This window comes from Crocodylus siamensis, chromosome 3 (genome assembly GCF_052110815.1).
Source record: "Crocodylus siamensis isolate JL-2025a chromosome 3, ASM5211081v1, whole genome shotgun sequence".
In the NCBI taxonomy this organism is placed as follows: domain Eukaryota; kingdom Metazoa; phylum Chordata; order Crocodylia; family Crocodylidae; genus Crocodylus; species Crocodylus siamensis.
In genome coordinates, this window is record NC_143397.1 from 126,405,593 (window position 1) to 126,549,771 (window position 144,179).

General features: G+C 43.5%; 1 protein-coding gene across 6 annotated transcripts; it reads right to left on the reverse strand.

Moving 5' to 3' along the window:
- Positions 1-19,937: 19,937 nt before the first annotated feature.
- On the reverse strand, positions 19,938-84,446 carry TENT4A (terminal nucleotidyltransferase 4A). 6 transcript variants are annotated; one of them, XM_090039149.1, is made up of 13 exons: positions 83,699-84,446; positions 71,685-71,808; positions 69,471-69,517; positions 67,047-67,167; positions 64,149-64,256; positions 62,192-62,320; positions 60,193-60,406; positions 56,245-56,371; positions 52,036-52,136; positions 51,554-51,726; positions 35,386-35,544; positions 30,649-30,753; positions 19,938-25,613 (listed from the first exon to the last, which is right to left on the reverse strand). In XM_090039149.1, exons 1-13 carry the CDS (start codon positions 84,364-84,366, stop codon positions 25,431-25,433), a joined length of 2,259 nt encoding a protein of 752 aa, XP_089895275.1. In that variant the 5' UTR covers positions 84,367-84,446; the 3' UTR covers positions 19,938-25,430. The 6 variants fall into 6 exon arrangements, with proteins under 6 accessions (XP_089895275.1, XP_089895274.1, XP_089895277.1 ...); XM_090039148.1 differs by having other exon boundaries at positions 19,938-25,616; XM_090039151.1 differs by lacking the exon at positions 35,386-35,544 and having other exon boundaries at positions 19,938-25,616.
- Between the last annotated feature and the right edge of the window lie 59,733 nt (positions 84,447-144,179).

The following is a 144,179-nucleotide window of genomic DNA, read 5'->3' on the forward strand; positions in this document are numbered from 1 at the left end:
CTGGCCTGGCTTCAGAGCCCCTGCCAACCCATCCCCATGCTCCTGCTGCTCTGCTCTGGGCCACACTGGTGCTGGCCCCGGCACACCAGCATGGGCCTCACGCTCCTGCCCAGCCATTGTGCTGCACTCCGCACACCCACTCACTACCCCTCCCCCCTGCCTGCTGCCACTTTCACCACTTCCCTGCCAGTGACTACTGCCACTCTTCTCTACCCCCCTCCCCCCTCTGGCTGCTCTATCACCACATACTTCTAAGTTGCAGCACTGGAACTGCAGGAGACAGCTCAGCCTGGCCTCAAGGACTGAGGTGATCACCCATGGTCTTCTTCTGCCTCCCCCCTGCTGCACACACCCACACTTCTTATCTAAATTTCCCTCCGGTGCAGGGAGGCAGGAACAGCCCCATAGTCCCAGGCCAGAAACCTCTACTCAGCACAGGGCTTCTGGCTGGGGGGGTGGGGCCTTGCTTCTGCAGCCCTTGGTCCTGTCAGTGGGTTCCCCTGGGTCCTACTGCCCTTGCCTCCTGTCAATTTGACAGGCAGCCAGGGGCAGATAAATATTAATTTTCTACATTTTTTTAGGGGCTGGTGGGCCAGATAGAATGGCCTGGCAGGCTGAATCCAACCTGCAAGCCATATTTTGCTCATCCCTGAACTAAATAACCTCTGGAGTTCCCTTCCAGCCCTACTTCATTATGACTCCAAACTAGCATTTCATTATGTCTCATTTTCCATGTATTTGTGTTTTTTTCAGTGAACATTCCTTCAAAATGTGTTCTAAAGCTACCAGGATCCCTTCTATGGTACTATATTTACTGTTCTCCTTCCACATGGTACCACCCACAAGTTTATAGGTTTACTAAAAAGCCCTACAAGCAGGCTTACAGTTTTTTGTGTCATTGTTTTCAGTATTCATAGATGGAGTTACAGCCCCTTGACTTGGGCACATTAGACCTTTGACTTTTCCTTCTGTTTTAGTTGTATTAATTTCTCTTTCTATGAACCCATTTCCATTAGCCATTCTGCCTATGTTCCCATGTTCCATATCATCATTCATAGCAAAATATTAGTTAAAAAGTATTCCTTTAGCTTTTAATCCATACCTAGATTAAAGACAAGATATCAGCATATTCCAGAAAATGTCTGAAACTTTGACCTATATTTAAAGAAGACTTGAAGTTTCCTTAAGTGAACAGTGAGCAACAATTATTAGTGGCAGCTGGAATGACCCAGCTCAAGGTGGGCTGGTGCTAGGACCTGACTGCTGCCACTGCCACTACCACTGCTTCTCCCAGCCATGGCACAGGAGAAACTCCTGGCACCAATGCTTTTCTAAGGCATGTCACAGGCAAAGGCGTCATACTTCCTGGCCATAGCTTGTATGAAGCTCCTCACCACTGACATGCCAAAGTCTCCCACTACCAACACACTCCAAAAGCCTCCAGCTCCACAAGCTGGATCCAATAGTTCTGAATGCCACAAGTTGTTGACTCCTGTCTTCAACTACACAGAGGAGCACAACAATTGATGGTACTGATCACTTCTCTTAGTTTCTCAAGTTTGCCTTTTTGGAGTAAAAGGCTTTGGTTACTGACCTGTTTTGTTTATTCTTCCCTTATCTTAAAATGAATCAACTTACGATCACTTGATCCAAAATTACCATCTATAACCAAATTCTTCTACAGTATCTCATTACTTACCAAGTCTAGAATAGCATCACATCCTTTCCAGTGATTTATTTGTAAAAAAGATGGTCATCACATCCAAAAAACACCTTTTCCCCAGTGTTATTTGAATCACTTGTATTCTACCCTATACTTAGGAAAGTCATATTCTCCCATAATGGTACAATTCTCTACATTTTAATCTATTAGACAAAAAGTTGTACTGAACCAAAATCAAAACCTGATGATCTACTGCACACCCACCATATTACTCTGATAAAACCTTTTTTTTTTTTAAGAGCTTCCCCAAGGTGACCTGGACCCACCAGTGTTGTCTCATCTTCACCTACACTTCTTAGTCTATTGCATTATTAACATATGATGCTATGTCACCACATTCTGTCTTGCCAGGAAATGAATGGAAGAAACCAGATTTTAAGCATCAAAGCACAGCTTTCACATTTAATCTGGGGAGTGAAACAAAATGGAAACAAATGTGAAATTTTCCTTTGGTGAAATCCTTGTACAAACACTGACCCCTTACATTCCCCAAAGCCCATTCTCAGATGCTGCTTCCATTCCTATCTGACTTCAGTCCAATGTGCAAAGCCAGGTATAACTAAATGGATTTGGCAACAGTGATACAGCTTAGAGGGGATACCTCATCGCAAAGATCGAATTGTTTTTGGCCAAGCCAAAGATTTATTGCCTTCTTCTCTATCAGTATCTGTGCCTTGGGACAATACATTTAAAATGGTATGACCTCAGTAACAGTCAGTATGTTCTTATTACTGTACCCTATTTGCTAAAATTTAAGAGACATTTTAATAAGCCTAAAATAAAGAGAAAGAGTGCATCAAAAATGAACTCCCCCTGGCTTATCTTTGCCTTTCTAAAGCATAAACACATCAAAATGTAGTAAAAAATGAACTTACATGAAAGAAAACAATTGCACAAATCATTTTAAGGGCACTTTTCACATAAAATACAGACATAAGTCCAGAGGAAGCATTTCCAACCACTTTCCATCTACATAATCTGATTCAAAGGGCACTGGTTGTCCATACAGAGGTGGAAAGGGGACTGCATGAGAAAAATAGCAGCTTGAGCAGAGGTAGTGGTCATCGGGAGGTACTAATTGAAATCTCTTCTCAGCTATCATAGTCCATTAGGATACTTAAACAAAAGACTCATTATGGTTCTCGGACAAGCAAAAGAGGGACTGGAATTTTACTCCTCAAACTTCATAGCTTGAAAACATGTGAGGGACTGCAGATCATCCCTGTTACATGTCTCCTCAGCAGAAGGGAATCCACGAAGTTGTCATTCTCCAAAGAGATGGACAGAATCATTCTCCTTACCCCATCTGCAGGCGAATTCCCTTGTTTTGTAGTTTTTCATTTTTCCCATTCCGGTACAACTCAACCTAGTACCTCACCCCTTAACATCACACTAACCCCACTTCTTTAACCATTGCCTTTTCTCCCCAGGTGAAGGAACATGGGGTCACCTCCGTAGCAGGGCTATATTTATTCTAGCTGTACTCAGTTATGAGGCATTTTGGGCCTCCAAGAACCCATGTACCTAATTTTCACCAATTCTAAAATGTTCTCTTTATCAAGGATGGGCAAGGCCGAGGCATATTAATGGCTCTAAAGTTGTTAACTTTCCTGCAAAGGTCTCTTTTCCTCTAATCTTCCCTGCCTCAGGTTTCACTGCTCAACCGTTTCTATGTAAGTAGTCTGTATCAAACATCACCAGCATCTGTTTTTTCTGTTTTGCCACTTGAGGAATAGTCCAGAAAAGCCTGGGTAGTGACTTTTCGCAACCTGTGATTGCACCTGTGCCTCCATATGATATTATAAGCCTAAATTCTCCCATTTCTATCCCTTCCAGACTGTGGTGCTAGTGGCCATCTTGCTGGGTGTTAGTTTGTATCCGCAGTTAAAGCATTTTGCCCTCATGAAAACTTAGAAGTCACACCGCCTTTGCTGTCTTCAGATAAGTAGTTACAAGCACTACTGATACATGTGACAGCACTGTGAAAGGCACCAGCTAATTCAGTTAGTTCCTGTCAAGTTGTCAAGTTTGCTGCACAATCAATGAGAACATCCAGGCACCCGCTTTAGGCGATTAGCATGACTGCGCTGAGTCTTCCCATGCACACAATGGGCACAGGCTGCATGCCTCTAAGGGAGGAGTCACAGACCCCAGATTCTGCTCAGAGAGCTGGTGACAGGCAGGCAACGAGACTGGGGTTGCCACACAGCTTTCTTGAGCCTCAGACACAAGGCAGACCCCAACACATGGGGATTTCAGAAAACAATATTCACAAATCAGCCGCAGCTCCACAAGGCACAAGGAGCGACTCCCCTGGGAAAGCCCAAAATACCTTTTCTCCACTCCATACAAGAATGAATAAGAACAGAGTCAGAGCCATCTGCCTTTGGAGAGCCCAGGGGCAAACACTCTCCGCCTCTGATGCGGACTGGGTACAGCCAGCTTGGAACGCTTTGGACTTTGCTCAGACAGGCACCATGCAGCACAGACGATTCACCCACTGTCATGAAGATAGGAAATGGGCAGGCAAAGCTGTACAACATCCCCTCTGTGTGGGAGAGAGAGAATGGTTAGTATAGCGTGGTAGGCAGCACCCACTCATAACTCTCCTCTCCCTGCAGCACCCACTCATAACTCTCCTCTCCCTTCTTGAAGGCAGACTGGAGCACCCAGACCTGCACTTTCTGGTAGATCAAGATCATCCTGTCTTGGCCAGAAGAGATCCTGCCACCTATCACCCGGAGATAATCATGCAGTTTTTGTTTCCTGAGCTGCTCTGCCAATGGAAAGGCATCATCTCATTCCAGGGAGGGGGTGGGATGGGGAGCAGAACCCAAAATGCTGTGCCCCTGTCCTATAACCCTGCAAGATTACTATATTTACTCACACACTACATACACCTTGTCCCCCAGAAGTCACCATCATGCATCATGGGATGCATGTCTTAAATTAGGCAATTTATTTTCTGCACTGGAAATGAAGTATATAATGGCTGCTGTGGGCTGTATTTCTTTCCCAGTCCAGGAGGGAGGGTTGGAGTACCCCCTTCAGGATCATAGTTAGTTTTAACCCTCTTGGGGGCACTGAGGAGCAGAACTGGAGTTCTGAAGATGCTGCTAGACTCTAGTGGCTCCCAAACTCTGTCAGACTGAGAACCACCAATTTAAAATGATACAGCCTTAAGTACCACCGGCAAATTTTTCATACACATAGGTAACAGACTACGTATTAAAACATCAAAACATTTAGTAATCATAAAACATTGTTTCATCAGTTACGGGAGCCATATAAAAGAATTGGAAATTGGAAAAAAACCCAAACAGTGTAAACCAGGGGTAGGTAACATTTTTGGCTGGAGTACCGAAAAAAACGCAATGTGCATCACGTAACATGCCAATGTGGGCACACCAGAAAAACAAAACTGGGGCGGAGGGTACATGGCAGGATGCACTGCATATCAATATAATTAATACTCATGAACGTTGCTTCTAACAGTAAATACTAAGTTTTCTAAAAATTCTAAACCTGGTGACAATAAATAAAAATTCATATACTACCTTTGTTATTGCGTATTCTTTTTTGTTAAGCGTGTTGTGATGTGGGCGGGGGAGAGAGAAGAGAAGAAAGAGAAAAAAGAAAGAAGAAGGAAGAGAGAAAGGGAGGATAGACAGAGCGGGAGAGAGGCGGGGGGAGAAGCAGATGGGTGGGGAGGTGCTGTGGACAGGCAGGCCCAGCCAGGCCCTTGGAAAAGCAACAGCTGGGGTGGGTGGAGGGGGAGCAAGAGCTGCCTTGGGGCTCCTCAGATTCAGCAGCAGCAGCAGCTCAGCAGTACCACAGGTGGGGCCTGGCCCAGGCCACACAGCTCCACAGGGGCGGGGTGCAGCCACCCTGCCCACAGGGGAATGCCACTTGGCAGGAAGCTGGACCCAGGAGGCTCCCTGCTGGGCCTGTGCGCACTATGCACAGCATGAGCAGGGACTCCCTGGGCTCTGGGAATAGCCACTGCAGGCAGCGGTCAGAGCCAAGCCAGCCGGGAGCCCACAGAAAAGTAGCCCTGCCCAGCACCTACCTTGGCCCCTTGAGGGAAGCTGTGGCTGGGCAAGGCCGGGGCTTGGGCAGGTTGGAGCAGCTGCAGCAGTCCACCTCACATGGGCACGCCCTGGGAGCAGGGATAGCTCCCGGGAGCTTCCTGGGATGGTTCCCAGGAGCTCCCATGGCCAGGACCTTGCAGGAGAAGCAGTTCGGCCCTACTCAAACTGTGACCAGTGCACAGGGATGCTAAGCCCAGAGCCAAAAGCCCCCCTGAGCCCAGCATCCTGCCTCAGCCAGGCAGCGTCCCCTTGCAGAGTTGCGTGGGCCCAGCCATGTCCCACTTTAGGTGCTGCTGGGCATCCTGCCCACCCACCATGGCCCTTCCCAAGGGTAGGCAGGGGGGCCACCTGCCCTCCAGGTTTATGCACAGGGCAGAGGCACTGCCACTGGGCTGTGTCAGGAGCTGCATGCAAGGCCATTTGCCTTTTGCTGCTGGGCATCCAGTGCAGGGAAGGCACATGGCATCACGCATGGCCACAAGGCAACGGCAACCTGCCCAGGCCCCACACACAAAACCTGGGGTGCACATGCCCCCCTGTGCCTACCTCAGGGTGTGCACAGGGGCGGGAGCCCCTCCCACACTCCTGGATGAACCACTCGGGGCTCTCACCTTCTCCCCCCCATGCCCCATTCATCCCTTCCCTGCCCCACTCCCTCCCTCACCTCAATCTGCTCCCCCCTGTCCCTTCCCCCCCAAATACACTTGCATGCTGGGCACTGCTGCACACTCAGCTGGGATGCATTCCTGGCCCTTGCAGCAAGCTGGGCTGGGGGGGGGGGGGTGCACACACATGCACCCCACCCCTCCCCCCAGCCTTCCACATACCACTCAGGTTGTCTGCATACCGCTGGTGGTATGCATACCAGTTTGGGAACCACTAGAGATTGAGTGACGTTGAGGAGTGAGTTTTGCCTGGGCTAAAATTTAGCCATGCTGGGCCCATGGTGTGGCAGGTAAGCCTGTAGGGAAAAAAAAGTCTTCATTCTTAATTCCCCCCAAAATGTGCATGTATTATTCGGCAGCACGTAGTACACAAGTAAATGTGCTAATTGGTGGACTGCTATGGGGAAGCTCCCCTGAGGAGTAAAATAAAGTCAAAGGCAATCTAGACTGGTTTCTCCATTGACATGTGGCTCCAGCTGCCATAAAAAAACTCCAAGCTTCACTCACCCCGAGCACGCAATCCATTCCTCCTAAGAAACCCCAATCCCAACCCTGACCCTTAGCTCATTGCCTCTGGCTGTAGAGACAAGAGGCAGCATCCCACAGCTCTCTGCATGATGTGAGCACCATGGACTAGGCTTGAGAAAAACCAAAAAGATGCTGTGTGTTGGGTGCTCCCTAAGCCACATACACCTCCTTCATCTGAGACTTGGCACCAAAGAAAGACTACATTCAGGAAAGAATGGGAGCTGGAAGGTATCAGACTAGATCAGTGGTCTCCAACCCTTTTAAGTTGGAGATCACTTTTTGAATCTACCATGTGCCCCTCCCCCCAACCCAGTCCAACAGGTCAGTCTGTGGGGAGTGAAGGGAGGGGCAGATCAAGGCAAAGGGAGAAAAAATTATTGTGGGTGTGCACTCTGGCAGGCAAGTCTGGGAGAAGGGGTGTGGGAAGGGGAAAGGGCCATAGTGGGGGGGCAAATCAAGGCCCCAGTCCTGAGGGAGGGAACAAGGCATAGGCAGCAGCAGGGGTTCCAGTGAGTGGGGCCCTGGCCAGACCAGGTGGTGGGACAAGCAGAGGCCCAGGGGGAATGGGCCCCACTCCCCCAGCTCCTGCCTCTACCTGTGCCCCACTCACCACTGAGGCCTCAGTTTGCCCCCACCCCACAGTGGTGAAAGAGGGAGTGTGGCTGGAGCAGGGCCAGGCCCGGGCAGGGTGCAGGGGCAGGGCACACAGCTAGAGAGCAGGGGGGAGGGGGGCATGCCTGCGATTCTGCATGTCAGCCAGGGCTGGGGCAGCGCTGGGCTCTTTCTGGGGGGCTCACCTGAGCTGCACCGCAAGCCAGGGCCTGTTTGTGCTGTGGGCCCCAGCTGCTCTGCCTGCTGGATAAAAGACACCACTGCCGAGCACCACCACTGTTCCACTGTTGCTTTATTGCTCTGTGCTGCTCGTCTGGAGCTGGGGGCAGCCTGTGTTAGCTGTGTGGCATCGGGGATGGAGGCAGGAGTGGAGTGGGGCACCTGCCTGGGAGCACTGCCGCCTGGCACAAGCAGCGGTGAGACAGCGGTAGCGTCTTTTGTCTGGTGTGCACTGGAGATGGGATCTGTGGCACACACAGGCCCGAGTTTGCAGTGCAATGCAGGCAAGCCTCCCAGGAAGAGCCCAGTGCCGCCTCAGCTGGCCTGGCCAGTGTGCAGATCTGGGGACATGCCCTTCCCGCTGTTAGAAATATTATTAAAAATGCATTATCAATAAGTCTTGTTAAAACAGCACAGCTGTCAGCCCTCCCTGGTGAGAGAACTGGGAGAGCTACTGAGAGCTCTTTGTATTAAGGTATCACTCTCTCTTTGTTTTGCAAAGTTACTATCTCTTTGTTACAGTAAAGCATATACTCCTCAGCTTTTCTCATGCAGATAAGAGTAAATTGCAATTCTAGCCTTGAAGCAAGGAAAAAATTCAAACTCTTGTAACCTCAAATATTTTCTACCCATGCGCAATGAATTAATACATATAAGCCTATCCGCCCCGCATACTTAAGTAGTTAATTATAATACACATGCGACACATGATTTGACGTATTCACATACATGTTTGTATGAATCGGAAATGAGTTGTAAAAGTTCCTCCTTCTGCACACGTGGTCAGGAGAGAGGGGATAAAGCCAGCTGGGCAGTTTCCCTCGGGGGCAGCAGAGTGTTTGATCTTTTGTCTCTCTCTCTGACCCTATTTGCAAATATATACCTTTTGTGTTGCTAATAGAGTGTGTCTGTGGCTGAAGGGTTTTTTTCGCCTCCCGAGAAACAAACCGCGATTTTTACATCAATAATTGGCGCCCAACATGGGGCTTCTCGAGGACTACCCCGGAATTCAGTGATGGAGCGCCTCCGGTACCTGGGGAAGTGCGCACCGAGCCGACTTTGGACTCGCCCCTGGAATTTGAGGTTTAAGTCCGAATATCCGGGAAGTTAAAGGAAGTATCCCATGTAAATTCTGAGTTTCTGGAGAGGCAGACACACTTTGGAATTTGGATCGAGATCTCTGGGGTATCTGAGTGAGTATACGAATTCCCTTTGCCCAATCTGGTGTACGGATCTAAAACAAAGGATGTGTAAGTTTGCTGAGAAATTCTAGGCTCTGCTCTCATTGTAAATCATCTGTTGTTGAGATCTTTTTGGTATTTGGTGTGCCTTGGGCGCATTTTTGTGGGCAAATGGGTACGAGTCGCTCTCGTGTAGAAAACAATATTGATACCCCTCTAAAGGTCTTATTACATCATTTTAATAAATTTGCAAAGCCGGCCGATTATGGAATAAAAATGAAAAAAGGTGATTTAACTAAGTTTTGTCAACTCGAGTGGCCAACATTTGGGGTCCACTGGACCCCGAAAGGATCCTTTGTGCTAAAAGAAGTGATAGCTATCCATGAAATTGTTATGCAGAATGGGTATTGGAATCAGTTTCCTTATATTGATTGTTGGTTGTGGGTGGTTCAAAATCAGCCACCTTGGATTAAGAATTACTTAGTAAAGTCTCATGTGATGCTTGTTAAGAAAAAGACTCGGGGGGGGCGCCTGTACTTCCTGAGTCTAATGAGGGGGGGGATTCTGAATTGGCTAAGTACCGGACCCGCGCTCCGGTTGCCCTGTCGGGTAGCGAAGATGAGTCAGATGCCTCCTCGGGGTCCAGTCCTTCTGCACCACCGCCCCCTCCCTTAGAGAGACGACCACCGACGTACCAATGCATACCTAATGAGTTAGAGCGTGAGCCTCAGCCAAGTGCCTCATCTGAATCAGGAAATAAGGGTTATTATTTGCGCAAGCCTGTAGAGTCACAGCCGGTGTTGAACTGTCCGATGCGAGAGGTTATTGGGGAAGGAGGCACTGCAACTTTTGTCTACACCCCATTTAGCACTTCAGATTTATTTAACTAGAAGAATCAGAGCCCCTCTTTTCGTGAAGACCCTGAAAAGATGAGGGACCTGTTCCGATCTATTGGGCAGACTCATCGACCCACTTGGGCTGATGTCCAGATGATGCTCCAGACCCTCCTAACCCCGGAGGAGAGGAGATTAGTGTTGGGGACAGCGGAACGTATTGCGGTGGCTAGAGTTGAGTCAGAAGGTGCTGCTAGTCGTACTCTGCGTGATACCTGCCCTGTAGAGGAGCCAAGATAGGATAATCATACTGCAGAGGGCAGAGAGCTAAGTGCACGGTATCTGGGAATTATAGTGGAAGCAATGGGAAAGGCAGTGCCTCGGGTTACCAATCTGTCTAAATTGTATGAGATGAGACAAGGAAGAGAGGAGGATCCCTCAGCTTTCCTTGGGAGGCTGTATGAGGCGTTTCGCAGGTTTTCGGATCTGGATCCAGAAGCCCCGGATAACCAGCGCATGGTAAATCTTATGTTTATTGGTCAATCTGCTGCTGATATCCGTAAGAAGTTACAGAAAACTGAGGGAGGTGCTGGGAAACCGATTTCAGAGCTGGTGGAAATTGCATATAAGGTGTATGGGAATCGTGAGCAAGTGCAGGAGCGCAAGGAGGATAAAAAGGCTCAGCGACAGATGGCAGCACTAGCAGCTGCTATAACTGGAGGGAACCCTGGAAAGGCTGGGATACAGAAGAGGAAGGGAGAAAGAGTGGGAGCAGATGTTTGTGCTTATTGCAAGGAGAAAGGACACTGGAAGAGGGAATGCCCGAAGTTGAAGGAGAAGAGAGAGGGGGAACCGAGAGGTCACCTCATGCGGGCAGAAGACAAGGGTGAGGATTCAAAATGAAGGGGACAAGGATCTAAGACCACTACCCTTCGGGTTGGAGCCCGAGAAGATCCCATGGTAACCATTAGGGTTGGTGGCAAAAACTTTGAAGCCTTGGTGGATACTGGGGCTACATTTTCAATGATTCCAGAAAACCCCCCCCTGTGCAGGAACTAGTGAACAGCATGTACTTGTAGAAGGGATTGAGGGAATGCAAACCCGACTCCCTGTTTGTAAACCACTCCTCACCAAGGTGGGGGACCATTTGCTCGAGCACTCCTTTGTGTATTCTCCAAGTTGCCCGGTTGCACTCCTTGGGCGGGACTTACTCACAAAATTGCAAGCTGAGATCTTTTTCAGAGACGATCAGATGGTGGTCCAGCTACCTGTCAAGCAGAGCTCGAACTATCAGATGGCTCTCCTGGAGGACCGATGCCCTGCAGTAAGTCCAGAAGATCACATGATTGGAGTAGACCCCTCGGTATGGGCTGATGAAACCCCTGCGCGAGCTAAGTTCGTCTCCCCGGTAAGGATTGTACTCAAGGAAGGGGAGGGGCCCGTTCGGGTAAAGCAGTACCCACTTAGCCGAGCGGCCAGAGCTGGACTCAAGCCGTTAATAAAGAAATACAAGAGGTACGGATGGCTAGTGGAAGGGTCCTCACCCTATAACACCCCCATGCTTGGAGTGCTGAAGGCAGATGGGGTCTCATACAGGCTGGTCCAAGACCTACGAGCTGTGAATAAGAAGGTCCTTTCAGATCATCCTGTAGTCCCGAACCCTGACACGATTTTGACACAAGTACCGGGGGAAGCTAAGATATTTTCAGTGCTAGATTTGAAAGATGATTTCTTCTCTATTCCCCTTCACCGAGAGAGTCAAAAATTGTTTGCTTTTGAATGGGAGGATCCAGATACTTTCCATAAAGCCCAACTCATGTGGACAGTTCTTCCACAAGGATTTATAGCAGCCCCCCATATTTTCGGACTTGCCCTTCAGAAGGACTTGAGGGAATGGAAGGGATCACACCCCGCAGTGACTCTCCTCCAGTATGTGGATGACCTGCTAGTTGCAAGCCCAAACTTGCAGCTCTGCGAGGAAGCCACCAGGTCACTCCTAAACACTCTGGGGAAAAAAGGATATAAAGTCTCTAGAGAGAAAGCCCAAATATGTCAGCCTGAAGTCACATTTTTGGGATATAAGCTCTCAAAAGGAGTCAGAGCCCTGAGTGCAGATCGCATACAGGCGATTCAAGGTCTAACCCCACCTAAGTCACCCAAGGAGCTGCGGGCATTCCTAGGGCTAACTGGGTTCTGTCGACTATGGATACCAGATTACGGTGGGAAGGCTAGACCACTGTACGAATCCCTGACTAAGGAGAGTCTCACTAAATGGAAATGGAATAAAGAAATGCAGCATGCTTTTGATCTGCTGAAGGCAGCATTAACCCAGCCCCCTGCCTTAGCCATCCCAAACAGTAAAAAGCCATATCGACTGTATGTTCATGAGAATCGAGGGGTTGCATCAGGGGTGCTGACACAGCCATCGGGCCCGACCTGGAGACCCGTGGGATATTATTCAAAGGTTCTAGATCCAGTTGCACTCGGGTGGCCAGCCTGTCTTCGGGCTGTGGCAGCCACAGCAGTGGTTGTTGAAGAAGCCCAGAAGATAGTCATGGGTGCGGATATGGAAATACTCACTCCTCATGGAGTTCCCCAGATCCTAGGGACTGAGGGAGGGAAATTTCTTAACCCCTCCAGACAATCACGGTATGAGATATTTTTGCTCTCTAATCCAGGACTTACTTTCAAACATACTACAGCCTTAAACCCTGCAACCTTGCTGCCGGAGCCAGGGCAACCGACGCATGACTGCCTTGAGGTCCTGAATCAGACCACGCAGGTGCGACCTGATCTTGCTGAGGACCCAATTGAAGACCCAGATGTTGAATACTTTGTGGACGGCTCCAGCTCTGTCATCGATGGGAAAAGACGAACAGGATGTGCAGTGGTAACCTTGGATAAGGGAGTATGGAGGGAGTCATTGCTGAGCTCATGGTCGGCACAGGCTGCAGAACTCACTGCGCTCACCCGAGCATTACAGCTGGGGACAGACCAGCCGGTTAATATATACACTGACTCTCGCTATGCTTTTTCTACAGTCCATGCGCACGGACTATTGTGGAAAGAAAGGGGTTTCATTACTGCCTCTGGGAATAAGATTGCTAATGGCCCCCAGATTATCAAACTACTAGAGGCACTCCACCAGCCTAAAGAGGTAGCAGTCATTCATGTGCGGGCCCATGGGAAGGCTGTTGAGAAAAAGCATAAGCTTGGAAATGCAAAGGCTGATGCAGCAGCAAAGGAAGCTGCATTTATTGGGGGAGAAGCGGAAGAGGTATCCAAGCAGGCCATGTCCCATGCCATATGGCCATACGTTCAGGATTTAGTCCCACAGTATTCCCCTGAAGAAGATAAATTTGCACAGAAAACTTGTGCAGAAAAGAACTCCCAGGGGTGGTGGATAGTACCAGGAGGGAAAGTCATGATACCCAGGCCATTACTTCGGGAGGTGCTGCAACAGCTCCATGCAAGAACCCATATGGGAGGTTTGGCCATGGGTGATCTAGTGATCCGCCAAGCAGTAGCCCCAGGGCTATATGTAGAAGCTCAGCGCATTGCTACCAAGTGCATCACATGCCAGAAAGTAAACCCTCGAAGGAAACCCCCTGTGCCAATGGGAGGTAGACCCTGGGCAGCGTACCCTGGACAGGCATGGCAGATTGATTTTGCCGAGCTCCCACGGTCCGGACATCACGGGTTTTTACTTGTCATGGTAGACTAGCTCTCTGGTTGGGTCGAGGCTTGGCCCACCAGGACTGCCACTGCAGCTACAGTAGTGAAGTATTTGTTACAGGAGATCATTCCCCGGTATTCCCTGCCTGAGTCCATCGAGTCGGATCAAGGACAACACTTTGTGGGAAAAGTGGTTCAAGAAGTCGCACAAGCTCTCAAGGTTACTTGGAAACTACACACACCATGGAGACCACAGAGTTCAGGACAAGTGGAACGCATGAATAGGACTTTAAAGACTTTGCTCACCAAAATCTGTATTGAAACACGCCTTAAGTGGCCTCAAGCATTGCTGCTAGCTCTTACTTGCATTCGAAACACTCCCCGACGAGGCCTCAAATTGACCCCATATGAAATTATGTTTGGCAAGCCCCCTCGAGTCTTACCTCCTGGGATGCGAGAAAATGTAACTTTTGAATTAGGTAATAGTGAGCTTCATATGTATGTTATTGCCTTGCAGCCTGTCTTGTTTTCTCTTCACAGGTATGCAGCCTCCTTTCAGCGTCTGCCTTTAGATGTACCGGTACATGACTTCTCCCCGGGAGACTGGGTCTTGGTGCAGCGGTGGAAAAAGGAGCCTTTGACTGAGAGGTGGAGTGGCCCTTTCCAGGTACTTCTAACAACCCACACCGCTGTAAAGATTACTGGCCATGATCGTTGGATACACCATACCCGTGTGAAGCGACATCCACAAGCATTAGAGGACATCAACTCCCGAGATGAACTCACTCCGGAAGCTGAGTCGTCTTCGGAACAAGAAGCCAGCAAGTGGAGTTGTGAACCTACTGGTAATCTCCAAGTGCGCCTGAGACGGCTTAATCAAAGCTCAGAAAATTAGACAAGAAAGTAAAAGGGAAAATATGGTGGGAATCTTAATGTGCCTTGTTGTTATCTGCATAATGAAAGGAGCAGAATTGAGCAGCCTTAACCGCTGGCTCACACCCTCGCTTTCCCAAATTGCTCCCCCAGGGACAAATTTGTATGTTGATATGATGGAAAGAATTGCAGGTACTTTTAATCTTACCAACTGCTGGGCCTGTGGGGGGCTCCAAGAGGCCAGAGAACAGTGGCCTTGGAGGGCTTTTCCTTTGGCCCCAAAATGGTTGGTCAGTGACAAGGCGGATGTTAAGAGTACTGGTCAAGAATGGGATGAAAACCGCAGCTGGGATCTTTCCCAAGTGGCATTAGGAGAGTACTGTATTAGCAGTAATGGTACGGGGAGAAGTTTGGGACATAGTCAGTGTACATGGACATTGAAATGGGCCCAAATATGCACCACGTATGCTGATCAATGGAATTCTGCTGTTAGCATCCCAATCTCCCCGCAGATGCAACAGACCAAAAAGACAAGAATAGTACCTTTCGATTCTAACCCTACCAGATGTCAGGCATATGAAAAGGCCCGAGGTGAACGATTTACCTATGTCTATAGTTGGAAATGAGTACACCCGAATGGCACGGTGGCAAAGTTTAATACATATTGGAGTGCCTTAAATGACACAAATGAAATAACCAAGTGCGAGTATAGGGATAAAGATGGCGTATGGAAATGTCAGTTTAAACGGAGTAACTATTACACTGACCCTTTAGGGCAGACGGGCAACAAATATTATCCCCTTCTTTTCCACAGCCGTGACCCCCTAGCCTTGGGAGGGGAAAACAGGGCCCTAAAAAGACATTATTGGATTTGTGGAAGAAAAGCCTATACAGTACTACCACGAGGGTGGACAGGAACCTGCTATGTTGGAGTAATTGTACCATCTTTCTTTTCGTTACCATCTGAGGTCGGAAATAAGCTGGGAGTCTCTTTGTATGATGATTGGAAAAGAGCCAAGAGAAGTATTGATGTAAGTTTGACACAGGGTGGCTCCCAAAAGTGGAAGGAGGATGAGTGGCCTCCTCAGAGGATTATTGAGTATTATGGACCAGCTACATGGGCTAATGATGGAAGTTGGGGTTACCGGACACGAATTTATATGCTAAATAGAATCATCCAGTTGCAGGCCGTCTTGGAAGTAATTACTAACCAGACTGCCACTGCTCTCGAGTTGCTGGCTCGACAAAGTTCCCAGATGAGGGAAGCCATATACCAAAATCGAATGGCTCTAGACTATTTACTCGCAGAGGATGGTGGAGTCTGCGGAAAGCTCAACCTTTCTAATTGTTGCCTCCAAATAGACGACAACGGAAAAGCAGTCTTAGAGATTGCCAAAGAGATTAGGAAAATAGCCCACGTACCAATACAAACGTGGGAACCCACGTGGAGTAAAGACTGGTGGTTTCAATTATTTGGAGGACCCTGGTGGAAAAAAAGTAGGATTTGTGCTTTTGTGTGCTCTGACTGGTTTGATTTTTATCCCTTGCCTTATTCCTTGTCTCACTAGATTGATAACCACTACAGTAGAAGGAATGCAGGTCGCAGCAGTTCCTTTGAAAGCACAGACTGTAGCAAAAGTCATGGTCCTCAGAAAAATTCCTCGTAATTATCTTAATATGCCCAAATGAAGTAAAGATCAGAAAGCATCTTGAGGGGGGATATTGTTAGAAATATTATTAAAAATGCATTATCAATAAGTCTTGTTAAAACAGCGCAGCTGTCAGCCCTCCCTGGTGAGAGAACTGGGAGAGCTACTGAGAGCTCTTTGTATTAAGGTATCACTCTCTCTTTGTTTTGCAAAGTTACTATCTGTTACAGTAAAGCATATACTCCTCAGCTTTTCTCATGCAGATAAGAGTAAATTGCAATTCTAGCCTTGAAGCAAGGAAAAAATTCAAACTCTTGTAACCTCAAATATTTTCTACCCATGCGCAATGAATTAATACATATAAGCCTATCCGCCCCGCATACTTAAGTAGTTAATTATAATACACATGCAACGCATGATTTGACGTATTCACATACATGTTTGTATGAATCGGAAATGAGTTGTAAAAGTTCCTCCTTCTGCACACATGGTCAGGAGAGAGGGGATAAAGCCAGCTGGGCAGTTTCCCTCGGGGGCAGCAGAGTGTTTGATCTTTTGTCTCTCTCTCTGACCCTATTTGCAAATATATACCTTTTGTGTTGCTAATAGAGTGTGTCTGTGGCTGAAGGTTTTTTTTTGCCTCCCGAGAAACGAACCGCGATTTTTACATCACCGCCATGCCTTCCCAGGCTGTGCTGCCTTGGCTCCCCACACCCCACCCTTACAGGTGCTGCCCCTGCCCCTGCTCCACTCACACTCCTTTCTCACCGCTGCTGCAGCTGCATGTGCTACCCGACATTTGTGGGGAGAGGGGCATGTGCAGCAGAGGAAGCTACAGTTGTGGGCTGGGCTTTGTGCCCCAAGCCCTGCTGCAGCTGTCCCAGGAGCAATTCAACACTACGTGACTCCTGCTCATCCCCTACCTGCCCAGAAGCAGGATGCACATGGCATTGGGTCACCCCCCGGCCAGCTGCAGCAGGGCTTCAGGTGCAAAGCACAGTCCAGAGCAACAGCTACCTCACCCCCCACACAGATCAAGGGGCACATGCCCCCTGAAGCCTCCACCAGGTTGTGTGCAGTGGCGGGAGGCCCCCACATGGTTAGACGGTCACCTGGCCAGGGCCTGCCCACTCGGTGGCAGGGGGCATGGAGAGGGATCATTCCACTCACCTGGCCAGGCCTGGAGTCCTGCCACTCGTACATCCTGCTGCTCCCAATCATGAAGCCTCTGACAGTCAATCTCAGTCTGGGTGGGGGCTAACCTGAGCAATCTGTAAGTGTGAAATCCGTGACCATGGTGCTGCTGCACTAAAATCTCCCAGTGGAGTAGGACAGCATGCTGTCTGGCAGGTCAGGAGCCCAAACTCCCGATGATCTCCCGAGGTCCCTTCCAGCCCTAATGTCTATTTCTATGTCTATGAAACAATGGGTCCAGAGAGGCACTGCTTCAGCCTTCCCCTGTATTCCTTCCCAGTTTCTCACTTCACACTTTCTGCAGCGTCCGAGGGTCATCTACCCTACAGCCACCCGCCCAGTGATCTCACCTACAAAAGGCAGGAGCAGTAAGTAGAGGCAACTACATGTTGCTACCTTTGCCCCTTCTTAGGGGGCATCAGCAGCCTCTGGGACCCCCTAACTTCATTGGCGGTATACTACTGTACCACTGCAAAGGACTCAAGGCAGTGAAACAGCTAACTTGCCCTGGCTATGGACTCTGTCTTTCCCCATTTATAATTTCCTTAAACCATCTTGTCAATAGAAAGAAGTTTCTTTTCTCCCAACCTCCTTTTCTATAACAAGGTGCTTCTGCCCTCCTTGTTTTGAACAGTTTACTTGCTCTTTTCTGACCATTTGCTTTTTCTTTCATTTTGTGTTTTACTGCCTCTGCTTCCTTGTCTCCAGTTAAAGAAACTAAAGGAGCTGCTTCACACCCTGTCACAATGGCTCTGGTTGCTCAGTGCATGGAAAAAACTGCTTCCACAGCTCACCCAGCACTTCAATGCCTTACCCTTTTCCTGACAAATATCAAGCAGCTTGATGAGTAGACAGACGCTGAAGAATTCATATTGGGTTCTACATCACCTGGTAGCTGCACAGATAGTAGCTGAAGACTTCTTTCCTGAAGCAGGGCATCATCCTTTATACCCTAGATTACTACTTCTTTGGATAGCTCAGTCACCTGCAAAAAGCATGCCCCATTTCCACCACGCACCTTGTGAGAACTTCAGTCACTGCAGCTTCTCTTGCATGGCTCCAGAAAAAAACAAGTTGTACAACTCTTGGTGAGGCTCATGAGGGTCAGAAGATTGTTGGCCTGAAAGAATGACCCCAAGTATATCGACAGGACTCAATAGCAAAGATTACTCAGGCTAGGGACAGACATTATACAAACTAGTTTAAGTAATCAGAAATTGGTTTAAACCTGTAACAGATGTTCAGTGCACATAAACCAATTTGAAAATGGCTGAAACTGGTTTGAGATAAACCTGGTTAAATGAACTGATTTTGCTCAAACCGGTTTATGCATTATCTGCCCCAAACCCCTTCCTGGTTTAAGATAAACCAGACTCCCCCAGCATCCTGACATGCTCTCTGGGCTGGGCATAGTTCTGTGCTCCACAGCAGAACTAGCCCCTCCCCTCTGCTCCCTGGCTGGAGCTTGGCAGAGACTTACAGGCACAGCAGGGTCTGCTGGCTTCCCTGTGCCCCCTTCCCTCCTCGCCCACTACTTGCTGCTTAAGCAGAGATCCCTTCCTCCTCTCTGCCACAGCAGGGACTGTAGCCAGCATGTGGTATGCTAGCTAATGCCATGCAAGGCAGATAAGACAGTGTCCACTTAGGGCCTTTTGGAACTAATCAACAGGTCAGCTGGTAATGTCCCTGCATTCCTTCCTTTGGAAAAAGCTGTTTAAGAACAGGTTGAACTAATGAGCACAGCTTTGTTTTTTGATGGGGTGATAAATGCTGACAACAGAGCTGATAAATGCTCTGTTCTCAAGGAGTGGGGGAGACCCCTTCCTAATCACAGCATCCTGCTGGGGCCTGGCTATGTCCCCCCTGCTCAGCCCTGTGGAAGGGAAGAAAAGACCGCTGTAGTGACCTCTGGCTTCCAGCCTGAGCCACTGCAGGCATATGCCAAGATTTTTTCAGTCCAGAAGGGATGTCTGTGGAGTTACAAAGTGATTTAGCCTAGCCAGGTTAGACTAACCAGCCAAGATTGAACCCATTCACGCTCAGGCTTTTGAACGTCTGTCCCTAGCCTCAGTGGCTGGAGCAGACTGTGGTAGGTATCCATCCTGTACTTGTGTGCAATACAGTGCAGAACCAGAACTCTTGGCATTAGTCTTCCTACCGGGCTTGTGACCAGCAGAAGCAAAATGCCCAAGACATCTGGGCACATCAGGCCTGATTTACCAGGAGACAGGGGGTTTTTATTCCAAAGTGCTGAGAAAGAAAGGCAATGAGGGAAACAGGAATTCTTGCCTTTTCATTGCCTAGCAGTATGGCAACTTATCACCTCCTCAGAGCACATCAAGCTGCTACATGTGGGTAATACTGCATAGCAGCCCATTCCAATTGTAGTACAACTTTACAGCAATATATACACATTTTTAAAATATACCAGTTTTCTATCCACACAACCCCCTAGCTAGAAAAAAAGAAAAAACTGATCAGACCTGCCAAGAAGTGTTTGTAAATGCTTATCATCTGTTGCAATAAATCACAACTAGTCTGACTAATGAACCTGAAAGAATAGGAACAAAAACTTTAGTAGAAGTTATGTTACTTAACCCTTGATACTGTTTACATTAGGATGGTCTATTTGACATGTTCAAATGACCATTTTTTTATATCAATTATTGGTAAATTAGTGTTTAAAAGAAGATCAAATATTTTATTAAACAGCAACAGTCACAAGAGAGGCATTATAGCCTCCAGATGAAATACTTATGCCTAATTACAAAGACTAATTGGTTTAATTTTCATCTCAGAAAAATGAGAAACAATTAAATTCTAAAAAATTAGAATTGCTTTAGGAGCATTTACTTATATAAGAATACACTGAATACTAAACAGTTATGAAACAAAACAAAGAGAAATAAAACAAATTCAAAGCAAGTATTTAAAATGCTGTTATGCTAGGTCAACAGTAAGACAATTCTTTGAGCATTTTGCTTTGCATCATCTTCATCAGCTTCAATTGCTCGATAATGCAACAGTACAGATAAAAATAATCAATATCCTCTTCCCTTTCATCTGTCATTTTCTTCTCTCGTTTTAAAATTGTGATACATGGTCAGCAGCTTCTCAGGGAGTGGAAGTCAAAATAATTTTTACCTCTATAGCAAGACTATTTGGAGCATACAATCTTTTTCTCCATGTTGAAGAAAGAAACACATTCCTTTCATTTAGCTTCTGGGATGACTAAAAGGGCTGCTGTCTGCTTTATAATTTGATATTTCCACCAGAACTGTTTTCAGGAGCAATCTTCTTAATATTATTTTATCTATTGTGTCTCAACTTTTGTAAATGGGCTTTGTTCAATATGTTCTTCATGCTGAATGCTTAGAAACTTGTTCTTGGCACCAATGTAGAACTATTGTTTTCTATATTCTGCATGGACTGAGCCATGGGTTGAAGCTGTGAAATGAATTTTAAGCTATGCATCTAAGACACCACCATCAAGCATGTTCAGTGTAGATTACACAGAATCAACACCTAGTCTCTTCTTCAACAGCAGCCCATTGAAGTACCTTGTACCTACTTAAGGGGCTTTGAGACATTTAAGAGAAGATGTCCATTGGGCATTATAAAGTCTACTGAGTGTGGATGGAATTGAGTGCTGAGCTTACTGATGCTGAATGCATCTGCTAATGCTTGTTCATTTTTTAAGAACCTGACAATACTTTTCACTTCTGCCATGTAATAACAAAGATGGCAGATCTTCCCTAACAGAGCAGGTGCAGATACTCATTTGCCAAAGCTCAAATAAGCTTTTATAGCAGCCACACTGTTAATCGCAACCTAAACAAACTGTGGACCCAGTTAGCCAATTATAATTTTAAGCTAATTAGCAACATATTGGGAGGCAATACTCAGTTGTGCACAGAAATGGGTAATGCACTGGTCTGAGTTACAAGAGGCTAGTGACAGCCTCTGCAAACACTGTTCCATCCAGCAACAACTCTCTCATAAGTTTGACTTCAACCTTTATACAGTCTCCTCTGTACTTCCCTTCTTTACTTATAACTTTGCAAATTGAATGCAGTTTAGGAGAAACTGTGGTACAAAAAGATTGTCAAGTACCACATTCTCTTGCAAATGACATGCACTTTTCCCCCCAAGAAACAGCTGCTGGAAATTTTAGTGCATATTATACATGATAAATACAGTAAGAACAGCTTCTGCCAGTTACAAGCAAAAGTGGAAGCAAAATCTGCATGCAAAGGCCAGGCAGCTGTGGGTGGGCCCAGCAGTTCTATTTGTACCATCCCCACCAGGGCCCCACAGCAGCATGGCAGCTACCCACCCACCCATGCCCCTGCTTCTCCAATCCTCTCCCCCTCATTATACCCTCCATGAAACTGCCATCCAGCCCCAGGGCCCAGCAGAGAACAGATCCTGGAGCCTATACTGCTGCTAGAGAGCTGGCAAGTCAGGCAGGCAAGGAGCAGATTTGGCAACTCCTAACCCACACCCTCCAACTTGCCAACCCTCTAGCAGCAGAGAGGCTGTGCACAATGGAGAGGGTATTAACCTTTAACATGCAACTGCTCACAGCACATGCTAATTTTAACACCACATAACATTCCCTGAAGTTAGCATGTGCTAATCATAACATGTAACTACACCCTCAGTCACCTAAGTAGGGAACCTACAGAATTCACGATTGCACCTGCAAGCAGCGAAAGGGTTGGGGAGCCCTGCAGTGTCTTGGTGCAGGGAGGGGGGAGCATAGAGTGCAGTTGATAGGGGGCAGAGAAGCTGCACAAACACCTGGACCATGGTTGTAGTTGTTCTGTGGGCTTCTTGAATATGGTGGTTTTTATTTTACCATTGTGGATAGTGACCGTAGGGTCTAAAAAAAGGCAATGCTGGTACTGGACTATTCAAGAGAGTCTGATGGAGGGGTGATGGTTATTACATTTCTGATGGAAATCAGAGACTGCAGGTTTCCAGTTCAAATAATGAGGTTATATCTATATATACAAGATCTCTCTCATCTTAAGTACAGCATAGATTTGATGGTGTAGTTCTTAAGGAATTCTTCTTGTATGTGGCCCATAAAAAGACTGGCATATGTAGGGCCATTTTGGTGCCCATAGCTGTGCCCACGGTCTTGAAGAAGTGTTGACTATTGAAAGTGAAGTTGTGCATGAGGGTGAAGTGTATAAGTTCAATAAGATCTTTAGGTCTGTACTTAGAGTTGTAATCTTGCTCTTGTAGATATGTAAGATAGGTTCAATAATTTTTAATACACTAATTATTGGATTTTTTGCATTATGAACTTTTTTTTTAAATTACACCTAGGGAATCTAGTAAATAGCATACAAAATCTAAATAGTGAAATGTCAGAAAGCCAATGGGAAAAAATGTTCAAACTATCAATATCCCAGATGCTTATGAATTATGGTAACCCTAGTCTTGGGGTTATTTTTCAATAGTTTTGTGTGTACATAAATCAGGGACGATGAGACAAGCATGATTTCCATGTTTACAGTTGCCTTAATAATGAGAAGTAGTAGTGTAGCAAAGCCAATATATCAGTAAGGCTGAGTAAAACTGAAGTAGGAAAGACAACTGCTCCATTTAAAAAGGGAGTGGAAGTACAGTAGAACCTGGATCATTCCTATCCCAGTGGTTTACAAGCTGTTTAGTTAACAGTGGGTTGCCAAATTAAAGATAAGTCCCCTATTTGCTATGGCTTTTACTGAAAAGGGCACTGCTTCTGTATTTTATACTCTAGCAGTCCCACACAGCTGTTTCCTGCAGCTGTATATGCCTTCTGCTAGTTAGAAAATCCAGATCTTTTCAGGTGGTAAGCAATGGAACCTGTTGAAGAATCTGTGTTCTGCTACATTGTTTGATGGGAGACACTTTGAAACGAATGATTGACTTAGTTGCAGCTACAAGGATAAGACGGAAGTATGCTCTCCATTGGATTTCTCATGAAGATATAGAGAAAAACAACTGCTCTCGAAAGTTTATTAAAAATCAAAGAATAGAAAAACTTTACATAAAAATATGTCAATTTTAGCTTCCACATAGTTGTCCACACCAAAAAAAAAAAAAAAAAAAATCTAAACATGATTTTAGTCTGTAGCACATAACCACAGTGGTAGCCAGGCCAATTTATCTGGTTCACCATGACTGAAATGGAACATGATACGTGTTTCTTTTTGAATGAATTTTGCTTCAAAATGAACACTAGATTAAGACGCCAAATAAAGCCTTTGAAGGTTCCTTAATGTAAGTTTATGCACAATATTGCTAGTGTGTTAAGATTAGCAGTACAGGCCTATGTACCAGCCCTTAAATATTGATTTATGAATAGGCTAATGATTTTTAAAAAGTGTAAGTCTGAACCATCAAGTACTATAGAGAAAAAACTGTGCTACTCTGAAATGTTGCCTCCTTCCCTGCACCCATAAAAGAGATCTGTTTGCATTAGACAGGTAAAACAACAGTTTGGGCTATCCCTACTTCAAAAGGCATACTGCATACTATAAAGCTCCATCATGCTAGATGCCTCCATTGTATCATAACATTCAGATATCAATTTTAAAAAGTCTTCCACTTTTGTACATAATCTAGCTGTCATGGCAATTTTTTTCTAGCTTTCCCCACTAGTGGACTTCAAAAAAAACAAAAACAAAAACAAAAACAAAAAAAGAAAAGGAAAAAAAAATAAAAAGGAACCCCCTCCAAACAAACCTGTAGTGTTTATCACTGTTAAGAACCCTCATTTAAAAATGGAAAACCAGAGGGTATGGTGAGATTTAACCTACTCCCAGGACAACTGTGGTGCTTTAAAAACTCAGGGTTAGGCAGGATGTACATTTTCTATTCAAAAAAGTTAACAAAGACAGTGGTTGTCATGGCAATACACACTTGCATAGTATACCTGTATGCATCTGTAAATTAAGTGCCAGCCACGCAGACTGTGTGCAGCACGGGGCTGTGCTCTCCTGTTAATACATTAAAAGATACTCCTTATAATGCTGAGAGCAGCTGAAGTACTTTTTATATTTTGCTCTTAACAGAACTAATGCATACTGCTATACAGATTCCTTAATGGAATCAACATATTTCCTTTCTCCACATTCCTTAAGCTGGGTACCTTTGATTTCAATAATGGTGTTCGGCCCCAACCATTAACAGGTTACATTATTAAAACTGACGGAAGCATGTAGTTCACAATTTTTCTAATTTCATACCAGGACTTACCCAACCCTTTTCACCCTTAGAAAACTATTCTTCTGGCACTTTAAATGCTGGATTTGTTGTCTAGTTAAATGATAAATTAAAACTCATTATTCAGAACAAGACAACTGAGAGAGGCCAGATAATGAGCTAAAAACATAGGGTCAAAACACTTTGGAGCTTAATACCTTCATAAAACTGTAAGCCAAAATCAGCACTTTCATTGTGAATCAAGAAGCCTCAAATACTACCAAAAATTATGTCATGTTTGTAACACTGCTCAGACAACCTGCCAAAACTATGAACCCAACTTAGATAATGCAACCTGGGAAAGGATCTGTAAATTAAAAAAATACCTCCTCCCCTTAAATATAACTTATGTGACAATATGAAATTAAATTAAAAATTTTGCGTTATTGCACAAATTATATTTTCAATATTTACAGAGCAAAATTCTGAAATTTGAAATAAAAACAAGGGCAGCAAAATTGTTTATCATGAGATTCCCAACTAGATTTGCTGCAAAAAAAAAAAAAAAAAAAAAAAAAAAAAAAAAAAAGTGAGGGAATGAAATTTCCTTTGCTTCTCAAAGCAAAGAACAAAACAAAACCAAAAAAGAAAACCCCACAAAAGGAACAGATGCAGCTACAGCAAAAATGCTACAGCACTGATAAAAGTCCTTGCAGTTCTAACATAAGAGCTGCTTCGGCACTGTATGAGTAACCATGGAAGGCAGAAAACAAACTTCCACATTTAATAAGGCTTCACAGATAAGCACAACTACTTCTTTAAGATGGACTTGACCACCACACGAAGAAACATGCAAAAAAGTCAGCTGCAGATATTCGGCAACACCCACAAACTGATGTGCTGAATGCTGGTCTCCATTCCCCAGTCTAGTGTCACTCACTCAGCTTCAGTCTGTAAAACAAGGGAAGATCATCCCGGCATTAGCCATTATCTGCTGAGACTAATAGGCAAATTCTCTCTGTGTTTTTTTCTTCTCCAGATGTTACGGTTATATTGGTGGTGTCCTCTGTTGCCCACTGGCTGCCTCATGCCTCCACCGCTCACGGGATTGTAGCCATTGCCTTGGTTATGATTATGAGCTCCTTTCATGGAAAATTTCATTCCATTGTGCTGCTAAAATACAAAGAGAAGTACTCAGTTTAGTACTATAATCAGCTGAAACAGTATTATGCCCACTTCAGTATATTATTCATCATCAGAAAACAGCTTCAGACCAGTACCAAGTTCTTTCTGTACTTCAGCTGAGCTAGACCCCTCATGTGAAACACTAGTACAAGTTCAACTGGGCACTAATGCAACAGGATGGTTCTTTGAACTAGCTATTTTGCAAATGTAAAAATAAATTCCAAAGCCAACATCCCCACAGAACCCTTCCTTCAGCTTCTGTGAAGCCATCCTGTATTATCTTTGTAAAATTGAATTCATATAGATGTATTTACTAAATGTGATTAAGTTGATTCGTATGTCGTTTTATTGGCAGTTACTTATCTGATATTAAAACAGTGTCTTCCCGATACATTTCCCAAGTCACTACACTACAGTATCTAGATGCCATATCTCTTTGCTGTGGTAAGAATAGGTGCTTCTCATCAACATAGTGAGGTAACTGCTGGCAGAGGTTTCATTGCCGCCAGCCCAGGCATTGCAGGGATACAGTAATTGATGTCATGACTAGTATTTATAGGTTCTTAAGGCCTCTCTAAAAAAGCAGAACTTGAAACCAAACTCCGTGCTTTGATACATTAAACTCAAACAAGCTAATACTCGTCAAGGTCTTGGATACAGAGGTATATGTGAGCCCCTAAATGCTTTTATAAAATTTAAAATCTTTCAAGAAAGTTTGCAAATTGTGGTAGGCAGAATAGTCTTAAGTGTTTAAATACAGACACTATGAAGCAAAGTTATCAAGAATATTCCCTTATCTCATCAATTTAGAGAGGTCTATTTAAGATTTTGATCTTCAAAACAGGCCTCCATGTTTTCAAACAAATTTTGCCCCTGCTGTGAATGACCCCCATTCAGCTGCATATCACCCCCTCTCTCCCTGCCAAAGCAATTTATTGTGGGCACAGTATGGGAGACTTGAGTGAAAGATCTGATTAAAAACTAGACTATTTGGTCTGAAATCAAGTCTTGCAGAATCCTTAAGATGTATGGCCTATTATGTGACAATATGCATTTAAAATCAATTGCTCAAAATACAAAGGATTTTTCAACTTCTTTCCTACATGCTGTTTCCAAAATTAGCTTAAGTTACAGAATCAAACCAATATGAACACATAAAGGAGACACAGCTGCAAAAATAGAAAATATAGCTATTTGTAGGACAGTCTCTGAATCAAATGCATAAAACCCATTTTCTTTATTGTTCAAACATCGCTAGAAGAGATACAGTAATACAAATATATAATAAGCAAGAAAGCTAAAATAGGTTAACAGAACTCTGAGGGAACATTTCAGATAGAGTACAACATGGCAACAAAACAAAAGTACTGTTGCAGAAACTACAGAAAAATCAAGAGTCCATTAACTCCCACTGAGAGCAAAAGACAACAGAGTTTATAAATACCAATAGAAAATGGTTTGAATTAAATGATTCTGAACTGCTAGTTCAGATTATATTGCAACATACATCTCCCTGCTTTTCAGAATAGGTCATTAAGACCTGCACGTGACAACACACTGATAATTTGTGATCAGGCAGATTTGTTCTCCTTTAAATATGATCCTATGACCCCAGCTGGACTTCCTGCCCTTTGGGCAGAGGGTTGGACTCAATCTTCCGAGGTCCCTTCCAGCCCTAATGTCTATGAAAGTAATTGCCCACATATACATTTCTCACTTTTGAGTGCTGCAGTCTTAGACGAAGGGCTCAGGACACTTCCGTCTTGCCAATATCTATATAGAACCTCCCTTTATCCTCCTATTAGGGAAATAAAGCATGCTGTGCACTTCCTACTTCTTAGTTCTTCCTCTCCAGCTGCTCAGAGACTGAAAATTGTTGGGGCACACCTAGTGGTTTATGCCCAACTGATTCAAAGCAACTCAACCAAAAAAACCCCAAAAGCAACCAACCAAAAAAAATCAGACTTATAACACAGCTTCTTCACCATCCTGCGTCCAAGCAGCTGTCAATTTTTATCTACAGTTGGTAAGTCTGCAGGACCCCCTGTTGGTGAGGAGAGCAAGAAGCATTTCTGAGACCTCACAGACTGCAAGGCTGACTGCAAAGGATGAGGAAGATCTGGGCTTACCAATGATAGCACAGATCAGGGGTTTTCAACCTTTTTTGGCCGGTGTACCCCTGGCAGCTGGTGGAGAAGCAGAGGAGTTCCCCGGTGGCCAGTCGACGAGCAAAACCTGAAGTGCTGGCAGCCCCACCCCCTGCGCCACTGCCACATACTCCCTGGGGCCTTCCCCAAGTACCCACATGGGTATATGTACTCCCAGTTGACAACCTCCGATACAGATGATCACCTTAGAGCAGCGTTTCTCAACCTGTGGGTCACAACCCAAAAGTGGATCACACAAATACATAAATGGGTCACAAACAAACTTTAAAAATTAAACAAACTAAAAATGGATTCAAGAAGAAAAACATGGGAAACCATGGCTTTTCCCTTGCAGGCTGGCAGAGCTCCAGCCTGCGAGGGGCTGCTTGGGGCCCTCCCAAGCCCCACACAACGGGGGGCTGGGGGCAGCAGGTTGTGAGTGAGGGGCAGCAGGTTGAGACTAGCCACCACTGTTTACAAATGGGTCCTGGTATGAAAGAGGTTGAGAACCACTGCCTTAGAGTCCCCAAAACACTGGTCTAAGGGTACCTTGAAGTTAGAAAAGTTGAGTCTTATTGGTTTGAAACAAAAAGGCTGGCTTCTATGATCATGCAGTTAAAATCCTTCTCTTCAAAAAGGTGACACCAGTTAAATGCAGTTTCCTTGCAATGCAGTCACATTACTGTGACAAGGAAAAAAAGTGGTATTATCCTAACGCACACAAGATGTCTTCACTGTATAAGTTACTAAGAATTTGGGAAACTTCCCACAAAAGACTGGTCACTACACCCTACATATGGACAGCAACTACTCTGTATTAGGCTACCACCCAAATGTTACCACTGATTGAGGTGTTTGACAAACTGTATGGACACATCAAAAAATGGACTAGTGCAAATACTTCAGAGGCATTTCATCCCAGATGGATAAGTATGCTAAGCTTAAATTTCATAAAAGGCAGAAAGCATCTGAGGGTTGTTTTTTTGTGTTTTTTTTAACCAAACTCCCCTCCCCCCCCTCACCACCCCCAAATCAGAGCTTAGGATGCTTGCATACTGGACCAGAATGAACCATTAAGGGTTGGTATGGCCTCAGCACTGGATATTTAGTGTACATGCCCGTAAGATAGTTTCAACAAAGACATTTAACTGGCGTCAACTTTCTGAAGAGAACCATTTTAACTGCATGACCTTAAAACCTAGCTGTTTTGGTTCAAACCTATGACTGGGGAATCTTAGGGAAAAAAATTTATACCAGAGAGAAGTGCAAGAGAAAGACTGACTACTCATTTTATTAAGGACTTGGATGCAGGGAGAGAGAGCTTCCTGATCCAAATCCAAAGATGACAAAACTGATAGGAGTTGCAAACATTTTGGAGAACAGGATTAGAATGCAAAAGGATTTTGATCTCAAAGAACTGATCTATGAATCCACAAAGGCCAAGGTAAATTGCTACATCTAAGAAAAAAAAAAATCAGCTGAACACATACGAAATGTAGCATCCCTGCTAAAAAAAATCTGGAGGTTTTTGTGGATCACAGCAACATGATACACTTGCCAAAAAAAGTGCATATTCAATCTTGGGCTGCCTCAACTAGAGTACAGTAAAGGCATGAAAGGTAACAGTCCCACTACTCAGCACTGATGAGGCCTCAGCAATAGTATTATGACCATTTCTGAGCACCGCATTTTAAAGATCCAAAGACAAGTGACAAAAAGATGATAAAAGGATTGGAATGCAAACTGTGGTAGGGAAGGTGGCAAGAATATATTTAGTCTAGAGAAAAGATTGAGGGAGAACATGATATCTTCAAATATTTGAAAGGCTTTCATACTGAAAACCTTCATCTGCCCCTCCCAGAGACAGGCAAGACTAAAAGCATTGGTTATAAACTACAGCAAAGCAAATTTAGAAAGTTTTGCCTGAGCTTAATATAAGCTGTAAGAGCAGTAGGACTGTGAAACAAGCTGCCTACACAAGGTGTGAAAGCTCTTCTGGAGATTTCTAAAAGAGGCTGAACAGGCATCTGCCCAAGATGCTTTAAGAAAAAAATGCATCCCTTCTATACAGGGGAATTAATTAGATGAACATCCAGGTCCCCACTAACCCTATAGTTGTGTGGCAAAGGCCACAGAATGGTTCAAGAATTAGAAACCAATCAAAGCAATTTCCATCTGCTTCTGACCCTACTGAAATGTTAAAGCAACATGGGTTTTGTTTCTTCAGTACTAATATTCACTGCCACTAGTCTATCCCAGGGAAAATTAACAGTGTCACAGCTCCACTTACAGCAGCGGGCTATGAAACAGCCAGAATACTCTAGGCCACTTAAAGTCACAGAGGTGCTCTAGAAGGAGAAGTTTATATTTATTACACTCCAACTACAAATACTGTCCAATTAGCGGATTTTGGAGCTAAGCTTAAGACACAAAATCTTCAATTTTCTTTTGAAAAGAGCAGGTCTCCCAGAAAGGAGAGCCAAAATCCTTCTGGTAGCAATCAATATAGTTGGTCAGAGATGCTTCCTTTCCCTTACCTAAAACCTATTATCACTTAGAAACTGAGAGACTGGGAGTGAATGCAGTAGAAGTTGGACACCTGAGTTTACCAGCTTCTTTTTGGATACTGAAAGTCTAAAAACATAAAGGCAGGTGGAACCTCTTGTTTTTAGAGAGCCATGCAAGTACAATTTAACTGAAGTTTATCTTCCCTAGTGACTGGGCCCAGGGTTGCCAGTGAGCAATCAATCCAGTAAACAAATACATGGAAAATAGTATACTTTACCCTAGGGAGAAAAGAATAATGTGTAGGAGCTGGGAAAGTGGGCGTTGTTGTATTTGTGGGAGCATCAAAGGAGTTTCTCTCTCCTTACCTGAATATGCTTGCCAGATTTTTGCCTTGATGCCGATTCCAGTGGGGAGCAGAAGGGCAGTGATTCCAAGCTGTTTGCCAGCAAAGTTGAAGGATAACGAAGATCCTGAAAAGGAGGTAGGCTTGTCAGGAGCCAAAGCAAATCTTGCTGATCACCCGACATATTCCCGAATCCACTGCACAGTAAAGCTGGAAGCAACTAAGCCACTTGTTGTAAGAGTAACTGCCCCAGTGTTTTCCCAACAGGAAGTAAATAGTAGAAGAAAAACAAATGTCTGGTGCCAAGAGAATCTACCCAATGGTTGCAATGCATTCCAAATAGAAAGTTCCTGTAAGTATCAGAACAGTTGCCCTTTCTTCCCACTGCAGCTGCTCATCCACTGATAAAAGATGGGAATTTAGGCTACAGCTTCAGTGAAGAGCCTCTATATTCCAGATGGAGGTCAAGCTCAACAGACAGGGAAAAAACTGCCAAGGGAAAGAAAAAAATAAGGGAATCATGTTCTAAGGGACAGCAAAGACTCACAGAACACAAAAGACCAAGTCTTCATGGGAGGGAGAGATTGACAGTATATGTTCAAGCCTGCCAGTAGGGAACTGCTTCACACAGTTAAGGAATTCACTCCTTATAGCATTATGAATGCTTCTGCATGGAGGAGTAGATTCAATGCAGGGGAAAGGCCTTTAGTTAAACCTATCCCCAACTGTGCTGACAGCAATGCTTTGGTTATGACCATCTTCCCAAAGGCAGACTTTAGAGATACAGTAATTTATGCTGCTTGACTTCAGAAAGACCGTTTATATCTCACCACTGTTGACACTTGAGGCTTCAAGCATGGTGGTTCAAAATCCTCATCAAGAGGGATATTTCTGTCCCACTGACAAATTCTTTTAATTTTGAATATCAAAATTCTTTTGCATTGAATATGAGATGCTCTCAAGCACAAAGATCACACAACATGTTAGAATTCAAGAGGCTGAAAGATGGGAATTGATCGAAATAACAGTTCTCCCTCCATATGCTTCAAGTTTTCAAATTATTCTATATGGTCCTTTATATATTATTGATAGTCCTCAGGTCACAAGCGAAAGGATCCTAGAGCCTGCCTTTTTTCCCTCTACTCCTTTTACAGCAACTGCTGATTCCAGGGAAGGTGCAAGTATGCAGGCTATGAAGGGCGTGGGTTGCAAACAACACTCCACATAGGCAGAAGGCTGCCAACCCCTACACCAAGGCAAATCACCCTCAAACTCCTTCATAAGGCAAAGAAAAGTATAAAAATAATCCATACAAATTGCACTGACTCATTATTTCATATGAATTAAAACAGAAGGAAAAAGCTAAGAATCTCTCCACTACAATAGCTTAGAAAAGCAAAAATCAAATGTGGCTACCTCCAACTAACTAAATGTTGACAAGATTTTTGTGTTTTTTTAATCTTTTCAATACGTCTTCAAGTGTTTGAAAACTTTGAAGTATGGGCTGATATGTAAGAGTTGATTCTATAGTACTAGCTCCTGGCATGGAAATTTGACTCTTATGGCAAAGGGTTACCTTCTTCATAAAAAAATAAATGTTCAGCAAAAGAGCAACTTCGATTATAAACTGATACTTTAATCAAATTGTTTACCTGAAAAATGGACTTCCTCTATTTTGTGTAATTAACCTGGGGATTTTAAGAGATCACATAAGCAGTGTAGATCATCACTTACGTCCTTAAATTGAAAAGCAAGATATTACTTTCTCTCACTAGGATAAATTCACCAGCAGAAAAGTTGCATATATAGACACAAGGTACAACACCAAATACAGAGGACAGCCTGAGGAAAGAGCCAAATCAAAAAAACTTAAAAGCCATATGCAACATGACAAGGCAGGGAAGGGGGGAAGAACAGTGCTGGATGAGTAAGTGGTGAACTGCTGCAAACACAGAGCCACTTCAAATGGCAAGCTCTCTGCACAAAAGAGCAGGAACACCAATGGGACAAGAGACCTGATCTGAAAAAAGTGGGTGAAATATTTTAATGAAGTACCTAGTAGATGTTACAAAAGACCCCAATACAAAGATCCTATTTTTAAAAAATCCACACAGCATGCAATTAATCAATTGCACACTACAGCATGCAATTAATCAATACTAATAACACCAAACATTAGTCAGGCACCTTTTTGTGCTACTGTGCCATACATTTTTTCCTGGGGTTCAATGTCTATGACACACTATGCCTCCATTTTTCTATTTGCAAAATAGTAACCACTCTAATGAACAGATGAACATTATTAGTAAAAAGATAAAATGATGAAAGCTTTCCTCAAAATAAATGCCAACCAACAGTACTTGGACATTCCCTTGCAACAAGAAACTTAAGTGAATAAATCTTTCATGACACCCAAACTGCTGGGTTGGATCAGGAAAGAGAAAAGACTCTGAACCCCAGGATCCCCAGGAGTTATATCCAAAGGACTGCTAAGCAAAAAACTTACAAAAAAACTTGGGAGGAAACTAGCATACCGCATCTCCTTAAAAAAGGATATAAACAACTTCCAGCCAAAGCTACTCTTGTATACAAACTCTATGCAGCATAGACCAGTATTACAAACCAGTATTCAAACTGTGGAAAAGTTCTCTATGGAGCAGACAGTACTACCAAGCATGTGGACTCCTCAGGACTCCCACAATAGAGGGAAATATTTTAGTTGGAATTTGGTCAACTTGCTACTGCAGAATATTAGGTTCCTCCAAATCCTCTAGTGTTGCTAAACTCTGTCACCCTTCTATGGTAACTGAATGACAAAATAAAGCTGTGGCATAACTAAATACATAAGTAAAAAATTAATCTTCTATCAACCAGATCTATCAGAACAAGAACTATTACACTCCGTGACATTAAGTTCAAATGAGACAAAATCTGTCTGGGATGGTTAATAAATGGGATTATTCTGCTTTAAGCAGGAGGCTGGGGCAAGCTGACTTCTTTTGATCCCATCCAACCTTAATTTTCTATTACATAAACCCTTGGTCATAATGAATCCAGTTATTGTCCTCGACCCAAATTGATCCCCTTCTGCCACATATATCCCTCCCTCAGAAAAGTTCTGATCCCGCAGCAAAGAAACATTGCAGCTGCAGCCCCTTGAGAGAGACAAAGCCACGGTGTCTAACACAAACTAGTATTAAAGCTCAAATATCTCCTAAAAAACAAAAATACTACCATATCCCCTTCAGTTCACATTAACCTGCTCTACAACAAAGTCTCAACCTCCTCATAACCACCCACGTAACAGCACCACCTTGAAACATAAAATGTCAAGCAGCTCATGAGGGGGGAAGACAGGGGACAGGGAGAAGGGGAAGGCTTTCCCCGTCTTAGAGCACAAGCCTGACACACTTTTCTTTTACACAATCAGGGCTTCCAGTGAGTTGTCATATTTTCTAGGGGTGCACTAATAAGGATTTTTTTTTGGCTGATACCGATGGCTGATTAATGAGCCATATCAGCTGATACAAATCTGATAGCCAATATGCAGCCTAGCAGCCTGGAGAGCAGCATCCAGCCAGTAAGTCTGGGGGGCTGGACCTTCCCCTCCCCCAGACTTACCAGCTTGATACAGGTCTCCATGCTGCCAGGCTGCATTCCTGGCTGCACACAGACTGCAGCTGAGCACATGCACATGGCATTTAATCAGTGACATTATTGGCTAGATGGGCTAAAAAAAGCCAATTACCGATAATGTAATTTTTCCTTGAATTGGTGTCAATCCGATATATCAGCGCACCTCTAGCATTTTCCCATTTTATAGTTAAGACTGTAGACCAGGGGTTGACAATGTTTTTGGGCAGCGTACCAAGAACACCAGCAACCTCAATCTGTAAGATGTTGGCATGCCAGAGGCAGACAGCAGAGCCAGGAGCAGCCCCATCCTTGTTGCAGTGCAGCCCATGGCCCTTCCCCACCATTTGCCTTGAGGCTCACATGCCAGACAGAAGTGCCTTCACATGCCCCACACTGGCACTTATGCTGGGTGTTGTCCACCCCTGCTGTAGACTGATCAGGGGGTACCTTCCTGTAAATATGGCACCTACACATTATAAGCCTTTAATTAATGCAAATAGTTTGAGTAGAATCCTTATCTGAGTTTTAGGGAATACACCCTGAAGGAAGACCTGAGAAATTCAACTTTGTAATTATATACCAAATTTATATATGCAGAAAATTTCAAAGTCTAAAATCAATTTGTTTAGTAAACCCAAATTCTTGCAAAAATCTAAAAACGTTGGAGAGCAAGCCTTCAAACCCTATAAATCAATCTTAAAATGAATCAAGTAGCACATGGCAGAAAAGTTTAAGTTTTTAACAGTAATCTGGCAAGCCTGAATAAAATGGGAGATACCTACAGTGGCCTAAGTGGCAAGGAACCTCAAAACCTGCTTAAAGTGATTAAAGGCAGCATGGCATCTTCAATTTTATGGTTTTATTCTTATGGAAGTCAAAACAGCTTTAAGTAGGATGACTTGTATGTTTGTTCAATGATGCTTCTCAAAAGTTGATTTTTTAAACAGTTTTGATGGCAGACATTCACGTTCATAACTTTAGCAAGTCCAAGAAAACATCTTTAAAAAAAAACGTTCTCATCACCTTGAGGATCTTTAAATTAATATAGCATAATTCAAGTCATCTATACTTGTAATTTCAACACTACCTCATTAAAAAGTTACTCCAATTAGTTGGCTCATACCTGATTACTGGTGGCCATTATCAAGGTTCTTGTAGGTGCAGACTGAGGTTTACCATTTGGCATAGGCAATGCTGGTGGTAAACCGGCCATAAGTTGAGTCGGTGCTTGCAGACTGAACTGGTAAACATTAGGAGTTGTGCAAGGTGGCGTATCAGAATCCTTTTGGCAGAAAAAAAAGGGGAAAGAAAAGCAACTTTACAGAAAGTACAGTATATACAGACTAGGCATCTGTAAATGCACTGATTCATTAACTCATGTAAATACTGTAGTCTGGATTAAAAGCAATTCCAGTGGTGAAATCAAATAAACTGATACACTAAATTTACGTTAAAAAATGTAAGAGTTAAGAAATAACTCTACCCAGAATCAAGTCAAACAAATTAAATGCATCTATGGCAAATCACAGATCAGTTTCCAGTCAGCTCAATCTAAAAAAATACCTGAAAATGAATGTTTCACTCTACCAAATTAAAAAGTAGTGGGGATGGAGATAAGAAAGAAGAAAAAAGTATCATTGATAGCCAGATAAAAACTAGAATTGTAATTGCTGGTACAGGATCAGTGCTCTGAACAATGTTGGAGTTATTGGTACTTATCTGCATGGTAAAGTTACTCACTGGTAAATGTTACAGTCTTCTCCCATCTTACCCAGCAACAGCAAACTTAGGGCTCCACCTACCAAGAAACAAGGAGACGATCTGCCAGTCAAGACCAATAGTAAGCACCAAATCACCCACTTCTTTTCCAGTTAAGAATTCTGATTTTTTGCCTTCCGAAATCTGAGTGACAATCCAATAGGAAGAGTCAGAGGGATGTAAGGTAACAGAAAGGAGTACTTTGACAGATATTACCTGTCAGTAATTTTCTTTCCATATTCCCTCCTCTCCCAGCCTGACCAGCAGCAATTAAGACATAGTAAGCAGTGGGCTATGGATGGTGGTTTTATACCACAGTGCCAGGAACACTTAACACCTGACAAAATAAGCAAACTAGGAGAGAATAGTAATTTTGACCACAGGACTGTAATCAGCTGGGGCCTGAGTGCTTCTTAAGCACAAAGAGAATGGATCAGCTGCTTTTCTAGAACTAACACTGCAGCACAGGAAAAAACTTCAGGACCTGCTTGACATTCCAGAAAAGAGACACTTCCTCCATTTCAAAACAACATAGTTTATTTAAAGAGCCAGATTCACTTATCTCAAAAGCAAGCCTGAGCCACAGAACTACTCTGTTTCAGGGAGAAGAGAAGTAAGGGAAGGTCAACAGGCATAATGACAGCACAAACATAAAATTATTCTCTAATGTGTCCAAGACTGCAGAAATCCTAAAGGAGTCCAACTGTACCTGGAAAAACAGTAGGTCCAATTGAGAATTCATGGATTAATATGTAGGTCTCCATTGAATAAAATGAAGAACGTTTGACTCCTGTTCTCATTCAAATATCTCTACCCTCCCTGAGATCAGAGATGCAAACTGGTCAAGTAAAACTTGGAGGTAACTACATTTGGCCTGTTTCTGAAGTAAAAAATAGATTATCTTGAATACACAGAGGGGGCAGAAATGCATATGCAAGCTTCTTCTGGAAATCCAAAAGGATTTTCTAGTTCTTTGACAGCAAAACGCCTAACAGGAAGCACAACAGTTCCTTGAAAGAGATTTATGCTATATATTTTTGCCTCTATTCCCATACTAATGCAAGATGTTTCAAGCTAGAGAATAGAAGTGGAGAGAAGAAGTCCTGCTACACAAATGTCTGTCGTGCGATGAAGAACCAAACGGAATTCCAAGGCCAAAGAACCAGTTTCATGGCCAAATGCCCCAAGAAGATTACTATGACATTTTTCTTTTCAGAGAGGGGGAAATCATCCAGAGACCCTTGTCCGACAGGTCTGCGCATTATGAAATGCTAGGAATTGAAATTCCATAATAGCTGATTCTAAGTAAACACCCAATTGGGCAGTATAACTACCAAGTTGGCACATCTGCCACAAGAAAGAAGGTAAATCAGCTCTACTAAAAAAATTCTACCAAAAAACCATACTTCCTTGTAAAACGTGTTGCCACAAGAAAGCGTGGGGGAAAAGGGAGAAGTTATTCAAAAGCCTTCAAGTAAGAAAAGATTTTAATGGATTTCTAAAGCATAGGAAACAAATCTTTGTTTCTTGAAGCAAGTGGTATAAGGAATTCACTAAAGTAGCAACATGGACATTGATTTGTTTGCCAGATTAAAGACTTGTCAATAAAGGATAGTGGTCATGGGTTAAGTCATTTTGAATAACAGCACCTATATGTCATAAAAGCATTACCAAAACAAATGGCATCAACAGCTGGCATGTAAAACTAAAGTATGTGGTGGGCAGAATAGAGCCCCCATGCTCCTAATTTGTAAATCTAGGCTCTGGAATAAAGGATAAAAGGGCTCTGAAGTGACAGGTGGGAATATGGGGCTCTTAGACCTGCAGCCCTCAATATAAGGAAGTATTTGAACTCACTTATAACAGGTTCTGGTTCAAGTAGGGAACACCACTTACCAAGCAGCTACTAATTACAACGCAATCAACTCACCAAAGAGGAGCAGGTGGTCAAGAGAGGGCAGGAACTTGCCCCAGAGTTAGGACAGACTGCTCAGCCAGACTCAATCCTTCAGAAACAGCGTGGGATAAGCCAGCAGTCCACACTATCTACCAACACTTCCCACTCTTTGGAAGATCCTTCTAACTGGCTCCAGAGAAATCCAAGAAACTGTGCAATTCTCCCAGTAGTCAAAACACACTACAAACACCACATACACGTGAGAAGATAGGGAAGCACACAGCTTCCATAGAACCTGTATAGTTGGATTTCTGGGTAGCTATGGCAATCAATACTCAAACTTCAGCGGGACTATCCAGATCAAACATTCTCCTGTTGAATGGCATGAGGTATTATTAGCAAAGGAAACAAAATAAAAGATCAAAGGATAAAAAGTGGGGAATAGCAATTCTCTTTGATAGAAATGAGGGTTCAATTCTGAGCAGCCAGTTCATTCAGACCCTTTGTGGGAAGAGGGAAAAAAAAAAAAAAAAAAAGAGCGTAGCTAATTATTTTCCTTTCATTTACAACCCAAATATTTAACACTGAAGGAAAGATCACTGCCAGATCTATTCCAGAGACACCAATTCTGAATGTGACCTCACTCTTCTACCCTCAGCACTGAAATCATTCCAGAAGCTACATTCAAGACTTGAACGTGTGTTTAAAATCTAGATGTGTGCGCTGAAGCCAGAATGATTCCTGAAGAACTTGGAATAGGTGGACAGTTGGAAGGAGATGGTCATCCATGAGCTGCTGGAGATTGGGATCAACTGGAAAGTGAGAATTTCTCATTCTTTTAGTCAGAAGCTGGTAAGAGATACCTGTATCTATAAATCGAGAGGGACAGATCTTCTCTTTTACACAACCCTCCCCCCCCGCCCCACGCACACCTACATCCTCCCCCCACCCTTTTCTTACCAACTTCTGAATACTAGTAGGCATGAAAAGAACCAAAGGGTGGGAGAGAAGGAAACTCATCTGATAAGCTAGCAGACAAATTGTGACCGCTTCCTACATCATCTTCCTAACAAAGGATACTTCTATGAAGACATGGAAGAAGAGCCTGTCTATTGCCTTTATATGGGAATTGATGGATGACCACCTGGCAGCCTAACAGATTTCTTCAGTTTTTCTCTACTCAGGACTGCTGTTAAATGGACAGAACAGAGATTTCTGCCATTTGGAATCAATTTATATGCACTGGAAAGTTTTTGTGGATCAAGTACTCCATTAGCTAGCTATGGGACATCATACTTTCATGCCCATGTATTTTAGAAGGAAAAACTAGCTGGTCCAAAGTATGCATTTTCACCGCTCATCTCTTGTGCACACTAGGCTTTAGTTGGGTGTTGTTTTTGCCACAAACAAGAATACTCCACATTATGTAGAGAAGGAAGGCAGTTTATTTAACAGTGGATGCTGAAGAAGAGAAGATCTACCTTGCCCATCTGGAAAGAGGCAGTTATATCCCTATCTTTTAAGGAAGGACGCTCAAAAATAGTTTTTGCTATTAAGTTGCAACCTTGCACATTTCCAAGTGTAAAGTGCTCCATCTGGGGGCAAATGACCTTCAACAGACATACAGGCTTGGTGATGTCAGCCTGACTTGCACCACGGCCGAAAGGGACCTGGGGGTAATGATCAACCATTGCATGAACATGAGCCATCAGTGCGAGGTGGTGGTCAGCAGGGCACAACACGCTGTCGTGCATCAACCGATGCACCTCATGTAAAACTAAGGAAGTGATTCTCCCGCTGTACTCTGCACCATAGTTGGAGTACTGCATCCAGTCCTAGGTGCCGCACTTCAACAAGGAAGTGGAAAAACTTGAGAGCGGGTCCAGAAAAGAGCCACCTGTATGATCAGAGACTTGCAAGGCAAGCCATACAAGGAAAGGCTGAGGGACCTGGGCCTCTTTAACCTAAAGAAGAGAAGATTGAGAGGGGACTTGATAGTGGCTTACTACTATATCAGAAGAGTGCATCAGGAGCTTGGTGAACAACTGTTCACTAAGGCATCCCTGGGGAACACCAGGACCAATGGATACAAACTCCTCATAGGCTGCTTCAGGTTTAATACCAGGAAAAACTCCTTCACCATCAGGATGTCCACACTGTGGAATAAACTCCATCCAGGAGGTGGTGGAGTCACCTACCCTGGAGGTTTTCAAAAGGAGACTGGTCCGTCACCTCGCAGGGGTCACTCAAGCCCAGTTGTCTTCCTGCCCAGAGCAGGGGGGCTGGACCCAATTATCTGTAAGGTAACTTTCCAGCCCCTAACAATCTATAAATCTAAGTAAGCACACAAGTGCTTGAGCTGCAATACAATAATACTTACCCTTTAACTCCACATGGAAATTTTGAAAACATTGACAATTGACAGGACGCAGCTTCTATAATTATAGAAAAAGAGGTTCAGGCAATCTGTTGCCACACGTCTGAGGGATGGGTTGAGAGTGCATACTAAAAACAGCAGAGGCAGCCATCAAGGAGGAAAGGAAGTCTAGATTATGTAAATGAACTTGCTATCCTACAAGAGGCTACCTTTTAGGTGACCAAGCAGAAACCTGAAGGCCTGCATTTTGATATTTTCTCATCTAGACAGACATGAAAAGCAATTTAGAATTGCCACTCACTGAAGAGTCTGAAAGTGTAGGAACTATTCTTGTGGCTATGCCATCTATTTTTGAGTCACTCACTAGCAGCAGATTTTAAGGGGGGGAAGAACACAGCAGATTTGCACGTGCAAGCAAAATCTTGAGGTCAAAGCATGCTGTCATCTCACCCCAGTGGAGCAGAATCTTAGCTGTGTGTTTTGACTGGACACAAAGCAGGTGTACTGAGTAGCCTAGCTTCTCAGATGGAACACTTCCCGCCTGGATTGTATGACGATTAGGTGACTATATGCAGTATAGACTTTCTAATGTGTTAAGTGGTTTTAAATCTTAGGTCAGCAAAAAGGCAGAAGCTATTTTAACAACTTCTTAACATCTTGCTCAAACAGAGCATCCCTTTTTCAAGGGATCCTGGAACACCAATCTAGCTGTAGGAAGTTGATATTCCAAAGCCTCACCGTTTACAACAGTGTTCCTTGGGTATATGTTAGTCCCAAGGGTCTTGCTGTAGCTTCAGTGCTGGCACAACTGGAATTGACATCTTCACTTTAGATTCTAGCATATGGACTACGACCAAGAAACCTAATGTCTGAACAGTATATCCTTTACAGCTCACGTTAAAAATTGTTTCAAGCCTTTAAGCAGCATACCTGAAGTTATCATGGGTTGTCTTATCTTGATGCTACACATTAACATACAAGAAATCAAATGCAAGCAACCTCAGACCAATGTCTGATTGTATCATACCATTCCTATGTCTGGAAGCCTCTGGTTGTTAGCCCTAAGTGCAGAAAACCTATACGAGTTCCTTGCTTATAACAGAATCTGGGCGTGAACCAGACACACACCTTAAGTTGCTTCTTTCAGACTCCCGATACTGCAAATGAATGCTGTCTAAGAACAGGCACAGACAAGTCCTTATTCACTTGACTCAAGGTTTAACACCACCATGAAGATGAAAAGTTCGGGAAAAACGCAAGTCTTAATATTTACAGTGGTACAGAATTAAGGTGAAGAGAGGGGTGAATAATGGGACTTGGGAGACTGATAAACTTCTGCCAGATGAGAAATGAGAAACTCGCGTTTTTGTACCTATCCTGAATTTCATCTTTCAAAAAAACTTAGTCTGTCATAACTAAGGAATTGAGTAGTTAACACCTAAAGTCTGGAGGTGGAGGGGTGGCGGGGGTGGGGAGGGAATTGTAGTGCCCCTCTCTCAGAACAGCAGTACCTATTGAACATATTTTTCAAGTCTCTTGTAGATGGAGGGAAGATGATTAAGAGGCCTACTGCTTCGCCCAGACTGTCTCCTGTAATGCTATATTTCCTGGGAACTCTGACTTGTAAATACAAGTTCCCTCCCTCCATTTTAAAGCAGTATATTTGGTTAGTCTATCCACAATGTGAAGTTGTTAACATTCAAGATGAAGACTAACATGATCAAAACCAGTGTTTTGTGCCTGGAAAGAGATATGGCCATGAAATTCATAGATTCATCCATCATTTCCACATTAAAATAAAAAAAAGATATTTTGGATCTCAGAGTTCAGGCATTTTAGGTTGTTGCACTAGCACAGTAATGTCTCAAATGACATAGACTGTCAAGCAAGACCCAAAAATCAGTTCTGAAGTTCCTCACAGGGTGCTTCTTCCATTGCCTAGAAAAGCTTATGGAAAACTACTGTCTGCAGGAACTGTAGTCTTTGAAAGGGATACCACCTCCCCTGATTAGAGTGAAAGCCTTCTTTTCTGTAGAAGCTTGAAAGATTTTAGAAAATGAGCAAGACATCTCCTTGTTAAGGAGTTTCATATCCTCTCCAGTGGCTGCTTCACAGGAAGAATTAAAGCAGAATTTTCTTAATTTTGGATAGGAGACATTTGTCCTTGTTTAGCCTGGTTATCTAGAGTGTCTGGCTGACATCATGATGAGACTCCCTTCTCCATGATTTGAAACTTCTGAGAAATATTTCCTTTTTTCCTCTTTAAGAGAAAGAACCCAACGTTGAGAGGTTCCACTTCACAGAAATATCCAGCTCATGGTAATCTTGACAGGCACTGAGCTTTTGTTATCTTTCTTTCATCTACAGACAGGAAGAGGGCTGTCTGTTTTTTATCCATTGGCCAAAGACCTGGGGAGTTGATCCTGCACCCAACTGGGGGACAACCCAGGATTATAGCAGGGGAAAGATTTTCTGCTGGTTCCTTATACATCTTTTTAATGATGGACCTGAAAAGAGGTCTCTGCAACAAAGGATCCATGCTTCATGCCCTTCTTCATCTTTTAGCCTTATTCCTGTTACCTTATACCTGGATTTTTTCTTCGCTTTCCCCATAGACATACAAGCTGGAAGTAGTCAGAGAGCCAAGCCATGAGGAAAAAGGCTGCACTCCATCTTCCAGCTAAGAAAGCAAAGAAAACTGGAAAAGGAGCAAGTAAGTTAGTGTTTGTGTTATAACTACTTAGAAGTTGCATAGATCTTTTCATCCAGATAGGAGTGTTTTCCAAAGGAGAAGTATTATGAGACAAAGAAGTATAGCTTTAGGTAGTTCAGCAGTCAAGGACGGAACCTGGGTACCTTGACAAAACACATTTCATTGGATTAGATCAGGGCCAGGCAATTATTATTTTGGGCTTACTGAGTTTTGGCAAGCCATCAAGGGCTGCATTGACAGGCTGCCAGGGGCAGATAAATATTAATTTTCTAAATTTTTTAGGGGCCCCACGGGCCAGATAGAATGGCCTGCCAGGCTACATCCGGCCCATAGGCTATATTTTGCCCACCCCTGGACTACATGCTTCCCCCTTCAGGGATCATTTCTATGCTAGCTTTCATTCATATATCTTGTACCACTTTCCTCTTTGGTAGGTGGAGCCATAAATATGAACAACTGTTGCAGGGCAAAACAGAGGAGAAAAATAAAGTTTCTCCATCCATGAAAAGTCTTCAAGTAGCACACCTGATGGGCACCTTTTATAGTTATATATGGTTTCCATTAAGAATTTTCTCTCAAACTGTACCAGGGTGTCCTAAATACAAGTGTAAATTGGTTATTTTCTTTGCCTGAAGACAAATTGCTGGCAGAGATAAGCTCTTAGTTATTTTAATTATTGGAAATCTTACTGTAAAACATACTATAGCATTTTTAGAAAGAATCAAGACTACAGGAAAATTAGACTCGTTAAACCTTTTCCAACCCCCAGTTAGGATTAATGCATTTATTTTGTTGTGAGAGAGGAGGGGAAATGTTATTTTAACACTAAATTGAAAAGTCAAGTGGGCCAAGATTACAGGTACACATAATGTCCCTTTAATTATACTGCATGTTCTTCTGGCCAGCCTGACTGGGCTGTGAAGATAATTTGCTGTTTTATGAAATGAAATGGAAAACAACTGTAGATTCACTTTGTAGAATACTATGCAATACAATAAACTGCAGAGATTTTAAAATTCTATGCTTTCATTGTAAAAAAAAAAATCCATTAGGAAGACAGACTCCCAGAACAACAAAAACATAAAGTATGAAGATTAAATACAGTAATATTAGGGTTGAACAACTATATTCTTTTCCTGTTTATTATTAGCTTCTATAAAATCTGTATCCCGTCTGTGAAAGCTTAATGTAATGTACTCATGTTTGCATTTGTGCAGGTGACCTTCCACCCTGAATCAAACTGGACCCAAAATCTTTGAGTATCTGAAGAAATAAGGTGAAAATATAGAAAAATACAAGTAGTTTTGGTGTTCAAAATATATGAAGACACCACAGAATTCTTATAACCAGTTTAGCACTTGACTACTTCACTGGTGTTCTAATAGTCAAGTGCAAGTTTGGTTTGTGATTAATATCCACACAAATAAGTTTTATCCTACCTTTTTTGCTCAAAACCATTACAACTGTTAAAAGCCTACAGTGGTTTTAGCACAACAGCTACAAATTTTGACATTTGTTATTACAGTATTTGGGAAAGGCTCGAGGCAAGGCAGTTCAGTTTCATCCGTGTCCTGAACTAGTAATTACCTTTGCATTTTTTTTAGGCTGGACAGTGAATCTGTCTGATGATACTTAAACGAGATAATTTTCAATAAGTAGATCAAGGGAGAAATCTGTTTAGGGGAAGTGGGGGAAAATGATTTTCCAGGCTTATGACAAAGCTTTATCCTTTCCTCTAAAAAGTGTTCTTAATTAAAAGCAATTAAGAGTAAAGCTTATGTATAGTGACTGGAACTATGGTTATAAAAATGGTTTCTATCTGATCATGCCCAGAAAGATCACTGGATCACTTAAAGTCTGCGTGGCCTTTAACACAGGCAATAGAATTTTCTCAAATTCAATTTTTTGAGGTAGAGAATCTCATTTAGAAAAAAATATATATATTCAAACTTCAAGTTTCTAATGAGCACTTAGATATCATGGTTAACTGTACGGAAGATGAGACAGAGTAAAACGTTAGTCAGCAGATGTATTTCAAGTTATAAGTTTGGCCCAAGATGGCTGTCCCTGAACAACTGCCAATTAGATGGCTTTTCCTCTGAAGATATGCCAATTTTGCTGAAGAGCATGATTGAATTTGGATGGACTAACCGAGTCCACGTTTTACATTTCTGTTTGTGTTTTAGTCAGTTACATTCAAATGTTTTGGAAGAAGTTTGATTCTATCCCCTAGATCCACCCCCTTTCTTCTATTCTAGTTAAGGCCAGTGAGAAATGGGGTAGGTGCTTTCCATGACAGTGTGTCTGTACCTTCCACATAAAAGAGCAAACAACCGACTCCATAGGTACAAGCTACATTGCATCGGATTTGCCAGCTTGGTTATGTTTGGGGTGTTTAAGTGTCCCAATCTTCTGCAGCCACTTGGGTTTTTTTTGTTTTCATTTAAAAATAAAGACAAGGTTTCCTGTCTCATATTTAAACTAATAAACTGCTCTCAGTCAAGCTAGTAGCCTCACTGGACTAAATAGTTGATTAACTAAAGAAAAATTCTAAAATGTAGAAGAGTGGAGAATTTTTTAGGGCAGAAGTAGAAGAAAAAGGTAGACTATGGAGTGACAAGGGAAAACTGGAGCTGCCATACAAGCCTGCTCTATTACTCAGAGTCTGAGACAGTGAAAGGGATATTCCAAACAGTCAGATCAAGGAGATATGCATGGTATATATACTTAATGTCATTTTGGCCTCTTAATGGTAAGCAGCCTAGTCCCAATCTGAACTTTGAACTTGAAAACAAATCTTTAAAAGTTCTCAAGCCCTGTTTTTTTTTCCTCCCCACCAAAATATTTCCAAGTGTTCAGGGGTGGCACTACTGCTCAAGCCATAATTTGTCAACAATCTTACTGTTAACCCATGCCTGGTTTTTTTTTTTTTTCTGATGAAGACTGAAGATTGTAACCAGACTGTGGTCTGGGGTACATTGCTTACCTTGTCTGGTCAGACTAAGCAAGCTCTAGAATCTATATTAGTCTCCTAGTAATGGACAAAGATTGGCTACCAATACTAACATGTAGATCAATTCTCTCTGGTACCAGCTGTTCATAAAGTAATGGGCTCTCTAGTTCAGTGTAGGCAAGGGCCATTAGGAAGGCTAGTGAAAAAAGAGAGACTCTAGAATAATGATCTTCCAAAGAATTATCATTGGTGTCAATTGCACTGTAGGTACAAACGTTCATACCAGGCAAGCTTAGAGTCTTTTCTGAGTACTGATCTTTGATGGGATTGTACATGTACTGCATGCATCTTTAGGTACCAAGCAGAGAAGAACAGCAACAGCCATTTTTTGGTTACCATTTGAAGTCTATGCTAGTCAAGGATTCCAAAGCAGGCTTGGAGAGCAGGCTGCGAGGCCCATGCTGGCTACATTTCTCCAAAGACAGTTTCAGTATTTAAATAACCATTCTGAGTATGTGTCAGTATGAATTTAACAGTACGCAGGTGAACTGCATCCAATCAGCAGCAAATTAGGAATCTAGTTGCAATCAAAGAGACTGAAGTACTGCTTTTCCAAAATTGGTATCTAACTGGAAGTCCAGTACATAATGCTGGGAAACAACTAGCTGAAGATATTCAGCCTTCCAGATTAGTGATACTAGAAACAGCCCAAGGATTTTGCTTGGGCTCCAGTGGAGTAAGTGTTATTTTGTGGAAGTAGTACACCAATCAGCTGCTAATAAAATATACCAAGTTATCCATCTTGAAAGACTACTGCATCACAAACTGTTCTTTGGAGCAGTTATTTATAGCCGCACATATGGCAAAAGATGTGGTCCTCAATATAATATTGAAGAGTTCTGGTAACTTCAAAAGCATATGGCTTCCCCAAACAACATTTTGCATGAGGAAACCACCACACAAGGTAATTGGTATAACCAGAACTCTAAAACCAACTTGGAAGTGATTTTTGTACAAATTCTCAGTTCCGAGTTGTGTTTCTGAAACAAGGGAGATGAGATTCCATCCTCAGATTAGCTGTCTAACCAGTAAGTAAGTACATTAGGAAGCCATGTAAAGAACAGCTCCATCCCAGGAGCTGATCAGTCATCTTCCAGGCCATCAAGTATTCAGATTGTAGTTCCAGGGCAAAAAACTAGAACTTTATCTTGAAATACACCTGGTAAGTCTGAGAGCCCAATTTACAACCAAGTGGACAACTGCCACCAGCCAGAATGGTCTACCAGTAGGGAGTAATAAGTATAAGTCTTACCTGGCTTTGTGGATTGCCCTGCAGATTAGAGGAACTGGTGAGAAGGTGCACAGAAGGTCTGCAGCAAGCTCAAGCTCATACCCTCTGCAATTTGAGTCCATATACTTGGAATTGTATTTTGTTATACAAAAAAAATAAGTCTGTCCCAACAGATGGACTAGTTAGTTTTGCAGTGACTATTCATGTCTCATGCTGCTGCCAGCCTAGTAACCCAAGTCATCAATTCCTAGGAGGTGAAGCACTATTAAGTTATATCATAAAAGGGGTATTTCCACAGCATGATTACTTCTGTGGCGGCAGAAAGCAGCAGGAACCCTCCCTGCTTGATAATTAAGTGTATAGCATTCTCAGTACCTTCGCTAACAGAATGTTATAGGCTACAAAGCCAATTCACATATGCAGTTCCATGTCCTCTACAGATCAGATTCACTAGATGATCTAGGTGAGCTCCCCAATCCATTACCAATAACTTGGCTGGCAATTGCAGCCATAGGTCCAACTCCATGAGGACATGCAATATTCTAACCCTCATTTCATGCTTTGCAGAGGAAGTGGACTGACTTGGCCTGGAGTTGTAGAAGTCTCCAGTGAAGGAGGTAAGTAATATCATGCATATATACATGGCCCAAAGTTCACACCATTCTACTCAGGTGCCATTTCATTACATTTAGTAAGAAAGTAAGGAATGTACCCCCTAGCAGGTAAAGCCTTGCTGTCCCAAAATCTATGAGCTATCTCCCAAAATTTTATAAGGGAGTCATCTTAATTGGTTAGCAAGCCCTGTTTGTCCATAAAGACCACAACTGATGCATGCCAGGTCCCTGGTATGTTCTGACTTTGAACACTCAGTTATCTATATAAATCATGCCCATTTTTCTTTGGTGTGCCATCACTGCTGCAAAGCATTTTCAGAAAGACTCCTCGTGCCCAGGAGAGTGCATAGAGCAGTACATATTGTCTAGTTATCAAGTCAGCTACTTCCTGTGGGCTGCATGGATGGCCCTGTGAAAGCAAGTCAGGGACCACAACCCACTTATGAACCCAGAGATGGAATAATGAGAGTGAGCATTTTTTTTTTTGTGAACCTGACATGATGTGTATATATCTGATCGGTCTTAATTCTAGGACAGAACAAAACCAGTTTTTGGGTGGAGGGGCAGACAGTTCACCCCAGTTGTCTTAGGGAATCTATCCTCTGGCTCTTAAATGGTTTCATCAGCAGGGTCCCTGAAGAGAAACTGGTAAAAAAGGGAACCATTCAGGCAAAGAATGAAAGTGAATGCAGTAGCTGTGGCCCTGGACATAGGGAAGCTGCACGGCAGGTGCTTTCTTCATGCTGCTATAGGGAAAAGCACCAGTGGCAGTAGCTAGATCCTAGGGCTCACGCACATACCCCTCTGACCTGAACTGGGTCATTCCAGCTTGCAGTTTAAGACAGTTACCAACTGCTGTCCTAAATCACTTGTCTGCCACAAGTCTCACAATGAACCAGTGGAGGGACAACAACTAATCCATATGTTCAGCTCTGGGTTGGGATTGATATAGCTTGATACTCCCAAAACGTATAGCCCATAAGAGAACATCTGCTTCCACCTGGTATGAAAAAAAGAATTCTTCTCTAGAAGGCTATTTTGACTGGGTGGTTATAAGGACTGCATTCTTCAATTCAAGGCCATGAGTTCCTAATGCACTACAAGTTACCAGACATTTCAACAGAAACAAGGGCATTGTCCATCTGATTCCTGGGAAAAAATGCATATACTTGGATAGCAAGTCCTGTATTATTGACTATAGCCAAGAAAAAAAAAATGTTGCATTGTAATCAATGTAGCTGTTGCTCTGCCTTATCCATAATTGTTTGAAGGGACCCTCCCGAGTCTCATAATTCCTTCCTAAAGTCTTATAAGAGTCTGAATAGAAAGGAGGGTTACCTTTCTTTACATCAAAGGACTATTTCATTGATAGGACTTAGCAATCTGAAATAGAATTGAAAGGAGAAAAACAAACGTGCTGTGACCAAAAAGATCCAGTTTTCTCCGGTTTTTAACTGTTATGGGATCTGGTCTTACTCTAGATTAGACACTTGAACAACACATTGTTGGGAGAATACGATAGCTCAAACCTTTGATAGTGCTTGCATACTTGCACGAGGTTAGGGAAGTGAGGATCAAATGGAATGCATTTCCCTTTACTAGATCCACTAAGCCATTCCTGACAGTCTTTCCTTTCACTCTCCTGAATTACAGGCAGAGCACTCCAGGTGTCCTTGTGAATATGTCGTGAAAGGCATTAAAATTAAAAAGCCAGCATCTAAGCCAACAAGACCACCTCAGAAGACAAAGCCTTCTTTGATAAGGAGGGTAGTTAGAAGGTCTCCATAGTTAGTTGGATGGTATGAGGGGCTTCCTCTAAATTTAGAAGAGGACTGGAGAGAGAAAAAAAAAAAAAAAAAAAATCTACTATGACCATTTTTTCTCCCCCTCTTCCTCAGGATGTAGGCTATTGATCCACTCCTGGACAGTGGGTTATAGTATGACAAGGGCAGCAAGGTTACATGTGTAACAGCCAGGTTGAGGTTCAGTACATACTAGTTCATCATGCTTTAGTAACCAATATGGAATGTGGATAGAATACACTATGAGGTCACTTTACTGGAGAGATAAGAGCTTTCTACTTGATATAGGGAAGAAGGAAAGACTAGGACATGGCAAAAAAAAGTACAGAGGAACACTAATGTTGTTAAATATAGATCTGGTGCCACGAGGAGGACGACTGGGGGAGAGGAGGTTAATGATTAATAAGTTAACGATGGCATAGGTTTGCATCAATGGAGACTTTTCCTTCTTGCAGCCACAAGCTCAGCATTAAACTTGTAGTAGGCTTAGGCAAAATGTCTTCTTTTTGTTTTGTGAACATTGACACCAAATATCCCTTTTAATGTCCTCTTTCTCCCCCTCAGAAAAAAAAACAAGCTTGAAATGAGTCTGTACTCAAAAATAAGCAGAAGATCTGATGACTACCAGGCTCCTCTGGGCTACCACAAACACAAAAGGGCTGAGGAAGATCACAGCCAACTCCACTGTTTATCCCCTAAGAGGAACATGAGCACAAGCAGGAAGAAGGATGCATATGCCTGGCCCCAATGGATGCAGATGCTCAGGAAATATAAAAGTTTACTTTCATGAAACATGCTCCTAATGTGGGATCCATACTGACCTAGTCAAAAAGAACAGCATTTCCTGTGATACCATTAATAGGTAGTTAATATCCAGCTTTGTATTCTTCATAAGTCTGATGGGGTAAGCATTAACTGCACAGTGTCTGGAAAGGCTGGAGTTATAGTGATCAAGTTGAGTTAAAAAACAGATCAGACATGAGAGTGAGCTGTGAAAAGCAACTTGGCTATAGCGAATGTTTGCCACTCTGAGCAAGAAATGGATGGGGACTTTATTTATCATTTTCAGATGCAATGTGGGATTTTGTTTAAAAAACAAAGTTTGTTTGTACAGCATCTAGTCATGAGTGAGTTCATGTTATTATGGTGGGTATACTACACTGGTGGGTGGCTCCATGAGCTGAATTGCCCAGCTTTGTGTTTCAATGTGGAATTTAACACTGCTGTCTTAAATCTTAAAAGTTTGGGGACATGACTACTGACACCACTGTCTCTTCCCATGTACTGCTTTAATTAAGCCCAACAGTGGCATATGACCTACACCCCACAAAAGGAGGCTAGCAAGACTTTCTGTAATGGCCTTACTCCCCATTTCTTTAACCTGAATAACAAAGTGTTTATTCACATTCACAACAGACTGCAAAATTAATCTTTTATGGGAGCTTTTAGGCAAGGGAGACCGTTTCCTAGGCAGTATTGACAAAGGGGTACTTCTCTTGTTACTACACAGTTTTGTTAGTTACAACTGAGTTGCTTTTTCAATTACATCTTTAAATAAAACTATAAGGCTCTCTAGAAGCTTGAAATAGAGAATGTGTGGTTCTTTTTTCAAAAAAAACAAACAAAACCCAAAACAGCCCCTTAAAAGCCTAGATTAGACCTTGGTTCTTTTAGAAACTACCTAAAGACTCCAAGAACACAGAAGAATGCCATGAATTTATTATTGCAATTTAACATTTTATGTTAGCTTTTCTTTGAAAAATGAAGATCCACAGTAGGGGTACTACTATTTTAGCTACTGAAGACTCCGCAGGTTTTAAAAAGTTGTTTCTAGTAATTTAATCTGGCAAAAGAAAAACTAAAAACATAAAAACCCCACAACTTACAATATCACTGCCAGAGAGCGACGATACAGAAGAAGCAGATGAACCAGAGGATAACTGTTGGTTACTTGTTAATGATAAAGTCAAGTGTTGATTGTAGGGCGATTCAGAGTCTCTGTTCTGTTGCTGTTCTCCATTGCATGGAGCTATCTGCTCTCTTATTTTCATTCTATTGTCTGTCAATAGAAACACAAATTTAGTATTTAGGAATATGGTATGCAGTTCCATTAGATTTTTCTAAATTAAAAGGTATTTCCAAACTTTCATTAACAAGCTAGCTGGTTAAAAAAGAAAAAAAAAAGTCACCATAGAAAGCTTTAAGCCTTCAATAAAGAAGATACAGGCAGCTATAACCTCTTCACTAAATCTCCAAAAATTAATAAAATACTCTAGACAAAATAAAGATATTTAAATAAGACATCTGACCCAAAAAATGCCTTTCATGTTTTGATCAAAGCCTGTGTTGTACAACCTGCTGTACTTACCAAGATCAGGTGAAAGATTAACTTTGCTCCCCCACTTCTTTTTAATCCATGCCCTGTAGTCAATCACTTCCTGCGTTACTTTGATGATTCTACCTAATGTGCTAGAAAAGAATGGATATTTAATTACTAATGCAAAAAGTCAGTGGTAAGCAACAGAAGTGAGACACCTACCAAGGCAACTGTTTAGCTGTATTTAGTTCAACTTACAATTGAGATAAAAGTACAAACAAGGGAATATCCAAATTTTTCTTGTTTAGTTGGCTTAATATTAAAAATTTGAGCCAGCAGGAAAGTACACTTGTTAGCAAGTCAAGTTTCTTATCTCTCATCTCCTATTTGGAGTTAATGTTTAGATAATAACAGTTAAATTACCTAGTGTTTTTTGTTTGCTTGTTTTGTTTTTTAGTTCAAATGCTAATTTGCCTACTTTAACCTCTTTGGTAATGCTTGTTCTCAATAACAAGAACACCGTAGTCATTTCTAAAGCCTCTTAAGTAACAAACAGCTTTATATCTTCTGTGAGTCTAGATTAGAATATTTAAAAGAGGGATACAGGGTAGATGCCTTGAAGTTTAAAACTGCCAAAGCAAAACCTCAGACCTTGGTCCCAGATTGGTCTTAATACTGAAAAACTATTCTTGTCCAGGTGCCTTAAGTATGAATTTAAAGGATATAGAACCTTATAAAATGATTAGCAAGGATCCTTGGAGACAATGGGAACAGAAAACTGATACATATGCTGTGGACCGCCTGTTTCTTGAGCTCCAAAACCACCCACTACTAAGACTTAGTCTTGCTTCAGTCAGGTATCACAGAGGTGACCAACCTGTAACACCAGTGGCATAGACAGTCTTTGTGTGCAGCACACAGGGGTTTGGGGAAGGGACAAGGGGCAGAGAGCAGATAGGGCAGGAAGCAGAAAGCAAAGCAGCAAAATCAAGCAGGAAGTACATGGCTTGGAGCAGAATGAGCACCAAACTGGGCAGAGGAAGGGAACAGAGTGGCACTCAGAGAGGGCCTGACAAAAAGGTTGGCCTCACCCAACCTATACATTTGAATTTCTTCCTAGAAGCAGCCACAAAAAAAAAAAAATCACTGAGATTCAGGTTGCACAAGACATGTGCAAGCATCTATGACTCAAAACAGTGCTGAAATAGAGCAGAATCTCAGAATATAAGACTGGTACAGTAAGTCCATGCAAGCCAACTACATAGTTGGAGGCTTATTACGGAGAGCTAAAAATAAATTTTGGACCACAAAGCAGTATTTGATTTCATGACAAACTGCTATATTAAGACAAAACCAATACTTAGACAACACATCCATTTTAATCATTGTCATCAATATGTATCAGACTTATCCTCATCCTTCTCAATTCACAGTTTCAACAGCCATCTCATGTCTTTTTAATGGACATTTAAAGGACATTCTTTTAAAGGCATTTATAATCTTAGAGAAGAGAAAGTTACGTTGGCCCTCCGTGAGATGTATTTAGAGTCAAGGCCCATATTAATTTACTGATCTAAGCTAGAAGTCTGGACCATATTGTAAGACAGTCATTTCAAGTGGCATGCCCTAGTAGCTGTGCTCAACCTTCAAGTCCCATGCACAGTATAAGTGGTGCAGGGCCATTCTGCAGGCTGGATCCAGCACTGGGGATCCAGCACTGGCATGCATGTGAAGCTGGCCTGTGGATGCGATCCAGCCTCAGAATAACTTTGTGCACCAGTGCCACCCAGCACATAGGGCTGTGTCATCAAGCCTGCAACATTCCCTCTGGGCTGGGCAACAGCTCAACAGGCCCAATATGGCAAGTAGGATGGAGGTTGAGAAGCACTGACTTAGTAAAACCCTAAACAGAGAAACTACCTTGTTTTGCCAACATAAGGGATTTGCTTAAGGTTACCTCCTGTATTTTTTTTTCTTTTATCTACATCAGGTGATCCATTAGTGTTTCTAATGCAACTTGACTGAATCTTAACATTAAGTAACAAAAGATTTCCAAGGTTTAAAAACACATGCATCAGCGCTGGCAATGAAAACCACAACAATTTATTGCTTTTAAGGTTTTATGGAACTGAAAGAAAAAACTAACAACAAACATAAGAACATTTTAAAGGATGGTGCTTTAATATTTTACTCAGATCACACAAAGAATCAGTTTCTATAAAAGATTAGGGAAATGTAGACTTCTTTTTACTCTATTGTGGTTATAGTTCTTTAGGCTCAGTTCAAATTCTGAAATATGCATGATTATTTTTATTAAGCAACGTTAAATTCTTCTAGAACAGTGTGCAGAGTGGCTACATCTGATCCCCTCATATCCTCTAGACCAAAGAAGATATAATGAGGCAAGGAGGCTTTAATTGCCACTCAGTTCTTTTGCTGATTAAAATCCTTGATATAGGAATTCAGATTAGCAGGAATAGAATACGAGTCATTGACTATATATGGAAGAAGCATCAAAGCACAGCTACTGTAAAAATAAATACTGTAATTGTGGTTAACAGGAAGTTCTCATCAGGAGATATGGTGTCACTAGTATAGTGACTGAAAGACAAGCACACTAAAATTACACACCTGTACCAAGGAGTAAAACGTGAGGTAAACGTGAACAAAGTTCCAGATATCGGCCACAAAGCTCTCAAACTGGAATGTAAACCAGGTAACTAGCATGTGTCCAAGGGGAATGTGCTTTGACATGGCCATGGGAGGTGCTGCTCACCACTAGACAGCAGGCTTTGATAAAATCAGAGACTTACTTAAATAGTTTGAGACTACTCAACCCTGATTCTACATGTAACCTGAACAATTTGGAAGACATCCTAGGTTTATTTGGGCAATACAGTATAACCTCATAAATCCAGATATCAAAAATCCGGAATTATCAAAAATCTGGCACTTCCCTTTGCCACTCCAGGACAAGCTACCGCTCCCCACCACACCCTTGGACACAGAGGGAGAAGCTTGCATGTGGCAGCTGCTGCCACTATTCACCACCCCATGCCATCACTCCGCATGTGGCTGCTGGCTCCAAGACCAGCCGCTGCTACTCCCCACCCTGCTCCACAACCGGCCACCGTGCCAATTTAAAAAAATCCGAAATTTTCAAATTTATGGCAGGTCCTCAGTCATCAGCCTGCCAAGACTTATGAGGTTATACTGTACAAAAAACAACATACAGAAATAAAACCCTACCACTCATATTTAATGCACACAATTTCTTTTCTCCAGTGCTAGAGTTAGATTTAAGGAAGAAAACTAGAAGAAGTATACATTGTAGGCAATCACTCAAAGACTACTTGGGCTTAGGCCATATTGTCTGCATTACTGAAGCATCTGATGGATAAGTCACTACCTGGCTGTCCATTCTTCACTAGTTGGTCTGAGGCAGCCTAGAAAATTGCTCTTGGGGGAGGAAAGAGAAACTAAAACGTCAAAAAAATGTCATGCAGAATTCTATCAAAAATGCTCCAGTAAAGATAATTGCTAGTAAAGAAAACCTCAAGAATAGACATGTCATTTTTATTAGTCAACTAATTCTGACGCATGCTGCTCAGTTCAGCCAATTCCAAGAGATTCATGTAAAACAAAAGCTTAAAGATATCACTTGCACAATGTAAATCTCATAAAGTAACTGGTGGTCTCTCTCAGTAGCTAGAGAAAGCTTTAAGTTACACAGGCTGCCAGTTCTACCTAATCAAGAGGCTAACAGATTAAGCTGCAAGTCCTCCAAGGGCAAATTAACATTTTTTTCTATTACAGCCAACTCACTCTTCTTAAACTGCTGTCCTAAATATATTCCCTTAAATATGTATTATAAGAAGGGATCCTATTTCCTTCAAGACTGGTACCTAATTCAAGTAATGTCTCTTAGTTAAAGGTGAACAGCTGAACTTCTTCAAATGTCTCCTGGGAAGTGTAAATTCTCATTATTTCAAAATGAAACCCTGAATACAGGTAAGAAAATATTTTTGATAAGCACATGAGAAAGTAAGGAAAGCACAGACAGTCAGTGCTTGGAGGACTCAAACATGCGATTCCACAACATTCCATGCCTGAAAGTATCTATGCAACCCTCAATATAACAACAGTTTAGGATAGCTAGAAACATCCCTCTCTCATACTGAAAAGCTTTTAAGACCAATTTTCAAACATTCCTGTCTGATTACATGAATCCATACATAGGCAAAAAGTGGACTAAATTACCTCTCAGAATCTCTATTTGGATATGATCTTGCAAGAGGTGATACTGCATGGCTAAGAACAATGTAGGCATAATCAAAAACTTGTTTCACTTGCATGGCACCATAAGAACTTCTGCCGACGTCATTTCCTGCAACAATGTAAAGTTATGAGTTTATAAGTTTAACTAGTATACAGAAACAGATTCAGGTCTTGAATGGTTAAATTAGCTTCAAAAGATACAGCCCACTCTGCAGTTGTTTGGAAATATGAATTGAGTGGGCTCTCTTAAGGATGACACACTGAATTCTGGTACACTAAGAATGATGTGTTAGCCATTCAAATTATTTAAAACTGGCAATTTAGAAGTGCCAATTTAAAATTTATTGCAAGTTAGACGTGAATCCTGAAAAGGAAAGAGTAAGGTGTGCCCATTAAATAATTTCAATAAAGTAACATCAACTCTCCTACATAAAAATTATGCAAGCTAACATTTAAAATATCTTTAAAATCTTACGGTAACGTGAACAAATAAAGTACCTAATGGTACCTGTGATTAATCTCATTTCCCTTTGAGTTATTTTTTGTTAGTTTGCATTTGCTGCCTCATTTTTATCTAAGCAACCCACCTCAACACTGGAAGTCACATAGTTATGAGTATCTATCCATAAACTAGCTGATAATAGCAGTCACCACCTGAATGGCAGTTGGAAGAACATGGGTATCAACCATGTGAGCTTTTCTGAAGGCTCCCAGTCTTCAGAATTTTTATTCTTGATCTTCTGCAACCATTATTGTGACAAAGCCGAGGTTTCTTCCAACAGAAGAAATTTTTGTGAATATAAGTCTGGAGGTTTGCCATCAAGGTAACATCCCAACCTGAGCTACACTGTTTCACTATAATACATTTTAGTCTTTTTAAACTTAAGCTTTCTATTAGAATTGCATTTCTGTCTGAGAAACTTAACGAAAAGGGTAGTAAACTCTCCCACAGAATCCTAACCATAGTCTAAGAAACTAGGATTCATGGTTCTCTGCTACACACATAGCAAGATAACCTCCAAAGTCTCCTTTTCACATCCTACTTTTGTACAGACTAATAGCAAGGAGTTTTCCAGAGGCACAATACAAGATTTACATGTTCAGGCACAGAACTTTCCTTAAGCAATAATCAGCAGTGGAGAACACAGGATTTAAAGTAATATAACCTGCCTCCTACTAACAAACAGAAGAGGTCAGATAGCCTGAAACCATGTCTTAATTACCCTGATTAAGCCTGGGGAAGCCATTAATCCACATGTTACTAAACATGGATTAATGGCTTCCCCAGGGACAATCAGGATAATTAAGATGTGGTTTTGGGCCATCCCCAAGCAAGCACCTGCACTGGGCGCCACAGAGCCCTGGCCCAGTGCCTGCATGCCTTGGGACCAACAGCAGGGAAGGGGTTGGGGCTGTGCTGCCCTTGTCCAAGGCACGCATGTACCCACCACTAACAAGGAACCAGGCCAGGACTCCGTGGATTCTGGTGCAGCTGCTTGCAGCCTCCTGGGGGAAGCCCCTGTCAGCTCGCAGCAAGTGGCAGGGAGCCTGCAAGCAGCTGCCTGCTACAGCTTGCCCAGGCCTGGGCAAGCCCCTGCCATGAGCCCAGGCTGCTCGTAGCCTCCGGGCCACCTGCGAGCAGCCCTGCTGCCCCTTCCTCCATGCTCCAAGACTGCAGGGCTTCCCCCTCTGCTTACCAGTGAGGGGTTTTTTTGGAAGCAGGCCCAGAATTTTTCACAGACCCTGCCATTTTTTGTGGAATACACCTGATTTCACATTTTCCAGGAAAATCATGCTTTGGGCAGGTCCCTAGTTATCAGTTATGAAGAGAGTCTTAGCACAGTGCTCTCTGATCCTGCTTGGACTCAATGACCAAATGGATTTAACAATATCATGATTTTTCACCTAGACCCATGATGATGACAACAGTTCCTAAGAACCAAACCTCACTGGTATCTCCCTTAAGTTCAGTCTTTGACACTATCACATTTCTTAAAGCTATTGGCATCAGGAAGAGCAGCACATAAATCAAATAAATAACAAAAAGTGAGCAGCATCTTCCTTAGAACCTGCCAAAAAGACTTTGAGCCCTAGAGAAGTATATCTGTAGTTCCTGTTAAAGAATCCTGACAAACCAATAATCTTTTATCACCCCATATTCTGCACCCCATTGGGGGAGAGTGAGAGTGAGAGTGAGAGTGAGAGTGAGAGTGAGAGTGAGAGTGAGAGTGAGAGTGAGAGTGAGAGTGAGAGTGAGAGTGAGAGTGAGAGTGAGAGTGAAGAAACTTTTTAGGTTAGGTCTCCCAGGATGACTCACAGCCAGAAGCTGAGTATAGAGTTTGGATCCTGCTGCAAGTGAGGGTCTCCATGGCCAAGACAAAAGCTCTACTCCACCTTGGAAACAAGGCTACTGCACCAAAGCCCCAATCTCACTGTGCTAGAAGAGTCAAAGGCTCCGAAGGGAATTTCACGTTGGTCTGTGAGAGTCAGATCCTTCTTAAGTTTTCAGTGGAGAACCCTGTGTATGGACATGTCAGAAGCCTTTCTATGAGGATCTGTCTTTTTCTCGGAAATTTTCCCCATATATCTTTGATGGATGCCCAGATACAAAAGCAAGATTGGAACTATCCTTAATCCAAAGACGTTATTCTCCCTTCCAACCCCATGCATTTGACATCCTTAGAACTTAGGGAGATGAAGTTATTTAACAGCTTGCTTAAGGGCTCTTCTTCTCTACTATCAGCTTCACAGGGTTTTCCTCAGGCTTCAACCAAAAAGAAGTGGAAGGCTTTGGAGGCAACACTATGGCTCATGGGGGTCATGGGGCTGGACTGGTGAAAGAACTTCTTTTATTTAGACAGTAGGCTCAGGCTTCACCTTCCCAGGCACTTTTCTACAGAATATCATTAACTCAATTTACAGGACCTCACAAAGGAGGTCTTCAAGCTGCATCAATAATGTTGTTGTATCCAAAAAATTGAAAAGTTTTTATTCATAATAAAAATGAGACTGCTACAATACAACATTAGGCAAGTGGTATTTTCTTCTAGAATGAAGAGAGGAAAGAGTCATTTTTTAATGCCTCAGCCAGATTCCATTTTTGTCAAAAGGACAATTGGAAGATACAGTGTATTTGTTCCTTCCCTGAAACATGGCCATCATTACAAGAGCTCAAAAATGGGTCTTTGGCTGCACGGCTAAGTTTGCTGCTCTTACAGTGGGATGTCATAAAAAAGAAATCTTCCAATATTGCACCAACCATACCTGCGCTGTGCAAGCACTGAAAAAAAAGTGTGCATGATAGGCCTCGTTCACAAACCAAGTGAGGCCACAAAACCTCAATACCATAGTGGCAGGGTGGATGACTAGAATAGGTTACTGGTTAGTGTAAGAAACTATGCCTTAGTATTTACAACCAAACCAAATCTGTAGCTACTTAAGTATAGTTGCATTACATTTAAAAACATCTACTGTAACAGTCTACACACTACATGATATGAAAGTCTAAAGCATTGGAATAACAATTATATTTTAGTGATTATGTTCATACTTCATAGATTGAGTTAATTCAGATGAATTCTAAATAGACAGTGAAAAGTGGATTTCCAACAAAAGTCTAACTGACTATACATTAAACAGACTGAAAAAGCAGGAATTAAGGTAATTTTAATGCCCAGGTTAGTATTTTGAGTTTGGAAGCATATGGTTTCCTCAAAGAATTACCTTACATTTCAGTTAATATTCCTGAATGTACAAATCTGTAATGCACGTATCAACATTTGATCTTCAGTATTTTGTACACATATGAATTCAAGTTATGCAAGTTTAAGCAGCAGGTTATAGTTTTGTTTCCCACACAATAGTATAATCTACTCTGTGGCAGAAATATAGAGGACTGCACAGGATTTGTTTAAAAAACAAAAGTCTTACCAGGCAAAAGAGGATCTTCAATACACAACATGGATGGTCTATATCCATTGGTCATGGCTTTCATGATTTCTTCTTTGGCAATATAGGCACCTCCATTTTTTATTCTAATTCCAGTTTTCAAGTAATTAAAATTTCTTCCATACAGCTCAAAAAATTCTATTAGAAGCATTCCAAGGTTTTCATCAGCTCTTCTGGCATCAATTCTTGGATGCAACTGTAAAAATGTTCAAAATTCAGTTATATAAGAGGCATGCACTACTGAATTGACCAGCCACATATTACTGTTAGACAAAACAGCTGCACCATTTAAAAAGGTCAATGTGACTCCTTAAGAGTGAATCAGAACTGCAATCTTATTGCTTTTCCAAAAGTAATTCTCTCACATTTTCCCACAAGAAACTGTACTAGAACCAAGAGAGGGCAGCACTTCCACATTATATAGAGCATGTAATACTTTCCCCAGCCCTTTTGAAGAGACATGCAGAACTCAGCCTAGCTTCTTTTAAGCAAAAAGCCAATAAGATCTGGAAGCTAGTTAACAATACTTGTGTGTTTTTTCCCCACAAGGATTTCAAGTACCAGATATTGTTGTTCATCTTCAGGTCTCCCAACATTTCACCTGCAAATTCTTACAAACTATAAGAGAGAGATGCATTGCCTCTTGCCCACTACCCTCATAACTTTACTACAGGGATACTATCTTAATACACTTAGACTTGTATACTGACACCTTCATAGCTCATCAGCAAATGTGGGATCTTTCACCTACAACACCCACCTCTAGCAACACAGCAAGTAGTATCAGTGAGCCACAGGAGTTAATGCAACTCACCTCTCTGCCACCAACATGCACCCCTTCAATGTGGCTCGGAAAGTCAAAATTTGGGAATGGGCCCACTCTGTACCTGGCCTGCACACAAATTTCTAGAACCTCCAAGAGCCCTGCAGGAAGTATTTTTGACAACCCTGTCCTTATCTATTCTCTCCTGTCCCCCCCAAATCCAGTTTGTATCCCCTTTGCAATTAAATAAGATAGCTTCCTTCCTCACAGTGTCTGTGCACCAGCTAAGGGTCCCCAAGTCCAACAGGCTTCTGCTCTCAGTTCTGTTGCCCAGCCTTATCTTATCCCATCATACCCAGAGAAGTTGGAATAAGCTATTAATCATATCCTCTGGCCCAAGGCTGTCACATGCACAATCTTCTCAGTGCTAGTAGCTTAGAAAGGCCAAAATATGCTCAAAGTCAGCTGTTAAGCTGCAGCCAGTGAGCATGTCCAAACTCCCATTATTCCAATATCAACAATGACTTGTTTTCATGAGGATAAGAAGTATATTTCTAAAACGAAAGGTCACTTGTGCCAAAACCTTAAGTGCCTGGAACATTTCATAAAATTTGATGGTTTAAAAAAAAACAAAAAAAACAAAAAAAAAAAACCCCACACACAAAAAAACAAAACACGGGCCTAAATTTCTTCTGCCCCCTCCCCCCAACTGAATCTAGAAGCACTTGCATGAAGACTGGATGAAGTTTTCAAAAGCTGAGGCAGATGCAGATACTTTGTGCAAAGGTCTAATCCACAACCACAGTTTCAAAAAAATTAAAAGCAACTGAGAATGAGGTTGTATAACAGGAGGCAATCGGAAATCTAGATGCAGCATGTTGAGCTCTCTTGCAATATACTAAACAAAAGATGTATACCAAATATCCACCAGGCTTCCCTTTTTAACAAGGTACCATGAACTTGTATTCCAGGGTACTACCTCTTGGCATGTCAGAAAAAGCCTTTATAAAAAGGGACTCTGGGAAAGAGACAGAATAAGACATTTTTTCCCTTAACATGACTACAATGCAACAGACCTGAACAAAGACTCCCTACACGGGAAATGTAACAAGAAATGGGTGCAGAAAGATACCACCAAGAGAGAATAAGAACAACCCATTCAGGGCGTTCACTGCAGAAACTGAAATCTAAGAAAGTTAAAAAAAAAAGGTACCTTACCTGCAGGAAGCTAATTGCCATTAAAATTAGGCTGTAAGAGCTAATTCCACCAGTAAAAACTTCATTCAAATCCCTCTGAAGGAGGAACTGTTTTAAAACTAAAATCAAGTAAGGCAGCAATGAGTACTTCTGCAAAATAAAATTATATATAGATATTACTATAATTTGACAGTTTGAAGATTTTAAGATACATTAAAAGTCATGTTCTGCCATCACAAACTCAAGTTAGAAGACGTTAACATTACTTGGAACACTGGTTAATAACAGCTTACAATGACATGGCTCTTATTTGTGAGTATTTTATACAGAATTTTTAAAAAAAGATGTTGAGGAATAATTACCATGCTTTGTTTGGTATATCATGTCATCACAACCAAAGGGAGTTATGGTTAAAATAATATGCTACTTTGAAAAACTTTTTTGTCAGTAAAAACACCTTTACCATTCAAAACATTCTTCAACTTGTGCTTCAGGAGGTACATAGCTAACAGCAAGTATAATGCTCGATTTCAGTATCAAACAACTAATTATCATTTACATTTTGTGATATGGACATGTTTATGAAGACAACATTAATATCCTATTTATGTTCAATGTATTTCATTAAAATGGTATAAAAGTTAACTAGTAAGCATAGCTACTAATTATGAAAAGACACAAAACGTTAGGGTACCCCATACTATTGATTTCAACATTTAATATTGAAAAAAGTTGCTGCGATCTAAAAGGATGGACATTCAGGCCTCATCTTTACAAAAGCTAGATACTTAATAAAACTAGCTATTATATAAACATCTTAAGATATGTTTAATGTTTAGAACAACGGCAAGCTGCACACAAAGGACTGATTTAGTTAAGTTTCTCCTCCATTTTTCCATAGTGGACACTGTGCATCAAAGTTCAGCCTTCCAACAGGTGACAAGATTTCTGTCCACACTGCTTGGGCTAGTTAAAAATGTTATTTAATAAGCCTTTTTATAGCAAGACAGAAAAACAACTTCGAAAACTTGGATACACACATCTACACGAGGATTTTCTGCATGAATAAGAATCTTTATGGAAGGGAAATATTGACTACACAGGCAAATGTAAAACCAACTAAACCTGAAATGCTTTCAAATATCGAGTAAACTGATAAAATGGAGAAAACACTCAGGCTGTCTCAGTTATACGAGTCTTCAGTACTACACGTAAGCATATGAGAATGCTCAAGCATGTTGTCTCTTTATGCTAGGAAAGCTTTATCCAAAAGTTTCAATACTAGAGTGATCTAGTCATTTAATAAAATCTTAGTTTAGAGAACTGGTCTGGTATTCTTGTTTCTATATTATATTGGGTATAAGCCTGTGAATAATCTTTGAGACCCCTAAGTTCCAAGTCTGACACATGCTTGGAGCAGATTTGCACTTTTTAGACTAAATAAACCAGATGTATAGCATGAGCTTTCATGAACACAAACTCATTTAGTCAGGTCAGTATCAGCCTCTGTGACATGGGTGGGCAATTATTTTGGATGGAGGGTCACTTACTGAGTTTTGGCAAGCCATCAAAGACCATGACAGGCAGGCCAGGCCAGATAAAATATTAATTTTCTAAATTTTTAGGGGCCCCACGGGCCAGATAGAATGGCCTGGTGGGCCACATTTGCCCCCAGGTCGCATTTTGCCCACCCCTGCTCTATGAAGCAAGCTTGGGCTCATAATAGCTCATGCAATACATCTTTGATCTAGTTAGCCTGAGGTGTAAATCTACCCTGCCTGACTTCAGACTAACACACCCAACTACCTCTAGAAGTGAGAGAGTAACATCAGAAACTAAAGAGTACAACTTTCTATTTAAATTTCATTAGTATCGTTCCAGTAAACACACTGTCCACAAATGACCCTGCGTACACAGCTGACCATCAATCCAGTACACATCTCTCTAAATACAATACAGCTATTTATGGAGCTTGTACCTTCATATATTCCTTGATAAATCGAGCTGCCTTCACACCAGTTTCTACATTAAAACTGATGTCAACTTTTACTTCTGTCTCCTGGTCAGTAAGTTTTATTATTGGTACCTGCAAAGATTTAAAAAGGAAAAAACTGTTTTAATACAATCTCAAAACAAAAGCATCAAACTCCTGCATGTTTGATCAGCAAGCTGTATTTCAATGTCTCAGCCTAGTAACTAACTCGCCCAAATGAAGATCCACCTTGTGTTCATTGACAGTAACAATTTAGAGTCATTAACTTAAATAACCTGACAATAATTTTAGGAAGACTAATTCTAGACCCATATAAAATATTTGTATGATGAAGAGGTCTTTTGGTAGGTTTTCATTTTGAATGGAGTAATAATCATTTTCCACTTCTCAAGTACAGCCTCTTCACTCTACACCAGTAGTAGACAAAGTGTTTAAGGTAAGGCTTGTGAAAGTTACTGGTTTCTCAATGAGTGCCAAGAAGTGAAAGTGTTTTAAATTTTGCTAGCCAGCCAGCTGTCCAATCCATGGCCATATGTCAAAATACTAACAGGGCTAGGATCCTGTGGCCTCAGTGGACCAAACTGTCATGCCTGACAGGTATGATTACATAGCTCCTTTGGACCTTTATTTTGTAATTCCCAACTCATTTATTTTCAGATGCCAATCAGAAGTTTGATGGGGGAAATTTTACTAAGTCTCCAGGAGAATTAAAAGTTTATCCAATAGCAAAAAAATCATACTTTTTAATCAGGAATTCTCTTTTTAAATGCACACTGGTTGAGCCAGAAGGTTCACAAGAAGAGAGAGACAAGAAAGTAGTTCCGATATTGTAATGTACTTCAACATAAAACCCCACATAATCCACTCCTCTGGAACATCCAACTACTCCATCAATAACTAGGAAGCTCCCTGAGGGAGACAGTGTTCATTTCAGTAGCTCTAGGCTTACAAGGTTGTTAAACAGCCTTGTTTATAGACCTCTTCACCTCCAAATAATAACACACAAAATTACTGCTTTTAAAGACAGTGGCCTCAAATCTAGTAGAGTTTAACTGTAAAGATTATATTATATTAAATTTTTTTTCCTGGGAAGGTTAAAACTCTTGAAATACATTAGTTTTATAGCTCTTAGGATGGCCCCGACCATCAAGAAGTCTGGAATATCTCAGGATACTGACAGATTAAGTTTCTGCCTGGTATTTTACCAGTGCTTTAATTCAATTTGGAGACAACCAAGGCAGAGTAATTACTCTAAAAACACTTGACTCCTAACATGAGTGAGAACTTCCTTAAGATTTACCAATGTTCATGACAAAGAACAGTTATTTTTTGGCAGACTCAAAAATGCTCTTATTAGCAATACAACTACATTAAAAGTAGCCAGTACTGTATTTACTCAAAAGGTTTTAGTTCAATCACCATGGAGGGGAGGGGAGGGGAAGACACCCTTGTCTTATATTTGAAGAGCTGGCCAGGGCAGCTCGCAGCAGCTCAGCTTTGGTACCAAGCTAAAAGCGAATCCAAGCCATTGCCTGACTGGGCCAGATTCACTCATTTGGTAGTGGAAGGGGCTCGCTGCCAGGGAGAACACAGAGGAGAATATTTGGCAGTGCTGAAGGGGCAGACCTGCAGCTTGCCCTCCCCCTCCACCTCTTGACCCTTCATGTCTGTACCTGCCTCTTCACTCCCCTGCAGCATGCCCCCGCAAGCCCTACTCTTCCCGACCCCCCACAGCTGCTCCCATCCCTTTTTACCTCCTGTTCTAGCTCCAGTACCTCTGGCCCCAACCCACCCAGGCCAGGAGCTATAGCAGCTTCTCCCTAACTGGGCTGGGCTGGGAGCAGGTCAGAGCCACTTGCCGCTGCACCTGCTGGAGGAACAGAGCTGCAGCTGAGGGGGGAAGGAAGGGATGGTTCAGACACTGGCAAAGGGGAAGGGGAGTGTGGGGTGGCGGCAGGAATGAGGAATAAGCAAAAAGGTACAGGGAGCAAGGGCTGTAGGGGCACCAAGTAGGCAAGTAAGGTGGGGGGGGGGTGTGTCTGGACCCCCAAGTCACTCATTTCCACACCACACCAGTGAGGGCAATGAATTTAAAAGACAAGCTTCAACTACTGAGATATTATACACAGAAAATTATAGCAAATTTATAATTTTCCCATGCATAGAATCTAAATATGAGGGTGGTGGGGAAAGGAAAACGAAGATTATCATAAATTCAAAGTTATCTTGGATTTGGGTAAATATGGTACTTTAAGTAAACACAGGCTAAGTCACTATTAATGTTACCACCATACTATTTGGTTGTGAACTGTTATGAAGGTTTTGCTGGCACCTAAAGTATCACGAGTTTTCTCCTCTAGAGCAGTTTTCTACCCCTAAGTCAATACTATGCATTGGAGTATGGGTTCAAGGCTCTCCAAATTTAGAATCACTTGGCAAATCAGCTACCCAAGAAGTTTTGACCATAAAAAAACAGCATATTACCAATATAAAGAAATATTCTACTATCAGCCTACAAGCTTCTATCTACAGGGACAGCAAGTTTCACAACTGTGCAATATCACAGCAAGGCAGGATGCCAACAAGTGATTGACGAAGTCCTTTTACAACTTTCATTCATGTAATTAAAGATTACTTAGCTAGTTCTCACTGCATGCAATTGTTTGGCAGACCTCTGCCAAACATGTACTCTATTAATGTATTATCCACTAAATGGACAACACTGAATAAACAAGTCATCATGCATAACAGCAGCAAATATTAATGTAGCATCTTAAAAAGTTTCTCTCTATAGGATTCTTCACCATCATATTAGTAAAAGGTATTATTTTAAAAACCTTTTATAGTATAATTTTTGAAAGAATTTTGTTTCTTCTTACTTACCGTAGCTTTGTCAAGTACTTTAATGGAATACGGCTCAGCCACGTTGTGTTTCCTTAGTGCTTGTTCCAACATTTGTAAGGGAGGACGTTCCCATTTCCCAAAAACAACCAAGTCAATATCACTAGAGATAAGAAATGGAATACAACAAAACACAATAAAAGCCAAGAAAGTCTATTCAGAAGATTGTGGTGTGTGCACGTATGCAATAATATTCTACACAATACTTAAAAACAAAAAAAAACAAAAAAAAACCAACTGAAAAGCCTAAATCTTCAATTGTGTCAGTTTCTGCTCAATAACAATCAGGAAAAAGTTAGTTTCAAGGTTACTGAAAATGTACTGAGATGCAGAAAACAACACAGTTTCTTAAAAAATTTTCCTCCATGATTGTTACCGATTCACATTTGAGTATTAAGATATATAAAACTGAATACATCAAACAAAATTTACCATCTTTTGGAGTCAATACTTTCAAGAATGACTGTATTTAATTAAAAAGACAACAAAAAAGATTCCCATCTTACATTCACATACAAGGAAATCTCATTAAATACACTGTCCATCATTAAAGTGTTGCCAAAACAGCACATACCCAGTATGGGAAACCAACTACATAGCTGATTGAAAGCAGCCAACAGTGAGTATGACTATAAAACATATGGCTCATATTTGTCAAACATGCTGATAGGAACCTGCCAGAAGGATAAGTTACTGCACTCCACCTGAATAAAATACATGGTACTGCCCATTGCACTGAAGCTCCCTCAGCACTGACTTTTTCAAGTCATAGTGAACCACTACACTGCATACATTTTGACCTTTTCTTCACTCTCACAACTGAGTTTCACCTTTCTTTCCCTAGTTCTCATGATTCCTGTTTCTTTACCAGCCCTAAATGTCTGACAAACATTACCAAACAGGGGCCCAAATAGTACACCCAGAATCCCTCATCACCCCCTACCCCAGTGTCATACAATTAGCGTGGCCCCTCCATAACATGAAGATGAACAAGGTTGCCCTGAGCTTGATCTGTATCTACATTTCTGGAGGATCCCAGGCTCATGACAAGAACACCTGGTTCCAGTGATGAGTGGGGAGCTAATTAGCACATGGATGGGGGCGGGGGGAGGGGGGGAGAGGAAGAGTGCATCTGGAGTACACACACATACTGAGCAGTGCTGAGTTGTGGAGTCACCAAGGCTTGACATGCTGTTGACTCTGCTGGGCACCAGCTCACTGAACTATAGGGAAATCATGAACCTTTTGGCTTTGGACTAATATCATGCATCCTTTATACTATATATAAGTATGTACAAAAGTGCTGCTTAAAAGTATGTTAATGGAGTACATGTGCTAGAACCTGCAGAAGTTTCAAAAAAGGTAATAAGCATAAATTCTAGAGGAACTGGAATCTATGGGCCCTATACGCAAATTACTACAGCTATATTTATTTTAAGATTAGCCTTTTTTAATTTTGCCTCTCATTTCTGGGTGTTGAAAAAAAAGCGGTCTCATTGTAAGGACCTGAAGGGGAAAGAAGTTGGGAAGTGGGGGGGGGAGGAAGTGGTCAAGAGGGCGACCAGTCCCCCAGGTTTACTTTCATTTCCCCTGCTGTAGGGGGAACAACTTCAAGGCAAGTGGGAGGGGAACAACTTCAAGGCAAACACCCAATAACTGTGTTGTATACCTGGAAAGCTATAATAAAATTTACACATTTTCCATATATAGCATCTAATTATTGAGGGAGGGTCATCCTATATTTCAAGTAAATACAGTAAAATTCTTTACAAAAATCTGGAAACACTAACAGAGGCAGCTTTGAAGTTTCACGGCACTAACAAATGAAAGAATTCAACTACACAGCTTTAATGATTTCAAAACAGCTGAAGTAGAAGAGGTAAATTTTCAACAACTATTTCACTTAAGTTTCCATTCTAAATTTTTACTTCAGAGGTAAAAAAAATGCATTGTAAATTTATCATTAGGGAATTACTGTGATGGCCCCTTAAATTTTGAAAAGTTTTTCTTTTTGGTAAGCAGTAAGTTACTTTTCAGGTCATCGCATTTTTGTTTGAGAAATATTTTTCTGCAAGCAATATTAAGCAAAATAAACTGCAATATTGTGAAAGGTGCATGAGCTGAAGAGATGCGTCATCCCAGAATACATGTGGAAGAAATTATTTCATCAGAAAAATCACATCAGTGGTGGTTCTGCACATTGGAACAAAGACTAAAATTTCTTCTAGTTCACAGTAAATTCAGGGGCTGTCTTCCTAGTTAAGGGGGAAGGTTAGAAGAAGCCACTCAACTTGTTAGGTTTTTGTGTTTGTTCTGCAGGGATTTTAAAAATGTATGTTAACTGTCTTTTCCATTATATTTGTAAAACACTAAAACGTATATGTACCACAGTAACTTGCTACTTACCTAGTTGGAAGGTAAAGCCCTGTGCTAAAGCTGCCAAATATCTGAACCTGGAAAGAAGAAGTTAACAACTGAAACATCTGTAATTAACAAGATATGTTTGTAGCACTTCATTTTCATCAGTCTTATTGTTCAAGAAATCCAGAAACGTGGGGGTTTACTTACAGTAATCCCCAATATTCCAACTCTTTAATAGGTTTATCCTGACCTAGCTCCAGGCTTTCCTCTTAAATTATAATAAACATTTGGTAAAGGAGAAAAGTGTAAATGTAACTTCTCTGCATCTCCCCCAGTATTCAAAGAAATTTGGAGTATAATGTAATAAATCCTAATGCTAATGTCTATATTATCTTTAACGTTTAAGGTAAGGATGACTTCCAGGAAAGGGTGGTCAATTCAGAAAAGGCTGGCCTAGTCTCAAAAGCAGCATGGTGACACCCTTCAGTGAATTTAAACTAAACTACTCTCAATTCTACAGAAAATGTAAGCTTCCAAACATGTTTCTGCTCTTGGAACAGACATTTTAGCCAAAGGAAAACAGTTTTAAAATTGGGGGAGAGGGGTGCTACCTTCTTCAGATTTTTGAATACAAGATAGCAATAAATTATAAAGCCAAGATAGGAGAACTTAAGATATCCTGAGCAAAGAGTATACTGACTAATTCTAGCCAAGGAATTATAGAGCACTAAGATAAAATACTTTAAATCACCACATTATTGTTCCACTGAGGTCCATATTTATTGAGTGAGAGAAGTAAAGCAGCCACATTACATAAAACTTTGGGCAAAGGAAGGTTTGTTTAAGAATTAAGATTATACCAAAAAGACAGAAAAAAACCTTTACGCTTTGCTGGTCAAGTGTACCTTGAAAGTGGATTAAAAAACCCCAGGAAACTAGTCTAAGAATGGTCATTAGAAGTAGCCTTCATTCAAGTTTTACAAAAGCCTTCTCATGAACATGAAGAGAAAACAAATAAAAATAATAATCCTAGTTCAAGTTACTTACTACTTGCAGACTACCAAAATAGTTTATAAATGTTCATGGTGTTTCATGATCATATCTGCCCAAAATCAGTGTTGCTATTCCCATCATACTGCCACCCCACAACATCTCTTCCTACGAAACATCCACAATGCCCATTTTCAGAAGCCATATACTGATTAGGTGGACTACTGATTTGAGATTTGTCAATGCCCATGCTTATAGTACCTTCTTAGACAGATAATTACTATTCAAATAGAGAGAAGGGCCTACTACCCAAGACCTTAATTTCCACAGTGTCTCTAAAAAGCATGCTAAAAGAATAAATCTCTTTTGGAGAAGACCAATTCAAAATGTTGTGGTAATATTAAAAAATTAGTGCATTAATTAGCCAATATCAGAACATTAAATTTTAGTGATGCATGTAGAAAAGACTTAAAGACCCACTGACAGGAAAAACTGATTACCTGAAGTGCTGACCAACACCAAAATACCTTTTCTTGGTATGCTCACTAATTTCTAATTAAATTAATAGATTACCTGCAACAGTAGGTAAAGTGTTTCACATTGAAATATTATACTGGCATGCCTAAACTGGATATGAGCTAATAGTCTCTACCTTTTCTTCCTACCCGTTATTTTCTTTTAATACAAGACAACTATTGTCCAAATTTTAGGCAAAAGAAATATGGCACAATGAAAGAGCATTGGGGCGGAGGGGAGGAGGAGAGGAGGCAGTGGAAGCTAGCAGCAAGAGTTTACAAAAAACAGGAAAACATAAGGCAGACATCCTTCAAAACATACCAAACATATGCCAATTCATTTACAGCTGAAGAAGCAAAAAATTGATACACTCAATTTAAAAGCTTTGTATAAGTTTACTGACAGTTTCACATCTGATATTAAAGGACACAGCATCTATAAGTACATCTGAATAGAAGATGTTATTGTAAAAAGTTTTGGCAGTTTCTATAAAAAATAAGAATGGCATCTTAGAGGGAAGGCTTACTGAAGTCCCACTAGCTACCAAAAAACCTACTGGGGGGATGGGAAGGGGAAAACAAATATTGTATCCAAAACGTGGACAAACTGATTGGTATCTCAGTTACCCCAGAAGTTAACAATGAACAGAGAATTTCAAAAACATGTTCCAGTAGAAGATAATATGGAAAATAAATGAACTCCACTATATAGTGCATAAGTAAAATGTAGCTTGTGTGTTTGTGCTACACTCACATCAGCTGTAGGCCAAAGATCCTTGATGACAGTTTCTATTCTTTTCACTACTTCTTTTCTCATAGCTGCTTCTTCAGGACGAGGGGACATGAAGTCATAGAAGTCCATTATTTCTTCATGGAGTCTAACAAGAGAGAATTTAAAAAAAATATTAACACCAGCAAAGAAAATGAGCTATTTAGTTCCAAAATTAATACAACTGTACAGCAGCCACAGGCTTAAAGTTTTGTTTGTTAGTCTAACATATGTTGTTTCTAAGAACTAAATCACATGATACTATGACACAGAAAGGTAGCCTCCTTGATTCTACAATAGATGTTTATAGCTTTTCACATCTTAATTATGTGCACTAATAATTTAAACAGAAGATAATTGAACTTTAATTTAACCTGCATACCTTTTTTCTAGAACAAGAGTGCACAAATGGTTAACTGAAGCAAGTTACAAATACTTTTGGCATTAGGTGTGCCAATGTCTACCTGATTTGGTTTGCCAATTTAAGCAAAATCAAAGTAGAGCTGCAATCCCTAGTAAAGGCACCATTTCAAAATAAGAAAGAAGAGGAAAGAGGAGCATAAAGTCTCTGGGATTACATAATGGTACACATAGGAAAGTTCAAGAGATACAAAGATTAAGACTAGACTTATTCTTGCAGAAATCCTAATTTATGCATGACAAATCTCCTTCCTGTAACAAAAAGAGTGTATAACTTGTATATCCTGCTCCTCTGAAACTACCCTGTAGTTGCAGGGGACAGAACTAGGACAAATACCTACAAATTTCAGAGGAAGTTTAGGTTGGAGGTTATAAGGAACTTTCTAATTATGACGGGGGTCAAGACTTGGAACAGCCTACCAAGAGAAGCTAGGGAATCTCTACCCCTGGAAACTTGCAAAAACAGTTAGACAGATACTGCACGGGGATGCTTTCTTTAGTCAGGGATGATGACCTCATGCAGTCCCTTCCAGCCCTACTTCCCTATGATCCTATAACCAAGGCCTGACCTTATAATAGAAACTCAGTTGCAACTCACTTAACATAGCTAGTCTTCCTCTCCATACTCAAGTCAAGAGATCTAGTTACATTTTTTAAAAGCATCTTAAATTGGAAAATGATTAACAAAGTTGCAGCTACAACCAATGCATTACAGTTGCTCCTTTCAGTTTCAGGGTGCCTAACATACAGGTATTTTGCAACTGAACAACAGGCTTTGATCTGTCTATAAACATATGAGTCTTTCAATTTTTGATTTTTTTCCTCAAAAATTCCTAGCCACACTATGCAAACTGTGTAAAAGTCTGAACAGCCAAAAAAACAAACAAACCAAGATGACATTTTCACCACACAACTGTTCTAGTGAAACAATATGAAATGTAGGAAATAATAGAACTGAAGCAATAAATGTAATGATTTGCTTTAAAAGTAAAGCAAATATATACTGACTTAAAGTGATTTTCAAAAGCAGTTTAAAGAGAAAATGTAGCCCCATGGAGGTTTTGGAAAGGGAGAAAAGATTAAAGCTCCACATTACTCTTTGTGAAAGGGAAGATACAATGAGGTACAGTGAATTAATTTATTCGTCAGGGTGAGATCAGGAACACTTTGAAAAATCCACTTTATGAAAACCCAACTAAAAACAAAAAATAGGGTTCCATTGATAAAAGCATCTTAGCACCGGGTTAACATAATCTTACAAAAGCAGTCTATAATGTGCCATCCCACACTAGCTCGTTCACAAAGCCATGAGCTTTCGCAGTCTATGCCCTATTATTTCATGCATAGGTCTTAGCTTGAACATTGTTATTAGCCTCTTTTTTTCTAATTTAATACACTTTAAAAAATGTAAATAGATCTCCTGAATTGATAACGGAGAGACAGAAGTACATCTTATATGTCTGAACACTGCACCTACCTTATTAACTGTTAGGTTCTATTACAATGCCTATTAAAATACAACGTTGTTTCATTGCATTAGATGTACACCATTAACCAGCATAAACCAAAACTAGATATCATCCTGCTGTGGCCTTCCAGCCTCTCCTGAACACAGAAGCATGCTTCAGTACCTAGGAAATGATTCCCAACACACTAGGCACAGCTTTTTTGACACTGCCCTCTCCAGACGCACCTTCCAGGCAAGAGAAGTATTATTGCCTCTTTCAACACAAATGTCTTTTCTCTGCCCACAAACCTACATCTTACCCAAAATCTCTTTTGTGTTTCAACCACAAAAACCACATCCTGTTGTGGTCTTTATTACTGAAAAACTTTTTTTTTTTCCCAACTCTACTCCAAATGCTGATGCTCAAGTCAGGCTCATTACTGAATGCAATCCTCTTCATTTTCACAAGCAAGCTTCTTGTCTTTATCATTAACCCTACTTAGTCAATCTAGCAAGTTACCACAAAGTGAAATACTACCTTTGCAAAGGTCCTTGTCTTTTTCTGCCTATTAATCAGTTTCTCCCCAAAACTCCTTCACGCTCTATTCTATACCAACCCTTTAGCATGTGTCAGATTAGGTTAAACCCATTCAGTCAGCACCCAGAAATGCTTCTCTTTCATATCCCTCAAGAGTCAAACCTACAAAGCTCCACTTGATGGCAATTACAAAGTAAGACCTACCAATGACTATCCTTCTGCTTCCTTCTTTTGCTCCCCTATTTTTCCATTACCTTATTCTCAACCTCATTCTACCCCCACAGGCATGACAAAAACCAACAAATAAAAGTTTTATTCAAACTGAATAGCTTCTCCTAGATCACAACTGTTATTCTGTGAGACCCAAGGCCACCAATTTAGGAATTCACTCATTGTACAACACAAAGAGAAATAAGTAAGAAGTAGGTTCCAAGCAATATCGTAACCAGTGCTGACCCTAGGTAGGGTCCAGGGCCCCCTTAACTGTGGGGGCTATGGTACCCCCATGGTGGGACGGGTCTCTGTGCTTCTTCCACAGTGCACGGCTGAGCCACCAGCTCCAGGTAGGCCCCGCAGGAGGCGCTGTGGCTGCTCCAGGGACCCCCCCCCCCCAAAGCGCGGGCCCCAGGACAGTTGCCCCAATTCTCTGGACTCTAGGGACAGCTCATAAAAGCATTCTTAGCAAGCTGTAGTTTTTAGTACTGCCTTTGACTGATCAACCTTTAGAATCCCACTGATGCTGAGCTCTGGGAACCTTTAAGGAGACCACCCTTTGAACCTCAATAACACTCTTCTAGGACACTGGTTGGTCACCACATAAGTCAAGAACTTCACGTGGTCCCAAACAGCCTCAATTTCTTCCATCAGGCTCATGACTATTACATCAACAAAACTGAGACAGGGGATCTACAGGAATAACATTAAATTTGCAGAAGAAACTGTCAAGGAACCAGGTAAGCAGCTTCTTTCTATACTGCACACATGCAGGCAAGCCAAAGTAGAGATATGGGTTGATAAAAAACAGAGACTCGGATATGGTCCTTAAAAATATAAAGAAATGAAAAAGGAGCAAAAATTAAGGTGAAAGACGAGCAGTAGTTTGACACAGTTGGAATAAGCACCAATAAGTAATTTTAGCATCTATGTTTAAAACAAGTTTAATTGTATTAAGGAAGCCAAGAAACAGTCAGTAATTGAGGTACATAAAAGCCAGATGTGTTAACAACAGAAAAACATAAATGGAGGAAAATAGTTGTTATATTGGAAGTCAAGGACATGACATTGAGAATGATGTTTAGGAAGATGCTTCTGCAACCTGGGTGTTACCGAGTGTCTCCACATAAGACAGTACACATTTGAATATGTACAAGAATAGATTTAGGGAGTGGGATGGAGACAGGGTTCCTGCCCCTGCTGTGCTCCCACAGGATTAGCCATGCTGGCCAGGAACTCACTGGTCCGGGTCCGGACACATGGTGCAGCTCTGGAGCACAGGAAAACGCATCTCCCGGCAACACAAGGACACAGGCTCCAGAAAACGGGCACCGACTGGCAGGCAGTGAGGAGCAGGCAATTTAAAACGAAGACACCAAGAGAACTTGGCATTTGGCATCCCCAGCACAGAAAAAGACCAGTGGAGCCTGCCAGAAGGGAACACTTCAGAAAAGAAGCTGCACACTGAACCCTTGGGAACAGCCAGGACCAGCCCAAGCCAGGAATTACCCACTCTCCCTAAAAGCTAAGAAAGTGAGGACCAGCAGCCGGGTGGAGAAGAGAGAGAGCATGCCAGTCTGGTGGGAAGAGTATGGAGCGAGAGGGAACTGGAAGAAGCCGAACTAAAGAAAAGGGTCTTAAACATCCTGCTGGTGAGGAGAACCGAGCAGGGACCTGAAGCTGAGGGTGCCCGAGAAGAGGGAAAGAAAGCCTGAGGGATTCATTTGTAACTTTTGGTTTGTAAAGAAAAAAGGAGGGGACCAAGGACCACAGTTAAGTGACCCTTCCTTTGATTTGGTGCATCCATGCCAGAGAAGAATGCTGGGGGAAAGAAGATGGTGAAAAAAAACCCTTCCTCAAAGATTTTAGTTACAATTAAGAAAGAAGCTGGACCCTGTTCTCATAAAAAGGGGACAGGGGAAGAATACAGAGTCGAAAGGCCCGGGGACCAGAAGGAAGGGGTAGAAAAGGTGAATGAGTTCTCCAAGATAATTTTTCCTAGTTTAACATCAAGTATCATATTATAGCCAAGTAACTAGATTTTGTTATGGAGGTTCAACTGTTACACCTCTTTGGTAAGTGGAAAATGTGCTTCAGTAGAACAAATCAAGCTGAACTGTTAGTGACCATTGTTATGGCAGACACTGTCGGATCATAGCAAGCAGAATGGGAGCAAGCTGCTCTCTCCAAGATGTTCCATAACAAAACCCAGTGAGAGACTGCCAGACTCCAAAATACTACATCAGCCCTGGAGCAAGCTTAACCATTCTGGACTGGTAAAGGGAGAAAAAAAAAAAACAACAGATAACTGTGAACACAGGAGCATCCCTAAGTAATTGCACTGCAGTTGAGATATAGATGTGCAGCAGCCTCCCCTACCTTATCTTTTGCATTTTCATAATGCATTTAGACTTGCAAAAATCTTTCAACAAGGTCTTACACCAAAAGCTTAAAATTATTAATAATAATAATTGCACTGCCATGGAATTGGAGGGAAGATTTTTTTGCAGACTGAGATAGTTAAAAGATACGAAGCAAAGGGAAGGGCTAAAATTATGGTCACCTTTGAAGACGAATGGAGATCCTGCAGAGATCTGTGCTGGCCCCAATTTTGTTCAACATTTTCACCAGTTACCTGGAAATGGGGGTACACAGTGAAATCTCCAAGTTTAGAGATGATACCAGATTATGCTGGGTAGTCAAGTCCCAAGCTGATGGAGAGGAGCTGCAGAAAGGGGGGGGGGGGGCGGGGAATGAGCGTCACTGTTGACAAGTACAAGTAATGTACCTGGGGAAAAATAACCTCAGCTATATATACCCAATACTAGGTCCTGAAGTAGTTGCCATGACTCAGGAAGGGCACCTTGGAGTCATTGTAGGTAGTTCGCTAAAACCATCAGCTTATTGTGCAGCAGCAACCAAACTACCCAATAAAGTGTTGGGCAATATGAAGAAGGGGTTTAAAAACAAAACAAAGAACATCATCATGCCATTATACACTCCCAAGGTGCACCCATATCTTGAACACAATATGCAGTTCTACATCCTTTTTGAAATGTGGGGACCAGTAAAACTAGAAAAAGTATAGAGAAGGGCAATAAAAATGTTCAGGAGCGTGGAGGAGTTACCATACCAAAAGAGACTAAAAAGGCTAGGACTTCAGTTTTGAAAGAAGAAGGCTGGGGAAGATATGACAGAAGTCTGTAAAATCCAAGTGAACAGGGAACTGGTGTTCAAAGTTCCATTACCCTACAACTAGGATGAACCCACTGAAATTAGTAGATGACAGGTTTAAAATAACCAAGACAAAGCACTTTTTAAAGCAATGTGTAGTTAATTTGTGGAATTCATTGCCATATGTGTTGGTGGAATCATAGAATCAATGAGTTGGAAGGGACCTAGGCAGATCATCTAGGAGGCATATAGCATAGCCCCCTTCAAAAAGAGACTGGATAAATTAATGGATGACAGCTCTATGAATGTCTATTGAGAAGAACTGTTAGAAATATGTTTCCTCTGGCATCTCTAACCCAATAAATGGTGGGTGCCAGGGAGGGTATTGAATAAGGGATAGATCCCTTTAGACAGCTAAGCTACTTCAGTGCTCTCCCTATATAGCATCCACTTCTGTCACTGTTGGAGACAGGCTAGTAAGTTAGATGGACCACTGATCTGACCCAGTATAGCACTACTTAAGTTACGTTCATTTTAAAAACACTTTTCCTCTCATATGTTTACAAGGTCATTAGCACATTCATGAAAATGTATATATAAATGAGATGCAACCCCCACCACCCTGTCAGTTATATTACCAAAACAGCCTTATTTGGGACTTCAGTAATTGTTGTATTATATGGTTAAATAAAGCACTGAAAACCCAGTAAGAAGTTACAGAGCACACACCAACTGCAGATGTTGCCTCAGCCTGACTAAGAGTACTTATACCCAAAAGCTTGCAACAAAGAATTTTTCCAACTATTTGAGCTAGTCTAATAAAAGATATCAAATTTACCCAAAGAACCTTGTCTGTCTATGTCCTTAGACCAATACACCTACAACCTACACCCCAGTCAGAAGTTACTGCTTTTACAGAATGCAATGAAACAAAGAGCGTACCACATTTATGGCCACATGAGGATACCAGACCACATAAGGAACCAGCTATTCTGAACATTACTGTTACTAATAGCTCACTGAGTGTATTGAAAGGCTTCACAGCACCTTAAAGCACATGCAAACTGTTCAAGGAATCACCTCCCTACCATTAATAGTATTCAAATAGTACTTACTTTAGGGAAGTCAGGCTAAGACAGAGCATAAATTTGAGGCTCTCACAACTCTGGAATAGTCTCAGAGGCAGAGGGATAATGTGACACCTGCTTGACACTGAAGATTTCCATTTTAAGCAAATGAGCTTGAGGCAAGTGGAAACAATTTTTTGACAGCCCTGTCCTGTTAACTGTTTAGTACTGGGTGGATACATTGTTGTGGGTATTACTACATATTTTAGTTAAGTGACATATTGCAACTAGTCTGATAATACTACAAGTTGAGATGTGCAACTGAACAGTTTACACAAGTTTTAGTTAGGCCATTTTGCTGTATACCAGTACTGTAAAAAATTCAATTTGATAAGTGATACAGGTTAAATGCTTACCACTGCAGTATAAACTAATCTGGTTAGCACTGAAACAGTTTAAACCAAGCCCAAACACTCTCTATTATTACAATATTATTAATAAAATTTGTTGGAATATTTAATCAGTGAACACAATGGAAGTAATAGTCCATAACTTATGGAAGATACATTCACTGTTTTAACTGTCTGCAACTGTATAAAGTGACATTTGTATTGGCAGGGCCTTTCAGAAAGGGCTGTTCAGACCAATAAAGAAAATACAACTTTCAGATTTTCTTTAAAAACACCACTCATCTACTAGATCCTGTCATTTTGAAAACAACATTACTCCTTTCCTTATAAAATGTATAAATCTAACATTTATCTGAGAAGGCTAGTCTTTTAAGTGGCCAGAATCACTCCTGTGCATTTTAACTACTATTACAGTAAAATCTCCGCTATCCAGCATTTAAACAACAGAAATTCTTTACTAATATTATAATATTATAATAAGAATATTATAATGTAATATTCTTTACTAATAGAATATTTGGCCGGCTGGCCGTGGTAAGGGGACAGGGGAAAGCTTGTACAACGGCAGCTGTCACCACCACATCTCCCCCTGCTCCACCAGCCAGACGGGTGGGAGGGGGGAGCAGGGGAAAGCCCGGACGCTTGTTGCTGCCACTACACACTGTCGCTGTACTGCCCTGCACTGAGCACTGCTCCGCCATACTGCCACCGCTCCGCACTGCACCCTGCAGTTGCCGCTGCTCCGCGTGTGGCCACTGCTGTCCCATCTCCCACCCCTCCTGTTATCTGAAAGCCCTGCCAGGTTATTTCAGATAACCAGAGTTTTTACATAACTGGCAATCCCCTTACCTTGGGGATGCTGGATAACAGAGATTTTACTGTACTGAAATTATTCCAAGTACATTGTGCTAGCAAATTAAAGATTTTAGACATATTTGAGAGGTTTAGTTCTGGTATTGGGAGTTTCAGTTATGGCACTGTTGGTCTAAGGACATAGGCAGACAAGGTTCTTTGGATAAATATGTTATCTTCTATTAGATGAACTAAATAGTTGGAAAACTTGCTCTTTACAAGCTTTCAGGCATTTTTACTGTACTGTGGCATAAGCTGAAAGCAACTGAAAGAGCCTTTCAAAACCCATAATTCTAACCTATTTTTATGAAGCCAAAAATACTAAGCATACCCTATTGTGGTTTTCTATTTAGAAAGCAAAATGCTATTATTTCCTAAACAGATTGGGATTATCACTGTTTTAATGGTATCACGGGATAAATTCTACACCTTTCACACCTGCCAAACAAAAAGACAGCATCTGAACCAGAAGAGCTATGTACCCATGTAAGAAAAGCTGTCAAAAGTGCTCCTGCTGCACAGATTATAGCACCCACGTAACTCTGGCAGAGGAAGGGTTCAAATATTTTTACTTGCCTTTTTTGCACTCATTATGCAAGTAAATATGCCTCCTTTTATCTATTAATTCTGCCTACACTTTAGTTTTACCACCAGTCCAACTACACTAGCGACAGTTTCTCTGTTGATATGCCCTTGATTTCAAGTAACAAAGAATTATTTTAACTGTTCAGAGATCACTTTTTAATAAGCCTATCCTGTGCTGAGTATTTCAACCTGTGGAACACTTTGATTGGACCTGTGTGCACAAACCCCAGCCTAAACAGAATGCACTGAATGATGAATCAACACCAATACTTCACATACCTGTTTCAAGGCACATTTCTTCAGAACAGAAACCATAATTACAAAGAACAGAAATGAAAATGCCTAAGGCAGTGATTTTCAAACTTAGGTGCTGGCCTGGGATGCCCTGAAATCTAAGCAAATACAAGGAGATGAAATTCAGGTTCAGTCTCCTCCCCACCTAGCTGCTGCTCTGCCCCCAATGCCTAGTTCTTCAAGGAGGTAAGCACTGTGATAAATAAAATTAGTTTTTGAAATGGGGTGCTGCTTGAGTCCAGCAATGAGTACTTCAAGTCTAAAAAGGTTGAGAACCACTGTCCTAAGAGAAGGAAGGAGAAAGGAAGGAACAGAAAGTAGTACTACTAGTGACTTGGAAAAAAATTGAAAACCACTGTTCTATCTGCAGACCCCTGGAAATTTTGAACCCAGGTGCAGACCCTTTTGGAAATTTTGAATGGAGGTGTGGACCCTTCTGAACTGTAAATGTGGGTCTTCACATACTTTTGATGGATCATAGTCATCTTTCACAGACCTCTTAGACACAATCTGTGGCCCCCCAAGGGCCTGCAGACCACAGGTTGAAAACCACTGACTTGGAACCCCAAATGGGAGCTCAAAAGACTCTTGGTTTATTCCTGGCTTTATCACTGACCTGCTACATCACCTTTGGTAACTATAAAGTGTCTCAGGCTAACAGGAACATAAGACTGAAAGGGGCTTCCTAGGCCAAGTCCAGTGTCCTGTGCTCATAAGCAATTGTTAGCTGAAGGAATCCCTACAGTTGTGGGTCAGGTTTGAAATGACAGCTCCAAGGAATAATACTAAAGAAACTCTTTAAAACCCTTTAAAATCTTATGCAATTTCATCAAAGTAATGAAGAGCTGCATCTATGGAAAATAAATTATCTAGCTCTTACCCGTGTGTCATGAAATTATTTATATTTAATTTAGTACAAATATTAAGCTGACAAAAGATTCTCAGTTAAAACCATAGCCCTAAAATAGGATAAGTAACCAGACTAAAACATGATGCTTGCTAAAAAACTCAAGCCTGCCTCCACTACATGCAATCAATTTTTGCTTTTAGTGTGCCAGTCTGGAAGAGAGGGTGTACACAGACGAAAGACGGTTAAAACAAAACGACAGATTTAACATAACAGAAACAAATACCATTTCCCATCATTCCAGTATTTGGCAATTTAAAACGGAAACGTGACAGCTTAGAGAAGCTTCATTTTTGTTACATTACAATGATAGGGCCACTATGCGCAGCTGACCTTTGAATCAGAACTACGGAAATGTCATCCTGGGTGTTGGGTTCACTGTAATACAAAACATTTTGTACCTCCAAATCCTGTAGACAACCATGCCTTCCCCATGTTTTAGCGTAAATTTAAAAAAAAAAAAAAAATCACAGTTATTTTCCACTGTGAATATGCAATGAATTACTACCACCACCACCAAATAGTTTAGATTTTTAGACGTTCCAAGAACAAAGTTTTTAAAAGACAATCCATTCCCCTCATCCAAAGCTGATATAAAGAATGTGTCCAATTACAAGTAAAAAAACAAAAACAAAAACAAACAAACCTCTCTCTCTCTCCAATCGGAAAATGTAACCTAGGCAAACGAAGTGTGTGTGAAACGGATTCGTTTATTTACTTGTATACGGTGTACTCAAGTTATTGCACACCATGCAACAAATGCAAGAGTAACTGTGGAGTTTTATGACCCAGGTGATACAGAAGGTCAAAGAAGACCTTCTGAACTTACAGAAATAGGTATTTGTAAAGCAAAGGAAACTTGTCAAGAGGAGCAACAGAGACTCAGCTAAAGTGCTGCATCTTTTTTGCCAAAGCTATGCTTTTGGTCAAACCCTCTGTTCAACTGATTTCATCATAAAAATGCTTCTACAGAATCCACAATTGTTCTTTCAATCACTTGGAATGGGACGCTCACTCACTGTGGCTGCCATGTGCTCACTCACAAGCATCATCCTGACTTTTTTTTGATAGTCCCCAAGTTATGTATTTTAGTTTGTTCCCCTTTCCAAGGGCTTGGATGTACTGCCCTGCTGCCTACTCACACCATGTCCTTTTAAAAAAAAAAAAATCTTGCTCCAAGCAAGGTCTGCCAGCAATGTGACATTTCCCTCTCAACGCTCTGCTTCCCCACAAGAACAGGGACCAGCCTTTTCAATTTTAGCCCAATTGCTTTCCAAGAGACAGGCACCTCACTTCACCTAGATTCATTCCTTGTGGTCCTTACGCATACACACACACACAAAATGGGGAGGGGGAGCTGCTCTTCTCCCTCCACAGCTACACATGGAGCTACCCCCATCATGGGGCTGCCAAGCAGAGTTCGCAACAGTCCTCTTACGAACAGCACTTTTTAAAAGAAAAAATTTTCAAGGCCGAATTAAATTTGGCAAAGCCCAATAGTAAAGTTCCAAAATTTGACTGAGCACACAGCTCAAATCGTCAAGCCTGCGCAGGTCTCTCTGGACACCTTCAAACAGCGTTTGGATGATTATCTTGCTGGGGTGATCTGACCCCAGCTGACTTCCTGCCCTTTGGGCAGGGGGCTGGACCCGATGATCTCACAAGGTCCCTTCCAGCTCTAACATCTATGAAATGTACCCCCACGTGCCAGCATCCTCCCTCCCATGCCCCTCAGTGGTCTGCAGCTTTGGTGGCTCCCCAGGCCCCACCAAGCACCCTCCACATACAAGCCCCAAAGCCTGGGGGAGGTTCAGCTGCCCCACCCCACCCTACCCCACCCTCTCCTCCCTTGCCCTTAGCCAAAAAGCCAGGTCAGTGGCACTTGTGCACACCCCTCCCCTTGCACCTCTTAACTGGGACGTGGGAGCAAATAAAAAAGTCAATAAAAAGACAAGCTCCTGCAAGGACACCGAGGCCGCCCCAGCCTGGGGAAGCAGGCCCAGACCCCTTCCCAGGGAGTGTGGGTGCGGGAAAGACAGGCAGGCAGGATGAGGGGAAGAAAGGGTGAGGCAGGGAGCCCCGGGGCGCTCACCCCTGTACCCCCAGGCTGTACTTCCTGTTCTTCCAGGGGGTGCCGGGACTGTGCGGTGCGGCCGGCGGCGCGGCCGGTGGGGAGGAGGCGGCGGCTCGGCTGCCGGACAGCAGGTAATTCATGCCGTACGTGCTGGCCTTGTTATCACGTTTCCTGCGGCCCGGGTGGTGGTGGCAGTGGTGCGGCGCGGGGCCGGGCCCGCCGCCCGCCGCCGCCTCGCCCGCGGGGAAGCGCTGCCCCGCGCCCGGTCCGCCGCCGCTGCCGCCCGACGAGGACGAGGAGGAGGACGAGGAGGAGGACGAGGCGCAGCCGGGGCTCTCAGCGCCGGACTCCACGGAGGAGCAGGACGACGACGAGGACACGGAGGGCGACTTGTGCAGGCGCCGCCCGCCCTCGTGTGCACCCGGCGCGGGGCCCAGCAGCAGCGCGGGCGGCGGCGGAGGCGAGGGCGGCGGCGACGACGAGGACGACGAGGACGAGCGGGCCCCGCCGAGGCCGCGCGGCGCCGGCTGCAGCGCGGGTGAGTTGAGGCAGAGGTAGCGCGGGAGGCCGCGGCCCGCGCCCGGCCCGGCCCCACCGGCACCCTGCGACGTCTCCCAGATCTGCATCCACAGAGCGTTGGCTGGGCCCTTCTGCTCGGGCTGGATCCAGGCCACGCGCGGATCCATCCGCGCCGCCGCCCGCGCCTCACAGGCCGCCGCGACGCGCCGGGCCCGGCGGCAGCGGCATGGGGGGGCGGGACCGCGGGGGGAGGGGAGGGGAAGGGGGGTGGGAGGCGCGGGCGGCCGCTCCAATGTGGCACCGCCCTCACCGGAGCCAGCAGCGACCCTGCGCATGCGCGGCCCGGTTTAAACTTCATGGCGAGGCGGCCGCCCTGGCAACCGCACATGCGCGGTGGTAGGCAGCCCTCCCGAGGGAGGCAGGTGGCCACCTCTGGTTGGTGGCGCGGGGGGGGTTGGTTCCTCCTCGCGCATGCGCGCGGCGCGTGTGGCCTGTGGGCCGGGCTAATCTGCCCCTGTCCCTAGTGCGCCTGCGTCAGGGAGGGAGGGAGGGGGGGTGTGGAAGAGAGAGAGAGACAATTCCTTGATGATCCCTCCTGCTCTCGACCTCTCCAAGGGAGCTTGCTTCACAGCGGCGTTCCCTCTTTCCCTGCCCCTGGTGCGCCTGCGCGCGGACAGAGACAGCCTCCGCCCTCGACCTGTCTGAGGGAGCTGTTCTACCGCCACATCCCCCCTCCCCCTGTGCGCCCTCCTTAGTGCGGCTGCGCGCTGCCGGGAGCGGCAGTCTTCCTAGGTGTACGGTCGTTTTCACCCTTGTACAATGCAGGATAAGCATTCATGAAGTAAGATCATTTTTGAGGCGGCTCATTGATGCAGCATATGCAAAACCCAAGTCTCTTGCAAGGAGTCTTAACTGACTTTGGGGTTTTGTTGGCCAAATTAGCCAAAACTAATTCCAAATCCAAGAATCCAGAACCACAAGTGGCCCTACTACCAGCCAACATCCTCCACCCCTGTCCGGGGCTTCAGAAGTTCGCAAAACCTTTGGCAGATTTTGGGGTTTGCTATCAGCGCCCTCTTATGCCTACTTGCCTCCCAATAAAGGAATGTTTCAACTTTGACCCAGCTCTCTGACTGGTTGTTTACAATATACAATAAATAAGAAAATGACTTGTTTCCATACTCATTTGCGTGGGGCGGGGTTTCAGGGTACAGTAGTTTTTCAGCAAAAAGCATCATTTTGAGCAGAGGTGACCTGAGCAGGGTGCAGGAGTGCTGAGTGTGAGTGGCCAGAGGTGGTGGATTCAGCAGCATGGAGGTGGTGCCAAGCCAGACATGAAGCCAGCGGCAGCACAGAGTTGCCACAGCCACTCCACCTGGCTCCACAGAGCCGCCCAAAGCGTGGGGCCCAAGGCAGTTGCCCCAGTTTGCACCCCCCACCCCAGGATGGCCCTGGTTTTGAGCTTCCAATACTATAATTTCATATTTAAGATCTGTCAGGGCTGAGTGGGATAGCCCACCCCCAGCCTTGAGTGCTGTAAGGGAGCTGATCCACAGCACTGTCTCCCCTCCCTGAGAGCAGCCCTGTCCCCAGGCTGAGAAGCCTGGACCAGGCAGGGAGTGCCTGGGCACCCAGCAGCACCACAACTGTGTGGGCACCTCCTCCTCCTCCTCCTCCCTGAGTTCCTTTATGCACAGTGTTAGCACTGCAAACTAAACCTAGAGATTTAACATCATGGTATTAAGAGCACCTTTTCCTGCTGTGGGCTGCCCCAGTGCTTGGCAACAGAAGAATCCCTCTAGTATTTTTCTCTAGCCAAAAACAAGGATGGTTGGTGACCTGGAGGGGCTTCCATCAGAGGAAGGACAAAAGAAGCCAGGCCTCTTCAGTTTAGAAAAGAGATGCTTGAGGGGGGACATGAATCATGATCAGGATTTAAACAAAGACATCATGGTGAAGGGAAAGTCAATAGGGATTTATTATTTATTCTAGCACGATGCAAAAACCAGGAGTCATAAAATGGAGCTAGTAGGTAGTAAGTTTAAAATGAACAACAGGGAGTTCTTTCTCACACCTTGCGTCAGTGAGGTGTGGGCCTTGCTGTCACCAGATGCAGTAGAAGCTGGCAGTTCAGCCAGATTCAAAAATGAATTGGACAAATTCTTGGGACAGGGGGCAACGGTAGCTACTGAGCACAGGAGTTTGGGGTACAACCTCTGAATCAGAACTTCCTAAACCTTCAGGGTGCACTGTAATTACAGCATGTCGGAGCAGGCTTGATTCATTGAGTCTGCTGGAGCCTGGTAATTCCTACACTCCAGCAGACTCCAGCCTCTTGTGTATCAGTGTCCCCACACTGAAAAGTGGCAGTGGGGGTGCTTTAACTAAAGTTTATTCAACTCTTAGAGCCACTCTAATTAAAGTGCCTCCCCCCCAATCCTGGAACTTGTATAAATGCCCTCAATGCTGAAGGCTTTAAGTGGGAGAGGAACAATGGAAAAAAACCCTGGTCAGACCCTGTTCCCTCTCCCTTTTGGCATCTGTTCTCTCCACAATGTATCACAGGAGACTTGGCAATAATGGCAAGGCGCCTGAGGCATTCTTCAAACCATGCAACACAATTTTTAAAATCATATAATAGAAACAGTGGGGTTTATACAAAACATGTAATGGCCAGCATGTTCTAAATGTGTAGAAGACAGCTCTCTGTTTCCAAAAGTTGAGGATGTAGCTGAGGGTACACCTGTCTGGACCTTGTTGTAATCAAAAGTAAGAGCTGGTTGTGGACATCAAGGTGTTGGGAAACTTGGGAAGAAGTAACCATCATGACATGGCACAATTCATGATTCTCAGAGAAGGAAATCACAGGACTAGCAAAACAAGGACACTGGACTTCAAAAGGGTTTATTTCAACGGCTTCCAAGAAATGGTAGCAAAACACAAATAGGCAAATGAAAGGACAGTGATCCAACAGAGCCAGCAGTTCCAAAAGGATATAGTCAGTGTGAGGTGCTCAACAATAGCAACACTGTAGAAAGATGGGAAATGTAGCAGCCCACAAAGCTACATAAGAAGCTTCTCAGATACCTTGAGATCCAAAGAGAAAAACAGAAAGGGAATATGAGTCTTGAAGTAAGTCTACCAAGTAATATAAAGAACCTGCACAGATAAAAATTAGGAAAGCAAATGCAAAAAATTAGATTCAGCTGGCATGGGATATTAAAGACAATAAGAAGGTGATCTATAAATATGTCAGGGAAAAAAAAAATATACCAGGGTGACTGCAGAATCCCTGCTCAGCAAGGACGATGAACTGCTAACAAAAGGCACAAAGAGGACAGAGAGACTCAATAACTGCTTTGCTGTAGCCTTTAAAGTAAAATAAACTGCAACCAGACCACTAACAAAATTAATATAAAGAAAAAGAGGAAATCTGTACCTCATGCTAAATAAACAGCACATCAGAGAGCTTTTAATAAAGTCAAATTAATTTAAGTCAGCAGGGCCTGATAAAATTCATTCTAGGGTGCTGGAAAAAACTAGCAGAAGAAATCTCAGAGTTAAAGACAGTATTTTTAAAGTCATGCATGACAGGGAAGGGCCAGAGGACAAGGGAATGGTTAACATAATGTCTATTTAAATAAAGGGGAAGTGGGGGAGAAGTGTCAGGGAATTATAGACATGGTCAGCTTGACATCAATACGTAGGGACATTACTAGAACAAAGTATAAAATAGAAGGAGGAAACAGTGATCACTAGCTGCCAGCATGGATTTATTAGAAATAAATATGCCAGACTGACCTGATTTTCTCTTTTGACAGGGTAAATAGTTTTGTGGATGAAGTGAGTACATGGGACATAATAGACCTGGACTTTGGTAAGGCCTTTGATGCAGTACCATTAGATAGTCTCATATCATAAGAAAACTGAAGAAATATGGAACAGATGAAAAAACTATTAGGTAGATACATAATAGGTTGAACAGCCACCTGCAAAGGGTAACTGTAAATGGATGGGTGGATGGAAGAAATGCTTACTCATCAAGTTTCCAGATAACACAAAACTAGGAGGGATTGCAAACACTTTGGAAAATAGGATTAGCGTTCAAAAGGATCCTTGTATATTAGAGAGCTCAGCTACAAAACAACTTTAAATCCACAAAGGCATATGTAAGATGTTACACCTAGAAAAAAAAACCCAAATGCACACATACAGAATGGGAAATTACTGGCTATTCAGTATCACTGATAAGAAGGATTTTCATTTTGATGCATAACAAAATCAACATGAGTTGGCAATGTAGTACTGCATGATTTGGGGCTGTATTAACAGAAACATTATACGCAAGACAGGAGAGATGATTTTTACTCAAAGATGGTTAGCCCTCAGCAGGCCTGTTGCATCCAGTTCTAGGCAGATGTAGAAAAACTGGAGAGGATCTAAAGGTGAGCAACAAAGTTGATAAAGAGATTGGAGAGAACTACATATGTTTAGTCTGGAGGAAAGGAAATCACAGGAGGACCTAATAGGAGATTTCAAATATTTGAAAGGCAGACTTGAAATGGGTAAAACAATGGTTCCTCCCTGTGACAAAGGACAAGACACAAGGTATCAGGTGTATATTCTAGAAAAGCAGATTTAGGTTAAATCTGGGGAAAACCTTCCTAATGACAGAAGCAGAAAGACAATGGAAGTATCTATACATGGACATTATGAAATCTTCTTTATTGGAGGTTTTCCAGAGGAGCCTGGGCCTCCATCTGGGATGGTTTAGAGAAAGTGCATCATTCATTTGTACAGGTAGTTGGACACTCTCAAGGTTCTTTCTTATGCTACGAATCTAGATAGGATGAGGATGGCTTGGAAGGCAACTCATATTAGGTAAAATTGTAGCCTCCTTAAGGAAAGCCAATGACAATTCCCCTTTACTGCACTAGGCCAAAAATTTACTGCAGTGGGCCCAGAATTTCACCGACTGGGGAAGTCTGTAGTGGTGCCTGATTTTTTCAGCCTGCAGGCTAGACGAGCAGTCCAAGCTCCATCCATGGGCTGCATCCAGCATGTGATGCTGGCCCAGCCAGGGCCAGTACAACCGCATTGGAAGGACCTGCCTGGGGCTTGATCCAGCCATGCAGGAAAAACCTACCCAGGGCCCAATTCAGTCATGCAGGAACAGCCCACCTGGGGTCTCATCCTGAATAGCTGCACTGGGCTCTGGCTGGGCCGTTTTTGTGCGACTACATCGGACTCTGGCTTGATCCAACTAAGTGGAAACAGGACCCAGTGCCTTTCTGTGAGGCTCACCCAGCTGGGGCTGACTCAGCCCTCTGAGTCTTAAAAATTTGGTGATGCAAGAGTGGTGGCAATGTTAATTGCCACTAATCACCCAGTACCAACTTTCCAGACTCCTAGGCCAGATTACATGAATTTGTGGGGCAAAAAGGAGACGTACATCCAGTGGAAGGGATGGCCTATCACCAAAGAAGATTATACCTCCGTCACTCGAATCTGTAGGGAGGCTGTTAGGAAGGCTAAGGTGGAAACAGAACTAGGGCTGGCAACAAGGATCAAGGACAACAAAAAGTCCTTTTTTAAATACATAGGGAGTAAAAGGAAGGCACCAGGCAATATGGGGCCCCTGCAGGATATGCTTGGTGATCTGGTGGTTGCACCGGATGAAAAAGCAGACCTGTTTAACAAATTCTTTGCCTCCATTTTTCTGAGTAGGGACCAGGACATCTCCTGCACTGGGATTCAGGACAGACTCAGGAGAGACTCTGCAGGCCTAGGGTCAGGGAGGACCAAGTTACAGAACTTCTGGAGGGGCTGGACGTGTTCAAATCAGCGGGTCCAGATGCTCTCCACCCCAGGGTGCTGAGGGAATTGGCAGGGGTTATTGTGGGGCCCCTGGCATGGCTTTACAAGCACTCGTGGTGCTCTGGCCAGGTGCCAGAAGACTGGAAGAAGGCCAATGTGGTCCCCATTTTCAAAAAAGGGAGGAGAGAGGACCCAGGCAACTATAGGCCCATTAGTCTTACTTCGGTCCTGAGAAAATTATCCAGGAGCACATCCGTAAGGGACCAGCAGGGGTGATGATGCTCGAGGCATGGGTTCATTAGGGGCAGGTCCTGTCAGACCAACCTGATTGCCTTCTATGATCAGGTCACAAAATCACTGGACGCAGGTGTTGTAGTCTTTCTGGACTTCAGTAAGGCCTTTGACACCATCTCCCACCCCTTTCTCGTTAAAAAGCTAGGTGACTGTGGCTTTGATGCCTACACAGTCAAATGGATTGCAAATTGGCTAGGGGGCCGTACCCAGAGAGTGGTGGTAGATGGATCATATTCGACCTGGAGGGATGCGGGTAGTAGAGTCCCCCAGGGCTCAGTCCTCAGGTCCATACTGTTTCATTTCTTTATTAGCAACTTGGGCGAAGGGGTAAAAAGCACCCTGTTCAAATTTGCTGATGACACCAAGATTTGGGATGAGGTGGGGATGCTAGAAGGGAAGGACAGGATACCACTGTACCTAGACAGGTTACAGGGGTGGGCAAATGTGAATAGGATGGAATTCAATACTGACAAGTGCAGGGCACTGCACTTGGGCAGGAAGAGCCAGCAGCAGACCTATAGGGTGGGGAACTCCCTTCGTGAAAGCACGGTGGCAGAAAGAGATCTTGGAGTCATTATTGATTCCAAGATGAACATGGGCCACTAATACAAGGACAGTCAGTAGGGCTAACTGCACCTTGCTGTGCATCCACAGATGTATCACGAGTAGGTCCAAGGAGGTGATCCTCCCCCTCTATGCAACACTGGTCAGGCTGCAGTTGGAGTACTGCATCCAGTTCTGGGAGCTGCACTTCAAGAGAGATGTGGCCAGGATCAAGAGAGTCCAGAGGAGGGCCACTCACATGATCAGGGGGCATCAGGGAAGACCCTACAAGGAGGGTCCATGGGACCTGAACCTGTTCAGCCTTCACAAGAGAAGGCTGAGAGGGGATCTAGTGGCCATCTATAAACTTACCAGGGGGGACCAGAGGGGAATGTGTGAAACCCTGTTCCCCCAAGCACCTCCCAGAGTAACTAGGAATAACAGCCACAAGTTGATTGAGAATAGGTTCAGGCTAGACATCAGGAGGCACTACTTCACAGTCAGGGTGGCCAAGATCTGGAACCAGCTTCCAAGGGAAGTGGTGCTGGCTCCTACCTTAGGGGTCTGTGGCAGGACAATCTCTAGGGGTGCCGTGACCTCCCATAGCCCCCCCTGGCTACCTTGTCAAGCCAGCATCAAATGCACCCTCACCAATCTCACCCACCACATCTTTGCTGTTTTAAATGTTTAGGGGAGGCTGCCTTTTCTGTCTGCCTTGATACGGTGCCTACCTTGCTGTACTGGGACTCTGTCCTACTCCCTGCCGCCCCCCCTGGGGGCCTTGCTCCAATATGCTCGCCCCCTCCAGGGGCCTGCTCATGCTGCCCACACTGGGGTTCACTTGCTCTTCTCACGCTCTCCCCCCACACTGGGGCCTTGCTCACGCTTCCCACGCTCTCCCCCCGCACTGGGGCCTTGCTCACGCTTCCCACGCTCTCCCCCCGCACTGGGGCCTTGCTCACGCTTCCCACGCTCTCCCCCCGCACTGGGGCCCTCTATGCCCAACTCAGGCTTCCCAGAATTGGGGCTCAGGTGGCCTCAGCCTTACCTGGCCCCCAGACCCGCCTTCTTGGGCCTATGCCCCACTGGGGCCTGTCCCAATAGTCGCCCACACTGGGGCCAGGGTCAGGACACCCCAAAACACAGCACCCTCTCTGGCACTAGGAACCCCCCTTCTACTGGGGAGCTCCCTTGAGGCCTCCTCCACCCCTACAGCCTTGCCCAGTCCTCCGGTTCATAACAATAACCAAAACCAAAATCTCCCTCTCCTGGCTTACAACACAACTTCCAAGCCAACCTGGCTCCCTCTCATGTATCTCATTATCAGGGTTTCCTCCACCCAGTACTGTCAAGCAGGCTTTCTCCAGCCATCAGCTGCTCTGCTCTGCTCTGCTCTGCTCTGCTCTGCTCTGCTCTGCTCTGCTCTGCTCTGCTCTGCTCTGCTCTGCTCTAACAACACTCCCTCTTCCTCTTAGACTGCCAACAGGGGAAACTAACTCTGGCCTCAGCCTTGCAGTTTATAAAGGCCAGGCCCTTCCCCCTTCCAGTCAGCTGACCCAATCAGTTGCCTTAGCAACCCACACCTGTGCTGCCCTGGTGAGTGGCAGCTGAGCCTATATTCCTGTTATCAGTAGCAGGCACCCTAGTGCCCTGCTACAGGGTCTTTAAAAGGAGGCTTTATAACTATCTAGCTGGGGTCATATGAGCTTTAACTTATCAGGGGTCATATGAGCCCAGTACTCATTCCTGCCCAGGGCAGGGGGTCAAACTTGATGATCTGCTTAGGTCCCTTCCGACTCTAGCATCTATGAACTTATGAACTAGGGCTGTGCGAAATTTTGCCACCAGTTTTGTTTCAACACTGTTTCGACCTGTTTCAAGGTCAAAAGAGCAAAACTGAAAGGAAACAGATATGGTTCAAACAGCCTCAAAATGAAACGAGGCAAGTTGAAACGTTTTGCTGTTTCAATAGTTTTGGCGTTTCGCCCATAGGCTATAATGGGGAAGGTCAAAACAGCCTATAACTTTGTCATTTCTTGCCAGATTTGGATAAAACTTGCCACAATGGTATATCCTTCTGAGGACACAAAGTGTGCCACGTTTCAAGAAGAAAGGTGAGGGGGATTCAGAGAAATTGCACCCCAAAAACATGAGAGCCAAACTTGTGTCATGTGTATGTGTTAAGCCACAACAGGGTCAAAACTACAGGAATGCTAGCCCCTGATGAGACCACAGAGCCTGCTGTGTTTCAAGGAGATCAGTGCAGGGGGGTTGGAGAAACTGCACCCCAAAATTCTGAAAGCAAAACTAATGTCACGTATAAGTGTGAAGCCACAGCAGGGTCAAAACTGTAAGCGTGCTAGCCCCTGCTGAGGCCACAAAGTCTGCCAAGTTTCAAGGAGTGCAGGGGTTTGGGGGAAACTGCACCTCAAGCTGCTGGCAGGCAAAACTCATGACATGGGTGCTTGTGCAACTGACTGTGTCTGTCTTGGGGAAGTTGATTACCTGTATTGATTATTCCCTCTCCTTAGTTGTGGTTTTGTAGGTGTTAATCCATGCTCACTAAGTTGTAGTAGCTAGGTACTGTGTAGTAGCTGGTCCCTGAGTGAATCATGATTAACTGGTAAATGGTAACACAGTAGCTTAGTAGCCAGCCCTGAAGTAGTTTGCCCGTCTCCCCACCCCCTCCCCCATGCCCCATGCCCCAAGACAGACACAGCTGCACAAGCACTCATGGCATGAGTTATGCTTGTCCACAGCTTGAGGTTCAGTTTCCCCCAAACTTCTGCACTGATCTCCTCAACAGCTGTCAGGCTTTGTGGCCACAGCAGGGGCTACCATCCCTGCAGCTTTCACCCCACTGCGCCTTAACACACACAGTGTCATTTATATCACAAGTTTTGCCTGTAACAGCTTGAGGTGCAGTTCCCCCCAAACCCCTGCACCTATCACTTTGAAACTTGGCAGGCTTTGTGGCCTCAGCAAGGGCTACCACCCCTGCAGTTTTGACCCCACTGTGTCTTAACATGTACATGTGACCCAAGTTCAGCTTTTAGGATTTTGGGGTGCAGTTTCTCTGAATCCCCTGCATCTATCTCCTTGAAATGTGGCAGAATTTGTGGCCTCAGCATGGGCTAGCATTTTTAACCTGCTGTGGCTTAACACATATGTAACATGAGTTTTGCTCTCAAGAATTTGGGGTGCTGTTTCTCCAAACACCCTGAACCAATCTTCTTGGAACGTGTCACACATCATGCCCTCAGAAGGGGCTACCATTTCTGCAAGTTTTATCCAAATCTGGCCAGAAATGACAATGTTATAGCCTGTTTTGACCTTCCCCATTATAGCCTATGGGCGAAATGTTGAAACAGGGTCAAAACGGCAAAACATTTTGATGGAACAAAATGGAACAGCCGTTTCAACTTGAAACAAAAGCTGAAACGAAAACCGTTCTGTCAAAATGCAGTGCTTCTGTTTTACACAGCCTTACTATGAACCTATAAGATCTGATCTGCAGGAAGGTGTTGAGTACCTATAGTCTAGCCTGCTTAATTACAGCACCAGATGGAGGTAACTACACTACTTCCAGTTCAGAAGATATTATACATGGAGTAAGTGTGGCATATCTTTGGATTGCCCTGCCTAACACAAAAATTGAACTGTATAGACATATAGACTATATTTTGAAAAAAGTGCTATGCAACAGTGAATACAATTTCTTTTCTAAGCATTCATGTCAATGAGCAAAGAAATTCCTCTTTACAAGTTTACTGTGAAGGAAATAGTCATAACTTTTATAAGCCTTTGTCCACTTGTTATAGTTTGTAGTTGAAAAATTGACTTTTGGGCTGCAATGTTTTGCATCTGATCTGAACCACATGTGTAACACTCCATATACTGGAACTGAACTTTTTAAAGATAAAGGCAATATTGAATCATTTGTCTGAACTAAAAAAAAAAAGATACAACAATCATAGAGCTTTTACAAACACCTCCATTTACTCACAGCTATTTAACAGTTCTGAAGCTCCTTGTTAGAGCATTGTTCCCTTACAGATTCAAGTAAATACCTGACAGAATTTGTCTCCAGCTAAAAAGGTTAACTTCATTAAACTAGTAAGTTTTCAACTGCTGTGGTAGGTATTAATTCAGATGATAGTATCATTTGGTTTAAAAAGGGAACAGTTTGTTTGCTTTTGGGTCAGTATGAAATTGGCTTGACTTTGCCTTTCTGAAAAATTCAATACATTCCTTCGAAATATCGGTGAATCAGTACTCTGTAGCAAGTAATGTTGCATGATCAAGGCAGTGGACTCTATATTAGATACTTCTTAAACTTTAATGGATTTCTGTGTGCCAGTCTTTGTAGGAGAGGTCAATCCAGCCAGTGTTTATCTAAGTTCTGCAGTTGACACTTTGTATTCTCTCCACCCACCTCCTGTCTACTTACTTTTATTATGCAGGCACCAAATGGATTTCATGGTCCTTCCCTCCTTGGTCCCCGTATCCTTTGCCTATGCCAAGCTCATTTAGGTCTTTAAAATAACATTTAGTCAGATCTTCACATGCTCAACAACAAGCCACTGTTGTGGGTCTGGCAATCCACTTTGGTTTCTACTGCAGACTAAGAATTCTGTGGGAACTTCATTTGTATTACAAATGACTTATTGAATTAAATATAAAAACAAATGCAATGACTACTGTATTCTTCAGATTGATATTATATTAATTTTGTTTCATTCTCTCCACACAATTTTGGAAAAATCTTCAGAATATCAAAGCACATTGCTGCAACGTAGAGGTTGTTAAGATGGATATTTGGAGGCTTTTTGCTTCTTGGGAAGTGGTGGAAGCAGTCTGGTATTACAGAATAAACACATTATATGGATGTTCCTACTGAAGTGATCCGCAATTATAGTTCTGATATTTGAATCGCCATCTTTAGTTTGCAGAATTAATTCCCTATTTAAGTGAATGGAATAAATCATTATGTTCAAAGCTGTTGCTTCACATCAACTTCAGGATCAGTGGGTGTGTCTACACCTCCAATTAATGTGAAGCAATAAATTCCAGACCTTACTGCTCCAGAGTTTATTGCTCCCAGGTGCACTGTTTGAACATGTACCCGGGACCGCAGCATGCTGAGCCAGGTCAGAGTAATCCTGACTAGCAGTGGGCCCTGGGAGTCAGCCTGCCAGCCTAGGTCTGCTCCCCTTGAGCTCAGCATGCTACAGAGGGGCCGGGGCACAAGGGTGCTCTAGTGCAGGGCTAGCTGGCAGGCAGCCCCAACACTGAAGCATCTGTGCGCCTTAGCCAGCCATGTCAGCATCTATATGGACTCTACTGCAGAGTAAAAAACTCTGCAGCAGGGTAGTACTTGTATTACTAGTATTACTTGTAATACAAGTACTACCCTGCTCCAGAGTTTATTAGTTTACTCCAGCCTCTTAGGGGCGCACATGTAGACACCAAGATGTTTACTGTGGAGCTAATTAGTCTACTCTGCAGTAAATGTCTCGTGTAGATGTGCCCAGTGAGAATTTGTTTATTTTCAGTTTGTGTTTTATAATTACCTTGCAACCAGGAGGATTTGGAATTCTTTTTATTTTTTTTTAAATTAAAGCTTAGCTACTGAAGCACCGTGTTATTTCTGAGCAGTTTCTGTGGCTCTGAGACACAACATTCTGGTTTTATTAAACAATCACTACTAATCTTTAGCTATTCCTATAACAAGTTTTACAGCAGTCTATAAATGTAAAATAAATTGAAGGATCACTAGTTAAACATCCTTTATATAATATACCCAGACATACAGTGGATTGGGTGGGAATATGAGAGGTGGGATTTTCAAAGATATTTAATAGCACTTAGGCATATAGTCCACATTTTCAGTTGGAACTGCACAGCAAAATGTTATTTGTATCTTTGAAAACTCACCCCTAGAAATGGTCAAGGTATGTCTGCACTCTGATTCCACCTCTGGAAGAGCACACTGGTTTGTAACAGAGCTTGCATGCGTATTTTCAGGAAGCATATGGCCTTAAATCTGATTTTTTAGCACAAAACATAGCAGCCCTGCCACTTCCATTCAAAAACATGGCAGGAGATGCTGCTCAATACCTTTTATATATTATTAGCCTAGCAATTAGAGCACTTTCTCAGGAAGTAGGAAACTTAAGTTTTAGGTCCTACTCAGCCTGAAGAGCAGGCACTGAAAATGAACTTGGAGTACCACTGGCTGTGTCCACATGAGCTGGGACATTTGTTTCCCCAGGGCCATGAAGCCCTTGTTTCACTGCTAGTTGTTCCTAGGGAATGTTCCTTCACGTGCTGTGGTGCTGCAAGTGGGGTAGGGTGGCAGGAGCTCATAACTGTGCTGGCCCCAGCAACCTTACCTGGGGCCCTGAGGGAGCTGCAGCCGTGGTGCTTCTGCAGTTCAGAACCTGTATGGCAGCTGGAGCATGGCTTCAGCAGGCTAGGCTCCTGTTTGGGGCAGCCCACGCTGCCACCATGTGCACCACCCTGCTTTTTTTTGGTGTGAGTTTTTGGACCCTGGGATTTCCCAGGGTCAACCCCCCCCCCCCACACACACACACTGCATGGAAGCAGCATAGGCAACACCTGCATATGCAGTGTGTAGCACTAGGCCACCCTGGGCCACACAGGTACCACAGGTCTGCACTCGCTGACCTTACTTCTAGCTCTGGATTGTATCAGTATTTTAGGGTAGGCTGTATATACTCAGCCCTGCTCTCCCTGAGATCCACTGCCATGCTTGTATAGACAATCAGTTACCACCCTGATTCTAAGTAAAGCTGGCACCCGGCTGCTTAGACTAGGATATACACCAGAAAGCCAAATGGCAGGATCCTAGGAGACTTTCAGGTCTAAAATGGAGATACCTCAAGGCTGAGTTTTACATCTGTGCTTTGAACTTGGGCATAAAGTCTACCTAAACCCTTTTTTAAGTCTGGACCATAATGTTTATTGTTGCCAGTCATTTTGTGGCAGCATGCAAAGCCAACCTGCTTTCATTAAGGAACAGATCTGTCTTCTACCAGTGTTCATAAAGCATTTCTGAATCTTGTGCACTAAGTCAGTGATTCTCAGCCTTTTTTAGACTTAAGGCATCCTTTGGAAAATGTCAGCTCTCAGCTTTCATTCTTTTCTAGACTATGGAAAAATAATAGAGCGATTTTTCTGTTACAAAGAACTCAGAAAGACCACATCTGGTCAGAATGTTTTTGACCCTATCTGAAAATTGCAGGCTTAAGTTGCAGCAAGGGAAGTTTAGGTTAGATATTAGGAAAAACTTTCTTACTAGGAGGGTTGTAAAACACTGAAACAGAGGTTGTACGCTCTCCATATTTGAAGGCTTTTAAGACCCAACTAGATAAAGCCTTGGCTGGGATGACCTAGTTGAGGCTGGTCCTGCTTTGAGCAGGGGGTTGGACTAAATGACCTTGCGAGGTCTCTTCCAATCCTAATTTTCTATGATTCTACGAAACCTCTGGGCTCATCATGTGGACCATATGTAAGTGTTTGCACATCTACCAGTACTAATATTGAGGGCTTCCCCTACATGCTACAAGTATTGCACAATTACATGGTAAATTGTATAATTACCCTAAGACCAGCTACACATGCAAAGTTTTTATTACATAATAAAAAGCTCCAACAAGCTATAAAGTTAGACATCAAAAATGTGTGCTACCTTTATACCTGGTTCCTATTGAGCTTTAATTTGCATATGTAGCAGGGTCTCCCCTGTGGCTGGGAGCCTTGTCAGCTGATGGGGCTCTCAGCCACAGGGGTGTATCATGGACAGCATGACACCCCTGGGCCTGTGGGATCATGGCTGCTGAGATCCCCAAGACTCAGGGGTGCAGGAAACTCCCAGGCCTCAGAGATTGTAGCTGCTGCTATCCCCCAGGTCCAGGGGTGTATGAAACCCCCAAGCTTTGGGGATCATGGGAGCCATGATCTCCCAGGCCCCAGGGGTTTCATGCACCCCTGTGCCTTGGGGATCATGGTTGTCATGATCCCTCAGGCCCAGGAGTTTCAAATTTTTTTTATTATTAATTTTCCATGTTCCATGCCAAATCAGCCAAATCAATTCCAAATCCATGAGCATTGGTGACACATAGGGGGTGCACATGGGTGCACATGCATCCCATAAGATTGGTGGTGCACCCCTGTAGCTGAAAGTGTTGTGGCTGCCTGTGGGAGCTCACCGCTCACCACCACCACACTCCTGCCAACAACAGTGCCGCTGCCACGTGTGGGAGCTCGCCATGCCCCCCCAGCCTCCCAGGGCACGCAGCGTTCATGTCCGTGAGTCAGTCCAGAACCGTAAGTGGCCCTACTACTGGCAAATATTCTCCACCCCCAGCTGGGGCTTCAGATGTTTCCAAATCCTTTGGCAGGCATCCTATATGTAGGCCCAAGCCCAGAGGCTTGGGATTTGGATACCCCCGAGTTTTGCTTGCCCTCAACCATATGGCCACAGTAGCAAGCTAGGGAGGAGTCTTCAGTTTCCATAAAGTGGGCATAAAGTCAAGTTCTTTCCACTCCAGCAGCTAAGTGGGAGATTTACTATACATTACCTTTGCAAGTCCTATGCCCATGCCAGGAGAGTGGATGCCCCTAGCTGTGACTAGGAAAACTGCCTTGGTCATGGTGTTTTCCCTGTGAGGTAAGCATAGGATTATGATTGATCTGAGCAGAAAGGCCAAGGAGTTTCATGCACCAGTGAGCATTGGGAATTGTGATTGCTGCAGTCCCACAGCCCTGGGGGTATGTGGGGTGCTTCAATGGCTGGGAGTCCCTCAACTGAGGGGGATCCCAGCTGCAGAAGCTTCCTTCTTGCTGGTGCAGAGGGACAGTCAGGCCCCCTCTACACACAGAAGTAAAGACATGATGGGGTCTAATGTATGATCCACATAATTGTGTCTCTTGCCATGTCACACATCATGGGAGGAGGCTTGATTTTCGGATCGTGCATTACATCTCATCACGCCTTTGCCTACATGTGAAGAGGGGGCCTGAGGGGGCACCATCTTTAAAAGGATCCCACCACAACACCCTGGTTGAGGATCACTGCACTAAGAGAACCTCACCATAACTATATCGCATATGAAAGTAATCAGTAAGCCAGCCTCTGCATAGTTTAACCACATGTAAGGTTTACTGGAAACAGCTTCACTATAACCACACTCCATATAAACCCATTACAGTTATTAGAACTTTGATTTACTTATAAAGTGTATAACCTTATGGAGGTTTTTACTAGGCCTCTTATTCCTATGCACCATAAAATCCCTTTCACTCATATCTGGTTTGATATCCTTGCAGAAAGTTTTGGCGAATTCCTATGTCCACCCTCTAGCATTTTTGTTGTAATTAATGTTCTTTTATTCAGTTAATTTGAATATTGCCCCAGAGATGGTCAATATCCCCTAACATTCAGGACCATATTATAATCAATAAGAGACTAAATTATCTTCTTAATTATCCATTAGAAGCAATTCTCAGAGGTACCTTTGCACACCTTGAGAAAATGTATCTTTCAATACATGAAGTAATCACATGAAATTATGAAGTTAGCCCTGTGAAAAATTAATGCAAGACAGCATTGCTATTGGACATCTGAAAAATATTTTACACAAAGTTTTACTTTATTTTTCACATATTGTTTGACTGAATTTTACATATAATATTGCCATAGGCTAATTTCATCTGTAGGTTGGTGGGGATCCTGGCAGGTCCTCCCAGAAGGGTTACTTTGTGGGGCTCAAACTCCCCTCACACCCTACCCTCACCACTTCCTGGATGACACATGTTGGGCCTGAATCTTACATGGCCCAAAACCATCGGCAGCTCAGCACTGGAGGGCCCAACAAATACCTAGATTCATAGATTCATAAATATTAGGGCTCAAAGGGACCTTGGAAGATCATCAAGTCCAGCCCCCTGCCTGAAGGCAGGAAGTCAGATGGGGTCATAGGTTCCCAGCAAGATAAGCATCCAATTTACTCTTGAAGGTGTTCAATATAGGTGTTTGAACCACCTCCGATGACAGGCTATTCCAGACCTTGGGGGCTTGGACAGTAAAGAAATTCTTCCTTACATGGAGCCTGAAACGGTCTTGCAGTAGTTTATAACGGTTCAACCTTGTTATCTCTTGGAGCTCTCTGGTGAACAAATGTTCCCCCAGATGCTGGTGGTCACCCCGATAAACTTATGGGTGGCCATCAGATCACCCCTGAGCCCGTGTTTTTCCAGGCTAAATAGCCCTGTGGCTCTCAGCCTGTTGTTGTAAGGTCTGCTTTCCTGACCTCTGATCATGCGTGTGGCTCTTCTCTGCACTCTCTTGAGCTTCTCCACATCCTTTTTGAATTGTGGAGCCCAAAACTGGATGCAGTACTCCAGATGCGGCCTCACCAAGGCCGAGTACAAGGGGAGAATGACATCCTGGGCGTCCCATGGGACAGAAGCATCTGTGGATGCAAGCCAGTGTTTTGGTCACTTTGCTAGCCACAGCATCGCATTGGAGGCTCATGTTCATCTTGTGGTCAATGATGACACCCAAGTCTCTTTCTTCCATAGTGCTAGCCAGTGTAGCACTGCCTATCCTGTAAGGATACTGCAGGTTTTTCCTCCTAAGGTGGAGAACCTTGCATTTTTCAGTGTTAAACACCATCAGGTTCTCATCCGCCCATTTGCTGAGCCTGTCCAGGTCGGCCTGGATCGATCTCGTCTTCTGGTGTGGATGCTTTGCCCCAAAGTTTGATGTCATCAGTGAACTTGGCCAGTCCACTTCTGACTCCAATGTCCACATCATTAATGAAGATGTTGAACAATATGGGTTCAAGGACAGAGCCTTGGGGGACCCCACTGGTCACAGGACACCATGACAATTGACTTCCATCAATTACCACCCTCTGAGTCCGACCACGGAGCCAATTCCCCAGTCAGCGGATCGTGGTGGACCTAAGGCCACAATTGGCCAGTTTCGCCAAGAGGTGATCATGGGATACCAGACGGAAGTCTTTTCTGAAGTCAAGCTATATGAATATATGACATCAATCTCTTCTCCCTTGTCCAGGTGATAGGTCACCTGGTTGTAGAAGGAAACGAGATTGGTGAAGCAAGACCTACCCGTAACAAACCCATGCTGGCTATCCCTCAAGATATTGGCATCAGCCAGTCCATTAAGGATGGCCTCTTTATTTAATAAACTTTTCTAAGACCTTCCCCAGGATAGAGGTCAGGCTGATGGGCCTATAGTTTGCCGAATCCACTTTCCTCCCTTTCTTGAAGCTTGGCACCACTTTGGCCTTCTTCTAGTCTTCAGGCACTACACCAGAGCACCAGGAGTTCTCGAAGATCTGTGCCAGAGGCTGAGCTATGATGCTTGCCAGCTCCTTTAGTATCCTGTGGTGTAGATTGCCAGGGCTGGCTGACTTGAAGGTATCCAGCCTCTCAAGGTGTTCCTTCACAAGATCAGCATTGATGGAGGGCGGGGGATCTCCCTCACCCAGACCTCCCTATCCCATAGCGGGCATGGGCGTCCCATGGGACTGATGAAAGACTGACGCAAAGTACCGATTTAATAGGTTGGCTTTTTTCCTGGGCATCAGTTTTCTGTTGTCCCATCTAGTTTAGCAGGAGTCCAATGTTGTCCTTGCTTTTCCTCTGGCTCCCCACATATCTGAAAAAGGACTTTTTATTGTCCTTGATACTCAAAGCTAGTTGGAATTTAGTTGCAGCCTTGGCTTTCCTGGTTTGATCCCTAGAGGACCGGACTAGTGAGAAGGAGTTTAGATGCTTTCACTTGAGCCCACCCAAGGCCATTCTCTTTATTTAATCAATCACTTCTGGATTCACAGGTCCATCAATTAAGACCAGCCCACCTAAAGTCTACCAGGCCAAATGACCTTTAATCAGTTCCTCCTGTATTCTGAGGCCAACCAGTCTGGGTCAGTCCTTTAAGGCCCCAAGCAAATAATCAGGTGAGTAATAAAAATGAATTTAAAGCATCTCTTATTTCGTGGATTAATCAGCTCATCTTAGTCCTTTAAAGTTCCTAATTGAATACTGAAATAGGTAATCCAAAACAAATGAAGTCAAGTACCTCCTAGACTCCTGGGTCAGTCAATTCAGTGGGAAAAAAATTCTGCTGGATTTCCCCCCCGCCTCAACTCTTCAGGGCCAGGACTTCCAGTCACCTTCTGTGATGAAAGCTGTCCCTCCAGCTGCTTTACATGACACTGGGGAAGTTATACCGACTAAACTAGTGACACCTACCTTTATCATAATTACATTTAAAGCTACCTTAGAGGCATATTAAGGTTTTGGGAACAAACACTCAAAAGTTAAGAAATAGAACAATTAAATTTGACCCAGAGATCTTAATTCAGTTCCTTTGTGCATATATACATTGTAATACAGTCTTTATACAATCACATACTGCAATTTCAGCAGGACCCTGGCTTATTTGGTGAATGACTATTTATTCAGTTCTTATTTCCTCTTGGAATAGGTAGCCCTCTGCTGTATTTAACATTTACACCCCTGTGAAATTTGATAATGGTATTATCCCAATTTTATAACTAGAATACAGACACAGAATAATTAAGGTCTAAATTGTCAAAGGCAACTAAAATTATTGGCTGCTTATCTTGAGGCATCTTGTGTCTCATTACTCAAACTATTCATCATTTATACAGAACTATAAAAGTGCAAAGAATAGCTTTTGCCAGCTGCATTTGCAGTTGTGAGTGCTCTGGAAATCTAGTCCCAAATATCTTATGTTAGGGACCCTAAAAATGAAAAATGCATAGGTAGGGTGACATTCTATTTTTTCCTGGTCATCTAAGTGGCCATTTTTGGCAACACCACAATCTATTCTCGGTGGTCCTGCACACATGGAGAGCTCGGCTGATGGTTGCAATCCATACAGGCCTTGAGCAGCAGTTTCATTACTAGACTGACTTCCATGCAGTGATGGCATAGGTGAACCTAGCTGTCAAGGAGGGGATTTTTAGGGTAGCTTGTCATACTTAATGCTTTAAAGTTGTACCTGTTTATAGAGTGGTGAATTATAGCATTGTTTAAAGTTTTCTTTATAGTCAGCCTAAAGTTCTGTATAGCCTTGTTGTTATCTGAACTTTTTATTTTGCTGGTGTTTGCAATATCAACTGGCCTTGTTTCTTGAAAGCAGCTTATGGCCTTGAGTTTGCTCATATGATGTTTCTTTCCTTTTTCTATCCCTGTGAGAAGCTTTTCTAACACAACATAGTAATAGTTTGTTACTAGCTCAAATTAACTGAATTTGGCACTAACCAGCTGAATCAGAGGGATGCAATGATTGGGTATGTTAATGGAAAGTGATAAAGGAGACCAATGGACAATGCTTGAAGTAAGACACTGGAAAAAAGCCAAATTAAGCAGTGTGCTTGTAATGGATGTTGAACAAAGGAATATGTTGACAGGATAAAATAGGAACAATATCCTGACTGCATATAGACCAATCCAAAAGCAAGGAGTCATTAAAGGAGTCAAGTTAAAGAAAAGCATAAAAGGGGGAAGCAAGAAAGTTAAGTGTCATCATCATCATCATTTATATCATGAATCCAGCTTTCAACACCTGTCTGGATCATCCCAGCCGACGTACCCTTTGCTTCAGGAACTGAGTGACTGTCTTTTCTGTGAGGCAAAGTAACATCTGGGATTGGGTGAGATCATTGTACTAAGTGTTTTCCTCTCTCTGAATATAGAAACTGCTAAGATAATACTTGTTGTACTAATAAAGTTAGACTTTGATTTTAGGACACTGAGTTGTCTGTGTTCATATTTCATGTTCCATTTAAGGGTTAATTGTCCTTTAATGATCCCTAAGCTCTATCTGCTGATCAGTGCTGCGAACATTTCTTTTACTAGAATCAGCATTGACCATAGCACAGGGCAAACAACTGTCTACACACTGCTTGACATCTTGCTTCACAAAGGGCCACCATCCTGTTTGAGACACTATCTCCATCGTCCTTTTCTACCCTAGGTGTCCTTTCTCATATACAAACTGTTTCTTTTTTAGGTAACATCTACCTTAAAATTTTCCTTTAGATATGTGAAGTAAAAGGCTTTCAAAAATATACTGTATATTAAAAATAATTCCTGAAAGTATTATGCTCAGTAAATGAACCAAACTGATTGTTTCTGGTCACCCTGCCATTCAAGATTTTAGAAGTCGTATCTCAGCCTCTCACACCTTATTTTTATTCATAGAATGGAAGGAGAAAAAGTTTCTTGCTATCCAACTCCCGATCAGTTTCTCAACTTTAAATGATGCAGTCATTGAATTGGTTTACTTGAATAAACTGAAAAAAGGAAGTATTCTTGTTGCACCAGCAGGCTACTGGAGTCATAGGTTAGTTGATTGCTTCAGCAACTTTATATGCTTCAGTAACTTCAGGTTCCTAACCAGTGGCTTCCACCAGTTTTACAAATATGTAAAACTTAATATTTTTAACTATTATAGTAAGTTATAATAAGTTTGGCCCTTGATCTAAGTTGTTATTTAAAATTTAGTTTTCAATAGGTTTATTCCTCCAAAATATTTAAATTAAAACATCTATTTTTTATTATTTTTAATGATTGACTCTTTTTGATTCTACCTGGGTTGCACACAGGAAGGATTCTGAACACAGGCAATATGATCTAGTGCAGTGATTCTCAAACTTTTTTAGACTCAAGGCACCCCTTGTTAGACTCATACCTTGAAAAGGCTAACTCTCAGTTTTCACTCTTTTTTTGGGTGTGGAAAAATACTAGAGCAATTCTTTTGTTGCAGAGAACTCAGACCACAACAGGTCAGAAAGTTTACATTAACACTATGAATTTCTATTTGAAAACTCTGGATTTATTTTGTGAATCATGTTTGCATACCTAACATTGCTAACATTGTGTGGCACCCCGGAAAAGATCACAAGGCATCTTGGTTGAGAATCCCTGGTCTATTATCTCTTCTCTGGTGTCATAATAGCCCCAAGTGGACAGGAGGAGCAATTGCGAGTAGTGTCCTACCCATGCTGCAGCCCTAGAATTGCACAAATCTAGTCAGCTGCAGGAGCTATGAGGGGCTGGAGCATGATCTCTAAAGGCAAAATCTGTGAAAAATAAAACAGCCAAGCTCCAGTAAGTCTCTATTGAGTATATGTATGCTATATTTTACTTTTTAAAGCCTACAGCTTGCAGTCAACTTTGGACAATTGCTCACCTGAGCAGCAAAAAAGCACATTTGTGACAATAGGGTGACACATTACAAGACCTTTCCCCAAAGTATTGACTGTCCTTTCAATGAAGCGGTTATAAGAATTGATTTAAATTGAGAAAAATCATGCATTTCCCCCAAAATTTCTTCTTGGAGACAGCTAAATTATTTCAACCCAGAAGGTTAAAGGTGGGGCTTTCTACAGCTGTTTCCTTCAGGTTTTTATATTGATCTCACCTCAAAAGTCAGGGCAGCAGCCTATCACACGAGTTCGGCCTCAGGGGAACTTTATACAAATCTTACTTAGGGATGTAAATTTTAAGAATATGAATGGAAAAAGAAAAGAAATATCTGAACAGCCCCTTGTGAGAGATCCAAGGACATTAAAATCATAGTTTGTCATTATGCCAACTCCATTTGTGAGTCCCAAGATGGTACTTTGAGGCTCCCTGCAGAAGTCAATGAAATATCTCTGCAGGAAAAAAATGTGGAGTTAAAATATTTTCATTCATATGCACAGTGTGGGAAAGCAATAACACAATGCAGACTTTTGTGGCACATACAAAATAAAATTATATTAAAATGACCTCTAAATATAATTTCTCATATTGCATTTTTTCCTAAAAGAAGCCAAAGAAAACAAAGGTATAATTAGTGATAGAACCTCTGAAGAGTCAAATTACAATATTTTGGATTCTCTATTTATTAGAAAATATTTTAACAAACAAGACCTTTGCATAAATACATTAAGGCAATTCATCTTAATGAAGACAACAACAAAACACCTGTACATTCATTTTGTTATGTTGATTCCTTCTCCTCAAAGAAGCTGGTATACAATTTTTCTCCTCTCTCTGTGGTAGAGCAGTTAAATTCATTTTAGCTGCAAAAAAAAATTGATTAATATGATGAATTGCATTTTTAACATGTAATAGTTAAAATGCACTTGTACCTTGAAAAATAACCTGGTAATATTTTGGTGGGATTATAGATTTATTAGTCTCAGGGACTTCATATCCATTTATGAGATGATTTTTATAATTTGACAATCCTGCACACATAGGCCCCAATCCTGCATGAGTCCTTCTGGGTAGAGCAATTTAAGCTAGGTATAAATGTTACATTTAATGTGAGTTAAGCAAGCAGAAAGCATGTTAAAGCCATAACAGAGCAAACATTCACAGCACTTTAAAAACTTTAAATATGGTACATCCAGCTCTAAGTTAACCCTCAATGGTGTAGAATTAGAAGTTCCCAGCTCTGCTTCCAGCTCCTCCAATCAGAGGCCAGGCAGCTCAACGTGAGGCTGAGGCTCCAGGAAGGTCAAGACCCCTAGCAGGCTGGCACACTACCACCAGTAGTGGCTGTGTGCTAGTGTTCTTGCCTTCTACATGAGACAGCTGGGTTCAAGTCCCAGCTGAGATGACTTGGAGTGAGTGAGTGAGCTAACAAGCAGCAAATCTTGCAGTAGAAAGGGTCTATTGTGTTTTCTCCCCCTCCAGGTACCAAGGCCCTATATTTCCTTGACATTCTGCATTTTGTGCCTTTTTGTATTTCACCAACCCATATTGTTTGTTCTGCTGTTTGTGTTTTATATTTTGTTAACCCTATTTTTTGTCAGTGATTTTAAGTGTCTAACCTTTGTTGAATCCTGCCCCCTTGGGGCATCGTAGTGTCCATTATACCCTCCGATTTATGCCTGTTATGTTCCCAGTATTAAAAGGTATATGGTTAAATCCCAATTGGCAGTCTGGCTCTGCTCTGTAGGGGGAGGAGAGTCCCTACACCTTCCACAATGCTTGTGTACCTGCTCTGATCCCTTCAGTTGGAGAGGGGGTACCTCTTGGAGTATCGCCTGGGTTACAAACGTCTGTACCACATCCATTGTACTTTAATGTAGGTCACATTCTGTTGCCATCCCGGGGCCCCTTGCTGGGTGACTTGCTAGCTTTGGCTGGTGCTCACCTGCTTGGAATGAGCACTGGCCAAGTCCTGTCCCAGGGCTGCCACAGAGGGGGCACAGAAAAGGCTCTGTCTTCTCCCTGTGCAGCCAGGGGCGGAGTGGGGAAACAGCCTCTCTACCACATGGATCCCCACCAAGCTTGCAGGCTCAGGTCTTGGTGGGGGCCAAGCCAGCTTCATGCAGCAAAGAGGCTTTGTTTCCAGCCCCTGGCCCTAATTCCTGGCATGGCAAAAAGCTAGGCAGGGCAGCTTTGCACTGCTGGCTGCTGCTGTCAAGGTGCTGGGGCAGGGGGAGAAGACCAGGCCCAGTCCCATCCACGAAGTCCCAGCCAGCAAGCTGTAGAGGGGCTCTTATGGTACGAGGGGTCCATTCTCCCCTCAGCCATTGCTGACAGTCCCAGCTGGTGGGGGGACTGGGTGGAGAGAGAGGCTGCCTCCTGGGAGGTGTGGAGGAGTGGCCAGTGCAGGCAGGCACTGAGCGCTCCCACCACTGAATGGCAATTGTCTGTTCAGTTCAATCCCACTTGAATTTATAAGACTTTAAGTAAAGGGCAACAGTTAGCTGCCAGGGGCTTTTTGAATGTCTGTACTTAGCCATAGATAACAAGGTAATGGACACACAGGCAGGCAGTATAATTACCAGTTCACTGGTGGAGTGGCACAAGACAGAGCCATTATGAGAATTTTTTCTGGAAATTGCTGCGGTAGAAAATGCCTGAAAGCCAGTGATAAACAACTGAGGGAGGAGGGGAGAACATGGACAGAGTTATCCACTGACTGCACATAAAATGCTTTGAAAGGAAAAATAATTTTAAAAGAAAAATACGTGAAATAAAAATATTTTTTTCTAATCTCTTTCAGCTAAAATAAACTTAATCATTGCTTGTAGCAAGAATAGGTAAGACATTTCCAGGCAGGAGAGTGATCTTAAAATTATTTGTTTCTTACTAACTCAGCTATCTTTAACTGATAGAAACCACACTCCCCTAAGATTTTCAAAGTAAGCACTGAGCATTAAATGCAGTTTTTGTCAAGAAAATAATTTAGTTAACTTGTCTTGAAAAGTGCTGAATTTTGTACCTGTAGCCCAGGTAACTTGGGTATATACGCCCCTTCTCCAACTGAAGGGAATTGTTAGCTGGCAGGTGTGCTGTGGGGGAACTGCACACCACTCAGTTTCCCTCTGTCCCTATAAAGCCAGGCCAGGACAGTCAGGGGACTTAACTATATACACATTTATTTATATAAACTTGTCACAAGGGAAAGGAACTTGGATATAAACCCATGTACAATATATATCTATTATATTATATTATATTATATTATATTATTTGTTTAGATAGCTAAACAAATAATATAAACAATACCCTCTGGGTAAATGCTATAAAACGTTACACTAGTGCTCCAGATACAGGTAAGTATCTGATCCAAGACAGATAAATCCCAAAATAAACATAGATAGCCAACAGATAAACTATAGATAAGTATAGGTAAACAATAAATAAGCCACAAATAAATATAAATAAACAACAGGTGAAATAATAGCAACAGGGGCTCCTAGCAGAGCCCTAGGACTCTGCTCATCTACTAATTTACAAACATGAGAGTTCACAAAATATAAGGCTTATGGTGCAAGAACCTCAAAAATAAACTTAATCCCAAGGGGAAACCCCAGTGCCCTTGGTTTTTTTCCCAAGCCCTACAAAGAAGCTGGTAACTTCAGGGAGGCCCTCCTAGTGAGACCTCCACTTTCAGGAGCCCTTAACTAACCAGAGAGGACTCCTCTTCCCCTGTGGGAATCCTTTTTCCCTACAACTCATGGCTCCCAGGCCTGGAGGGTGGCTCTTGTCCTCTGTGGCAAGCTGCTCTCACTTGCGGTGGGCTTTGGGGGCAGTCGCTGTCCCCTGGAACAGGGCTCCACTATCCAGGGCTTCTGGAGTCTCTGGTTTGGCCTTGTCTGCTGGCTCAGTAGCCCAAGCACCATCTGGCTTCCTGGACTCAACCCCTTTCTATGGTCTGGAGGCCTGAGCTGCCTTGTGCTGCACCAAGCTAGGTCCGCTAATGGACCCTATGTGCAGCGCCTTCTGCCCCAAGCTCCCAGTCTTGTTCTGGGGGTTGAGGACCTAAGCCGCCAAAGCGCTCCAAAAATCCGGCTCCATGCACCGGCCTGTGCATCATGTCTCTGGTTGCACACCAAAGGCTGCAGACCCAAACTGCCTCATGCAGCTCCCAGGGTCTAGACACCGTGCTAAGCACCAAGAGCCTAGCTGCTGTAGCTATCCACTGTTCCCCGCCGATGGAAGTCTTCAAGGGCACTTCTGGGCTATTGCTTCACCCTGCTGAGCAGCTCTTCTAAGCCCCACTCTTCTCTCTTCTCTGTCCTGGGCACACAGCTCTTTTTATACGCTCCAGGGCTCCGCCCCTGAAGTCTTCTGGACCTGACAGTGTTGCAGTCTTCAATCAGGTTCAAGTGTGGGGGAGCTTCTCTCCTCCTCCCCTCAGGAAAGGGGTGTGACTTAACTCCTCTTGCTTTCTCCTGATTGGTGGATGGGCTCTACAAATCAAAATAGCAAAATTTCAAGCCTGGGACTCAACCAAGCTCTGAAAGGCAAGCCTGCTACGTAACTACTAATGATCCTTCTGCACTGCATGAATCCCCATCTGGAAAGAGAGGATCTGAAGTTTGCTTTAGGTTTTTTTAACAGCTAAACACAGGTATTGATGCTGAAATGACTTTGGTAGTACAGTACTACATTAAAATACTAGTTTTCATCTTGACAATGTGTCCAGTGCTTTACTGGAAGTTATTTTCACACCTGAATTGATTTTTACCTGAGTAAGTACTTCCACACCTGAGTTAATGTTTTTACCTAGAGTTAAAAACCAGTCTTCAGGGTTGTGAAATGGGAGCTAAATTAAGAGGAGAAGCTAACAGCCAGCAGAAATGCAGAAGAAAGGACAGTTTATTTCAAAGGTGGGCAAAATACCATGGGGTCCCTAAAAAAATTTAGAAAATTAAAATTTGTCTGTACTTGGTTCCTGTCAAAGATGGCAGAAACCAGGGGCAGTAGGAACCAGGGGAAGCTCCAGTGGATTCTTGCAAGAGCAGGACTCACCTGGTCCAGGCTCCCCAGTTGGAAGCCCCTGCAGGGGCTTCTGGCCTGGGACCATGTGGGAGGGGAAGGGCAGGGGATGAGCTGGTGCTGAGTGCAGGGGGAAAAGCAGCCTCTCCCTTTCCCCATGGCTGGCACTCCCTGCTGCAGCCACTCGCAGCCTGCACGGGGCTGTCCTGAGCAGTCTGGGCCCCTCACAGCTCTGAGCTCGCCCATCCGGGCTGCGCCATGACGGCAACAGCTGTGGTCCCCCCGCTTGCCACGCTGGGCAGTGTTGGCTGCTGCTGCCCACCCAGAGTTCATACCATGGTAGGCTGTAGTGCGGCTGCCACCACTGCCTCTGTGCTGCCTAGTGCACGAGCTTTGGGTGGGCAGCAGCAGCCAACACTGCCCAGCGCAGCAAGTGGGGGGGCCGCAGTTGTTGCCATCATGGTGCAGGCCCAGTGGGTGAGGCTGGAGTTGCACAGGGCCCAGGCTGGCAGCAGGGGTGGGTTACAAGCTGGTGCTGAGTGTGGGGGAAAAGCGGCCCCTCGCCCACCCCGTGGCCAGCACCCCATGCTACAACTGCTTGCAGCCTGCTTTGGGCTGCCTGTGCTTGCTCAGGACAGCCCTGCACAGGCTGCAAGCAGCTGCAGCAAGGAGCACCGGCCACAGGGTGGGAGAGGGGCCACTTTTCCTCCACACTCAGCACCAGCTCCTTCCCTGCCAGCACACTGCCCCTCACCTGTACCGCAGGGCTGGGGGGCACTGGGAGTGAGCGGGCAAGGGAGCACAGGGCCTGCACCAGTGTCCCAGGGCCAGTGCCAGCAGGGCCCAGAGCAGGGCAGCAGGGGTACAGCGTCCTGGCTGGCAGGGACTCTATAGAACCGTGCCAGCTCCCCTATCTCCCCGCTGGTGCAGCCCAGCTCAGCTCCACAGACCTCTGCCAGCCTGCACCCTGCTCTGGGCCCTGCCGGTGCTGGCTCTGGGACGTTGGTCCCAAGACATTGGTCCTACGATGGTGACCAGGAGGTGGGGCACCTGTTAAGGGGCGGGACTACCCATGTGGCCCTCGACAGCTTGCCAAAACTGGGTAAATGGCCCTCTGCCTGAAATAATTGCCCACCCCTGGTTTATTTAGTGGAACATCAAGGCCATTAAATAAAGGAGAGGGTCATTAACACCCATAGAATGAAAAGTTTAGAAGGAACCAGGTACATTATAATAAGCAACAAAGTCAAAACACTCCCTCATTGCTGCCTGACTAGAAATGCTGCTGCCACTGCCAAAAAGTTTGTTTTAAATTTTGGGTGGACCAGGAATTTAAAAGTAACATGCAATTGTGCAACTGCACCCACCCTCAATCTGCTCCTACATGTACTTACTGGAGGCAGGAAGGAGCAGTAGAGAGGAGAGGTATTGTATGGGGAAGAGACTGCAAGAAATTTATGACTATCCTGGCTTCCACAATTTTGGATTGAGGTTTTTTTCATCTGTTTCAGAACAATATGATGAAAGGCTGGTGAGTCACAAATTTTCCCTTTCCAAAACAAATGCTATCTACCATTAATAAAGGCTTAGCCAGCGTAACACTGAGCATGTTGAAGCAATGTCATATATTACTCCTTAATATTTTCTTTTGTGTAGCCCTTTCTCTCTTCTTGGCTTAAAGTTCTGTTTCAGAAGTGCTGAGCTTCAACCAAATCTTCTTCAAAGTTTTGTTTCAAGAGATACTTCCGTGTCATGTCAGGGCCACTTGCTTTATGTAGTCTTGTGAGATGTACAATATGAGTGGGATAAATAGATAACCTGGTTACAGCTATATTTTATTCTCTTGATTTATCTATGTCTTTAAAAGGAATCATTTTAAAACAAGGTTTTGCTATGCTGTGAAAATTGATTTTGCTTCATTATATAGGAAGTACCTAGTTAATACATCACATTCTTTTTACCCTTCTATCTGGCATGTCAATCCTTTAATATTTTTTCTTTAAAAAAAAACCAACCCTATGACCTGAAAATCATTTTAAAAATTGGCCCTGAGTCCTATCTGGTTTCTTTTTGATGGATAAAGAAAAGCTGGACATTTGGATATTTTTGTTTTGTTTTGCATTATATTATTCTGGTTTTTTAGGGAATTTTTTTTTCTGTCCATTTTTCTCCTTTGAAATTAGACATACATTTTTTAAGACTTTCTGGGGCTTACTAAGAATATACAAATTGTTAATTATTATACCTGAATTGAAGAAGGTCGAATCTTTTCAGGCTTCTTTTCTTCAAAATCATAGGTATTCAAGGTAAATTGATACTAAAATAGAATTTTTAAAAGTTTAACAATCTTTACCCCTTTTTCAAGGAATGGATGCACGAATGATTTAGTTCAGGGCAAATGGAATGAGGATTTACTGTGTATCAGTAACTATAGTTACTGTCTGCAGCAAATGGAAGATAAATGGCAATACCTTCGCCTTCAATGGGGAGCAAAGTAGTGTGGGTTAGCATCCACTTACCACCAAGTAAAAATGTGTGTGCACACACAGGCATACAGCTATTGTGGAGCAGTTGACATTCAGTAACAACTGGCTTCCTTGGACCTCACGGTAAGTCTTTGATATGCCCATACCCTCAGTGACATAATTTTCTCTCCATTAATGGTAATGCTGCCAATTGTTCAGTTCTAGCGTCTTCCAGGCTGGAGAATTTCTAATGTGAAATACAAATAGAAATGAAAAAGAACTGACCTTGTTTATGAAAAAGAAACAGGGCATATGAGTAAAAGTGTTTTGGCCATAGCTGAGTGCAGAAACAAATGTAACAAATCACAGTGGTAAACATGTTTTCCCATTTTTTAAACAACCAGACATCACAAATAATTGTGGCTTGAAAGGAGAAAAATCAGGAATGAATTTAAGCTTCCCTATTCATTGTGTTGGTAGGCTATGTCTAGATCATAAAGAAGAAACTTTTGAAGTGCTTTCATGAAGAATCTTGAAACAGTTTATTTAAATCTATTTTAATACATGAAACATGAAGGCATGCATGGCACATAATATCCATGAGATTGTAAAGCAGCAATTCTCAACCAGGGCTACAGATCCTGGGGTGCCTTGAGTTCCTTTCAAGAGTGCCATAGGGTACCGCACAATGTTAGGACTGTTAGGTGTGCAAACAAGATTCATAAAATAAGTCCAGAGATTTCAAATAGGAATCTAGAGTGTCAAAATCATTCAGACCCTGTTGTGCTCTGAGTTCTTCATAACAGAAACATTGCTCTACTATTTTTTTGTAGAAAAAATATTGAACATAAAGGGCTGGCATTTTCCAAGTGGTGCCTCAAGCCTATTGAGGAGCATCCCCAGCTTGTCAAAGGGTACCTTGAGTCTAAAATGGTTGAGAACCATTGCTATAAGGTTTTTGTGCAGGAATTATCTTATTCTGTTTGTATGCAATGGGGCCCCAAATTCAACTAGGGCCAGTAAGTGCTATTGTAGGACAAATAAATAATAATGAACAACATTATCCCTCAAAGTCTATTAATGCAGTGGTGCTCAACCTTTTGGCTCCGCAGGTCAAATGAGTGACGCGGGTCAGATCAAGCCCTGTGGGCCCAGCACTTCTGCTCCCTGTATGCTGGGATTGGGTCCTGGGGGCCCAGTGCAACCCCCTCCCACCCCCATGCACCGGGGTTGGGTCCCAGGGACCCAGCACTACCCCCTCCCAGCTCCTGCATCCCAGGATTAGGCTCTGGGGCCCAGCACTGCCTTGGCCCAGCCCTGCATGCAGGGCTTGGGGCTTCCTACAGGCCTGGAGATTTGGCAGTAGGGGAGTGGTGCCACCACTCTCCCACTACCAAATTTCTGCTTGGTGGGCTGGATGATAGGCATCACAGGCCAGAGCTTGAATACCTCTGTATTAGTGCATCTTTATTGGTTATACATCTACCATATTTCTAAAAACGTTACTAGATAATATTTATTTGGAAAACAATTGCATATTTGTTGTATTGATATCCCTTTTTAGGCTGATGTCACAGAAATATATTTTCATATTGCTATTATGAAAGCTATTTCACTGATACTCTCCAGGCAATGGGGTTAGGATCAATAAGAGGGAGAGGTATCATGGGTGAATTACCATATGTGCCATAGCCTTGGGGAGGAAAAGTGGGCTGGAACATCCTGCAGCCTCACTAGTTGCTGACCAGTGTAGAAAGAGTAGATAGGATTAGTTTTAATTACATGGCAAGTAATAACACCATTGAATTAACAGACAGAAAAAAAATCAAAACTGTAAATAGCTGTACTTAAAGTAGTAGATGGGTGCAAAGATTTCCAGATTCTATTTTGATTTGGAGGTGTTTGATGGTGTTTTTAATCTGTTCTGAAAAAATCATGTATCCTCCTGCCCATGATTTCATGGTGTAAGAAGTGGTGCTAGCATATGCTGTGCCGCAAGGCACGGGCACTCTTGTCCCTGGGGTGCCAACTTCTGGGGCTATACAGTTTTACTCTTAATGCATCTCACTTAAAGGGTATACTCCTTGACTCACCTGCTATTCCTTGATCTTATAAATTAGAGGGAGGGTCCCTGGTTATATGTAATAGCCCTCATGAGGTGCATGTACAGCAGATGTTTTGGGGCTCTTCCTCCCCTTTCACTCCTTCCACACACAACCAGGTCTTGAATTGGGATCCATGCCCTTGTCCTTGATGTGCAGGGTTCTGGGCTGTTAAATCAATAGGTGAGCAGCTTAGTTAACCATGCTCAGCAGAAATTAATTAAATCCATCAGGCAATGGATAAATCAATTTCAAAAAATGAAATATTTACATGATTTTGGATCAATTCATGAGCAACCTATTCTGTACCGTCTCGTGGTATCAATTCATTAATTTAATCAACTCATAAATAAATTAAATCGTCAACAAATAAATAGTTCACATGCCTCCAAATCAATTCTTGGCTCAATTCATCAAATCAATCATGCCCAGCACTTCATTTCAGCTTCTGGTCAGTGGGAACATCAATTCCCCTTTTAACTTAAGTTGGCATGCATGTCCTAAGATTCACCCAAAACAAATAAACAGCACGCTCAGTGTTGCCCTGTGTCTTCACATCATTTATACCGGCCACCTGTGCAGTTCCCTCTGTATTGGCTTCAGGAGGTGGTGTCCCTCATAATTCACCCCTGCTGCTCCTCTCTGGCATCAAGTCCCCTGAGGCTGAAAGCAGTTTCTTCACTTGCTTGGGCAATGCTCAGAGTCCTGCTGCTGTGGAGTTCCCTGTGCCAACTCCCTCCTTCCTCCCTCCTTGCTCTTATGGTGCAGAACCATACCCAGCATCAGAGATAGGTCCAGTACCACCAGGCATGAGAGTCTGAGCCCTCTACAGACCTGGTCTTATAGGCCAACAGCTTGGCCCTGGTACTTGCACACCCTCCTGATCTTGCCCACCATGTCTTGTTTTTATAAAAGGGACATGAGTTCCCTTGGTGTAACAGGGCTCTGTGAAAGTTAAACCACATTGCCATTAAGCAGTTTAGAGTAGACAAAAATCTACAATTAACAGAAGGACAGTAATAAGACAGAGGAGGTAACAGTACCTCTCTACTCACAGCTCTCAAGGCCTCAGCCAAGATACTGTTTGCTGTTCTGGTCTCCTCAGTTTAAGAAAGATGTGGAGAAACTAGGCAGGATCCAGAAGTGGGCAGTAAAGGATGAAGGAGGAGAGGATGAAAGAACTAGATATAGTTAGTGTAGCAAAAAGGAGATTAAGGAGAGATATGATAGTAGTTTTCAATTATTTTAAAGGCTGCCATAAAGAGGAGGAAGAGAAATTGTTCTCCCTTGCTGCAGAGGGCAGGAAATGAAGCAGTGGGTTCATACTGCAGCAAAGCAGATGAAATCTCAAGGGGAAAAAAAAAACAAAAAACCTTCTTAACTGTCAGAACAGTAGGACAGAGAACCAAGCTACTAAGACGAGCTGTGCAATCTCTTTCATTGGAGGCTAAGAAGAGGCCAGATAAACATCTGTCTGGGTTTATATAGAAATACAGTATCTTGGACCAGATGTCATTTCCAATCCTTTTATTCTATTATTCTGAGACAAAATTAACAATATCTTCCTTTATTTTGTACCTGGCTTGTTACAAGTGTAGCAGAATGGCAACAGGTGAGTTTATTTGCATTTGCTGGTTAAAAATAAAAAGTTTGCTCACATTCTCATGTCTTCCCAAATGCATTTTCTCAAAGATCATGCAACAAAGCTGCAGAAAGGATCACAGTTCTCTGTTCTAGGATCAAGCAGTCCTGCAAAGTGATGACATCTCATTTATAAAACATGCTTCATTATCAAACAGAAGAAGAGGGAAATGGGAGACATGCAAAGCTGTTTGCTAGACAGGTTTTACACTAACAAAGAGCATATTTCCTTATAGATTAAAAAGGCAGAAGAAACAGAAACCCTTAGCTTCCTCTACCCGGTAGTTATCAGTGTTACGCTTGTCATGAGATGCTCTTCAATACATTCTTTGAAATCATACAGTATATGAATTGGGTCAGTAGAACAGTTCAAGTAAATGGTTGAACTTGATGATATCATCACATGGACAGGATTATATTAAGGAAAGCAGACAATGCCAGTCACTGCCAGAAAAATGTGAGCATCCTGGAGGATTGACTTAGGTCAGTGATTCTCAACCAGGGTGCCAGGGCACCCTGGGATACTGGCTTACACCTCTGAATGGTGCCACAAGGTACGAGGAGATAAGTGAGGTTTGAGAAGATAAGTAGATAAATGTAGGCTCAGGCTTGTCCCTGCCTGGCCAATCCCCCACCTCCATTGACTGAACCCTTTGCAGGGAGATAAGCACTGTAATATATAAATAAGTTTTTGACATCGGTTGTTAATCTATTCAAAAACCTTACGGAGGCATGCCTCACATCCAGAAAGGTTGAGAGCCATGGCTTAGGTGAAAAGTTTTTCTCCTTACCACCAGAAAGTTGGATTATCCTCAAAACTAGGATCTGCAAACAAAATATCAGCAATCCAGTCTGCCCAGAAGTTCATCCAGTCTTTTCCTTTTCTTACCATTCACCATCACTTTCCCTATCTGACAAGAAACAAAAAAAACCCCCTTATCTTCATATGTAGTTCTAGTCAGGTCTTGTTATGAATGCCTACATGATACTTGCCTTGACAACAAACACTGTGATTCTATCCTCGTTCTCTCTGTAGGCAGATGTTGGACTGGGGTCATAGTAGGACGATGTCCAGTGTTACAGGAATAAACTCTGCAAGAGATGGGGGTGTTGTGCAGGAGAGGAAGAAGCACTGCCACAGATAACGCTTCTCACAACACTTGCACATAGCAGGGGGGAGAACTTTGCAGCATTACTTGGGCTATGCCCCCAACCCCACACATACACATTGAGGATCTGGGAGAAAGTGGGGTAGACATGGCTGGTGGCTGTACACCTGCAAAATGGCAGAGAGAGAAAATATCTTACATTGCTGTCTGACCTTCAGAATGTATTCAGTTGCAAATTATTGCCAAATATAGGGCTTAACTCCGCTTTAGATACCCACAAACAAACCTCTTCAAACTCAACTTACAGGACTAAAAAGTAACAGTATCAGAAAAGTATTACAACTTTGACAGCACTAAAATACTTTTTCTTCAGGGTTTCAGGGATCAATTTGTAGCCTTGCTGGTCTGAGAAAAAGGGTGTCTGTGCCAGAAAGCTTGCGAAGAAAGGAATTTTTTTTGCTACTATTTAGTTGGTCTAATAAAAAAATAACTTCTCTGGCCCAAGAGCTTTGTGTATCTCTTTTCTTCAGGGTTATGCTCCAGATTATTCCTTGGTATTCTCCCAACTGTATTTGAGCACATCTGTGTGACTTCCCAATAGGATTTTGCTTTGACCCATTTGCACAGCCCTTTTGACTTCCTTTTCACAGACGCTTGTGAAGCCTCTCTGTCAAGGCTGCAAACAAATGGATCAATTAGCACCAAGTTACTTGTAATGTGGACTGCAGGAAGTAGATTACAACCTCACTACCTCAGCTCAGCAGCCATTACAACAAAGAGTCATTCCATTTGCATGATCCTTTATTTTATTTATTTATTTTTATTTGCAAAAACTGAGTCTTAGTTTTTGGCCAAAGAGTCAAACAATCACTAAACAAAACCTTTTCTGACAAAATTAAATTAATTTAGAGTAATTATGTTTACAAAGTTTAGATCCTCCAGTCTGAAAACAGAAATATGTACTTAAGTGACAACTGGTTGAATGTCAAATATCAAGCATTTAAAATAGCACTTGTTGTGCATCCTGTCTGCAAGAAATCCATATTTTTTGCTTTTTAAAAAGTGTTATTTTTCAAGAATTATTTATTGAAAACACACAGATAACAAATAAATTAGTATAATTCATAGTTCACTTACAATTTGCAAATAGAAAAACTGACTATGTTCAATATTATATATTGCAAATGGCTGTCACATTTTAAGTACTGGAGTACTTGGCTTGAAGAACAAAAGGAAAAGCAAAGTTATAAGTGCTTGTAAAACATGGGCTGTGCATATCCATTAAGAGATTCTCCACCAGATGTTTAACTAAGATCCCACATGCATATCACTTAATATATGCACCTGTTAGCGTATATTAAAAGAATATTCAGACTCCAATACCTGGAATCCCAAATTTGGAAACACTTTAAAATGAAACAGAATGCCTGGATTTTGCAGTGACTTTGGATTACAGCACTTACAAGAGCCCATCTGATGCTTGGCACCAATGCTACTATTTGTATCACCAAATGCACAATGTAATAAAATCTCATCTCAGCACCCTCCTGTTTTGAGCAAAACATTATTTTTAAAATATGCAACAGAGAATGTTGATCATTACTCGGTGCATTTTGGCTGGATTTTCACCAAGACTATACATTCCCCCACAGAAACCATTCTTTAGGTGTTAGAACATTGCTATTTAAAATAGCTTGAAGAATACTCAGACATGAGTGGAAAAAGAAGTAGTTATTGACAAATTAAGTATTAATTTCTATGGTTGTTTTGAACTTCTTTATATATGCTGTGTCTTCAAAGAAACACAAGGTGATTTAAGACGGTATGTTGTTGTAGAAGCAAGGAGATGACAGAATGCCAGAGAAAGAAAAGTGGCGTTGTAGCCATAATGGACCAAGATATATGCAAGAAGCCACCATTTTTTGGTAATATTTGTTGGCAATAAAAGACATTACTAGAAAACTTCCCTTCTCACAAAGAAAAAATACAAACACAACTACAGTCAGCCTGACTTAGAAGCTTCTATATCAAGTAGGTGGCTAGACATTGTATGCAAGGAAATGATTGAGCTGAGCTCAATGGAGGAACAAGCTGTGGACTGGAATGAATAATTATGTTATACCAATCCTTTTGTCAGCAAAGATAGTTTAGGAGACAAAAAAAACAGCTGCTGAAGAAAAGCTCTCAGGATGAGCAAAATACTCCATTTTATAGTACCTGAGTGCTTTTTTATTTATTTTTTTAAAAAACCTATTCTGGTTGCTCAGTCTGTTAGACTAGAATGAAGATGTTCTTCTTGCCAACCAGCTGCTGCTGCTTCTCCATGTATTTTTTTAACATGAGCTTAGAGTACAAATTTCTTATTCAAAGCATATATGTCTTGCCTAACAAGATGTGATGAATGTGTTATTAGACTGACTGGACTGAACATTATTTTTCTGTTCTACTGACAAAAGTAATGGGAAATGGTGGTAATTACATCAAAGAGCTTCCTTACTTCCTAGGCTTTTTTAGTTCCATGACAGAATTCATGCTTGTCAGAGATGACAGGTGATCAGAATGGCACAATGAAGGTTTTTATGCATACCCAGTGGGAACCTTTCTTATACAAATTGACATGTTGGGCTTATCTGAGTTCTAATTTAATATAATTTTATAAGTTTTGGGGAAAAAAGCTGGGCATTGCTTTTTTTTTTTTTTAAAGCAAACCTGACTTCCCTTTTATTTAAAGTCCTTCTTGCCCCTTACCTTAAACTGATTCAGAGGAAGAATTGCAGTCCACAAAGGTTTGTATCACTGAGATGGCTGTTCTCATTTTTTGGAATCCAAGCCCGTATGCTCTGTAGAGGGAGCTCTATGGCTCTACTGAGACGTTGCATTTAATAGATTTCCACAAACATTGGCTTCCACCAAGGTAAAGTGCCACTATCAGGTTTTGGCTGAGGAGTACCAAGCAAGCCAGAACAACAGCAAGGTGGTTGGTAGTCCAGGAAGCTTGCTGCTGTCTGTTTTGAGTTTATAATGTGTGGTAAGAGTCCTTTTTCCTGAGTGATCCCTCATTACTTCCATCTGGGGTTGGGGCTGTATCTTCCCTGGCTGTACTTAGGCTCATTACACTGAGGATTTGGTCCCAAACCTTTTCAGTTCCATTGATACAGAACGCATGAGACTTGTTCATTAGGTTCATCATAAAGTTGGGGTAGGTGTTATCATGTGCAGCCATCAAGTGCACAAAATCATTAGAATGGCATATTTCACAGGATAGGAAGTACACACTGAAAGCATGGTGATGAGTAGAGTTTGAGCTTAACATAAGTACCGTGAAAGCATAAGTGGAAAGGCAGGTTGCAGAAAGTACAATAGTCATCTCTATTTGCTTCCATACTCTTAAGCATTTATTGTTTTTGTCTTATTTTACAGATATGCTCTTGCGATTCAGGGCCAGATAGCTTCCTTGCTTTTTAGTTTGTTCCAGTTCATCTTTCTTTGGGTATCTTGGAAGGAGAAGGGGGGAGGGAGCAGCTAGGCTTTCTTGTGTTTTACCCTCAATCTCCCCCTGCTACAGTGGCTTTCAGTGTTTGCTGCCTCATGATTCTCCACAACTTGATCTCTTCAAATCAAGAGCTTATGTCTCTGTGGGAGATGTGCTTTAGTCAAACAGAAATTACTAAGATTTTTGCATGAGATTTAACAGCCTGTGATGCACAGACTGCCAGATGGGATAACTGAGTGGGCCCCTAAAGTCTATGGGCACATCTAAATGAGTGGGAACATGCACATTGCAGCACCTCAAAAGCTTTTGAGACACTGCAAAACGTACATGGTGCATGTGAAAAGGTTCTCCATCCTGCATATTTGCAGTGCAGAGCCAAAATTAGATACCGGGAAATCCCGGTATCTAAAAAAAAAGTGACAAAAGAAAAGCAGTGCGGTGCACATGGCTCCAGAGTGCACTGCCTGAAACCAGAGCCTGGACAGCCAAAGCCATGCTGTAGCTGCTGATCAGACTCTGCATGTCTGGATCACTGCCGCTGCAGCCCTGGGAGGTCCCCAGGACCCCAGGTAAGGATGCTGGGGCCAGCCCAGATGTTGACCCCAGCCTCCCCTACCCCACCTGGGGCATTTTGCTGTGCACATGCAGGGGCATGCCCCAGGGACAAGTAGCAGTGGCACAACTATGTACCGCTGCTATTTATCCACAGGAAACTACACGTGCGTGCTCATGGGGATGCGTGTATGTGCAGTATGTGGCACCACAGATTCCTCTGCACACACCACACATGCAGATGTTCCCTGTGCATTGTGGGAGGGTTTTTTGGCCTTGGGAGATCCTGGGGTCAAAAAAACCCATGCCAAAATAAAGCAGGGTGGCACACATGGAGGCAGTGAGTGCCACCCAGAATGGGAGCCTGGCCAACCAGAGCCACACTCTGGCTCTCGGCCAGGCTTCCTTCTGTGGCTGCAGCCCCGGGAGGCCCCCAGGTATGGCTGCTGGCCCCAGCCTCCCTTACCCCACCCAGCGTAACCTGCCACATGCCAGAGATGCGTGGCACAGGTGTTCCCTGGGAACAAATAGCAGAGGCACAAGGTGTGCCACTGCTACTTGTCCCCAGGGAAACAAATGTCCACACTCTTCTGGACATGCCCTATGAGTCCACTGCAGACTCTGCATGGCTTAGAGAGCAGCCTCTGCAGTGAGACGGTGTCATCTGCTTGAGCCTTACAATCACCAGTGCAAAAGAAAATGGGTATCACAGTCCACCAGGCCAGCCAGCCTGAGTAGAGCCAGGAGTGGGACCAGGGACTGCAGGGGTAAGGGGTCAGAAGCCATATACCAAGTCAGGGCCAGGATCCAAGAATCAGCAGCAGCCTAATTACTAAATCTGAGGGACAATCCAAGAACAAAACTAAACTGCGGTCGGGAGCCAAAAAACAAGTCTGCAGGGAAATCCAAAGCTGAATTCCAGGAACAAGCCAAAAGCTAGGTCAGGAACTAGGAAAGCAAGAGATGTTGCTAGGGTAGAAGCTACCCAGAAACTGGAAACCAATAGGCTGTGCAGCAAGGCTCAGGTGCTGGAGAAGTTATTTAAAAGCAGCCCCACAACCAAAGAGGAGGGGCCTAAGGATAGCTGGCCTTGATTAGCTGTTACTTTTAACAAGGGATGCAGGCTGACTTGAGCCTCACAGAGCTGACCTGGGCTTCAGGGCAAGAGCCTTACGATAGATCTGCTATCCCTCATAAGAACAGAATGCCTGCTATTGCCAGCATGAAATCACTCTTATCACCAAACAAGCTGTAAGGTAAAAGCCAAAACAGGTTCCATATTGCATAAGACAAAAAAAAAAAAAGACAAAGAAAATGGTTCTTGGATTGAGAGACAGATGTACCACAAATATCTCACTGCTCCTTTCAAACCCAGGGGCTGGCAACCTATGGGCTGCAGAGCCATTTGATCTGACCCACAAATAGCAGGCAGGAACCAGTGACACAAGCTCTTCCCGTGCTCTCTTTGGGAGAAGCAGCAGCTGGATCCCAACACCCACCTGCCTCTGAACCTACCTGCCTCTGACCCTTCATTCTGGCCAACAACCTGAAAAGGTTGCCAGCACCTGTCCTAACCTGAAGCAGCTTTCCAAGTTCTTTCTGTTTCTAGCAGCTAGCAATCCTGCTAACTTCAAGTGATCCTCCGGCATCCCTGGGTACAGCCACACAACAAGGGATGGAACAGGAATTCCAGAATAGGGATAGAGATCCAGACCAATGCCAGGAGATCTGAAGGAGGCAACTATAGCCTATAGCTGTATGGAACCAGGACAAAGGCAATCATCAAAGCCATAAGGCAGCTCACCTGTGTGGTGCACCGTGCTTCAGCCCATGCCCACTGGTCTAGCCCCAGCCAGGGTGCACAGCTGCCAACAGGGCTGCTCCACTCTCCTCACCTCCTTCTCCTGCTGTGCTTCTCTGGGCCAGGAGAAAGCTTTAGCTAATTGGCTCAAGCTTGGCTAATTAGCAATTACACAAGCTTCTGGCTCCAGATCCTGGCTGCCTTCCACCTACTCCACTGATCCACCCCAAGCTGCCAAATGGGTGGAAGGCAGCTGGGAGGTGGAGCTGGATTCCTGTGTGCTGGGGCAGGAGCTGCCCAGCTGAAGCTTCCTCCCAGTCCGGAGCAGCACAGCAAAGTAGGAGAATGAGCAACTGCTGGAGGCAAGGGGAGCCAAGCACCAGCCACACCAGGAATAGTCCTACTGGAAGCTGTGGACACTGGCCAGGCCTGGGCCTTTGGGCACAGGCTGGAGCATGGTGCAGGCTGCCTTGGGTGGAGTTCAGCCTCATGCAGAGCACTGTGGGGCAGCCAAAGGCTGGATCTAATCAATTAGCAGGTGCCCTCCTGCAGGCCATATCTAATCAGTTGGCAGGCCAGGTCTTGTGCACAGACCATATTTTGCCTACCCATGATCTATTCTAGGTACTGTCTAGAGTTGTGCAGTTGTGCACATATCCGGCCATAAAGATTTACAGGATTTTATACAGAAGAAATCTAAGCACCAACAGACTCTAGGTACCTATAAAAAGAGGAAGCAGCTGAGTGTGGGCTTATGAACGCAGTACTAATTAAATGCATAGTAACTAGAGTTACTGCACAGTAGCACCAGCAAACACCTTTTTAGTGACACTCCTGAGCAGTAATTTAATAGTATTATTGCACAGCAGCATATTATCACTGTCTGTTTGGCTTAATGACCATTATGTGGCACCTAAATGGAGTGATTTTGATGCATAAGGGGAGCATTCATTTCTTGATGACGTGATTTGTTCATCAACACAATCATCTAAGTCCCAAAAATACCACCTATGCACCTGTTGTCATACAGTTCCTGCATGTGTAGCCCTTCGCAAGCAGACAACTATGCATGGCTTTGCAATTATGCAGACTGAGCATGCACAGTAGAATGTGAAATAGACTGGCAACTGGTACATAAGTGGCTTCTTGGGACTTAAGACAACCAAAAATGCCATGCAGATGACCCAGTCTGGGCACCTGGATGATAAGAAAAAAGTAGGATGCCACCTTAAGTACCTGCACAGTAGCCTAATAACAATGTGCAGTAGTGTACTAGCACTGTCCGTGTTGTGACGTGCTACTGCACAATGTTATTAGGCTACTGAGCATTAAGTGTCTTGTGTAAGATGCAAATCTATCCCTCCTTCTGCCTGACTTCAGCCTAACAGGGCTAACTACCTCTCCTTAAATATAAAGAACAGAGAAGGGGAAAGGAAGGGAACGGGTGGTGCTGAGACAGGCAGAGGTAGTAGACTGAAGAGAAAAACAAAGCAGGAAGCTCATAGGAACATAGGGGTCATAAAAATTAATCCAGGTAATGGGATAAGAATCCATAGTCTTAGACCATACTGAACACAATTTGACATGTGGATGATTTCTTGTTCTGCAGTTGTGTGTTCAACTTGGTTTTTCTGCATAAGAACAGCCACTCTGAGGTCAGTAATTGAATGTATAGGGAAGTTAAAGTGTTGTGCCACAGGCCTTTGTGTATTTCTTTACTAGATGTCAGATCCATATCTATGGTATTCTTTCATGTAGGGATGGATCTCCCTGTTTTTCCATTGTAGACAGACAATATATACAATGTAGCAGGAATATATCACACAGACTTAAAAAGATCACCATGGTTTTTCTACTGGTGTGAATCATTCCACTGCTCTGCGACCCTGATGCATTGCTCATCATCACACATAATCATTTACATCAGCAAAAAGTTCATGGAAAAATATGCTAAACCACTAGTGTGGTTTTATAGCATTTAAGACTTACTTTACATTAGTGCAAATGGCTACAGAGGCTGTAAGGCAATGGTGGAACTGGACTCTTGAGTCAGGCAAAATGTCTTCAGGTTTTGGCAGGCAAAGCCCCTCTGCTACCCACACACCTAAGGGAGACTATAAGGTAAAACTCCAGAACTGAATCTTTTGACATTAGAATGCTTTGGAATGAGAAGACAATAAGCAACAAACTGTTATTTTCTGTGCTGCCCTACAGTAGTTGCCACTGGCGCCAAACAACTTTCTCCAAATACATATTAATGCTTTGTTTCATAAGAAAGCCTTGCAATTTGACCCTTGCAGTCTGGCATTCCTACATGCTGAGCAGTCTACCACAGGATCCTGGTTGGATAATATTTTATAATCAAAATTCTGGTTCCTCTTTTATGGCCCTTGATCCACTCAGCCAAGTCAATTTCCACTTAAGATACTTTTCAGTGTGAGCTGTGATTGTTTTTCTCCTGAGAGATTTGCTGTTAAAACTTTTTAAAGTCATTCTGCCCTAGTTTTCAGTCATAATTCTGAACTGATCAAACTAATAGTGCCTAGACTGGCCAAGTTAACCTCCAGTTATTGTGGACACTGTTCCAAGGTGTTCCTTCATCTTTCATAAAGACCATCAGGTGGGATGTTGAGCTCTGTTTTCGTGTTAGAATGAGTTTGAATGACAATTATGATACTCCAAGAAGGGCAATACATTTATCGAAAAGAGGCAGTGTTATTTTTACTGAGATAAAAAGATAATGAATGTTTTGTTTATAAAAATATAGTCAATTTTATGTTGGAGGTTGAGCTGGAAATAAAATTGTACTAATGCATGTGTGTGTAATACAGCATGAACCAAATAGTATGGATTTTATTGTAGTACGGTTCAAGACATGGATCAGAGATAAAGTCTGGTTCTTTTGAGAGCTGTAAGTCTGTTTCAAAGTTATTACTGTCTTCTTGACTGACAAGAAAGATTGAAAAATGTGGTGGCTGTTGGCAGTAAAGAAAGCTGCTATTTTTTCATATGCAAAATTACTTAAAGTTTATCTATCTTTCATGTAAGAAATAGAAAATATTCAAGGGAATCGGCAAAAGTGACTGATTTACTACCTGCATATAGCTGCTGGACTAGAAATCTGGATTTCAGATTAACTTGGAATGCCTACACAGGACAGCAGAAGTTGACCATGTGGCAGAGATTATACAACTAGCTTCAGAGATGATAAATGATGTGTTGCTACATTCATGATGACCCCTGATGGCCATCTGAAATAACTGACAATATTACATTGATAAAGGATCTCTCTATTGTAACCATCAATTGGAAATAACAGTTGTGCTGGGTGTCAATTATCCAGTGAGATGATTTTAAAGGTGGAAAAAATATGAGTACGTTCAGCTGAGACTAGTGAGTTTTGTTAGACAGTCATTTGAAGAAAAAATTCCAACATAAAATCAGTTGTGGCTTCCAGTGCTTACCTTCCAAATAATGAGAAAAATATTTCTATTAGGTACGACTGATTGCAGCAAAACTAACCACAGAGGCCCCACAATGTAGGGATTTGGGGAATATAATATATATATGAGTGTGGTGGGCCAACACTCACAGGGATGCTGCTGGCCTGCATTGCCCACCTAAGCATGCTGCACCAGGGTCTACTTTCCTGCCATGACTTGGTGTTACCTGCGTTTTTGCTGGAAGACGTTGTTCAGTGTTCTTGGAGGACCCTGGGCACCTTGGCTAGTGCTTCTTCTGTGGGGCTCTTTGCTTCCCCGTCCCACCACCCTTTTCCACTTGGGTGTTCTGGTCTGGGTCTTGGCAGCATCTGGGTATGCCACAGACACAGTCCACTCCTCCTGTGAGACCTACCTCTGTACCTTTTAGCAGACTGGTGGTTCCGGTGTCTCCAGTTGAAAATAAAATTTGCAAATCAACAATACATGAACTGAAATTCCTCCAAGACACAAATGAGCAGGGCACTGATGCTTACTGTATCTGGTGCTTCTTCTTGGTGTCCATCCTATGTGTGGCATGTGTTCTGTATGGCTGCTGTGGACTTCTTGTGCCAGGGTTATACCACTAGGAGCACTGGGCTCTGGACTGGATGGCACCTGGCCACATTCTATAGTTTCCTGTGGGGCGTTTCTTCATGCCCTCATGACCCTCAGGGGCCTGATGCTGTCTGAGTGTGGATTTCAGTGTATAAGGCCCTATCAATATGGCGAGCTGTACTACCAAACTCCCTGGTGGGTCCTTCCCTTTGGCAGGTCCCACCGATGCCTCCTGTGCTGCCTCCATCCTGCCCTGGGTACCCTGTGTGTACCTGCTGGCCATGGCTGGTGTGGGTGGGATTTCATAGATTTCATAAACATTAAGGCCAGAAGGGACCTCAGAAAATCATTGAGTCCAGCCCCCCATCCGAAGGGCAGGAAGTTAGATGGGGTCATAGGATCCCAGCAAGATAAGCATCCAATTTACTCTTGAAGGTGTTCAGTGTAGGTGCTTGAATCACCTCCGATGGCAGGCTGTTCCAGACCTTGGGGGCTCAGACAGTAAAGAAATTCTTCCTTATGTCCAGCCTGAAACGATCTCACAGTAGTTTATAACCATTTGACCTCGTCGTCCCTTGGGGCACTCTGGTGAACAAATGTTCCCCCAGACACTGGTGGTCACCCCTGATAAACTTATAGGTGGCCATCAGATCACCCAGAGCCTGCGTTTTTCCAGGCTAAAGAGCCCCGTGGCTCTCAGCCTGTTGTTGTAAGGTCTGTTTTCCTGACCTCTGATCATACACGTGGCTCTTCTCTGCACTCTCTCGAGCTTCTCCACATCCTTTTTGACTTGTGGGGCCCAAAACTTGGACACAGTACCCCAGCTGCAGCCTCACCAAGGCCGAGTACAAGGGGAGAATGACATCCCGAGATTTGCTTGAGAAGCATCTATGGATGCAAGCCAGTGTTTTGGTCGCTTTAGTAGCTGCAGCATCGCATTGCAGGCTCATGTTCATCTTGTGGTCAATGATGATCCCCAAGTTTCTTTCTTCCGTAGTGCTAGCCAGCGTAGTACTGCCGAGCCTGTAAGGATGCTGCAGGTTTTTCCTCCTAAGGTGGAGAACCTTGCATTCTTTGGTGTTAAACACCCTCAGGTTCTCATCCACCCATTTGGTGAGCCTGTCCAGGTCAGCCTGGATCGCTCTCCTGTCTTCTGGTATGGATGCTTTGCCCCAAAGTTTGGTGTCATCAGTGAACTTGGCCAGTCCACTTCTGACTCCAATGTCCACATCATTAATGAAGATGTTGAACAATATGGGTTCAAGGAGCCTTGGGGGACCCCACTGGTCACAGGACACCATGACAATTGACTTCCATCAATTACCACCCTCTGAGTCCGACCACGGAGCCAATTCCCCAGTCAGCGGATCGTGGTGGACCTAAGGCCACAATTGGCCAGTTTCGCCAAGAGGTGATCATGGGATACCAGACGGAAGTCTTTTTTGAAGTCAAGCTATATGAATATATGACATCAATCTCTTCTCCCTTGTCCAGGTGATAGGTCACCTGGTTGTAGAAGGAAACGAGATTGGTGAAGCAAGACCTACCCGTAACAAACCCATGCTGGCTATCCCTCAAGATATTGGCATCAGCCAGTCCATTAAGGATGGCCTCTTTATTTAATAAACTTTTCTAAGACCTTCCCCGGGATAGAGGTCAGGCTGATGGGCCTATAGTTTGCCGGATCCACTTTCCTCCCTTTCTTGAAGCTTGGCACCACATTGGCCTTCTTCCAGTCTTCAGGCACTACACCAGAGCGCCAGGAGTTTTCAAAGATCTGTGCCAGGGGCTGGGCTATGACGCTCACCAGCTTCTTCAGTACCCTGTGGTGTAGATTGCCAGGGCTGGCTGACTTGAATGTATCCAGCCTCTCAAGGTGTTCCTTCACAAGATCAGCATTGATGGAGGGCAGGGGATCTCCCTCACCCAGACCTCCCTGTCCTGTAGCGGGCATGGGCATCCCATGGGACTCATGAAAGACTGATGCAAAGTACCCATTTAATAGGCTGGGTTTTTCCTGGGCATCATTTGTCAGTTGTCCCATCTGGTTTAGCAGGGGTCCAATGTTGCCCTTGGTTTTCCTCCGGCTCCTCACATATCTGAAAAAGGACTTTTTATTGTCCTTGATACTTGAAGCTAGTTGGAGTTTAGTTGCAGCCTTGGCTTTCCTGGTTTGCTCCCTGCAGGACCAGACCAGTGCAGAATATTCCTCCTTGGAGGTGAATCCCATCGTCCATCCCTTGTAGGCCTTTCGCTTTTAGCCTCAGGAGGTCTGCTAGATCCCTGGAGAGCCAGAGGGGCTGCTGTGCCGTCTTGCTGCCCTTCCTCTGAGATGGAATAGACTTAGCTTGTGCATTGAGGCTTGCTCCCTTTAGGAGCAATCTCTCTTTCTGAACTCCCCTCCCCCTGGGGTCATGGTCCCTTAGGGCCTCACTGACAAGCCTCCTGAGCTTGTCAAAGTCGGCTTTCCTGAAGTCTAGGACTTCTGTGTTGCTGACTGACTTGCCAGCTTTATGGTGGATGGTGAAGGTGATCAGCTCGTGGTCGCTGTCACCCAGTTTCCCATCGATCAGTAGGTCACTGATTAGGTCATCTCCAGTAGCCAGTACCAGGTCGAGCAGTGCTTTACCTCTCATTGGCCCATAGACTTCTTGAGTCAGGTAGAGATCATCCACGCACGAGAGGAAGCTTTGTGACTGCTCAGATTTTTCTGAGTGATCCTCCCACGAGATGTCCAGGTAATTGAAGTCACCCATGACAACCATGGTCCTAGAGCATGCAGCCTCAGCCAGTTCCTGGGCAAACTCCTGGTCAAGCTCTTGACTTTGGGTGGGAGGTCTGTAGTAGACTCCCACCATTGTGTCCCCTGTGCCATGTTCCCCATGGATTTTAACCCAGAGGGTCTCCAGTCATCCACCCTGGTCACCAACATCAGCTTGCAGGGATGTGTAGCTTTCCTTAGCATAGAGAGCTACACACCCGCCCCTTTTATCTACTCGATCCCTCCTGTACAGTGTATAGCCATCTATACCCGTGGTCCAGTCATGGGTGGAGTCCCACCAGGTCTCCGTTATCCCTATGATGTCATACTTATTTGTGTTAAGCAGGAGGATGAGTTCCTCCTGCTTATTCCCCAAGATCCTGGCATTTGTGTATAGGCAGGCAAATGTCCCCTTGGGGGCTCTTGCCTTGCCCACAGATTATACCTTAAGTGCCTTGGCCTGCTGGCTTTGCAAGGGTTGCTCAGTGGGCCAGCAGTGGCAGTAGTCCCCACGTCCCCCAATGAGTTTAGTTTAAAGCCCAGTGGAGCAGGTCAGCCAGTCTGGCTGAGAAGAGCCCCAGCAAAGAGAGGTGGAGGCTATCTCTTCCCAGCAGCTCGCTGCCTCTCTCATCAAAGAGCGGGCTGTGGGTCATGGAAGCCAAAGCCTTCCTGATGACATCAGCACCACAGTCGTTGATTGACTACATGGATCCTCCCCTTCCTCCTCCGCCCATACCCCAAGACTGGAAGGATCGAAGAGAACACCACCTGTGCCCCCAGACCCTTTAGCTCCATTCCCAAATCCCTGTAGTGCCTCATGACCCAGCTGGGAGTGCTCCGAGCAGTGGCATTGGTGCCCACATGAATAAGGAGTATGGGATAGTGGTCTGTGGGCTGAAGGAGCTTAGGGATCTTCTCCACAATGTCGCAGATGCAAGCCCCTGGGAAGCAGCAGACTTCCCGGGATAAGGGGTCGGGATGACAGATTACGCCCCCAGTCCCCCTCAGGATGGAGTCTCCCACAACAAACGCTCTACATTTTGTCTTGGGGAGAGGGGGGCGGTAGCTGCAGTTGTCCCTGTGTTGCCTGCGGGAGCTGGCAACTCAGTTGGCTCTGCTGGGTCTGCAAGAGGTTCATACCTGTTGCTAAGCTCCGGAGGGGCAAGGGCCTTGGTGTGGCAGGCCTTAGGACCCTTGATCACCTTGGTCCATACCCCTGACTGGACAGAATGGGAGGTCCCAGAGTCCTTCCTTGTCTTGGAGGGAGACCGTGGTCTACCCTCAGTGTCCTGGGGGAGAACGGCCTGAGAGTAGGAGTCAATTGCCTGCTCACAGTCCCTGATGGCACGCAGTCTCTGGACAGTGGCCTGAAGCTCCTCCAGCTGGCATGCCAGAGACCCCAGTAGGGAGCAGACCCCACAAGGGGAGGTAGCCATGCTCCCCGGTCCCAGAGCCTGAAAAAGGGACAGGCAGCCCCCTCAGCCAAGAGCCAGGGGCTCTGTCTGGATGGAGCCTGGAACCATGGGCTCCATCTGGATGGCAGTCTCTGAGGTGCCGGGGGGGGGCGGGCTGCAGAGCCCGAGGGGACCCTCAGCGTGCGACGCGTGCCCATCCATGTCATGCCACTGGTAGGTGGGTGGTGCCTGAATCTGTCTACCCTAGGGGGCTTGCAGGCAGGGCCTTGGGCCCTCCTGTGCACCCTCCTGCACAAACTCCACACTAACTCATGCACTGGCAGACAAGCGCACCTGTTTGTGCAGCCTGTTTGCGTGGCTCCCTGGGGGGCTGGGCAGGGTGAGACCTGGCCCAGCTCAACTCAGCCACCTCTTCCCACTCTGTAAGGGTTAACCCCCCTCCTACCACGGGCCCTGCTTACCTCTGGCTGTGCTGGTGGTCAGCGGGGGGCTCTGCAGATGCTGGGGGGTCTTTGGGGAAGCGGGGGCAAAGCAGGATTTCATCCACTTGTCTCTCACCACTCCAGAGCCTAACTGAAGTTTTTTTGCTGTTGTTGGGCCCTTTTAAACTACGCACATGCGCAGTGGGCTCGCCATCGATGAACTGCTCTCAGGCAAGGGGGGACCCTACCCGGGATTTAGGGGACCCTGCCCCACTCGAAGCATCCAAAACCCTGGTTCTGTCAGTGTCTGCTCTTCTGCTGGGGCTCAGGCTCCCTTCCCCAGGCATCCAGTCTTTGTCGATGGCACCTGGTCTGCCAGGTGTCCTTGCCTCTGGTGGGTGAGTGCTTAGGTGTTGCGGGGTCACAGCCTTAGTGGTCGCAATGCCCAGCAGGCTGCCTGATTACTGTCCTGCTGGCCCATGCTGGCTGAAGGGGAACGTCTGGAAGTCCAGCTAGTGCTCCCTCCATCTCACTTCCCCTGGGATATGGCTGCTGAGCTCCACTTTTCCAGGAGCTTTGGAGGGCCAGACCAATCTGTGATCCCTCTTTTGGCTGCATAGTGCTGGCTCAGCTGCTCACAGGCCAGCCACTTGGGTATCAGCAGTACAGTGAGTGGGATGCGGGCCTACCACAATATGCAACACCCCCATACACACTGAGTGTATACTGTGTTGGTTTTGTGCATCTGTGTGTGTGTGTTCTTTTTTCCATGTGGAAGGTGCAAGGTGGCCCCTGTGTTTTGGCCATGTGCTCAGAACATAGCAAGCTAGGGTCTGTATCTGGGGAAAATATGTAAAACTCTCTAGCCTCATTGACTAGGGGAAGCAGAGGATTCTTCAGACCAACTGGTTGGGAGAGGAACTGGAGTGTGGCGCTCTCTGACTGGACAAGGCCAGGGTGATGTCATGCAAAGGGATATAAGGGGAGCTAGACTGGCTTGGGGGAGGAGAAGCTGCTAGCAGCTGCTGAAGAGTGAAGTCTCGTCCAAGGCAGAAGCAGCGCAGATAGATTAATAGATTCATAGACACTAGAGCTGGAAGGGACCTCAGAAGTCCAGCCCCCTGCCCCAGGGGCAGGAAGTCAGCAGGGATCATAGGATCCCAGCAAGATAAGCATCCAAATGTCTCTTGACATTCAAAGTAGGTTCTTGAACCACCTCCAGCAGCAGTCTATTCCAAAACTTGGGAGCTTGGACAGTAAAGTTTTTCCTTATGTCCAGCCTGAAACAGTCATGGAGGAGATTGTGACCATTCGATCTTGTCATCACTTGGGGTGCTCTGGTGAACAAATGTTCCCCCAGATCCTGGTGAGCACCCATGATAAACTTGTAAGTAGCCACCTTGTCCCCCCTGAGCCTGTGCTTTTTCAGGCTGAAGAATCCCATGGCTCTCAGCCTGTCATCATAAGGTCTGTTTTCCTGACCTCTGATCATGCGCGTGGTTCTCTTCTGCACTCTCTTAAGCTTCTCCACATCCTTTTGAATTGTGAAACCCAAAACCAGATGCAGTACTCGAGCTGTGGCCCCACCAAGGACAAGTACAATGGGAGAATGACATCCTGGGATTTTCTTGAAGCATCTATGGATTCAAGCCAGCATTTTGCTTGCTTTACTAGCCGCAGCATCGCATTGAAAGCTCATGTTCATCTTGTGGTCAATCATGACCCCGAGGTCCTTTTCATCCGTAGTGCTAGCCAGTGTAGCACAGCTGAGCCTATAAGCATGCTGTGGGTTTTTTTCTCCCAAGGTGGAGAAACCTGCATTTTTCGGTGTTAAACACCATCAGGTTCTTGTCTGCCCATTTCCTGAGCCTGTCAAGGTTGGCCTGGATCACCCTCCTGCCCTCAGGTGTGGATGCTTTGCCCCAAAGTTTGGTGTTGTCGGCGAACTTGGACAGTCCGCTTCTGACTCCAATGTCTACATCATTAATGAAGATGTTAAATAATATAAGCCCTAAGCCAGAGACTTGAGGGACCCCACTGGTCACAGTGCACCACAACGATCGCTAAAAGGGAAGCTCAGGTAAAGAGGGAGAATCATCCCAGTGTCTGGGAACTCCTCCTTTTTTTTCCCTTTTTCTTTTTCAGAGGTTTTAAGGGATGAATACTGGGGGAAAGAGTATTTGCTCCTTGGGGTTTGCTGGCCAAGATTTAGGCCTGGAAGCTTAAATGGGGTTAGAACCTGGATGTTTCTAATCCTGCCAGTTTTGGGCCAACTGTAACCATTAATAAACCTGGTTCCTTTGGAGTGTTCCTGCAGTTTTTGTTTCAGCAGGCCATATAATCGAGCCCAGAAGTGTACCCACAGTCACTCCCCACACACATAAACAGCCTCTCTAGGGGAGCAAAGATTGCCATGCCACAATCCCTCTGAGAGCACTGAATGGTGCCTTCCACTGCTGAAGGACCCATGCTTTCAAGGAGCTTCCCCCTGGCACAGCACAATCTATAGGCTATGTTGTGTAGTCAGTAGGTTCACATTGCATTTGTTGTTCTTTTTCCTGTCTTCTGTCTTAAATCTGTGAGGTGGGGGGGAAGGGTTGGTTATGCTGCTTGTGTGGGGGAGGAGATATGCAGGACACCCTAATTATTAATTTAGTGTTCCCAGATTTTTTGGGGGGGGCTTGAGCCACAGGTATAAATTTGAGGTACCCCAAAATGTGAAACTTGCCCTTGTGCTGCTGACCAGTGCCCTGCAGAAGGATTATATATATTTATAAATTAATATAGCAATCACAGTTTATTTCAGAGTACTTTTTTAAATGCAAAGTGCATTCTCAAAGGTAAATAGGTGAAACTTAAATAGCAGCAGTGAACAAAGAGAGATTTTGTCCTGTGTCAAGATACTGTAGTGACCAGACTGGCATAAAAACCTAGATTAGATTCATGCGACTGAGGTAGGGGAGAAAAGAGAGTTATCAAATGAGATTTAAAAAACAGATGACAAACCAAGAAGGCAAAGGGCTGTGAGAATTCTTTTTCAAAAGCCAAGTAGCTCAGAAGAAGAAACACTAGCACCAACAGAGGCTAGACTGGATGTAAAGGAAGCCTGCCTTCCTGAGTAGAGCGAACAGACAGCAGGAGGAGGTGAGATCCAGTTGACTCTGAAGAGTGCAATTTTTAATTGGATCCATAGGATATTTTCCCTAGGTTCATTAGAAGGTGGAATTAGATCTGAAAACTGCTGTGTGCTGAGAAAACCAATGAATTTAAAATAAGATATATTGACAAGTCTGGAGTCAATTACACCAGTAAGTTACTAAAATGAGATAATCATTGACTTTAAGAGAATAACCTGCTTTTTAATCTGAAGGAAATTAAACCATCATTTTTCAGAGGGGTTATCACACTACCACTTATAATTGCCAGTACCTAACTTTCTTGTCAGAAGACCTTTCCTTCCTTACTGAATGTCATCTGGATTAAAGATAAAATACACCTAAATATACAATCCAGGATTTTACTGTCTTTGAGTGTTAATAAACCCACAATTTGGTGACCTTCCAAAATATAGCTTAAATTTAAAAATGCCTCAGTTAAAAGGATAGTGAGATGTCATGGTGAAGCAGGAAATGCCAAAATTGATGTTTCAGAGACAACTTTCACCTACTTTTATGCATGTAACCATTAGTATCCAATCTTCCATTGTAGTATGACCACCTGTTATTATTTCTGAAGGGCTCCTGCCTCATTTGGTACTTGTGAGCACATCTACACACATAGGCAAAAAGATTTTTTGGTGGGGCAGGGGGGCTGAGCATGTGCACACATGTGCACATGCACACCCCGCCCCCCCATGGGAAAGTCTGCAGGGGAAAGGACAAGGGGTGGGGGAAAGGCCATGTGGGGTGGGGTGAGGTTGGAGCTGCACTCAGGCCAGGCCAGGTTGTGGGACAATTGGAGTTTGGTGGTTTCTCCAAGGGTGTGAGTGGGTGGCTCCCACTGCTGTGTGCACCACAGGGGAGCTAGGGGAGGGGCAACACATTCCCCGGCCTTTGGCTCCCCCATGCCACACCCTTGGATTAGCTGCTGGGGCTATGATTGTCCCATGACCTAGCCTGGCTGAGTCATGGGACAATTGGAATCCAGCAGCTCCCTCCAGAGGTACGGCATAGTGCCAGGGAGCCAAGTGGGGGCACATGCCTCCTCCCCCCCAAACTTTGCATGGGGCAAGGACAGGCCACAGCTGTGAGCTGGGCTCAGCCTATTCCCAGCCTTCATGCCTCGCTACTCCTGCTTTGAAAGTGTCGTGGCACAGCACCATGTGCCTCACTGCAGTGGCAGGACTCACATCACGCAGTGCTGTGCCACTTTTGAAGCAGTGGCAGTGAGGTGTGGAGGCAGGGAGCAGAAAGAGCCCAGGTCACAGCTGCACCTCACCCTTGCCTCATGCAAAGATTGTGGGGGGCATTTGCCCCCACTCCTTGGCTCCCCAGCACCACGTCTCTGGAGGAGTCACCAATCTCTGACTGTCCCACAACGTGGCCTGGCTGGGGCCCCATTCACTGTGAATGGGGCCCCAGCTGGGCTGGGTTGTGGGACAACCCCCACAGTACAGCATGGAGTGGTTCAGGGTCAGGAGTTGTTGCCCTGTGGGGTCAGGCCAACTCTCAGGATCTCAATATTGCGCTGTTAGAAAGGAGGGAGTGACACGATTGCACATATACAAACACACAAATCAATTAGGTGCATATACGCTACCAGCTCAGGCACATACACATCCAAACCATCCTAGGCACATGCATACCTATCACCAATTCAAGCACATATACTATATACCCCAAAAGTTAGACACAGATCACTAATTCATATATCATGCACACAATGCCATATATATATACACACACACACTCATCAGTTCACATGCATACAACCCATCTACACATACACACAGGTAAGTTCCTAACTTGGATGGTATGTATATGTGTGTGCTTGGGGTACCTGGGGGAAGGTTCAGGTGAGAGAGAGAGAGAGTTAAAGTGTAGGGAGTGAAAGCTGCCAGAACTGAGATTAGAACTGGTGGACTACTGAGAAACTGAGACTTGGGTTTACTTAAGGTAGACCAGGCTGGAAAGTGAGGCAGACAACTGAGATACTTGGGGGGGCGGCACATAAGTGGTGGCAAGGAGGAGACAGCCAGGAAAGAAACTGAGGCAGAAACCTGGTTGCTCAGGGGAAAAGGAAAAGGCAATGGGGATAAGACAGTGGCAAAGAAACAGGGGGTTTGGAGGCAGAGAAGATCTCAGGACAGGTGTTGGAGGGCACAGTGAGTCAGAAGCAGGAGAGGGAGAAATGAGACAGAAGTTAGAGGGGCAAGGAGCAGAGATTGGAGCAGAGCCAAACCATGGTAAACCAAAACCCAACTTAGGGGTCCAAATAACAGTTTTATTACACAAACAACACACTACACAGCCCCATGAAGTTATTGGGTCACACACACACACACACACACACACAAACACTCACAATGGCAGCAGGAGAAAGAGACTCAGTGGAAGGGTTAGAGTCCAGGTAGGGAAGGGAAGCAGAATCCAAGTTCTTGGTTGAAGGTTGGGGAGGGTGATAGCTACCTATCTAGGCTAGAAAGGGGTCCTTGTCCAGTAGGTGTTGTCCAGAGGGGGATCGCCAGCAGGGCCTCTGGGTGGATAGGTGGTGTGGCGTGGTGCTGGTCCAGATAGGGTGTCCCACTGGGTCTGTCTTCACTGCCCCTTTTTATAGGGGCAGATCTTGTGTGACCCTAGTGACAGGAGGCATGCCCAGACAAGGGTCAGCCCCTGGTGTACTGAGCATGTGTGCTTAATGCAGGGATGTGCAGTTTTGGGTGTCTGTAATGGTGGGGTACAATGGTAGAGTTGCTGGTTCTGCAGGGTCTTTTGTCTTTCAAATGCTGGGTTCTTGTCTCTGTTCCTGGGTGAGATCCGTGGTTCCTGGATGAATCAATGCAAGGTGATAGCCTGGGAGTTACAGTCTGTTCAGTATAGGCCTGCTATCATTGTATTTTAACCATTCCCAATCACTCTCATTCATCCAGGAACCAATTTACATGGGAGGGATACGTGAATCATACAGTTGCAACACAGCGGATGCTCGGGCAGAGGACACAAGATGGAGACTTGACATACAAAATGGAAACTTGACATTACTTTGGTTCACTTACAAACACAGGCTTAAACCATACAATATCCATATGAAACAATAAAAATCAATAAAAAAGAAAATAATACAATATACAACAGTAAAAACCAATACAGACCTAATAATAATACAATAGAAAACAGTGGATATCCAAAACGAAAAACTTGCTACCAGAATAAAAATGTTAAAGTTTATCCTGGCTTAAGTCTGAGCTCGCTTATGCTTATCTATAGGGAAAGGGAAAGAAAGAAAAGCCAGAAATAATTGGGGAAGGGAAGGGAATGCATATCTATAGTATATATATGTATTAAAAAAGAAGAAATGGGGGTTTTGCTACATGGTGAATGGTTTCCCCTGCCCTACCCCACAGCCTCCTGCACTGTGGGGGTCTTGATCTACCCCCCTTCCCCCCAAGCCTAGGTAAAGAAAGAGACTTACCTGCCTGTTGGGCGGGCTGCAACCCCTGGCTGCCTTCTGGTCATACCTGCTGCCCCCTGCGTTTCAGCGGGACTAAGCCTGGTTAGCCGGCCCTTTTCCACTGCCTATGTCTATACATGCATTAATGTGCCATTGTTACACCTGTATGGATTTAGACATACAACACTAGTACAGACAATCAGAAGAGGTTTTATTTGGGTTTACCCTGCAAAGGTGTGACTAGGGTAGCAACACATACACAGAGCAATGTAGACATGGCTGGCAATGGGTTAGCAGTGGTGGTAATACTCCAGCACAAGCTGTGTTCCTCAGTCAGTGAGTTTCAAGTTAGGAGAAATGGGCTGTGTGTATATTCAGCATCCTCAGTAAAGAATCTTTGCGAGTTTGCTACTCTTGAGTCCTGCCTCTTCTATACTGTAAAAAATTTGCAGTGGCCAAGAGACCCAGCCTCCATCTTTTTTCCTGGCCTGATGCCCAAAGTGGTCAATTCAAAAATGAAAAGGTTAGGAAGAATTCTGAGCAGCCTTTCATTTCTTCTAACCCAGAATGCAATCCAACATTTGTTAGCCTTGATATACCTAGGGTGCATCTACATGAGACATTTACTGTAGAACTGCCTAATTAGCTCTGCAGTAATCTTGTCTTGGTGTGGCTTTATTAGGCTGTAGGAAACTAATACATTCTGTAGAAGGTTAGTACTTGTAAATACAAGTACTATCCTGCTGCAGAGTTTTTTCATGAGCAGCAATGCACGTTTCGATGCTCACGGGACTGGCTGGGGCATGAGGGTGGTTCAATGCAGGGGCTGCCTGCCAGCTAGCCCTGCACTGGAGCACTGTTGTGCCCCAGCCAGGCCCTCTGCAGCATGTTGAGCTGGGTTAGAGCAGCTGTATGCTCGCAGGCTGACCCCTGGATCCCCTCCAGGCTGCTCCGACCCAGTTCAACATGCTATGGTCCCAGGTGCACATTCAAGCAGTGTGCCTGGGAGCAATAAACTCCAGTGTGATATGTGTCAGAGTTTATTGCTGTGAATTCATTGAACATGTAGATGCACCCCTACAAAGCTGAAGATTGCAGATAAGTTTATGTACCTCTTAAGAGTAGGAAATGATACTTGACTATCATTGCCCTTCTCTAGCAGAGAGAGAATGAACTATGCTGATAACAATGAGGTTCTGCCAATGTATGATGTATAGTTTACTTTGGAACAATGTTGGAGAGTATGTCTCTATCTGCATTGCCTAAATGAAATGGAAACATTTGAAATCTTTGCTACAGACATTTAGAAACTAATTGAATATTGCAAGTCTGGGGAGAAGAAAACAATAACACATCAGAGACAAATTATGATCAAGTTAAAAAAAAGGAATAAGGCTCTACATAAGAAATGACAGAATTAAAAAAATGTTTCAGAGATGCCTCCCTGACAGACATTGTCAAAATCTGAAAAAACAGAAGGTGATAAAAGTGCAAAAGTCTTAACATGAGATTGATACATCTCCTAAACACAGGAGCAAAAACTAAGTTGACTTCCCAATGACCACCTGGGCTGTCTAATAGTGAAGAGCAATCCAGGTACTGAAACAGGTGGAACTGTTACATGTCAAGCACTTGTGATCATTAATAGGCTTTAGAATGGGGTGGGCAAAATATGGCCCATGGGCCGGATCCAGCCTGCCAGGCCATTCTATCCAGCCTGTGTAGCCCCTAAAAAATTTAGAAAAAATATATCTGCTCCCGGCTGCCTGTCAAAGATGACAGAAGCCAGAGGCAGTAGGACTCAGGGGAAGCAGGCAGGACTCACCAACAAGGCCATCCTGGCCCAACCCCACCCCTGCCTGCCCCACAACCAGAAGTCTCTGCCTGCCACAGCTCTGTGAGTGTGTGTGTGTGTGTGTGTGTATGCATGCAAGTCACTACAATGAAGGAGGGGGAGAGATGGAGAGAGCAATGAGGGGGGAGAGAGAGGGAGAGAGAGAGAGATCACAGAGTGAGTCACAAATGCACGCCACACCCCCCTTGCACTGCTATACACAAAGACCCCACACCCACACCCTTTCACACACTCCAGCCACCCTCCCCCCTATACAGTCCCCGACAAACCCCATACCCACCCACACCCCACATATCCATGCATGCACCCAGGTGGTCCCTTACCCCACTCACACCCCACACCCTCCCCCACTTCCTACATACCCACACAGTAACAGCCTCCCACAAACCTATGCCCATGACCCCCACACGCCCACAATATACAAAAGTAAGACTTCATTTTAAGCTATCATACTATCATCTCTATGCACACTACACAAACACATTGTAAATCAGGACAACAATGTTTTTTGAAATCAAATTAATGAATGTTGCAGATGTTTGATTTTTAGAATATAATTTGGTATTTTTCTGGTTCTGAGATGGCAAAAATCCTTGATGAAAGGAGTATTTCTGGGGGAAAGGGAGGGACTTCTGGCCACAAGGTAGTGACCAGGGGGTGGGACACCTGTCATGGGGCAGGTTGCCAAAAAGGTTGCCAAAACTCAGTAAGTGGCCCTGTGCCCAAAATAATTGCCCACCCCTGCTTCAGAAGCAGCCTTGCACAAAAAGCCTAGCTCACGAAGTACCATGGACAGAGGTATTTAGTATTGGTAGATGAGTTTTTCCCCCCACAAATCTTTCATCTTCATTCTGCAAATTAGCATTTTTTCCCATTATGGAACTCCCTCCTAGATAATTTTTTGACAACTGACCTCACTTTACCTCTGCAAGGCTCAGGTTATTTAGTGACCTATTATTTCATGACCTAACATCTACAATATGTCTAGACAAAGGAAGCAAAGCAAAGAGAGTATTCCAGACTGCTAATGACTCCTGGAGCAAACTGATCTATTTCTAGCTCAGCAGACTAGGACCAAAACAGCTCATTAAGAGATGGTCAGGGATTTGTAAAGTGCTGTCATAAGAAACACAAATGGTAAAAAAATGTGTGGACAGAAAGGGGTGAATCTTATGTCACTTTATGCACCTAAATGGCATGGTCAGAGGAGCTGTACTTTGGATGGAGGGCTGCTCAGCAAAATATTGTTAGAATTGCCCAGGTACACATGAAAGGCTGGTTAAGTGCAGATATTTTAGTCACAAAAAAACCCAACCAACAATTAGTGGGCATTTGACAGAGGTAGCACACTCCTGCCTTTCAGTCTACTAGTTAAGTGCTTAGGACAGTTATAAAGGGTAGGAGACTCAGAGGGGGGGTAAGCCAGAGAGCGGGGTAAGCCTCTTTCCAGAACCATGCTGCTACTACCAGGCCATTGGCTTTGAACTGCCAACCTTCCTTTTTAAGCTGGGCCACTGCACTTTGCATTTAATATTAATTGGATAAAACAGCTCAACAGAGAAAGTTTCTGCCTCTCAAGGAGAAGGGGCCCAGTCTAGAATCCAGGTCCAGCCCCAATCTAGGGCTGCAGCTATCTTACTGAACCACACACCATCTGGCTAGCTTGCTTCTTTTTGGTTTCTCATACCCCTTTCTTGGTGGGCCAGCTTCAAGAGGAGGGATGGAGAAAGCAGTGTACAATGCCTAGCCTGCAGTCTGGTAATAATAGCATTATGTTGGATAATAGGTGTTACAAGTTTAAACTTCCTTGGGAGAGGAAATGCTCCTCCTCCTTGGCAAGTGCCCTAGTCACTTGGCCAGGGATTCTTAACTTGAGAACTGTGACACCCTGGGGAGCCTTACAATCTTTTCAAGGGTGCTGCAGGTTGCTATGCTAGCACTGTCAGGTGTGCAAACATGATTCACGAGACAAACCTAGATATTTCAAACAGGAGTCCATAGTGTCAAAAATATTCTGCTGTGGTCTTTCTGAATTCTTTGCAATGGAAGAACTGCTCTATTATTCTTCTGTAGTAAAAAAAATAAGTGAAAACCAAAAGGTGACATTTTCCATTGGGTATGTTGAGTTTAATGATGGGTGCCTTGAATCTAAAAAAAGTTAAGAACCACTGCACTATGCTGCTTAGCTAAAACATAGGAGAGCCTTCTCCTGCTATGAGTGGGTATAGAATCCCACAACTGTGCTAAATTCAAAAAATTGCAGTTATGTGATTGGGTTCATATAATGTAGGTGTGTGAAGGGAAATAGGATTTCTCTCAAAGGAGTCATGAACAACATTTGCTCCGTTTTCAGCAGTGTAAATTTATGTTGTCATGGTGCCCTTGCAACACAAACCTCTACATTTGCTCATGGTTTTTAAGATGACCCATTATTTTTAAAGTTCTTTGTACTGCTTTTCAGTTACTCTGCCATCTTACTGAGAGACGTAGGGACATCTGGATGGAGATGTTGCATCCATTTAAAGCAGTGGTAGTAGTGTATAGGAACACAGCCCATCAATGCACATGTGACACATGGTACAGTTATGAGCTGCTCTAGCCCCCCAGGCACAGGCGCAGGCATGGCCTATGTCATAGCAGTGGGGGGGGTGACCCCTCAAACTACCTGCCCCACCACCCCCAAACAATTGGTGGGAGTTTCAGAGGCCTCAGACCTCCCCAAGAATGGCTCCAAACCAACCAGAG

Bases quoted from the DNA above. Each gene is read 5' to 3' on its own strand.
- TENT4A (XM_090039148.1), bottom strand. From the start codon at position 84,366: ATGGATCCGCGCGTGGCCTGGATCCAGCCCGAGCAGAAGGGCCCAGCC. The intron at 56,372-60,192 runs GTAAGACTTTTG...ACATTGTTGCAG, and splicing joins TGAAGATCCTCTTTTGCCTG to GAAATGACGTCGGCAGAAGT. The intron at 52,137-56,244 runs GTAATTTAGTCC...ATTCTTTTCTAG, and splicing joins CCAAATAGAGATTCTGAGAG to CACATTAGGTAGAATCATCA.